Source organism: Panthera leo, chromosome A3, assembly GCF_018350215.1.
Source record: "Panthera leo isolate Ple1 chromosome A3, P.leo_Ple1_pat1.1, whole genome shotgun sequence".
Classification (NCBI taxonomy): Eukaryota; Metazoa; Chordata; class Mammalia; order Carnivora; family Felidae; genus Panthera; species Panthera leo.
Genome location: NC_056681.1, coordinates 67,232,480 through 67,354,375, shown reverse-complemented (window position 1 = coordinate 67,354,375; position 121,896 = coordinate 67,232,480). Strand labels below are relative to the sequence as shown.

The 121,896-nt window shown below is 40.5% G+C and overlaps 1 long non-coding RNA gene across 1 annotated transcript; it reads left to right on the top strand.

Annotated features, from left to right (window-relative positions):
* Positions 1 to 1,956: 1,956 nt before the first annotated feature.
* On the top strand, positions 1,957 to 96,184 carry LOC122215024. The gene is made up of 3 exons (XR_006200197.1): positions 1,957 to 2,062; positions 65,256 to 65,405; positions 96,122 to 96,184. It is a non-coding gene; the product is annotated as an uncharacterized LOC122215024 (long non-coding RNA).
* Positions 96,185 to 121,896: the final 25,712 nt, after the last annotated feature.

Genomic DNA, 121,896 nt, shown 5'->3' with positions numbered 1-121,896 from the left:
TTCTGGGAGAACTTTAAAAGGAGGCAAAGTACACTGGCAGTTATGCTTTACCTTTTGACCTTTATCTTCTTTCTGCCTGCAACATGGTACAGTGTCGGTACAGTGTAGCAGGAGGAGTTTCCGTGTGCCATCTTGTAACTATGAAACAACAAGCACGAGGAAGAAAGCCTCTGATAATGATGGCTAAGGGCAGCCTGCCCTGCAAGCATGTGGTGACATGCTAGCTTTGGAGAAACTGGATTTGGACTTCCTGATTCATGAGAAAAATAAACCTCTTATTTTTTAAGCTACTACTATTTGGTATTTCTGACTATTACATGTGGCCAAACCTATTTCCTAATATAATCCCTTAATTCTTTTATTTGAGATTTCCTAAAGATTCCCTTTCAGATTTCCTACAGTGAAAGTGTATCCTTCTATTTTTTAGGTTTATTTATTTATTCTGAGAGAGAGAAAGAGAGAGAGAGAGAACACATGAGCGGGGGGAGGGGCAAAAAGAAAGGGAGAGAGAATCCTAAGCAGTCTGTGTGCTGTCAGCACAGAGCCTGATGTGGGGCTTGAACTCAGGAACCGTGAGATCATGACCTGACCCCAAATCAGGATCCGTCGCTTGACTGAGCCACCCAGGTGCCTCCACTTCTTTCTATTTTTAAGAAGCTCAAATTTATTTTCAGATGTATCTTACATTAAATTAATTCAGTACAAAAAAATATAATTGATTCCAAAAAATGCTTTCAAGTGGAAGCAAACCTTAGAGATCACCTAGTTACTAAATATTTTATCACTACCTCAGAAATTTGTACTGTTTATAAGCTTATTTGTTGGTTTGTTACATGTCTCCCTTATTGAATAGAGCTGCACAAGGAAAGGGACATTGTCATGTTCCTCACTATGTCATCATCATATAAAACAATGCCTACCTTACAATATGTATATGACAGATGTTTAATCAATGAATAAATGTAGTTATCTAAATTCATCTGATGAAGAAACAAAATCTCAGAGACTATTGTTTGTTCAGCACCACAAATCTATTCAACTACTGGTGACCTATAAAAATAGTCATTTCATATGGTTCAATCTAAAAGTGGCAGAATGGACATGAGAACTTGACATTTTCTGATTGTTGACTCAGTGTTCTTTTCACTGCAATATACTGACTACTGGTTATGATGCTGATTGCAGAATTATTCTTTTAAAAAAATTTTTTTTAATTTAATTTTTTAAAAATTTACATCCAAATTCGTTAGCATTTGGTGCAACAATGATTTCAGGAGTAGATTCCTTAGTGTCCCTTACCCATTTATCCCATCCCCCCTCCCACACCCCCTCCAGTAACCTCTGTTTGTTCTCCGTATTTAAGAGTCTCTTATGTTTTGTCCCCCTCCCTGGCTTTATATTATTTTTGTTTCCCTTCCCTTATGTTCGTCTGTTTTGTCTCTTAAAGTCCTCATATGAGTGAAGTCATGTGATTTTTGTCTTTCTGTGACTAATTTCACTTAGCGTAATACCCTCTAGTTCCATCCACGTAGTTGCAGATGGCAAGATTTCATTCTTTATGATTGCCGAGTAATACTCCATTGTATATGTATACCACATCTTCTTTATCCATTCATCCATTGATGGACATTTGGGCTCTTTCCATACTTCGGCTATTGTCAATAGCGCTGCTTTAAACACTGGGGTGCATGTGTCCCTTCGAAACATCACACCTGTATCCCTTGGAAAAATCCTAGTAGTGCAATTGCTGGGTCGTAGAGTAGTTCTATTTTTAGTTTTTTGAGGAACCTCCATACTGTTTTCCAGAGTGGCTGCACCAGCTTGTATTCCCACAGAATTATTCTTTATTAAAAAATAGTTTATCATATATTATAGCTTGTACTCCTGTGTATTTAAAATAGGGTCCAATTAATAAAAATGTCATTATGCTTAACTTTCCAGGAAAACAGAGGAAAGGAAATTAAGATTACTTGAGGAAGAACTAAGCACTTAATATGTGTCATTACACTTAATTCTCACAGAAGTCCTATTTCACAGAGGGTAAAACGGAGCATCAGTTAAGGTAAGTAGGCTTGTGTGGGGTTTCCCAGCTGCTAAGTGGTGAAATGGGTCTGAGGCTGCGTACATCTCATTCTAAACCCTGCATCAGTAAATGCTGTTTTACTGATTATAATCTGTAAAGCACTTGATACATGTAAAGTATTAAATTACTTACATCTTCCATTTAATTGACTTCATCAACCTCAGAAGCATAGTAATATTTGTATCTAATAAAGAACATTTCTGCTACCTTTAAAGTATTTTTTTAATGTTTGTTTATTTGTCTTTGAGGGAGAGACAGATGGAGACACAGAATCCAAAGCAGGCTCCAGGCTCTGAGCTGTCAGTGCAGAACCTGACGCGGGGCTTGAACCCACGAACTGTGAGATCATGACCTGAGCCAAAGTCAGATGCTTAACCAACTGAGCCACTGAAGTGCCCCTCTGCTACCTTTAAAATGGATCCAGTGGTGCCTGTGTGGCTCAGTCAGTTGAGCTCCTGATTCTTGATTTTGGCTCAGGTCATGATGTCATGGTTGGTGAGACTGAGCCCTGCTTTGGGCTCTGTGATGATAGGGCAGAGCCTACTTGGGATTCTCTCTCTCTATGCCCCTTCCCCACTCACATGCTTTCTCTAAATAAATAAATAAATAAATTTAATTAAATAAAAGACTTACATACATACATACATAAAATGGATCCACAGTTTTAACTGCAGACAGCTGCTTTTGGTTAGATAATTTTCAGTTGGAACATGAAACATTATAAGGCAGGGCACTTGACATTTTTCTCTGATTCTTGTTCATGCATCTAATCTACAGTTTCTTGACCACATAAAACCTGTACAGTCTGTACACTTGGGTTAGTTATCTAGTGGTTTGGAAAAAACAGAGAAGTGTGAATTCAGAAAAACAGCTGCTCCTAAAATGGAATGATATCAGACAGTCTCAAAATAAGCTTGGTCCAAGATTGCTTATTCTCCTATGAATTGGTTGGTACTTCTTGAAATTTCCTCACTTTGCAATGATTATATCAAATCACCTCTCTATTTCTGTAAGATTAGTCTATCAGAGGTTTTAAACCTATTTGTAGAAATCATGCCTCTTCTTCAAATGGAATCTTATGTGGAACATTAATATGTAAATCAGGTAAGGAAAAAAACTGGTGAGGGCTGGAATGGGAGTCCAGAGACACATCAGCTGGGCTCCAGGTTGGGCCTGGAGAGGAGGCTGGTGAGGACCTCTGCAGACTCCTCACGTCAGACCATCTCCAAGGTCTTTTGCAGGTTGAAAATTCTATGAACCAATGGGTCTGTTGGGTATCTGTTGGTTACCTTATTGCCATGAAAACCAGCTGTATTCAACAAGGGGAAAATAACAATAACTGTTTTTCTCTAGGAACATCTGTTCTGGAAATTAGTACGTTTTAGTTCTAATCCCAGCTCTGCCACTGTTTAGGCCTGTTACCTTGGATGCTGTTTGCCCATCTATGAAATGAGGATAAAACATTCCCTACCTACTGTATTTTCAAATACATTTTCTTGTGGGGTTAAAAATTCCTTTTGACAAAAATAAAATTAGAACAATTGTAAAGCATTGCCTTCAGGAAGATGTACAGCATCTCGACTTTTTATTCCAAAGTCACAAACAGTTACTACCTCTGTCTATAATTATAATAAAATTAAACGCCTGAAAATAAGTTCTGTTAGTGCCCGGATATAGGGGCAGGCATTCGTTTTCATTTTTGCATAGTTATAAAATTTTTTTCCAGGAGAAAGTGAGACAATTCCTTTGTTAGAAAAAAAACAAAAACAAAAAACCCTTTGGTTTTTACAGAGTTGATATATTTTATCAAATTAATACATGATGCTGGGGCACCTGGGTGGCTCAGTCAGTTAAGCATCTGACTTCTGCTCAGGTCATGATCTCACAGTTCATGGGTTCGAGCCCCACATCAGGCTCTGTGCTGACAGCTCAGAGCCTGGAGCCTGCTTCAGATTCTGTGTCTCCCTTTCTCACTGCCCCTCCCCCACTCATGCACTGTCTGTTTCTCTCTTTCTCTCTCTCTTTCAAAAATAAGTAAACAATTGGCACAAAAACAGACACATAGACCAATGGAATAGAATAGAAACCCCAGAACTAGACCCACAAACGTATGGCCAACTCATCTTTGACAAAGCAGGAAAGAACATCCAATGGAAAAAAGACAGTCTCTTTAACAAATGGTGCTGGGACTCTCAACAATAGCCAAATTATGGAAAGAGCCTAAATGTCCATCAACTGATGAATGGATAAAGAAACTGTGGTTTATATACACAATGGAATACTACGTGGCAATGAGAAAAAATGAAATATGGCCTTTTGTAGCAACATGGATGGAACTGGAGAGTGTGATGCTAAGTGAAATAAGCCATACAGAGAAAGACAGATACCATATGGTTTCACTCTTATGTGGATCCTGAGAAACATAACAGAAACCCATGGGGGAGGGGAAGGAAAAAAAAAAAAAAAAAAAAAAGAGGTTAGAGTGGGAGAGAGCCAAAGCATTAGAGACTGTTAAAAAACTGAGAACAAACTGAGGGTTGATGGGGGGTGGGAGGGAGGGCAGGATGGGAGGGAGGACAGGGTGGGTGATGGGTATTGAGGAGGGCACCTTTTGGGATGAGCACTGGGTGTTGTATGGAAACCAATTTGACAGTAAATTTCATATATTTAAAAAAAAAAAAAAAAAAAAAAAAAAAAAAAAAAAAACAAATGGTGCTGGGAGAACTGGACAGCAACATGCAGAAGGTTGAAACTAGACCACTTTCTCACACCATTCACAAAAATAAACTCAAAATGGATAAAGGACCTGAATGTGAGACAGGAAACCATTAAAACCTTAGAGGAGAAAGCAGGAAAAGACCTCTCTGACCTCAGCCGTAGCAATCTCTTACTCGACACATCCCCAAAGGCAAGGGAATTAAAAGCAAAAGTGAATTACTGGGACCTTATGAAGATAAAAAGCTTCTGCACAGCAAAGGAAACAACCAACAAAACTAAAAGGCAACCAACGGAATGGGAAAAGATATTTGCAAATGACATATCAGACAAAGGGCTAGTATCCAAAATCTATAAAGAGCTCACCAAACTCCACACCCGAAAAACAAATAACCCAGTGAAGAAATGGGCAGAAAACATGAATAGACACTTCTCTAAAGAAGACATCCGGATGGCCAACAGGCACATGAAAAGATGTTCAACGTCGCTCCTTATCAGGGAAATACAAATCAAAACCACACTCAGATATCACCTCACGCCAGTCAGAGTGGCCAAAATGAACAAATCAGGAGACTAGAGATGCTGGAGAGGATGTGGAGAAACGGGAACCCTCTTGCACTGTTGGTGGGAATGCAAATTGGTGCAGCCGCTCTGGAAAGCAGTGTGGAGGTTCCTCAGAAAATTAAAAATAGACCTACCCTATGACCCAGCAATAGCACTGCTAGGAATTTATCCAAGGGATACAGGAGTACTGATGCATAGGGGCACTTGTACCCCAATGTTTATAGCAGCACTCTCAACAATAGCCAAATTGTGGAAAGAGCCTAAATGTCCATCAACTGATGAATGGATAAAGAAATTGTGGTTTATATACACAATGGAATACTACGTGGCAATGAGAAAAAATGAAATATGGCCTTTTGTAGCAACGTGGATGGAACTGGAGAGTGTGATGCTAAGTGAAATAAGCCATACAGAGAAAGACAGATACCATATGGTTTCACTCTTATGTGGATCCTGAGAAACGTAACAGAAACCCATGGGGGAGGGGAAGGGAAAAAAAAAAAAAAAGAGGTTAGAGTGGGAGAGAGCCAAAGCATAAGAGACTGTTAAAAACTGAGAACAAACTGAGGGTTGATGAGGGGTGGGAGGGAGGGGAGGGTGGGTGATGGGTATTGAGGAGGGCACCTTTTGGGATGAGCACTGGGTGTTGTATGGAAACCAATTTGACAATAAATTTCATATATTAAAAAAACAAAAAACAAAAATAAGTAAACATTTAATAAATTAATACATATGCTTATTAAAATACATAAACAAAAATAAATTCTACCATTTAAACCTACAACAAATGACATTTGTTGAACATCTTTCAAAGCATTCAATATGCAACTAAGATATAGACAGAAAGATAGTAGGTAGGTGGGTAGACAAATATAGGTACAGTGACAAAGAGATTGGTGGACAGAAATGGGAATCATATTCTATATGCTATTTTAAACAAAAGATAACTTTATACTTTCATTTAGTGAAGGTAGAGGAAATTGAAGTGAAACTGTACGAATTGCTGAACTTTAGATAAAAGTTTCTTCACTATGGGGGCGCCTGGGTGGCTCAGTCGGTTAAGTGGCTGTCTTCGGCTCAAGTCATGATCTTGTGCTCCGTGTCAGGCTCTGTGCTGATAGCTCAGAGCCTGGAGCCTGCTTCTGTTTCTGTGTCTCCCTCTCTCTCTGCCCCTCCCCCATTCGCACTCTGTCTCTCTCTGCCTTTCAAAAATGAATAAATGTCAAAAAAAAAAAAGTTTCTTCACTATGAAAGTTATTAGTTCCTAATGCTTTTTAAAAATTTATGAAAAACACTAAGAGGTTGGAATCATTATGTCAAAGGTTTTTTAAAAATTTCATTTTAGACTATGTCTATGGATCCCATGTGATGCAAGATGAGAAAATCAGCACATTTACTCTTTTACCAGACTTTTGATTTTTGTGTTATCATTTACATTCTGTCCAGTAACCATAGTTCCCACAGTTATTTAAGCTTAGTTTTGTATTTAAGTGAATTAAAATTTCATCATTAATCATTTTACAATGGCTTCCATGTTCCTTATTTATATATTATTTTGATTTAATTTTTGTTGGCTGAGTTTCATCATCTAATTTTCTTCCCGAGGTTGAAAAGTCCTGTCCCTTTTCTTTATATCTGAAGGACAGCTGCCTGGCATAATCATTTAGTTAAGTTTGACGGAATATAAAGAATCTTTCTCCCCCAACACACATACACATAAGAGTTTTTAACATGTTGGAAGTTTATCGCTTTATCACGTAATAGGCCAGAGTAGGCATGATGTATACATGAATTCATCAGGAATTTGCAGTCTTGCCAGCTCATTGTTCTACCATTTCATAAAGAATGATCCTCATGGTCCAAAAAGGCTGCTTGACTGTTAGCCATCATATCCACATTTCAGGCAGCAAGGTGAAGGAATGAATCTAGAAGGACAGAATCCCAGCCTTAAGGAGACTTCTCTGAGTGGCACACATTTCTACTTATATTTCACTGGGAAAAAAAAAATCAATTACATGGCTATGGGGTATGTAGTCTTTTAGCTGATTGCAGGTGTCTGGCTCAAAATCTGGGTTCTTTGTGTTAAGAAGAAAGAAAATGGATATGGAGGAATAACCAGCAGCCTTTGCCTGCCACACCTGGACATGAAGTTTGGGGTCATGCTTTCATGTTCTCCTAGCTGTGTAGTCATACACCACTATCTTCAAGCATTTGAATGTCACTGTGGGGATTTCTGAAGTCATTCTTTCCTCCTTTTAAGTAACCTACCTTTTTGCTTGGATTCTCATATAAATTAGTTCTTTATACTTGAACATTAGTCTCTGCAGGTATATCTTAGTTCATCTTTATTTTTTTTTATATTAGTTCATCTTTCTATAACATTTTTTCCCAAATATTGGTGTATCTTTTTGATCTGCAAATTGATGTCTTTATTTTAGTAAGCGTTTCTTTCATTAAATCTTTAAATATCATTTCTATCATATCTCTATTTTCCAAGAAGTTGAATCTCCTTTGCATATCTTCTTTATATCATTTTTATATGTGTGTTCTTCTATTCTTTCTCTCTAGCCTGTTCCTCATGTCTTACATGCTTTAATCATACTTTATCCCTGGGGCGCCTGGGTGGCTCGGTCGGTTGAGCGTCTGTCATGATCTCATAGTCTGTGAGTTCGAGCCCCGCGTGGGGCTCTGTGCTGACAGCTCAGAGCCTGCAGCCTGCTTCGGATTCTGTGTCTCCCTCTCTCTCTGCCCCTTCCCCACTCATGCTCTGTCTCTCTCTCTCTCTCTCTCTCTCTCTCTGTCAAAAATAAATAAACATTAAAATTTTTTTTTTAAAAAATCGTACTTTATCCCTATTTTTCATTTTTTCTAATGTAGCAGTCACTTCAAAGATGTTTTTCTTTTCTTTTCTTTCTCTACCAATCTGCTTTTATCCTCTTCTGTTGTATTTTTTTTTAAACCCCAGTAATATTCTTTGAGATCTGTTTTTAGAGCGATCAGTTATGGTTATTGTTTTTTTTTTTTAATGTTTACTTATTTTTTAGAGAGAGAGAGACAGAGCATGAGCAGTGGAGGGGCAAAGAGAGAGGGAGACACAGAATCCAAAGCAGGCTCCAGGCTCTGAACTGTCAGCACAGAGCTTGATGTGGGGCTCAAACCCACTAACCACAAGATCATGACCTGAGCTGACGTTGGATACTTAACCAACTGAGCCGCCCAGGTGCCCCACAATCAGTTATGTTTAATACATTTTGTTCTTATGATAATTTATGTATTTGTTTATTTGATGATTTTTAAACAATATAATAAATACCTGAAAATCCAACACAAAAACTAGCTCCTTGACAATAGTCTATATCTATATGTTTTTCTCATTGCATCCCAATGCCTTCTGCATCCAAGGTAAGCATCATCCTGAATTCTATTTATCATTCCTTTGGTTCCTTTTTACATTGTGTTACTGTATCAATAACTTAAAACCATCAACAAAACAAAAGGCAACCTGCTGAATGGGAGGAAACATTTGCAAATGATATCACTGATAAGGGCTTAATATACAAAATATATAAAGAATTCACACAGCTCAATATAAAAAAACACAGATAATCCTATTAAAAAATGAGCAGTGGAACTGAATTGACATTTTACCAAAAAAGACATACAGATGGCCAACAGACACATGAAAGGAAGCTCAGTATCACTAATCATCAGGGAAATGTAAATGCAAACCACAGTGAGATATCATCTCACACCTGTCAGAAAAGCTAGTATCAAAAAGACAAGAAATAACAAGTGTTGATGAGGATGTGGAGAAAAGGGAATCCTGTGCACTATTGGTAGGAATGTATACTGGTGCAGCCACTGTGGAAAACAGTATGGAGTTTCCTAGGAAAATTAAACACAGAACTATCACACAATCCAGCAATTCTATTTCTGGGCATTTATATAAAGAAACCAAAAGCACTAATTTGAAAAGATACAGGAACGCCTATGTTCAATGTAACATTACAATAGTAAAGATATTGAAGCAACCTATGTTTATTCATAGATGAATGGATAGAGAAGATGTGATATATATGTATATATACTTACACACACACATATACATACAATGGAATATTATTCAGCCATAAAAAATGAAATCTTGCCATTTGCAACAATATGGATGGTATTAGGCTATAGTAAAGTAAAACCAAACAGAAACAGACTCTTAGATACAGAGAGTAATCTGATGGTTGCCAGAGGGGAGGAGGATGGGTGGAAAAGAGGATTAAAAGGTGCAAACTTCCAGTTATAAAATAAATATGTGGATGCAATCTTCAGCACAGGGAATATAGTTAATAATATTATAACAACTTTGTATGGTGACAGATGGTAGCTAGATTTATTGTGGTGATCACTTTGTAAGATATATAAATGTTGAATCACTGTGTTGTACACCTGAAATGATAATATTGTCTGTCAATTAAAAAGCAAAAACAAAAACAACATACACAGCAAACATGTGTTCCTTAAAGGATTATATGTGTGATTGTATGTATTACATATATAATTACATATATTTATGTTGGTTGTCTTTTGCTTTATTAGTAAAATACCATGCTGAATATGAGACTTACTTTTTAATTTATATTATATTGCTATTTTTTATCTATATTTTAGTGTGTCATTGCAGTTCATCTGTTTTTGCTACCACATAATATTCCATGGCATGAATATACCATAATTTATTTATCTACTTTTCTGTTTATGGGCATTCTAATTATTTCTAGGTTATTGTTATGTGAGCAGTATTTGAACAAATATTCTTCCACATGTATTCTGTTATATAGGTCTGAGAATTTCTTTGCGTTTATGCCTTGGAGTGAAAGTGTTGAGTTATAGAGTATGTCCAAAATAGAACTCATTATGTTACCCTCTAAACCTCCTCTCTACCTCCCTATTTCAGCCACTTTGACTCCCCAGTCATTCCTTATTCCCTGTGTCCAACTGACTGCCAAGCCTGGAAAAGCTCTTGCCTTCCCATGATATTACCCATCTCTCCTCTTCAAGCCTCATTAATTCTCCCCTTTACTCTCTATTCCTAAACATCATGGTTAATCAGTTCCAATCACATCATTTCCCTGTTCACCCTCCTTCAGTGGCTCCCTATTGTCTATGAGATTAAGTGGACCCATAATCCAGCAAAGTCCTCCACAGTAAGGCCCCAGTCTACCTTTTAGCCTAATGTCTCTCTCTTTTGGTAGCAGAGAATGTTAGAGTTGAAAGGGACCTTAGAGTTGATCTGGTTAGACCCACTTACCTACAGAAGAGGAAACGGAGGCCCCAAAAGGCAAAAGGATTTTATCAAGATCACATATGTGATCCATTTGAACAATTTTATGGCCAATGCAGGCACTTCAGGAAGAAGGCAAAGAAAGGCTTGTGATATTTCATCTTGAGTTAAGGACAGTGGAGTGGAATAGTTGTAGACAGGGAGAATGAGCATAATTATATTATGTCAAGAAGAGTATTGAGGCTATTGGGCTAGTAGAAAAGAACCATAAAGAATGGACCCTTGTGTTACTATGTTAAGCATAACAACTGTTGCATTGTATTAAGATATAGTTATTGTGTGAGACTGAAAGGGTGAAGTTATGGTCTTGGAGATACAAATCAATAGTGTCTACACTCTATCCCCAAACAAAGACAGCAAAATTTTTAGGAATAAACATTTGGGTTTTTGTTTCCTGTTCCTCAAATATCTAAAGTGGAAGAGTGACATTTTACAACCTACTACTCACTCATTGACTATATGTCCTATATTCTCTCTTTGCCCAGGATAATAACAGTACCTACCTCATAAAGTTAATGTGAGGACTGAATGAGATAATCTAGGTAAAACAGTTACCAAATGGAAAGTGTTTAGCAAATACTATTGATTATCATTTCATAAGCAAGATTGACAGATGGGGAGGAGGGTGGTGGGAAGAAGGGAAGAGAGAAAGAGATTTCAAGTTCAACCCTACTACTCAAACCACCCATCTAGGGCCCCTCCATCTCCTCTTCCTGGTTTCCTCTTTGAAAGACATGCTTATCAGGCACAATTACCTTGGATGCCTTGTGGAATAGGACAGGTCTGGAGCACCTTGGGATTGAGCTAACGTTAGAATGATTCAAAATTATAATGTATATTGGGCACCTGGGTGTCTCATTCGGTTAAGCATCCAACTTCAGCTCAGGTCATGGTCTCGCAGTTCACGAGTTCGAGTCCTGTGTCGGGCTTTGTGCTAACAGCTCAGAGCCTGGAGCCTGCTTCAGAGTCAGTGTCTTCCTCTCTCTGCTCCTCCCCTCCCTGCTCATGCTAGGTCTCTCTGTCTCAACAATAAATAAATGTTAAAAAATTATTTTTTAAAATTTATAATATATATAAATATGTGTACATAATATACAATATGTCTTTTTTTTTTAGAGAGAGAGAGAGAACAGGGGAGGGGCAAAGGGAAAGGGAGAGAGAGAATCTTAAGCAGGCTCTGTGCTGGGTGTGAGATCACAATTGTGAGGTCAAGACTTGGGCCAAAATCAAGAGGCTGATACCTAACTGACTGAGCCACCCAGGCACCGCCTATATATGTCTTTTAAATAAGTATGTATAATATGTATGTCTTTTACATTTTTTTGTTTTTGTTTTCCTTTTGGCCTCCCCTAGTAATTAATAAAATCTGTCCATTTGATGCTAAGGTGACCCAAGAGAAGAGCTTTTTTGTTTATTCCCCTTGAGTTAGAGTGCTTAAGAGGCAGCAGCATGCTAATGGGGGAGAACTCTTTTCACCATGAAAAGAAAGGTAGCAACCATAGAGAGAGTGATCCTACTACTCCTCAGAACTTTGCTGTCTTTCCCTTCCAGGGCTAAAACCTGGAATTCCAGACAAGTTCGAACTAGAAAGAAAATGTTGGCCTTTTGGAACTGGAATGATTCATGATAGAAGCAAGTAGGGAAGCTTAAGGGGAAAGATGAAAGCAAGGGTTGTTCTTTTTTAACTGTCAATCAGTTAAAATTAGTAAATATTTATTGCGAATCCACTGTGTGCTAATCTAACGGTAAATATGATCCTTGCCCTCAAAGTCAAGCATCCAACATGAAAAGGTAAATATGTACATAAGTGGAATAGAAAAACAAGTTAAAAATACAAGGCCTGTCGTAAAACAACATGACAAATGAAGGAAACAGAGCAAATAGGTTCTGTAGGGGTAACAAGGAGACAGAGTTCACTGAACTAAGTGCACTTCCATTATGAAGAAGGAAGACTTGAGCTTGTTGTTTTTTTAAATGGAAACACTGTATAGTGGGAAGGAAAAGACATGGCAGGAGTGGAGATGATCAGGAGTATGTAAGATATTTTTTATTTTTTATTTTTTTTTTAAATTTTTTTTTCAACGTTTTTTATTTATTTTTGGGACAGAGAGAGACAGAGCATGAACGGGGGAGGGTCAGAGAGAGAGGGAGACACAGAATCAGAAACAGGCTCCAGGCTCTGAGCCATCAGCCCAGAGCCTGACGCGGGGCTCGAACTCACGGACCGCGAGATCATGACCTGGCTGAAGTCGGACGCTTAACCGACTGCGCCACCCAGGCGCCCCAGGAGTATGTAAGATATTTAATAGGGGCAATGAGAAGATCTTTCTGGCTTGAAATACAAGTTCCTTTAGGGCTCTAGTGGGAGATAAGGTCGGATGGAGGGCTTTGAATGCCAGGATGAGGAGCTTGAATTCACCCTATGGAACATGAGGTACTCTTTAAAATGTTCGAGGCAGGCAGTGAAATAATGATTTACTTTTGAGGATGGCTGGACAGTAGGGAGATGGGTTAAGACACTGTGGTAGAAAAACCTCAACATTTCAACAGTACATGAGGGTTCAGGAGACTTCTAAATGTGTCACATGTTTAGGAAATTCAGAATTTTTTTTCTTATGCTAGCAGCTGACTTGTGTCAGGGAGAAAGGAGAGAAAAGAGCAGGCAGAATTTTATCCAATGAGGAAGACAGTTATTTTGCTAGCATTTACTTGCATTGCTGATATTTTGGGGACAACTGTGGCAAAGGCCACTTCACTGCAAAAAGTGGAACACAGTTCTCAGTCCACAGATTGAATGTAGGAAGAGAGACGACCTTTGGTATCAGAGACAACTAAAGCCCTCAAAGGGCTTCGTGATGTTTCTTCCCCTTTTAAAATAAGTTTCTACTTCATTAAAAACAAACAAAAAACCCCACTTGGTTAAAAATCTCTCTGTATACTAATGTGACCAGGAAATTTCATGTATAGAGAACTGGTTCCCTCTTTTTTTAAACCTGTTTTATTTTTTATTTTTTTAAATTTTACATCCAAATTAGTTAACATATAGTACAACAATGATTTCAGGAGTAGATTCCTTAGTGCCCCTTACCCATTTAGCCCATCCCCCCTCCCACACCCCCTCTAGTAACCCTCTGTTTATTCTCCATATTTATGAGTCTCCTCTGTTTTGTCCCCCTTCCTGGTTTTATATTATTTTTGTTTCCCTTCCCTTATGTTCATCTGTTTTTTCTCTTAAACTCCTCATACGAATGAAGTCATACGATTTTTGTCTTTCTCTGACTAATTTCACTTAGCATAATACCTTCCAGTTCCATCCACGTAGTTGGTTGGCCATTTGGATGTCTTCTTTGGAGAAGTGTCTATTCATGTCTTTTGCCCATTTCTTCACTGGATTATTTGGGTTTTTGGGGGGTGTTGAGTTTGATAAGTTCTTTATAGATTTTGGATACTAACCCTTTATCTGATATGTCATTTGTGAATTTCTTCTCCCATTCTGTCGGTTGCCTTTTAGTTTTGCTGATTGTTTCCTTTGCTGTGCAGAAGCTTTTTATTTTGATGAGGTCCCAGTAGTTCATTTTTGCTTTTGTTTCCCTTGCCTCCGGAAACGTGTTGAGTAAGAAGTTGCCAAGATCAAAGAGGTTTTTGCCTGCTTTCTCCTCGAGGATTTTGATGGCTTCCTGTCTTACATTTAGGTCTTTCATCCATTTTGAGTTTGTTTTAGTGTATGGTGTAAGAGAGTGGTCCAGGTTCATTCTTCTGCATGTTGCTGTCCAGTTTTCCCAGCACCACTTGCTGAAGAGACTGTCTTTATTCCACTGGATATTCTTTCCTGCTTTGTCAAAGATTAGTTGGCCATATGTTTGTGGGTCCATTTCTGGGTTCTCTATTCTGTTCCATTGATCTGAGTGTCTGTTCTTGTGCCAGTACCATACTGTCTTGATGATTACAGCTTTGTAGTATAGTTTGAAGTCTGGGATTGTGATGCTTCCTGCTTTGGCTTTCTTTTTCAAGATCACTTTGGCTATTCGGGGTCTTTTCTGGTTCCATACAAATTTTAGGATTATTTGTTCTAGCTCTGTGAAGAATGCTAGTGTTATTTTGATAGGGATTGTATTGAATATGTAGATTGCTTTGGGTAGTATCGACATTTTAACAATATTTGTTCTTCCTATCCAGGAGCATGGAATATTTTTCCATTTTTTTCAATTTCTTCTTCTTTTTTTTTCTTTTTCTTCTTCTTCTTCTTTTTTCAATGTCTTCTTCAATTTCTTTCATAAGCTTTCTATAGTTTTCAGTGTATAGATTTTTAACCTCTTTGGTTAGATTTATTCCTAGGTAATTTATGGTTTTTAGTGCAACTGTAAATGGGATCAATTCCTTGATTTCTCTTTCTGTCACTTCATTGTGGGTGTATAGGAATGCAAACAATTTCTGTGCATTGATTTTATATCCTGCAACTTTGCTAAATTCATAAATCAATTCTAGCAGTTTTTTGGTGAACTCTTTTGGGTTTTCCATATAGAGTATCATGTCATCTGCCAAGGGTGAAAGTTTGACCTCCTCCTGGCTGATTTGGATGCCTTTTATTTCTTTGTGTTTTCTGATTGCAGAGGCTAAGACTTCCAATACTATGTTGAATAACAGTGGCGAGAGTGGACATCCCTGTTTTGTTCCTGACCTTAGGGGGAGAGCTGTCAGTTTTTCCCTAATGAGGATGATATTGGTGTTGGGCCGTTCATATATGGCTTTTATGATCTCGAGATATGCTCCTTCTATCCCTACTTTCTTCAGGATTTTTATTAAGAAAGGATGCTGTATTTTGTCAAATGCTTTCTCTGCATCTATTGAGAGGATCATATGGTTCTTGTCCTTTCTTTTATTGATGTGATGAATCACATTAATTGTTTTGTGGATATTGAACCAGCCCTGCATCCCAGGTATAAATCCCACTTGGTAGTGGTGAAAAAATTTTTTAATGTATTGTTGGATCCGGTTGGCTAGTATCTTGTTGAGGATTTTTTCATCCATGTTCATCAGGGAAATTGGTCCATGGTTCTCCTTTTTAGTGGGGTCTCTGTCTGGTTTTGGAATCAAGGTAATGCTGGCTTCATAGAAAGAGTTTGGAAGTTTTCCTTCTATTTCTATTTTATGGAACAGCTTCAAGAGAATAGGTGTTAACTCTGTTTTAAATGTTTGGTAGAATTTCCCTGGAAAGCCATCTGGCCCTGGACTCTTGTTTTTTGGCAGATTTTTGATTACTAATTTGATTTCCTTACTGGTTATGGGTCTGTTCAAATTTTCTATTTCTTCCTGTTTCAGTTTTGGTAGTGTATATGTTTCTAGGAATTTGTCCATTTCTTCCAGATTGCCCTTTTTATTGGCATATAATTGCTCATAGTATTCTGTTATTATTGTTTTTATTTCTGCTGTGTTGGTTGTAATTTCTCCTCTTTCATTCTTGATTTTATTTATTTGGGTCCTTTCCTTTTTCTTTTGATCAAACTGGCTAGTGGTTTATCAGTTTTGCTAATTCTTTCAAAGATCCAGCTTCTGGTTTCATTGATCTGTTCTACTGTTTTTTTTTGGTTTCAATAGCATTAATTTCTGCTCTAATATTTATTATTTCCTGTTTTCTGCTGGTTTTGGGTTTTATTTGCTGTTCTTTTTCCAGCTCTTTAAGGCATAAGGTTAGGTTGTGTATCTGAGATCTTTCTTCCTTCTTTAGGAAGGCCTGGATTGCTATATACTTTCCTCTTATGACCACCTTTGCTGTGTCCCAGAGGTTTTGGGTTGTGTTGTTATAATTTTCATTGACTTCCATATACTTTTTAATTTCCTCTTTAACTTCTTGGTTAGCCCATTCATTCTTTAGTAGGATGTTCTTTAGTCTCCAAGTATTTGTTACCTTTCCAAATTTTTACTTGTGGTTGATTTTGAGTTTCATAGCGTTGTGGTCTGAAAATATGCACGGTATGATCTCAGTCTTTTTGTACTTACTTAGGGCTGATTTGTGTCCCAGTATATGGTCTGTTCTGGAGAACGTTCCATGTGCACTGGAGAAGAATGTATATTCTGCTGCTTTAGGATGAAATGTTCTGAATATATCTGTTAAGTCCATCTGGTCCAGTGTGTCATTCAAAGCCATTGTTTCCTTGTTGGTTTTTTGATTAGATGATCTGTCCATTGCTGTGAGTGGGGTGTTGAAGTCTCCTACTATTATGGTATTACTATCGATGAGTTTCTTTTTGTTTATGATTAATTGATTTATATATTAGGGTACTCACACATTTGGCTCATTAATGTTTACAATTGTTAGGTCTTCTTGGTGAATAGACCCCTTGATTATGATATAATGCCCTTCTGCATCTCTTGATACAGTCTTTATTTTAAAGTCTAGATTGTCTAATGTAAGTATGGCTACTCCAGCTTTCTTTTGTTGACCATTAGCATGATAGATGGTTCTCCGTCCCCTTATTTTCAATCTGAAGGTGTCTTTAGGTCTAAAGTGGGTCTCTTGTAAACAGCATATAGATGGATCTTGTTTTTTTTTTATCCATTCTGTTACCCTATGTCTTTTGAGTCCATTGACGTTTAGAGTGAGTACTGAAAGATATGAATTTATTGCCATTATGATGCTTGTAGAGTTGGAGTTTCTGGTGGTATTCTCTGGTCCTTTCTAATCTTTGTTGCTTTTGGTATATATATATATTTTTCATTTTTTTTCCCCTCAGAGAGTCCCCCTCAAAATTTCTTGCAGGGCTGGTTTAGTGGTCACAAACTCCTTTAATTTTGTTTGCCTGGGAAACTTTTTATCTCTCCTTCTATTTTAAATGACAGCCTTGCTGGATAAAGAATTTCTTGGCTGCATATTTTTCTGATTCAGCATACTGAATATATCCCGCCACTCCTTTCTGGCCTGCCAAGTTTCTGTGGATAGGTCTGCTGCAAACCTAATCTGTCTTCCCTTGTAGGTTAGGGACTTTTTTTCCCTTGCTGCTTTCATGATTCTCTCCTTGCCTGAGTATTTTGTAAATTTGACTATGATATGCCTTGTTGATGGTCGGTTTTTGTTGAATCTAATGGGAGTCCTCTGTGTTTCCTGGATTTTGATGTCTGTGTCTTTCCCCAGGTTAGGAAAGTTTTCTGCTATGATTTGCTCATATAACCCTTCTACCCCTATTTCTCTCTCTTCCTCCTCTGGGACCCCTATGATTCTGATGTTGTTCCTTTTTAATGAGTCACTGTTTTCTCTAATTCTTAAATCGTGCTCTTTTGCCTTAATCTCTCTCTTTTTTTCTGCTTCATTATTCTCTATAAGTTTGTCCTCTATATTGCTGATTCTCTGTTCTGCCTCGTCCATCCTTGCCGCTGTTGTATCCATCCATGATTGCAGCTCAGTTATAGCATTTTTTACTTCATTCTGGCTATCTTACTTCTTTTATCTCTGCAGAAAGGGATTCTAATCTATTTTCGACTCCAGCTAGTATTCTTATTATCGTGATTCTAAATTCTGGTTCAGACATCTTGCTTGTATCTGTGTTGGTTAAATCCCTGGCTGTTGTTTCTTTGTGCTCATTCTTTTGGGGTGAATTCCTGCTGAATTCTGTGGTTCAGGTTGTGCAGATTGTTGTGTTAATCCTCCAATCAGTTTCCTAGGTGTGTAGGATGGTTTAGTGCTGGTCTGGCTGTATTTTGTGGATGTGAGACACACAAAAAACTTCCATGCTGTTCCGTCATCTTGGCTCCTCCTGGTTCCCTCTTTTTAGCTAAAAGTTTCTGTAGACTCAGCATGTGCCAAGATTTTTTTTTCTTTTTTTGAAATTAAGCACTTCATAGACAGTGTCCTCAGCTGATAAGGACACAAGCTGTTCACTCTCAGGGATCAAAGTTTGTTGCCAAGATTGCTAACTGTGATGACTTATGCTGGCAATGCTCTGTTATAGCAAACAGACCTAAAGAGGCCAAGTGTCTATTCTCAGTCATCGGAGTCAGGTGGTGGATGGATGTAGAACAAGTTCCTGGAACTGGGGATACTGGATTGAAAGCAAGGTGGCTCCACTGGGAAAGATTTGGAATCAGGGTAGAGGTCATGAAACGAGGGGCAGGGAGAGAACTTAGGAGCAGTACTGAGGTCTACAGGCAACTTAGTCCAGTGGTCTCTCCACCAAGCTGCATATATACCTATTACGAAGTTTAGAGCCTTCTGCAACTCTCTTGCTCCCTCCTTGGCCACCTATGATTGCTTACCTGAGTGAGACGTTTTTAAGCACACCCCCATACCAAAATTGCCTTGGCAAGTGGTCTGGGACAGATGTTGCTTCAGAATCAGATTTGTATCACAGGTCTCTGATTGTTTGACATGGCATATCCTTGATCAGTTCTAACCTCTGCCAGCTGTTACCCATTAACCTACTTGCTCTCCTCTTTTTCTGACATTTGGTAACTAAGGTTCTGTACTCATACCAGCTTAATACTAGCCAAACCTTTCCTCCATTGGTGTCTGTCACTCTAAATTAAACCTGCATCAAGATTAGTCACTTTTCATGTGGTTGCACACAGTTGTGTTAACAGACCAAGTCATTCCAAGCAGAGTTCCCATCTAACTTGAGATGTGAAATTTAACCAGCCACCAGGTTATGAGGCCCCCATGGGGCTTGATTCCTTTGGGGATAACAATGCAGACATGAAGAGCTGGGATCTGAGAATCAGATCAGACTAGTGGAGAGGAAGGGTCACTGGAGAACAGATGCAGCTACAATTTCTAGGAGCGAGTTCAGTCTTGAAGGAACATCCTGAGAGATTGGAGGTACTTTGTGATTGGTGGGAATAAGAGGCATTCAGAAATTTAGGCAGGTGGGTGGGCAGCTCTGGGAAGTCTGGAACTGGTTACCAGAGGCCCAGCCACATAACTCAGTTCATGGGTATATGTTGATGATGTCAGTGGTTGCTTGGAAAGAGAAGGCAGAACTCTGGTTCTGGAAGAACACATGGTCTGAACTTGTTCCCTACTTTTTCCCAACCAGAGACTCAGTTCTTGGCTCCCTTTAAAGAGTGTCTTTAATTCTGTCACGTTAGAGGATAATTTTCCTTCTCTCAGCCTGTTCTTCTATCGTCTCTGCCCTCTGCTATTAGCCTAAACCTTGGGCTCTGTTTTGCTCTCTGCTTACTCTTTGAACTGACCATTGAGTTTTTCTTTCATCCCAGATGTCCATATCAAGAGTAAGGAAGGAACTGCCACCAGAACTGTGTGTGTTTAGGTCCATCCTGAATCCAGATACCCTGAACCAGTTCAGTGGCCCAGGCCCCTTACACACCAGGAAGAAGACGTTGGACACAATGGAACTAACTAGTTTACTGGGACAGAGGTGAGATCATAGTTGTGAGGAGCTAGTTATTAGAGCTAAGGTAGTGGGAGAGGGCAGGCTGTATTTGAGAAACAGGGCAAAATTCTACCTGTTAGAACTGGAACAGCAGATCTCAAAGTACTTCTCAAAATTTTCCTCCATAAGGTCAGGGCTTATCAAACTTCAATAAACTTCAGAACCAGCAGCTGCACAGATTCTGTCTCAGTAGGTCTGGGGAGGGCGTTGCAGTTTTTCTTTGTATCTTTCAAAGAAATATTTGCTTTCTGCATATTAAGTAAAAGGTGCATATGTTTTCCCCTTTCCACATGGTAGCATACCATATGCAATGTTTGAACTGTGTTGTTGTTGTTGTTGTTGTTGTTGTTGTTGTTGTTGTTTTCACTTAATAATGTTTCTTTGAGCTTGTACCATGCAAGTATATAAAGTTTGCTCATTCCTCTTAATGACTGTATAGTATTCCATTGTGAAAGCGTATCGTAATTCATTTAACAATACATTGCTAATGGACATGCAAGTTGTTTCTGATCTCTCTCACCTGTACAGCATAACAAGTATCATGTACAGAAGTCATTTCCCACATAAGTGATTATATCTGGATAAATTCTTAAACGTGGAATTATTGGGCCAAATGGTAAGTGATTTTGGTAGATATTGCCAAATTGCCCTTCACAGAAGTTATATTGATTTATACTCCCACAAGCATGAATACCATTTGTTCACAAATTCAAGCCAACAAACTGTACTATCAAACTTTTTAATTTTGCCAATATGATAGGTCAAAATAGTATCTCATTGCTGTTTAAATTTGTAATTCTTTTGCCAAGACAGGAGGATGAGCATATTTTAATATGTTTGGGAGTCACTTGTATTTTTGTGTGTGTGAAGCCTGTTTGTTTCCTTTGACCATTTTTCTACTAGATCTTTTGATCTTTATTTTACTGGTTTGTAAGAACTCTTTATCTATTAGAGAAATTAAGCCTCTGGTTGTGATATGAGCTGCACATTTTTTCCCCAGTTTGTCTTTTATCTTTTGGCTTCCCTTTTGGTGGCTGCTGCAGCATAGCTCTTAGTAAAAATGTAAATGTTATTGAATCCATTAATATTTTATTTAGTGTTAGTGACTTCTGGGTTTTATGTTATACTTAGAAAGGCCTTCCCCCTTCTGAGATTATGAAAAATTATCCCATAAGTTCTTTCTTAAGTTTTTTTTTTGATGTTTATTTATTTTGGAGAGACAGAGACAGAGTGTAAGTGGGGGAGGAGCAGAGAGAGAAGGAGACATAGGATCTGAAGCAGGCTTCAGGCTCTGAGCTGTCCATACAGAGCCCAACACGGGGCTCAAACCATGAACTGCGAGATCATGACCTGAACTGAAGTCAGACACTTAACCAACTGAGCCACCAGGCGCCTCTCTTTTTTCTTAATTTAACTTAATTTTTTTTATTTTAGAGAGAGAGTGAGAGAGCGGGGAGGGGTCAGAGGGAGAGAGAGAATCCTAAGCAGGCCCCACACTCAGCATGGAACCCTTTGAAAAGTCCCATCCCATGACCCTAGAATCATGATCTGAGCCGAAATCAAGAGTTAGACACAACTGACTGATCCACCCAGGCACCCCTATCCCATATATTCTTATAGTATCTTTATGGATTTTTAAAAAATATCTAAATCTTCAGTATAGATAGAATTTTTTCTAGAATAAGATATAGAATTTGCCTGCGATTTATTTTTTTTCAGATGGCTATGCAGTTTCCCCAATATGATTTATTGAATAATCTATTCCTTACTTTTATCATTGCTCAGATTTGAATTGCCCCTTTTATCATATTCTAGATTCCATATGGCTTTGGGTTTATCCAGACTTTCTCTTCTGTGATATGACTATACCTGTCTCTTCATGCAACAATACCACACTGTTTTAATTTTACTAGCTTTATAAGGTAGTTCCAATGCAGATGATCCTTTGAGTGCACTTTGAGAAACACTGTCCTATGGACGAGTGCAGATCTTGCCTTGTGTAGAGTAGGATTATAAGTTGATTTCAACGACAAGGAGAGGAAGGCTACAAAGAAGAGCATTTAGAAAAGATGAAGATTTTGTAATTCAAGCTGCATCCATCTGTTTCACAAATTTGAGTGACTTCTACATCTTGACAGCAGCAAGAGATATATACAGATAATGGGTCATATCCTTCTTTGCCTTACTTTCCAAGTCAGTGATAAAGACTCTCATACAGATCAGAATCTATAGTTGAGGATTTGACTATGGCAGTGGCTATGATACTTTACTGGCATGACTGATCAATTTTGACAATTTCAGAGAGAATATGGAGAAGAGAAGACAAACTACTCCTTTTGAAAATCTTCCTATTTTCCTATTGACAAATATAACTTCATTCTAACTTTTTTAATAGGAATTTTTGTTGGTTGTTAGTTTTGTTTATTTGTATGGCTCTTACGTTAATGTAAGAGGAGCTTTATGTGGTAACCATTATTTATTCAGTCTACATGTGTGGATTTATAGATTCATGGACCCCTTGCAATAGTAAACAACTGAAATAGATCAGGAGGTATACTTCTACATAAAGACTGTGCACATGCATAATCAATTCACTTGTTCATTCAACATGTGTGTATTGAGCTCCCATTATGTTGCCAAGAACTTTGATAAGCACTAGGGATGCAAAAGGTAGCAACCAGAAAAAAAAAAAAAGGAGAAAAAGATTAATGCATATGAAAGAACTTGTGTTAATTTCCTAAGACTGCTATAACAAAGTATCACAAACTGGGTGGCTTCAAAAAACCAAATATAGGGGCGCCTGGGTGGCGCAGTCGGCTAAGCGTCCGACTTCAGCCAGGTCACGATCTCGCGGTCCGGTCCGTGAGTTCGAGCCCCGCGTCAGGCTCTGGGCTGATGGCTTGGAGCCTGGAGCCTGTTTCCGATTCTGTGTCTCCCTCTCTCTCTGCCCCTCCCCCGTTCATGCTCTGTCTCTCTCTGTCCCAAAAATAAATAAAAAACGTTGAAAAAAAAAATTTAAAAAAAAAAAAAAAAAAAACCAAATATATTCTCTCACAGTTCTGAAGACTAGAAGTCCAGAACCAACCTGTCAGCAGAGACATATTCCTTCGGACGTGCTCCAGGCAAAAATTCTTCCTTGCCTCTTCCTAGCTTCTACTGGTTGTCTGAAATCTTTGGCATTCCTTGGTTTATAGCTGCATCACTCCAGTTTCTGCTTCCATTTCCACATAACTGCTTCTCTCTGTATGTGTCTATGTCTATTCACAACCTTCTTTTAAGGATACCAGTGCCAAAAAAAAAAAAAAAAAAAAAAAAAAAAAAGACATCAGTGCCCACTCTAATCCAGTATGACTTCATCTTAACTTGGTTCTATCTGCAAAGACTCTTTCCAAATAAGGTCACATTTCAGAGTTATCAACAGCTAGCACTTCAGCATATCTTTTTGGGGGACACAATAGCACTTACCAAATTGTAAGGCAGAAATAATATCTCTCAATCAGAACCCACTTAACCATCAAGTTACCTTTAAAACATAATTTGAAAACGGTTGCCTATTTAACTATTTAATTAGGTCAAATGGGAATGAAGACAATAGGAATAAGAGATGGCGGTGGTGTCCTATGTATTGGATGTGCCATTGGCCTAGGGCATCTTATGGTACACAGAAGCTACACTAACCAAGCTGGTGGCTTAGATTGTCAGGAGTGGTAAGATTTGGGACACCCAGAGGAGGAAGAGGCCCTTTGAAAGGGGAAATGGGATGGGCTAACAGGAAACATCTTCCCAGTTTCATGGAGGGCCTGTAGTCTGTCCTGGTTAAGGCAAACTACCCCTACTTTCGTGGAGGACACCCTCACCTGGACGGCTTTTTCCCTTGAAAGAGATAGTAGAAACCAAAATACACCCTCCCTGACTTCCCTGTTCCACTGAGACTGCAGAAAAACAAGCTACTCAGTATCTCCCCCTTTCTGCCCTTGGGAATCTTGGCCTCAGCCAACCTTCTTTAATGTGAGATCTGTTTCAGTCAGGAATATGATTCTCAAAACATATTTCTATGTCTTTGGTTTCTTACCAGGCTGTCCTTTTCCAAAGCCAATATTTTCATGAAGATGGCAAAGTGACTGTGGTTAGGATTCCATTGTATTCTATCTATTAACATTATTTTTGAAAAGTGTAGTAACAGATTCAGAATCAAGAGTTCTAGGAGAAGCCCATATTTTCCTACTGGTGACATGAAGAGCTGTAACAGAGTTTCCGTCTGGCAATATATGTAAAAATAATTTTAGGTCCTCCACGGAGAGCTAGCCCTCAGTTAACAAGTGAATTTGTTTTCGTTTGCCTTCAGTTGCACGCAGCTGGTTTCTTCCCTCATACCTACTGAAGGGCTCAATGTCCCCCTTTCGCTCTTCCCCCTTTAGGCTATAAAAATCCACTCTCAAAAAACATTTGATAATCTCAGTTACACACTTGTTTTAATGGCTGATAAATGGCAAAATGGAAGTTAGGAGAATGTGGATGAAAGCACACTTGAGCAGGAAACCAAGGCCTGGCTTGTTTGGATTCTGTTATACCCTAGTGTTGAGGGGAAACGCTCCCAGACTTTGGGAGGCAAGAATGCCTAGGTTTTGCATCCTGGCTGCATCACTTCTTAGCTGTATGATGGAAGACACTTAGTTAATCTAGGTGCTCTTAAATTTCCTTTTCTTTAAAGTGGATATTGTAATAGTTACTTTACCAGATGTATCAGGTAACACAGTACTTCACATATAGAAAGGCACTGAAAGGATAATCATAGTAATTTGCTAATAGAAGAGGGTTGAGGATGTTAATTCTCCTTAAGAGAGAATTCTTTTGCCTTTTTGCCCAGCCAATTAGTGAACATTTGCTTCTTCTAACAAACAGTAAGCAGCATTGTGTTCTGATGACCAGTGACAGCTTTCCATAGAACTAGCTAATAACATGATTGCCTGTAGGCAGATTTAGGAAGGCAGAAATGCCCTGGCAGAAAGACAAGATGTGTCCCCTCTGGACTACTTTGCCAACCCCCAGCCAGGGAACAGGCTTCATCTCTTTGACCAACTGCCACGCTGCTGCTCCTCCAGTGCCCTCACCTATGTTTCAAGAGCCTTAGGCTTACCTAAGAGGCAAAAAGAAACAGAAACAGAAATGGAGACAAACAGAAACCGAAAAGAGACAAACAAACCACCTGGACTGTTCCTTTCTTGTTTCTTCTCTCTTATCAGGTTCTCTCCTATGTCTGAAGAGTTCATTTTTTCAAGGATTAAATTAGTTCCTTGGAAGTTGTTACTCTCCATCTTCCATCCAGTCTCTCCTGTGGGTCACTGGTATGTGATCATAAATATTTTTCAAGGTTATATGGTCATCCTTCATTAGACCGGAGTCCCCCAAGAAAGAGGACGAGGTATTTCATGTATCACTTGTTTGTTCATTCGTTTACATATTTATTCATTCATCACTGTAAGATTAATAATAATAGTCAATTTTGATTAAGTTCTTCCTATATGCCGGATAATTTGCCAAGATGTTCCCATATTATCTAATTTAATTATCCCAACAACTCTGTGATGTAGGTACTATTTATATCTCATTTTTTAAATGAAGAAACTGCAGTATAGATGTTACCTGCCCAGTCACATGGCTAGCAAGTGGGAGAATCTGGTTTCTACATTTTGCCCAAGTCAGTGCTAAGTAGATACTGAGTAGTATAAAAAGTACACAAATGATAGTTCTTGTCCTCCGGGAACTTAAAACAGACGGGTACATAAGACAAAACAATTAGGCAGCCATATAGGACAGAATGGGGCTAAATATTTAAATAAATCTAACTGGACAAAGGAAATTAGTGTGCATTAGACAGTTAAAATAAGAGATCCTAAGCTCTAAGAGATGAAATAAATTGTTCTGCAAAGGTATAGGATTCAGAACTCTGAGTGGTGGGGAAGGGTAGGGAGGTATGTGTATGGGGGTGGAAGGTAGAGAAATGACTCAGTGTCTACACGGCAGATCAGAGTCCTGGGAGATAAGACCCAGGTGATTGGGTGGGCTTGAGTGTTTGGGAAAGAAGTTTAGAACATCCTATCAAACAGGCCTTGTAAAACTGCTCAACCTTTTTCAAGAAGAGTAGGATACAATCAAAACTGTGCTGTAAGAGGATTAAGAGGTGTCTAGGAGAAGAATAGGAATCTGGAAAACCAATTAGGACATTTCTTGAGCAGCCTAGGAATGAAATAAACTTCTGAACTAAACTAATGACAGTATAAATCGTCAGGAAGAAAGAGTGAGAACGAGCTGTTTCAGAGGAAGAGCTCATAGAATTTTGTGATTGATTGGTTATGAGTGATAAGGAAGAAGATGGAATTTAAAAACGACTTGTAGGGTTTGAATGGATGAGACAAGGAAAATGGTGGTAATAAAACTGGAAAGCTAAGGAAGGAAGATGTACATAGTTTTAAACATTTTAAATTTAACTACTGCAGGTATCTGGATAAATGTTCAATAGGAGCAGGAAATTTGTGATTAGAGTGTGGGAGAGGAATTAGGATTGTAAAAGTAAAGTTGTTAATACCTAAGGAATAAACATGCCAGTGCCAGCACATGGATGGACAGAAGCTGCTGGTTAGTTTTCAAGACAATTCCCCAGGGGCGCCTGAGTGGCTCAGTTGGTTGAGTAGCCTACTCTTGATGTCCACTCAGGTCATGATCCCAGTATTGTGGGATCAAGCCCCGCATTGGGCACTGCACTGAGTGTGGAGCCTGCTTTCTCTCTCTCTCCTCCTGTCCCTCTCCCCTGTTCAAGCTCTCTCTTAAAAAAAAAAAAAAAAAAAAGGCAATTCCGCATAAGTATCTTGCATTTCTGCACATCTCATGAGTGAAGTACTTACTATCCTTCATTCAAAATATCTTTTCAAGGATGTTTGTATAACAATAGCCTTGGAAGATAGAGATAGTGCCTCCATCTAGAGAAAAAGCCACAAATGCTTACTGTGCAGTATAATAAAGATAATGTCTTCCTACAGAGCAAAGAGCAGGCTTGTTTACTCCCCAGGATGAAATATTTGGTTTCCCTAAGTTCAGAGTTCCTCTATTGTAACACAACCCACAGCTTACATAGGCGTCTATTTGGGGCCATCCACATTGCTTCCACAGTACTAGGGAGCAGTGGAAACGGATGTAAATGTGCTAACACTCATGCTACTTACTGTGCTGTGAGTAATAAAGTCCTCTGTCTCAGGCCCAGAGTCTTCTGCCAGCATCCATGAAACTGTCAAGGTAAGTTGTTAGCTTGCTTATAAATTTGGTAAAATCTTAGCCCTCTTCACAGTTCTTGAAAATTAGATGAAGAGCTCTTATAGAAGGGACAACTAGACAAGAATATGGGTCTCAGATGACACTAGTCAAGGGTGGAACATACTGAGAGCAGAGAAACTTAGGCAGATGGAGATTGGAGCAGTATATTCAAGAGCTCGGTTGTGATGCCTGCCAAGCCCATAGTCCCCTTGTAAGAGAAACTACCCCATCTATAGCTCTGCTGCTGAGGGAAGGCTCCTGAAAGTGATATTCTCCACTATATCACCCTACATATCACCTTATATCAATCTTATTGGCCCATAAAATCCATACCATAGACTGAATGTTTGTGTCCCCTGTCAACTCCATATGTTGAAATCCTAACCCCCATAGTATTAGGAAGATGATTAGGGGAGGTGATTAGGTCATGAAGGCAGAGTCTTCATTAATAGGATTAGTGTCCTTATAAAAGAGACCCCAGAGAGCTCCCTCACCCCTTCCACCATGGGGGTCACAGTGGTTCCAATGAACCAGGAAGTGAGCTGTCACCAGAACTCATCCATGCTGACACCCTGATCTCAGACTTCTCACCTCCAGAACTGTGAGAAATAAACTTCTGTTGTGTATAAAAGCCACTCAGTCTACAGTACTTAATATAGCAACACAAACTGACTAAGACAATCCCTTTGGCTAAAACTTTTCCTACTGGGCTACCTTATAGGTATAGTCTAGCTCCTACTTTCGGACTAAATGTCCCCCTATTGTCCAAACAGCATGGCCAGAGAGGTCACAATGTATCTTGGGCCCTTCACCTCAAGGTCAGGGTAGGAAGGAGTGAGGACTCAGCAAGAATGGGCCAGAGGAAATTGGACCCAGCTGTAGGAGGGTACTCTATGCAATCCAGGGGGTCTGACAAATTCAGGCTTGATTTTGGGTGAATAGCAGAGACCTTGAAGCAGGAAGTGCAGACAATAACACAAGCCATGTAGACTGAAGTACTGTGGTCCTTAGAAGGTAGGCATAGGTAGACCCTGGCTGGGTTATTATTGTGTTGTGTTATTATAAGTGGGGAGGAGTGAATTCAGTTCAACACTTATTAAATGTCTGCTCTCTGCTAGGGTGTATGTAAGCTAGTGGGGAAATGACAGTATCTCAAAGATACACAAATAAATATTATAGAGCATAATGCATACAATAATAAAAGCACATGCCAGATATAGAGGAGATGAGCAAGTCATTGATTTGGGGGTAGCCAGAGAAGGATCATTGAGGAGCAGACCCCTGTGTAGCATTTCAAAGGATAAACAAAATGAACGAGATTTTTCCTAAAAGTATGGAGTGTTTTGGAATACATGGCTCAGTCCAAAGTTTGGAGGAACAGGAAGGATACAGCAGGAATTAAGCAGGTGACAGAGGCATGACCAAGTGTTCCAGGATTCAAGGTCAGACTCTGAGCCCAGGATAGAACTAATCCTTTTTTTTTAAAGTTTATTTTTATTTATTTTGAGAGAGAGAGATAGAGAGCAAGTAGGGGAGGGGCAGAGAGAGAGAATCCCAGTCAGGCTCCATGCTGCCAGCTCAGAGCCTGATGTGGGGCTCAGACTCACAAACTATGAGATCATGACCTGAGCCAAAATCAAGAGTCAGACACTAAACTGACTAAGCCACCCAGGCACCCTGAGAACTGATTAAAGAGGAAACTGGGCTCCAGGGTGGCTCAGTTGGTTAAGTGTCCGACTTCAGCTCAGGTCATGATCTCGCAGTCTGTGGGTTCGAGCCCCTCATCAGGTTCTGTGCTGACAGCTCAGAGCCTGGAGCCTGCTTTGGATTCTGTGTCTCCCTCTCTCTGCTCCTCCCCTGCTCACACTCTGCCTCTCTCTCTCAAAAATAAACATTAAAAAAAACATTTTGTTTTTTTAAAAGAGGAAACAGAGGCAGAACCTAGGCATGTGACAGTGCAGGGCAGAGGCAAGGAATAAGCAGGCATTAGTGAGCCTGACAATACCAAAGCTGAGCACAGGCATGTGGGTAACAGGCTTCTGGTCCCGTGATTAATTCAAGACTTTCTTGGGTGGAAAAGCTGATTTTGAAAGCATCTGCTTTTTGCTCTGTGCAGGCTCAGGGACAAGAAGACCACGCTTGATAGGGTGTCTCTCCCCATTGAGTTTTGCTGAGTGAGGCCGGGTTAATTCCTTCTTCGTGAATTCTGCAATGTTCAGACTCTTGGCTCTCTGGATTATGAAAATAGCTTCCTAACTGGTTTCTCAGCTGTCTAACACAAGTTCCTCTGGCCCATCTTCCAGACAGCCCTAGGGGTGTTTTCCTAAATAGCAAATCTGATGATGTCATTTTCCTGCTTAGGATCCTTTGGTAGCTGCCCATTATCTGCCCCTGCTCTTTAACGAGGCCCTCACAGTGTGGCCCTGCCAGGGCAGATGTTCTGGGAAGATAATGAAGTTGAAATGTCAAGGCTCCCCACCTTAAGGTCCTGGGGGGCCCCTATTAGTGTGTTTACATGGCCATTTTATATTCAGTTTTGTAAAGAGGGTCCCCCAAGCTCCAGGACCCACAAAACCCCCATGGGCCCTCCTATGCATCTCCCGAACTTCATCTGATGGCAGTTCTCTCTCTCTCTCTCTCTCTCTCTCTCTCTCTCTCTCTCTCTCACTCCCAGTAGCCTGAGGGTCTCCGGACACACAGTCTGAAACATTCTCCACCAAGCTGTTTGTTCTTCAGCAGCCTGATGAGGCATCTCTCCTGAGAAAAGGCCGCCCTCATCCCCTCCCCCACCCATATCACCAAAAGTTCACAACCTCCTTCTCCATGCTACCCTGCACCATGGGTATACTGCTACATTCCTGCATATATCATGTCACCTGGCAGCTGTCTGCCCCACTGAACTAAAACCTGCCCTTACCCAGGTATTCCTAACACAAAAGCAGCATCTGGATGAAGGAGTGTCTCACATCAGTCTTGATGAACTGACATGAATTAAATGCCATTGCTGCCTCTTACAATTCATATTAGTCACCATTTATGGTGGACATACTAAATATTATGGAATAAGTAAGGCATTTCAAATACATTATCTGTTATCCTCACAATAACTGAAGGTTGACCAAAGAGAAGATATGAGGTCTATCCACATGAAATTGCCAATATTTAGCTATCTTTGGTGTATACAAACAGCAATTTCTTATCGTTCAATCTAATAGATTTAAATCCACTCATCTGGCTCTAAGGTCGGTGTTCTTTCCCAAAGAGAGGAAGAGCCATCCTGACCGGTTGAGGTAAAGAGGAGAGAGTGGAGAGCCATACTTGCAAGATAAACCCTGATGGCTCACTGTTCCATGTGTAGGGAGATATACATGCGATAATCCCTTTTAATTCTATGTTTTCTATGGGCCATACCACAGTCAAAACAATCAAAAGATTTTTTTTTTTTGTTTATCTTCTTCCTCTTCAAGTAAAAATATCCAAAAGGGAAGGACTCATTTTTTTTGGAAGGAGGAAGAAAAAACAAAAAACAAAAAACCAGGAAAACAGAATGGATAGCATAGTTTTCTCTGTTAAGATTTTTAATAACAGCTCTTTGCTGGTCTTATAAATAGGAGAGTTCCCCTTTATTTATTTTACAAGATCATATTTTAAGTAACAGCAGCTTTCACATGACACTCCTTGCATAATGATTTTAAGAAGAGGAAATTGTGTTTATGTTTTGAGATAGCACTTAATTGCCAGGAACATAAGTAAAAAAGCCCGAGGCAGCATTACTATTGAAACCTGAGAGAAAATAGAAAGCTTGAGGTTCCATTACTGCAGTGTACGGCAAAGTCATAATTAATATAATTTATAAAGAAGTTATTATCAAAGGGTACCTATGTCACCGAGCCCCACCAGCCCAAATTGTTGATCTAATTTAGTTAATAACTGCTTTGCCATAACCACTCCCATTACAGGCAGAAAAAAATTTGATAAATTCACGTGGGCCACACCACAGATCCTTCATCAATTCAGCAAAGGCATTTTACACGTTGCCTGAGGAAGGATTTCAAATTGATTGTCTAGAGCAGGATGGGAGAGAACAAGAAGCTAAAATGGAAATCTGCAATTACAGTTCAGAATACCTTTAGGGAAGCTGAACCATTTCAAAGTACGGGTCAGCCGTACCGGATGACAAATGAGAATGGCGAAAGACTTCTGACCACTGGCACCCTTCACAGTTCACAGAATGACTTTCACTTTTCCCTGGTCCCCTCTCCTTTGTCTTCCATTGTACCCCTAATGGGCACTGTTCATTTCATCCCCAGATGAAACCTTCCACAAATAGAATCACTCCCAGATCTTTCTCCCACCTGGTCACAGGAATGCTCCCCTAGCAATCAGTCCCCAAACATGTTTGAATGCAGCTCTGAGGAAGACCAAGTTAGGCAGCTGCTGCCCCTGCCTTCACACTAATTCGGAGATCAGGGACCACAGGTTTGGTCCTGTGAGGAAGGTTTACTTTCTCCTTTGCTGCCATCCTTTATCCTTGCTTCTTCCTCCTCCTCCCTCCCACAGTCCCAGTCCCAAGCCAAGTTTCCTCTGGAGCAGAAGGGAAAATCTTGGTTCACAAAATCTAAACTCTGAAGACCAAAAGTGATGGGCACAAAGATTTGGCAGCTAAGGGGAGACAGATGAGTGAGGATAGCTAGATCCCACATAGTCAGTGATTTGCTTAAGGTCTTCAAGACTTGCATCGTCCAGGAAACCTGAGTGGTGACATTTTGTTGTACAATGGACTGCATCCTGCACTGGTAGATGTGGGTTCTAACCCCCTCTCTGTTGCTAAGTAGCTAAGTGGCCTTCAACAAGCCACGTTGTTTCTTGGAACGTCTGTCTCCTCACCAATAAAATGCCTGGGTCAGACTAGATCAATAATTCTTGATCTTTCTTCTCTCTGTGACATGACATATTCTGTGATGATATCTCAGAAGTTGAGGTTACTCTTATGGGATAGAGCTATGTTCCTTAGCATCTTTTAATATCATGCCATCTTTTGAATTTGTGTGTTTCTGTACCTGGGTGTGTCTCAGCCTGCCTCCTAGAAAATACCGAAATATTTGCTGAATAGAATCAAATTGGGTGACTCAAATGTCATTCCCTCTTTTGGGTGGGAAAGATTGCTTCTTTTCTCTCCCCCTCTTCATTGCCTTTTGTCTCCCTTCTCCTCCCATTCCTCCCATACTCCAAGAGTGCTTGGGCATTGGGACAGGTGCAGTTTGGCATAGAACCTATACTCATCGCTTTAATCCTTAGCCCATGAAGCACATCAAACCCCCAGGAGATCTGGGCTTTGCTTAGTGAGAGAACCAAATGTCAGTTTTCCTTTCCCTTTTCAGCAAGTAGCAAACAAGAATGTCCTGCAGAGGGCAAAAGCCAGATAGGCTTACATGGAGCACACTGGAGTCTTTTTGTTCTTGTCCTGCCTATATTTTGGAAGCTCCAGCGGGAATGTGGCCTGAATTTAAACACTCAGGGCCATGACCATTAACAGTGAGCACTTTTGTAGATTCATGCAGCCTCTCCTGCCTTTCCTCTCCCATGGCCTTGAATGATCTGTTGTTTGTGGACAATTCACTTGTTGTACTCCAGAGAGCAGGCTGATCCTGGCTCTCCCATTGTCTCTTATATGGGCAAACAAAAGCAGTCTTCTTAGGCCAGAGCACCAAGCTGATAAAAGACTGATTAAGGCCTCTTTTGTGGTGAAATTTAATAGGTCTGGGTTGGGCATTATATTTGATTAACCCCAACCAGTCATTACATGGAATTATATATACAGTAGGACTATGCCAACTGCTCTCAGCTGGGTGGAGCCTGTCTCTGAACTCCTGAATGGTGCCACGATACTGTAGGCAGAGCTGGTCATCAGCAAAACGGAAGTCAGTAAACTTGTCTCTGGGGCCTGCAGTTTTCCCTTTCACTATCTGTCCTTCTCCACCAACCTTTATATTCCCTCTTTTCCAGGCAAATTATTAGGTCCTTTCTGACAGGCAGGAAGACATCTGACAAATTCATTCACACAGAGTGATTTCATGGGTTATCCTTTCCAAGAGTAGCTGTAGTTCAAAGGAGGAACTTGGACTGGGAATCATGGTATTTTGAGGGGATGAAGCTCTCATGATGGCTCAGAGGATGCCAGATTCCTTGGCCCACACTCTTCCTTCTTCCCAGAATTGGGCCAGGTGGTTTCTCCAAGCAGGCTCCCCACAGCTGGCCTCACCCTGGAGAAATGAAAGTAACTCTGGTTTGACCCTCAAGCCTCCCCTCCTGCCTGGCCCACCTTTTAAATTTCCTTTCTTTTTCCTGTCTAGGATTACCTGATTTTTTATTACTTGATTTTTTAATCCATTATTGTTTCTCCAGCTACTTTTCAATGAAATGCATCTTCTTCAGAATGAGAATTCACCTGGTTTTGGAATGAAGATATTTTCTGGCTTATTGCTGTATAAGGAAGGTGAATGGATTAGTCTCTCCTTGGGTGCAAATAGCTGAATCTCTGATAATCTGGTGTGTGATTTAATCATTTATTCTTTTTCTGTTAAAACTATGAACTTGTAATGGAAATAACAGCATGAATATCAACTATTCTTTAATTTTGAACACTTAGAAAACAAAGAACATAGAACAAAGTTCCAAGGAATATTACAACTGGACCAGTCCTTTATTCAAAAAAACACAAAATCTTGCCAGTCAGTCGTATCAGTTAGATCTCTTTAGATTACAAATGACCGGAAGATCCAACCCAAACGGACTCAGGCAAAAAGGGATCTCTTTGACTCATGTCACTGGCAGCGCCTGGGTGGCTCAGTCGGTTAAGCATCCGACTTCCGCTCAGGTCATGATCTCGTGGTTTGTGAGTTTGAGCCCTGCATTGGGCTCTGTGCTGACAGCTCAGAGCCTGGAGCCTGCTTCACATTCTGTGCCTCTCCATCTCTTGGCCCCTCCCCTGTTCATGCTCTGTGTCTCTCAGTCTCTCAATAATAAATAAATGTTAAAAAAAAAAATTTTTTTTAAAGGGACAGCTTTGGCTCATGTGACTGAAAAATTCTTTTTAATGCTGGCACTGGAAATGGATGGGTGCAGGGACTCAATATGTCACCAGGACTTGGGTTTTCTCTCACTCTGTCTCTTGAGTCAGTACTCCTAGGTTGTAAAACATGAGCTTCTTTCATAGTCTAACGAAGCCAAAGCAATTTCAGATCACACATTCTCTTAGATTTAAGTTCCACCTGGGAGAACTAGAGTTTGTTTCCCCAGAAGTCCCAGCAAAAGCCTTGTTTTTTCTCATTGGCTCTGATCGGGTCATGTGACCACACCAGGAAACGTATAGGATACACTTATTGGTTCCTCCTCTGACGTGAGAGGGGTTGACGGGGGAGGTCTTCAAGTGCATAGATGAAGAATGAGGAAGAATAGATACCTAGGAACTACAAATAGGATTGGAGTAAATAGAGGCCAACTAGCAGCATCCACTGAAAGCATTCCTTCATTTTACTCTGCTTTCCCTTACTAGGGCTAAACAGAGAGCAGCTCTCTTACATTTTTTCTTAGGGTCAAAAGATTCCCAGGTGTTACGTGTTCTCTGAATCGGGCATTGGCTTCTGAGCTATACCAGCTTTGATATGAAAAGTCTTTGCAGAGTTGTTTTTTACTACGGGGGTGGGGTGTGGAGAGTGGGATGAAGAAGGGGGTAACAGAGATGCTACTAGTTATAGTCACTCTTGTGAAGGGATATTGTTTTTCAGTTTTTGCTAATCTCAATTGAGATACCTGGGTTCTAGTCCCAGCTCTCTCATTAATTTCCTTTGTGAATTAGTGGTTTTCAGACTCTTTTACTTTTCAAGTCTCTTTGCTAATGAACTGCTACTTGGAACCCAATAAACATGTGACAAAATAAGATTTTATTAATGTGCAAATGTTTCCAGACTCTCTTCCCTCCCTACTCCCACTCTAATTGAAAGGATACTTTTTCATACCCAACTCAAGAAGGGTTCATTTTTACCAGACTTTTGTGATTCAGGACTAGAACTAGAGTGAGGAAAATAAGGTATTGTATTAGCTTCTGGTACAAAATTAAGGGAGCTCCCAAAACTCAGTCATCAAAATAAATAATATTTTTAAAAATCAATATTAATGCTGGGGCGCCTGGGTGGCTCAGTCGGTTGAGCATCTGACTTTGGCTCAGGTCATGATCTCGCAGTCTGTGAGTTCAAGCCCCGCGTCTGGCTCTGTGCTGACAACTCGGAGCCTGGAGCCTGCTTCCAATTCTGTGTCTCCCTCTCTCTCTCTACCCCCCCTCCCCCCAGCCCCACTCATGCTCTCTCTGTGTCAAAAATAAATAAAAACATTTAAAAATTTTTTTTCTTAAAATCAGTATTAGTGCAAAAAACGAAAAAATCCTTACAAGCAAAATATAAAATTTTTTTAAAAGACAGGCTCTAACAATGTTGAGCCAACTCATATTGGAGCCTGAGGCAAAAGGAAAAATGTGTGCCTCTATCTTAGTTCTTATGTATTTATTTTATTTTATTATCATCATTACTTTTTTTTAGAGAGAGAGAGCATGCATGCAAACAGGGGAGAGAGGCAGAGGGAGACAGAGAATCTTAAGTGAGCTCCACACACAGTATGGAGCCTGAGGTGGGGCTCAATCCCACGACTCTAGGATCATGACCAGAGCTAAAATCAAGAGTTAGACACTCAAACAACTTGAGCCACTTAGATGTCCCATATGTATTTATTTTAGTGGTTAATTTTCCCCCCAGAACACTAAAGTAGTTGAAAAAATATTGGAAAATTTAAAAGGTAGGTGTACTAAAACTCCATTATTTTAATTTTAAATATTTTACTTATATCAAAACCAGAATTTATTATAATTTTACCTTCTTCATTTTAATGGCAGCAAATTCATCAATGATGTTTTTATTAAAATACATTAACAATTAAAATTATATAAAAACATGTATATAGGGTGTACATTTTTAATTCGTGAAGCTGTTAGTAAGTAAAACCTGTTTTTCTAAAATTGCTTAACATCTCCAGACGATTCCTTATGAACCTTTTAATAGTTTTTAAAACTAATTACATCTTAATTAACTTAATTTCATTAAATTATTATAGTAATATGTTAAACTGGAAAATTGAGTTAAAAAAAATCACTCAAAATCCTTTAACACTAAAATAATTGTTTTAGGGTACTTCCTTTAGTCCTTTTTGTATGTCTTTGTTTTCTATAGTTGTAATCATTATATACAAATAATTTAGGTGCTTTTTTTTTTCACTAAACCACTTACCCATGTTGCTAAATGGCCTTTATAATTATCACTTAAAATGACGGCAAAATATACCATTGAGTAAATTTCATAAGTTATCTATTACCCCATTATTAGACATTTGGATGCTTTCCAATTTTGCACTGCTATAAAAAGTGCTATTGCTTTTTCCATATATTGTTTATGCATGTTGCTTTTTCTACATTTTTTTTTTACTTTAAGATGGAATTTGTGAGCATTTGAAAAATACAATTAAATAGGCTTCTAATCAAAGATGGGGAACTGAGCTGATGCCAAAAGTCCCTCTTCTTCAACCCAAACATGAGAAATGCTGGTCATTTGTGTAGCCAGCTCTGAAAACAAGAAAGGGGAATATCTATACGCCAGAAATAAAGGAGGAACCCACAACAATGTGAAGGATCTTTGAGGATGATGAGGCAGGGGACACAGGGTAAGAGTTGAACACAGGCTGTTTGAAGTTGAACTGCAGACTGTGTGCAGTACAGACAGCAGAGAATATCGGTTCCCTATAAGAAAAGCCTTCACTCCAATTCAGAAGTGAAGATTAATTTAGAAGTTAATTCTGAATTATTAGAAATAATTTTCAGGGGCATCTGGGTGACACAGTCAGTTAAGCCTCCAACTTCGGCTCAGGTCATGATCTCACTATTTGTGAGTTCGAGCCCCATGTTCAGGCTCTGTGCTGGCAGTGCAGAGCCTGCTTGGGATTCTCTCTCTCTCCCTCTCTCTCTGCCCCTCCCTCACTCACACTTTTTCTCTTTCAAAATAAATAAATAAATAAATAAATTTTTAAAAAGAAATAATTTTCAGTAAAGGGAAAACCATGACTTCCAGAGATATAAAGATCATGTGGTATCAAGACCCTGGTTGGGAAAGATGGGAAGAGCAAGATGGATGGAGAGAATCAGAGTATTAGACAGATATTTTTAAAAGGACCCGTACTTTTAAAATGTGTCAGATACACATTATATAATGTAGAAAGTCACACTTTTTAATATCTAGCTATAAAAACGTATGCTGCTATTGGGGTCACCCTGACCTTTGGAGCTGTGCAAGACTGACTCATTCTGCAATTTGTTTAAAGTTCAGTGTCTTCCTCAAATTTTCTGGAAAAGTCCCAAGGGCAAATTTCTGGTCAATTTTAGTTCTCATCTCCTGTTTCTACAGAATTAATTGTGGGGGGATCATTTTGCTACTCCATACATGCTACCTTGATGACTATATAGACCCAGACTTCGAATCAGACCTTCTCTTTGATTCCTGTTACCCCACCCCCAACCCCCACTGGTCACACTGACCCATAAAGGTCATTGTGTGGATAGCAGACCGTAATGAAGGTTTGGAGTGGTAAGGGGTTATATTGCAGCAGCGCACAAAACTTATGGTAAATAGGTTATCATTCCTGTTTTTGAAGGTTTTTCACTCTGCTATGGCACATAGCTCAACCCTCTCTCTTCTCTCCTCTCTGACACCCAAATTCCTATTCATTTCTATGCTCTCAGGACATGAATTTTTTTTTTTTTAACCACGCGAGGCTCCCCAGAAGCAGTACTGTTCTTAGACCCAGATCAGAGGGGCCCCAGCTCACTGTACTTTAAAGGAGCCTGTGCCCTGCCACCCCTGCCCCACCTATACTATGAAGCATCCAATTGGCCAAGGAGACATACCTACCCCAAGTTTGCCCTCCCTACTTTCCTGATGAGATATTGGGCTTTATGGCCATATGTCTTCTATGTTGGCTGTGGGCAGGAGTATGTTCAGAACTTGGCTGTGAAGGCAGAAGGTTGTCACAATGGTGCCAAAGGCTCCCTCCATGTGGGTTGTAATTGAGGTAAGAAGAAAGCCCAGGAGGTAGGGGTGGTTCATGGGCCAGGAGCCAGGATTGGGGCCCAGGCCTCCATAGAAAACTGTGTTCTGGTTTAGAATTCTGAGGAGTTCATGAGGTCCAAATTCAAACCTGGCCTTCCAGGTTGTTAAAAAGAAATATTTGTCAAGTTAGGTGAGTAGAATACATTTTGTTTAACAGTTTATTAATTTGATTTATGACTTTAAGTCTTTACACATATAGTATGAGTCTCCTTTGTCATTTTACCCAGCCCTTGCCCCGCACTAATGTCAAAGCAAAAATTTGATTCCATCTTGAAGAATTCTGATTTTTTAGATATTTTGTTTCATTCTGTTACAATTACTCACAAACACAAACACACACACGGACACACACACACAGGCTCTAAACATTCAAAGTCAAGACCAGATGAGTAGCTAATACGATATGATATTAAATCCTGAGTTTGGGCAAGAGCTTCTTACATACCTCCAAGTTCAGGAGTGACCAAATAGGGCTCTCAGCTAGTAGGAGTCCTGAAGTATACCTGTTGGAAAAGATATTATAATGCCAAATGTAGAAACCAGGCTGGGTGTGACAGACCCAAACTGCCTGAAGCCTCATTTGGTTTAGAAACCAAATTTCCCAATAGCTTGTATTGCTAAAAATGGAACTACCAGGGTTTGTACTTGCCTTGAGAATAAACACCATGAGAAAGATACAATGGGGATAATGAGCTTCATGTCAGCTCTGAGCTGTTAGGCTAGCAGGCTGGAAAAGGGACACTACAGCTGGTCGGGAGGGCTTTTCCCTCGAGTTTCTCTTGGCCATCTGTTCTGAACCATGCCATCAGCTTCCCATTGGAAAGGTCAGAATGCGTGTGTGGGTAAAGCCTAATGTTGTCTCCACATGCCCCGTTAGATGCAGCTGCTCTTGGCTTGGTCACGCCTGGGTTTGCACCCAGGACCCTCAAAAGCTCTGCGCATTATGGTAATTAGCCATCTGCTGCAGCCTTTCCAAGAGCGGCTGATCACAAAAGGAAGCCAGGAAGCTCTCTGACAACAGCAGAAATGGAGGCGGGAGTAGACGCCTCAGGCCACTCGCCCCCTCCTCCACTCCTCTCCTGGACCCTGAAGCCTGAAGGGAACTTCAGCACAACCCCTCAGCACACCCCCTCATCTCCTAGGACCCCAGGGAAAACAAGCAAGGGGTCTCCTCATTGATGCATGGCTGTCACCCATTCAAAGAGAGGAGCTGAACAGGGAACACGAGTCTGCTGAGACAATTACACTCTCTGTCTCGGTAGGCAGACACACACACCATTTGTTTGACAAGTGACTTTCTTTGGGGACTGGGTGACTAGAGATAGCAGGATTGGAAATTTTTAGATGATCAGTTCTTATTGAAACTCTAAACTTGTACTTACGTATGTAGCTATGTTAGTCCCTGATTAGTAGTAGCTATTGAGATCCTAAAATAATTTATGGTATATATATTTAGCAATAAATGTACAGTTACATAGGTGTGCAGTGAGAGCCAGATCTGTATATACCTGTGGGCAGAAATCTTGTTATGTATAAACAACCTTCAAAGGATGGAACTTTATTTTATATATATGAGTATGTACATATATAAGCTATAAGATAGCTCTAGGATACATAAGGATATATTTAGACATATCTATGTAGTACATATAGTTTAAGGTTTTTTGAACTTTAAATATGCATAAATGTATCCATAAATAGAGAGCTACATCTGCATGGGGAGGGGGTAGCATGTAGAACTCAGAACTTGGGAATTGGTTCAAGTCCCAATTCTGTCACCCCACATATATATGGTGGTGCTCATGGGAGGATTGTCCTCCTCCTTGTCATAGGAAAAGTGGAATAAAACAAATCTCAGACCTCAGTGGCATTGGCTGGATTTGACTGTGGCTATGTGAGAGCTCCAGGGGAGAATGGGAAGCATGGGTATGGTCTGGCAGCATGATAGGTAGGAGGTAACAAGAAGCTGGAGACCTGTTCTGGCAGGTGAGAGCATACGGGATTGGCAGGGGTTGGGGGCGGGGGGTGAGTGGTCATGTTCATTATTATAAGAGCAAACCCAGAGCTGTGTGTACACATGCTGGGGGCACGGAGGGTGAATGGCCTAACTGAGAAAGTCAGGAAGAGGGAGTCATGGTAGAGTTCCCTTGAATCTGGTCTTGAAAAATGCACAGAGGAGTGAGGGAATGCATTTCACGATAGAAATGGCATTTACAAAGGCATGGGAATGCAAGGTGTGTCCTGGTGAGGGTGAGATGTCTGGGGTGGCCAGAGCATGGGGTGATGGAGATAAGACCAGAAAGGGGAGGTGAGAGTCTGAAGAAGGGCCTGTGAGCGCCCTGAATGAGCAAGGGCTTTATCCTGTGGCTGGTGGGGAGCCACCAAAAGGTTTTAAGCAGGGGAGTTATGAAATCAGACTTAGGTTTGAGAGAGATCAGTCTTATAGCCAGGAGGGGACAGACTGGAAGTGGAAGGCTGGAAGGAGTTTTTACAGTTTTTTACAGGCTGGATGGGAGCTGATGGAGGCTGAGGCACTGGAGATGGAGAAAAGGGAGTGAAGTGAAATCAGAAGCCTGTGGGGAGAATGCGTAGGACTTTGGGGCCTGAGATAAAACGAAGAAACATAAATGACTTGGGTTTCTAGCTGGATTGGTAGGGTAGAAGTTTATGCTCTTAACAAGACAGACAGTGAATACAGGAGGGTGGCTCTGGATGATTGGGGGTTTCTGTTCTGGATATCCTGCAGAACAGCCAGGGAAATACTTCTAGAGTGGAGGAAGAGAAGTTCACACACACACACACACACACACACACACACACACGATCCCCTATGAAGAATAATTGGATAAGAAGTATGAGAAACCCATACCAGGAAAACACCAAAATACCTCCTATAATCCAGCCCCTGGTCCGCCTCAGACCTCTCTCCTGTTCACCCCATCTGCATTCTCTGCTCTGGTCACATTGGCCTCCCTGCTGATTCTTGAACATGCCAAGCATGCTCTCATCTCCAGGCTTTAGTTCTAGTTGGTTCCCCTCATTCTTCTCCATTTTCTTATTAAAAAAATTTTTTTAATGTTTATTTATTTTTGAGAGAGAGAAATAGAGAGACAGAGTGTGAATGAGAGAGGGGTAAAGACAGAAGCAGGCTCCAGACTCTGAGCTGTCAGCACAGAGCCCAACACAGGGTTTGAACCCACAAACCTCAAGATCATGACCTGAGCTGATGAAGTCAGACTTTTTACAAAAGATAACCCCTTTTATGGCCATACCACGAAAGTCAAATAGGAATCGGTCTAAGTTATATCATTAAACAATTTTGTCAGAAAAATTATACACCTCCCCAAATAAGAAACACTTGCTTCATTCTTTCCTCTAAGGATCGTAATTGTTGTAATTATAAACCACATTTTGTGAAATACCCATTAAAAATATACATTAGCTGACTGAGCCACCCAGGTGCCCCCCCCCATTTTCTTATTTTATGTATTGTGTGTTGCTTTGTTTCCCTGGGAGAACATACACTCACAAGGACAGGGATCTTTGTCTTTTTGTTCACTGATAGATCCCAAGCACTAAGAACCATGCTGGGGCAGGTGGTAAACTCTCAATAAAAACTTGTTGAATGAATTAATTTTAAAGTGAGTCCACTTAAAATGAGAATCACAATCGGATTGACAATTTATCTTTAAAAAGAAATGCAAATTATAAGAGTTTTTTAATGTATATTTCACAAAATATGGTTTATAATTATACACTTATGATCCTTAGAGGAAAGAATGAACCAAGTGTTTCTTATTCGGGGAGGTATATAATTTTTCTGACAAAATTGTTTAATGATACAATATAACTTAGACCGATTCCTATTTGAGTTTTGTGATATGGCCATAAAACGGGTTATCTTTTGTAAAAATATTTGAGGCTTTATCAGTTTTTCCCAAGTACTCCCCCCACCTTAGTATGCCATAAATAAATAAATTATTTTAAATTGAGATATGCTTTATATATAATGAAGTGCTCGAATCTTTTTTTTTTTAATGTTTATTTTTGAGAGAGAGAGAGACACACACACAGCACAAGTGGAGGAGGGGCTGAGAGAGAGGGAGACACAGAATCTGAAGCAGGCTCCAGGCTCTGAGCTGTAAGCACAGAGCTAGATGCGGGGCTCAAACCCACAAACTGCGAGATCATGACCTGAGCCGAAGTCAGATGCTCAACGGATCGAGCCATCCAGGTGCCCCTGAAAAGCTCAAATATTAAGTGTACCATTCAACTGGATTTTGGAATTCATATCAGGACAGAACACTTCCATCACTCCAGAAAGCTCCTTCATGTACCTTCCAGTCAGCAGTCCATCCCCCAGCAACATACAGTACATGGTTTTTTGAGTGTGTCAGGCTTCTTTCACTGAGCATGATGTATTCTGAGATTCTTCCATGTTGTTGTGTGTATCTATAACTCATTTCCTTTTATTCCTTAGTAGTGTACCAAGGACTTCTCATATTTCAAAGGGCTCATTCTGTGGATTTTATCAATTGCTACTTGCTGTAACTCTGGCAATGGCTTTGCATGTGGTTCAACTAGTCCTTTTAGACTTTCTTTCATTTGATGAAATTTTGTGTCTTTCTCTGTAAGACTTGCCACTTTGCTTTGCAATTAATTTCCGTATATTTGCAGTGTGTTTTCAAGTGTATATCTAACAATGCATGAGAAACTGGCCCAAAGAATTTGACCAAAAAAAATAAAAAAAAAGAGTATGTAGTAGACATCAGACATTACCAGTAAAATAGGACGCTTACAGTAGAGACTGATTTTATTTTATTTTTTATTATTTTATTTTGTAAAGTTTATTTATTTATTTTGAGAGAGAGAGAGTATGTGCTCAGGGGTGGGGCAGAGAGAGAGGGAGAGAGAGAAAATCCCAAGCAGGCTCTGAGTTGTCAGCACAGAGCCAGATGCAGGGCTTGAATCCACCGACTATGAGATCATGACCTGAGCTGAAACCAGAGTTGGATGACATTCAACTGACCGAGCCACCCAGGTGCCCCAGTAGAGACTAATTTTATAAGTGGTCACATTATTATTGTTTTGATCACTTTTCGTATTTGATCACTTTTGCTTCACAAGGAAAAGTTGTAAATATAGGGACCAGGACAATGAACACTCTTATGTCAAGGACCCTTATTCCCTGTGAGCATGTGTGCATGGACACAATACAAATGAGTCCATACCTGGGAACTGAGGAATCACTTGTATGTACACTTTCACTAGCTTGTTGTTACTGTTCATTTGAGACTATAAAATTGAACAAATCAGGCATAGATGTCTATTTGATTCAATTATGTGAAATTGCTGATCTTTAAGCATTTCTGATGTACAAAGCTAGCAATTTCATGGGGTTCAACTTCAGTTTTTATACTGCAAATTGCTACCCATTAATGGGTAATGAAATCAATTTAATACACTAGGATCAGCATTTAAAAAAAATGAAATAAATTAGAGTAGAAAATATCAGAGGGCATCTCATGTTGTAAGAATAGTTAAGGCTTATTGAAGATTTATTCTGTGCCAGGCACTATTCTAAGTGCTTTGTAAGCCTAAACTATTTATTATCATGATCATTATCAACATCATGATTATTAGCTGTATGCTAGCCTAGTGGACCAGGAAAGACTGATGATACCATGTTAAAACTCCACCTAGAAAATTCAAGACACCTGCAAGTCAAATTTTCTCACCATAGTACAACCACAAGACTAGTCCCAAATACTGCCCAGGGAAATTTCCAAAGCTGTGCTCTCATCGTGATTCCAGGAAAACTAAGGACACAGTGTCTAACACATACTCTGTATTGTCTCTCCAAAAACTTGCAAAAGGGTTTACATAATGGGTGGGCTCCTGAAAAGTTGAAAGCTTTTAAAAATCCAACTCGATAAGCATGCTTGATATATCTGCTTCTACTTCTGAGATAAGCAGGCTCAACTCCTTTACAGTACAAAAACCTCTCCAATTACATAAAAATGTGATAGTAAGTTCTTACAAAAAGTGAAGAATTCAATCCCTGGTCTTCTATCCCTACTATATCTTTCTAGAGAAGAGTAAATCTTTCCTGTCTAGTAACTGGTTAACTCTAGATGAAATGTGTGCTCTTCATCCATATTTCTTAGGAAAATGAGAATAATTCAGTTGCCAGTTTGCCTTTTCCACATTTTTCTAAAGCTGTAGGTTAAGTTTTTGGCTATGCAAGTACCTGAGGGTGTGTCCTTTCTTCTTTTACTGTTTTTTGTTGTTGTTGTTGTTGTTGTTGTTAAAAGACAATCCACCTCCACTCCCCAAGCCCAGCAAAACAAAGAGAAAACACCAAACAACAAATTGAACAAATTGTAACCTGAAAACTTTTTTTTTTTTTTTTGTAGTAGGCTTCAGGGGCGCCTGGATGGCTCAGTCTGTTGAGTGTCAGTTACTTGATTTATCACCAGACACTTGATTTCGGCTCAGGTCATGATCCTAGGGTTGTGGGATTAGGCCACGTGATGGGTTTGGTGCTGAGTGTGGAGCCTCCTTAAGAGGCTCTCTCTCTCTCTCTCTCTCTCTCTCTCTCTTTCTCTCTCTCTCTCTCTCTCCCTCGGCCCCTCTCCCCTGCTCACTATAAATATAAATAAATAAGTTAATTAATTAAATAAGCTTCACACCCAGTGCAGAGCGCAAAGCTGGGATTGAACTCAGGACCCTGAGATCACAACCCTGAGATTAAGACCTGAGCTGACATGAAGAGTTGGACATCTCTGACTGAGCCCCCCAGGCATCCCTAACCTATACAACTTTAAATGTCCTTGTCATTCTTCCCTTTATCCTGAACCCAATTTCTATTACATTAGCATATTATATTATTGGAGAAGAAGAAGTTCAGTGCCACTGTGACTACAAGGGAACCAAAGTACTTAACACAATATAGGAGTGTGAACTGCTACACCCAAAATACTGGTGTTTACAATGCAGGCCTCCTGCAGGCCTGGTGCCTAGAGCTGACAATGTAAATTATTGCCTCTATAAAGCTTCTCTGCAAAGGGATTAGTCCTGCAGAGGTCGCTGGTGCTGGAGGAGCCTTTGTTGGCTAAGACAAAAATCCATCAAGTTAATTAGTGTTTTGAAAAAGACAATCCAAAACAGTAACAATCATGGTCAACAAGGAGGGCTCGATTTCTTGGGAACAAAAGCCTGGATGAGGGAGATGCCTTGCTATCTTATCATATGCACTACATTACAGAGGCCCTTGGTCAGTGGACTGGCCATTAAAGTAAATTCCTCAGTGGTTTTGGGTAGACTAAGTAATTTTTCTTTGATGCATATCAGTTAAAGCAAATATTTATTGAGCACCTACTCTGCAATGTCCTGTCCTCTGCCTAACAAATTAAATTAAAATTTCAGGGACCTATTTTCTTCATTCCCAATAAACATTTAACAAAAGCCATGTCTCAGTACTTTATTATTTATTTATTTATTTATTTTTAATGTTTATTTTTTATTTCTGAAGGATAGAGAGAGTGTGAGCAGGGGAGAGGCAGAGAGAGAGGGAGACACAGAATCCAAAGCAGGTTCCAGGCTCTGGGCTGTCAGCACGCTTAACTGACTGAGCTACCCAGGTGCCCAGGTACTGAGTGACTGAGTACCCAGGTACTCAGTACTTTAAATTAATCTCCTTCGTGCATACCTCCTTAAAAATCTGTCAAATGTGTCAAGTGGTTATTCTCAAACACTTCTGTGACTCAGTATGTTTAGGCTGTTCCTGACTTTGGGACACTCAACTTTTGTACAACTCCTAAACAGCCTGTATTATACACTGAATTCAAATCTTTTTTCATTAACCAGTATGTGAGCTAGTTTAAGTTTCTGCTTGCACCACTAGCCTATCAATGGCATAATTCTGATAGGGGTCTCCTTTGCTTGTCCAGAACTGTTTTGCAATTATTCAAATACTTCTTTTGCATATTGCTTTTATTTTATAAAAATAATTGATAAGTGGGAACAAAAAAAAAGAGTGATAAGAACATAGATCTCAAAACCAACATAATGGAGAAAGATGGAAATCATTAAGAGTACTAAAAGCTAAACATTTTCAGCCTCAATCTAACATTTACTGAACTTAAGCCAGTATTTTGCATGTTTAAATGGGAAGAACAAAATTAAACAGCATGCATGAAACCAGGAAATAGCTGGAAGATTGTATCTGAATAGAAATATATAATTAAATATTTTTCTCATTTTTCCGGCTTTCTGCAAACAACCCTTCCCTTAGAACATGTAAGATGATCAACTTTCTAATATTCAACTTGCATATATATATTTTAGGCATGCTACATGTACATGGAAAGGACTGCCTACCAAGAATCCTGCCTGTAAAACTTCTGTAGAGCAAAAGGAATCATTGTAACCGATGAAAGTCTTGTTGAGGGAATAAGTACCGGGTTTGCTTCTTGTCCTTCTGAAACCCCATTGAAGTAAAATGTGCTATTTACAAAACAAAACAAAGCAAAACTTAAAAGCCAAAAGAATGGAAGGGACAGACTGAGCCCAGATGAGAGTTTTCAAGAGACTTCTAAAAGAGAAGAGAACTGACAGAGGAAACTTGTAGAGCAAGTTTGGAAATCAGGAGCTGCTCCAAGACAAGGGCCCCTCCTGTCTTGTAAAATCATGAATGAATTGAAGAGACTTTGCAAAGTGCCTTTAATGGCAATAAGACAGGAGGCGGAGAGTGCTTCCTTGGAGAATGAAATGAGGTCAAGAGAGCAAAGGTCAGATGCTGCAGGGATGGGAAAACGGAGAATCCCTCTGACCTTGAGGAAGGAGTAAGGCTAGAAAAGCAGAGAGGGTTCCTGCACTGTGACTCTGGGTCGACTTTGTCCCTGAGTACAAGGGTCCCCACACTGGGCAAAGGGTCCTATACTGCTGGCATAGAAGCAGAAAGCCATTGGGCCTCATGGGAGGACATTTTCCAGCCAGAACAGATGTCTTCAATGCTGACTGCAGTTACGAAGCAAACTCACTGTGAAACATGTCCAGAATCGATTCAATTGTATTGAAAGGAAGTAAAGAGATAGACATTTCTTCAACACATGAATCTTTGAAGAGCCACAGCCTCTACATTAAGAGGAGCAGGAGGAGTTTTAGTTGTACTTTGAATAATAGTAATTTTGAGTAACCTGTAAACCCATGAAAGAGAAGTTTTTAGCCAAAGAGGCCTTTTGACACTTAAATTTTAAAGAAGTTAGCAACTGTTATGCTTAGAACCAGCTTGCCTTCCAGGAACTTTTCCTCTCCTGTAAGCACCACCTGTCACTGTTAGATATGGTGTGGGTTCTATCTGAGTTTCCCTTCCATGAATCACATATATTCTATCAAGTTACTTGGTACAGCTCAGTTTTTGCACCCTTACTGGGATGGGGATGGGGGGCGCACAGAAAGGATAGAGGGCAGTGGCTGGCCTTCCTGAAAGGCAGGTTGGGAGACCAAGAAGTTCATCTTGCCGACTTTGCAGTCAACACGTGAGGCCTGCATTAACTCTCGCTCCCTCTGGAACGCCTTCACCTGTGAGTGGACCCATCCCACACGCTGCCTCTTTTGTTTTGTCCCATACTGTACTTACTCAGGGGCGTCAATGTGCAGCCCGTGTCTCTGGACTTGAAAGTTCCCAAGGGCAAGGATGGTATCTCCTCTGATACCCAGTGTAGGACTGGCCTGCAATAAGGTGCTCAAGGAAAACACTCAAAAATTTTGATTTTATGGAAGTAATATTTGCAAGTAGCTGAATAATAGTCTCACCCCCCAGAGGTTTTATTTCTTCTGGTGGTGGTCCCTGTTTCTTCACTTATGCTTATACTATTGTTCTTGATTCATGAACCTTAGGTGGTGTCTGTTGATTGGTTGCTATGTCGGATGAAGACTCAGCTCATTCATACACCGTGCACCCCTCCAACCGCCCCTATAGCCTGCCTCCCAGTGTTCAGTTTCCCCAGTGGCTGCATCTTCAACGTCAAACAATGTATTTGGACCTCCATTTATTATTCCACTTAGACAGTATCTCCTGTCTTCCTGGTTTTGACAGGAGGTTAATTATGCCCAGCCTTTCCCTCTCTACTCCCTACCCTTTCTGTTTCCCTATTTCTGCCAAGATTGATCAGATTAACATTCTCAAATTTGGTTAACATTTAAAAAAAATTTTTTTTAATGCTTATTTATTTTTGAGAGAGAGAGACAGAGCACGAGCAGGGGAGAGGCAAAGAGAGAGAGACACACACAGAATCTGAAGTAGGCTCCAGGCTCTGAGATGTCAGCACAGAGCCTGACATGGGTCTCGAACCCATGAACTGCAAAATCACGGACCTGAGCCAAAGTCAGACACTTAACCGACTGAGCCACCCAGGTGCCCTGAAAATTTGGTTAACATTTACATTCTGTTCTGCTGCCAGACTGTCTTCAGTGATTTGCCCATTAGTTAATTCATTCATTCATTCTTCCATTAAGTATTTATTAAGTGCCAAGCACTGTGGTAGGCACTAGGAATAGAGAAGTGAATACTGTTATGGAACCTGGTCTGGATCACCTGGCAGAAGAACCAAGTGGCACTCAGAGATCTTGGAAGGCAGGAGGTTTATTTCACACTGGTTGGCTCAGTGGAGATCACCCTCCAGAGGTCTGAGTCCTGAGTGTAAGCAGAAGGAACAACTTATACTCTGTTACTTCCGCATTCTGCCTTAGTAGTAATTTGGTGTGCGTGGCAAGCCGGGTAGAAGGAAGAACCCAGAAGGGGAATCTTTGGTTGGGGACTGGAATTTCCCTATCAGTCCTATCTGCCATCTTATAACAGATTTTCCCCTATCATTGCTCCCTTTGATGCCCTTTTAAACAGATCTAGGCTGTATTAGAGGGCATCATCTTTATTCATTATGGGTTGGTCCTTTCCCTTTGTTCCCTGACTTTGGTTGTGACTATTCCTGACTGGCTTACAAAGTAACAGCATTCTTCTTGGGGGAAGATGCAGGTGCCCTCTTTCTCAGCAGTGAGGAGGTCAGGTACCTGTCTGTTCTGGAAGGCAACTCTTGCCAGGGAACTTATTTGGCTCTGCAGGGACACTAAGGAGTTGGCCACTTGTTAATCCCACAGAAGAGCCTGTGCCTCCTATGCCAGTCCCTGTCCCCGTGGCTATTCCTGCCCCTAGAAGGATAGGTAGCAACACTACTCATTTAGTCTGGGCCTTAGGGCTGAAAGTTTATAAATGGAACCCAGATCGGAGGCAACCAATACCAACAAAACATCCTACCCATAAGAGGAAAGTGAGTGTGAACAGGAACCTCTCGCCGTTTTCCCAGCTTTCTGGGGCAACCTCTGCCAATCTGATGGCAAGGAGTAAGGACAGTCTATTTTATCGGACTGATGATTCCTCAAGCTTCTGCCATGCGTAGACCAGCCAGCTTCCAGGGTGTGGCTGGAGCAGGGCTGAAGATCAGACTTGGGTCAGTCTTCCAAGTCTGGGTCTCCTCAGGATTAGCTCTCTTGACTCTGGAGTGGTGGACCCATGGAGTGATACCTGTGACTTTGAGGGCAGTAGGGATGGTTGGAATAATGGTATGAGACCCAGTTTGCTGTAGTTTGAGAGGGTCTTTTTTCCTAATCTTTGACCCAGACTGAGTCCCCTGGTGAGAAAGGGTGTGCAGGGGATCCTAAAGAGATTGGGGCCATCTCTATCGTTGTAACTCATTTAGGGTGGTCCCTAAAGCTTGAAGTTGTTTTCTTGTTCCCTTATCCCCTGTTTGGTGTAGGTTTCCTGGGAGGCTCCCTAAACATGGAGTGCGGGGCTCCCATTTATTAGTTTAAAAGGGGAGAAACCTTGAGTTCGTGGTGTGCAATGGACACACAGGAGGGCCAGGGGCAACAGGTCTGGCCATGGGAGGTCTGTTTTCTGACAGAACTTGGCTAAGGTTCCCTTGAGGGGGCAATTCATCCACTCTGCTTTCCCTGAGTTTTGAGGCTGGTAAGCAGTCCACCACAAACGCAGGCCCGTTATTGTTGTGGATTGTGGCCGGTAAGCCAAACCAGGGGACGATTTCTTCTTTGAACTCCTGGTGCGGGGTCGTGGTGTGGAAAAGGGAGAGAGCTATGGTCTACCTCCTTATTAGCTGCTATCTTGGCTACTTTATCTTTTAGAAAATTCTCTTGTGCCTATAGGGTTGTCTCCCTTCTGGTATCCTTTGCAGTGTAGAACTGCAACTTTTTTGGGAAGGCAGACAGCCTCAAGGAGCTTTAGTATTTCCTCCTTGTTTTTGATGGTCTTCCTTGCTGCGGTGAGGAGGCCCCTCTCTTTGTAGATTGAGATTGTTTGCCCTCGCTGATGGTGAGGGCCCGGACTAGGGCATGTAATTTAGCCCATTGTGCTGACCATCCCACAGGTAGGGCATTGGCCTCTAGGACTTCATCTTTGGTTGTCACTGCATACCCTGCCTTTTGAACGCCCTCTGTGACGAAACTGCTACTATCACTGAACAAGGTGAGGTCTGGGTTCTGTAGGGCCTGGTCATGCAGATCTGGGCAAGCTTGCAAATACTTCATCAGTCACCTCAGAACAGTCATGATCTGGTTTTCCTTCCTCAGAAGGTAGGAAAGTTGTGGGGTTCAGTGTGACCCGTGGATTCTCACAGAGGAGCCCCTGGTATTGTGCTAGCTGAGAGTTGGAGAGGAAGCGGTGTCGAGTGTTCATGAGAGATCTTGTCCCAGGGTGAGCTTAGAATTGTTGCTGCTAATGCCCTAAGACACGGCACCCATCCTGTCGCAACTGGGTCCAGCTTCTTAGACAGGTATGCTACTGGCCATTGCCAAGGGCCAATGGTCTGTGTGAGAACCCCGAGAGTGACCTGTTCCTTCCAATGCACAAAGAGATTAAAAGGCTTTTCTATATTTGGCAGGCCAAGGGCTGGTGCCTGCCCCAAGGTGGCCTTTATCTCTAGGAAGGCGGCTTCAGCCTCCTCTGTCCAAACAGGGGGTTCTCGATTCAGCTCTACCAAGAGGTTACAGAGAGGTCTTGCTACTGCTGAGAATATGGGAATCCAGATTTGGCAGAACCCTGCAGCCCCCAGGAATTTTCATAGTCCTCTCTTAGTTTGGGGCTAGAGTAGAGAGGGGTTGACATTTTTTCTCTCTGGCCCTAGTGCTCTTTTTCCTTGGGTGAGAAGGAAGCCTAAATATGGGACTTGTTGTTGGCAGATCTGTGCCTTTTTCCATGAGACTTGATACCCTGAGTCTGACAGGAGTTGGAGGAGGGCCCCTGTGCCCTCTGTGCAATTCTCTCAGGTATTGCTGGCAAGGAGGAGTCATCCACATACTGGAGAAGGGTGCAGTGTGTGGCCTCCTTTGGAAAGCTGGCAAGGTCTCCGGCTAGTGCCTCCCCACAGAGGGTAGGTGAGATTTTAAAGCCTTGTGGGAGGCACGTGCAAGTCATTTGACACCCAGTGTCTAGTTCCATCTATTTGAAAGCAAACAAAGGTTGGCTCTGGGGGGCCAAACGGAGGCAGAAGAAGGCATCCTTTAAGTCTAGGCAGGTACACCAGCTGGCAGAGCCTGAGATCTGGCTGAGCAGGGTGTACGGGTTTTGGACCACTGGGTGTAAGACTTGAACTGGTCGGTACCCTCCTCCAGGCTTCTTGACTGGCAAGAGTGGGGTGTTCCAAGGCGATTGGCATTTCACCAGAATGCCTGCTTCTTGGATGCCTGCCTTTGCTTCTTGTGGGAGGGGGTATTGCCACTGTCTCTGTGGTGAAGCCCCTGGGATTAACTCTATAATGACAGGGACCTGGTAATGGGCAAGTCTGGAGGGGTTGTCCTCAGGCCACACAGTGGGGAAAGCAGTCCTGAATTCGGGTGGGCCACTTGATTGGGACTGGGCACAGAAGAGCCTCTATTCTTTCTCTCTTGGTGTAGTGATTGCCATTATAAGGGGGCCTGATTCTTCTTGTCTTGGATCCATTCGGAGGCTTGTGCGTCCTGTTGGCTTAAAGGTTATTCGGGTTCCCAGCTTGGAGAGTATGTCCCGACAAGGAGAGAGATAGGGCACTCAGGTAGGTAGAGGTACTCGTGCTGTACCATGTGGCCCCTGAGTTCACATAAAAGTCATAGTTTGGCCCCCTAATTTTATTTTGACCATGGGCTCATGAGAGCCAAGAAGAAGTGAGTCCCCCTCAATCTGAATCTATTCCTGCTAGGCCTATGAGGTCTTTTTTGCAGGGTTTTTCTGTGTACCAGCTGGGTTTGGGACTTTCCCTGGTTGGGACATTTATTCTTTCAACATCCTTTCTCCTAGCAGTAGGTGCATTGATCCCTTGCTAAGGAGGTTCTAGGCCTCCCCTCTTTTGGTGGCTGGACCTTCCCTGTCCTTTTGTCCTGGCTCTCTTGTGCCTTGGGATCAAACGGGGTATAAATGCAGTAAGCCTCACGTAGCCTCTCATAATAATCCCTGGGGGATTCCCCTTGCTGCTGGGCCTATTCATGGGCTTCTTAGCCCCTGCTCGGATCTCCCAGAGGAGAGCCTCTTGGTATAGGTTGATGTGGACTGGTATCTGGAGAGTGCATGAGCCTAGCTGAGTGTGCAATCTGGCCACTGGTCTGGGAGAGAGAGGATCTGCTGAGTCCAGAGGTGGTGGGAAGACTGAAGGGACGGAGTGGGGAAGATTGCAAGATTGGTTCCTCCTCCAGGTCACTGGCGAGAATTTGTGGAGGTCAGGACTTCTGTTGACCTTCCTTGGGCTACTTTGTCAAGGCAGCTAAAACCCTAGCCTGTCCCTGTTTGTTGTAGGTAAATCACACCCAAGGGGGACGGGTTTGGGCAATCTCTAACGAGGAGTCTGATACATACAGGATATACAGGATACATACAGGAACTGATTGGGGTGATCTGGGTCTCTGGTGACAGAGTCTAACACACCAGATGCAGCGGACCATTGGGACATCTAAGGTTCCCTCTGAGGGCCATCCTACCCCAAAAGTGGGCCATTCTAACTCACACAGGGTCCTTAACTTGCCAGGGGTTATCTTAATTCCATAGTCTCCTGAAAACCTCTTCTTTGGTCTGTCCTGACCCCATAATGTTCCTATGAGACGGAGTTGCAAAGACAGACAGAAAGGTAGGAGCACCCCCTCTAATGAGGAAACCAGTCAGATGCCCATCTGGCCGTGTCCTGAAGGAACTTAGGTGACACTTAGCTGTAGTGGTCTCAGCTTTGTGACTTACGATCAGAAACTATTCTGATGCCGCCATGGACTGTATGTGGTTCACTACGGAATCGCAGACAGGCCCACTCTGTGGACTTTTGGGGACCTTAAAGGTGCCCGCCCATGGAGCCACAGAATCGAACTTGGCAGGCAAGCCAGACTGAGCTGCACATTCGCACTCACATACACACCAGAGGTTATTACATTTCTTCCCACAGAATTCCTACCTGTGAGATCTCTGAGGTCTGCGGGGAGTGATCAGGTCCCCCTTCCATCCCTATGCATGGGCCGGACTGAACTGGGGACCCAGCCCTTACCGATATCTGATGTTGGGTCCAGGTCCTCACCTGCCAAGTCTCCTTGAGTCCGGCGGGAATGGCAGAGGGGGGCCAGCCTGAGGCGACCAAGTGGGAGACTGCCAAAAATCAGGCAGGGTGCACCTTCTCCATTCCGATTCCTTACCGCCTCTCCGTTTTCCCAAACTGGTGGCAACAATGGGCCAGCGTGGTTGGGTTTCCCGGTGAGAGAACCAAATGTTACGGAATCTGGTCTGGATCACCTGGTGGAAGAACCAAGTGGCACTCAGAGATCTTGGAAGGCAGGAGGTTTATGTCACACTGGCGGGCTCAGAGGAGATCACTCTCCAGAGGTCTGAGCCCCGAGCATAAGCAGAGGGAACAATTTATAGTCTGTTACTTCTGCATTCCGCATTAGTAGTAATTTGATGTGTGTGGCAAGCGGGATAGGAAGAAGAACCTGGAAGGGGAGTCTTTGGTCGGTCAGGGACTGGAATTTCCCTATCAGTCCTGTCTGCCATCTTATAACAGATTTTTCCCTATCAATACAATAAGCAGCATTCTCCATGGAGCTTTCCTTCTCATAATGGGAGAGAAGTAAGTAAAATATATATTATGTTATCTGTACAAGTCCTAAGGAAGATAAGAATGTAGGGAAGGGAAAAGGGAGTGATGAGTACACAGATGTATGCACACACAGTCACAGTGACCCAAAGGGACTGAGGGAATCCTGGGGCAGGAGTAGGAAATAACAATGGTCCTGAGGCAAGAACATGCCTAGTTAGTTGAAGAAACAGAAAGAGAGCTTAGTGAGGTTGAAGGAGAGTAACAGGAGGTGAAGTCAGAGGAGCAATAGGGAGTGTGTGTGTGTGCGCGTGTGTGTGTTAGTGTATATGTGCACTGCTCACATGCAGCTTGAGTACAGCTATACAGCCATTGTGAGGGCTTTGGCTGTGATTCTCAGTGACATGATGTAACTGCTTTACCAGGGTCTCAGGCTGCTGTGCTGAGGAGAGACTGTAGAAGACCAGGGTGGAGGCAGTGAGACCAGTTCTCCAGTTCTCTGACATCAACAGGATGTCCAACAGCTCAGTTTAATTCTGACACTAACTACCCGGAATTAGCCCAGAGACCACACATTAAGGGCTCAGTCCTGCAACACTGCCCCACTTCAGTCCCAGGCCACAATAGAGTACCCAGGCTACCATGACCTCCTCACCTCAGGTTCTAATTGCTTAGAACAACTCACACTTTACTTACTATTACCAGTTTGCTGTGAAGGATACAACTCAGAAAAACCAAAAGGAAGAGCTGCATGGGACAAGGTATGGTATAGAGAAGGGCACAGAGTTTCCATGCCCTCTGGGACTGGTCCCCTTCCAACCTCTTGATATGTTCACCAACTCAGAAGCTCCCCCAAACTCATCTTTTAGAGGTTTTGGGAACTCTTTGGACAAAGACTAAATGAATGTATTTTTTTATTATACCACGCTTTGGTTTCAGTGTCATAATCCTTTGGGTTACTACAAAGGAGAATATTCTCAAATCCATGCTACCTTTTAGTTTGCTTCAGATTATTTTTTGAATAGATAATATATTTATATGATCCAAACCCCAAAACGATATAACAGTTATATGGTAAAAAATCTTGCACTCACATCTATCTCATCTGCTTCATGTATAGACCAGGCATTCATTCATTCATTCATTCACTTATTTTAATTTAGTTTAGTTTCTGCTTTTTTTCCTGGGAGTTTCTGAATTGCCTTTCTTTTTTTAAAAAAAAGTTTTTAATGTTTATTTAGTTTTGAGAGAGAGAGTGAGACAGAGCATGAGTGGGGGAGGGGCAGAGAGAGAGGGAGACATAGAATCCAAAGCAAACTCCAGGCTCTGAGCTGCCAGCACAGAACCCAATGTGGGGCTCGAACTCATGAACCGCTAGATCATGACCTGACAGAAGTTGGGCTGAGCCGACTAAGCCACCCAGGCACTCCTGAATTGCCTTTCTTTTTGAGGAAAGAAGGAATATGTGCCTTCTTTACTACATATTAAACATTTTTTAGCTTCTTATTCCTTTTATTTATTGTTTACAATAGCTAATTCCACTTATATTAGGTATCTACAATAGTCAAATTTATAGAAATGGAGAGTAGAATGATAGTTGCCAGGGACTGGGTGGTTGGGGAAAAGATTTCCTGTTTAATGGATATAGAGTTTCTGTTTTGCAAGATGAAAAAATTCTGAAGATTGGTTGTACAACAATGTGAATATACTTAACACTACTGAACTGTAAATTTAAAAATGGTTATTTTATTTGTAATTTCCGAAAATTAAAAAATGCTTTTTTAAAAAAGGTTAAAAAACAAAAGTTTTACTAATATCTGTGAAAGTTAGGACTCTACGTTTAAATAATAATAGTAATAATATAATATTACTATTATGATAAATAATAATTAAAATAATTATAATAAAGTTGCAGCTATTAATTATTGAGCATTTACTTAGTTACAGGATCTCTTTCAATTCTTAACACAACTCCCTGAGTTAGGCATCACCACCCCCATTTTAAGATGACAGTATTGACAAACGTGCCAAGGCCATCAGAAGGTCTCCCCACACTTTGAGATTACTAGATGGTTTGGGTGGCAATAAGAAGCAGAAGAAAGAGGGCCACATTAGCAGCTAGGACCTTGGGTGCTTTGCTCAACCTCAGTGAGCTCCTCTGGATCAGAGATTTCCCCACTGTGCCCTGAGGAACTCCAGCAGTTTCACAGAGACCCCCATTCTCACCCAGAAAGTGTGGGGATAGAGAGGTCAGGTGAACAGAGCTAAAGTCCTGCTGAACCAAAGCGGTTTGCATTTTTCTGTTTTCCATTTTGGACTTTCACCCTGAAGAATGGGCTCTGCTGCTAAAAAGAAATTTGAAAAACACTGGATTCGATTATCTCTGAGCTCACATTTTATAGCTCAAATGAATCTTCCTAAACACTGCATCTCTGGAACTTGTGGGTGGGCATTGTGACATAATTTGCAGGGCTCAGAGCAAAAGGAAAATGCAGGGCCCCTTGTTCATCAAGCAGTTAAAAAAAAAAGTGCCATTAAAGGCACCAAAACATGAAACTTCTTCCTTTCTTCTGTGGTCTTTTCTCTCAACTTGTCATGGTGTTTTTATTTGCTATTTTATGGCATTTTTTAAAAAAAAATTTTTTAACATTTATTTTTGAGAGAGAGACAGAGCGTGAGCAGGGAAGGGGCAGAGGGAGGGAGGCACAGAATCCAAAGCAGGCTCCAGGCTCCAAGTGTCAGCACAGAGCCCCACAGGGGGCTTGAACCCACAAACCGTGAGATCATGACCTGGGCTGAAGTTGGACGCTTAACTGACTGAGCCACCCAGGCACCCTGCTATTTTATGTCATTCTAAGGAAAGAGAAATTAAAATTTTAAATTATTGACATAAAATTTACCATTTGTATTTATATTGGGAAATACTAGTTTCAAATGCAAATATGAGTATTCGACTCATATGCAGAATCGCTAAAATTATATAATTTGTATTTCATAGCTCATGCATGCATATGTGTTTTGTTCTTACCAGAACAGTAGAAACACTACACAAAACTAACTCAGCTGTTTTTATTTGACATCTTGAGAGGCACACATTCTACCACCACTTACTCCCTTCTGATAAATAAGAAAGGACTCAGAAGAAGGGGAGCTGTGGGTTGCCCAATCTTTTCCTTCCTCCTTCTATGTCATCATTTTCAGCAGCAGTGGTTAGCTAATACAAGATAACAGGAGTAAGAAAGGATGGGATTGGGTTCTTTGGTGATTGGTGTTTCATAGGCTACCACTGCCTTCTTTTTGAGTGCAGAGGAAGCTCTGATAGCCTCTTGGGGCTGTCAGCACCCCTGTTTATTCAGTTGCTTTGATTTTACTTGCTTTGAGTCTCAGTGAACACGTTGTGGGCCCACTGGAATCCTGTGCTCATAAGGATGTGAGTACTATATTGCAAAGGAGGTGGTAAGGAACAGCAGTGGACATACATAATGTGTCTATGTTCTCTGTTCACATTTGTGCTCCACTGTCCCATTGGACTGCATTTAAGAATACAGGTTCAGAGATGCCTGGGTGGCTCAGTCGGTTAAGGTTCCGATTGATTGATGGCTCAGGTCATGATCTCATGGTTCATGGGTTTGAGAGCCCAGCATTAGGCTCTGCGCTGACAGCATGGAGCCTGCTTGGGATTCTCTCTCTCTCCCTCTCTCTCTCTGCCCCTCCCCCACTCGTGCATACACACTCTCTCTCAAAATAAATGAATAAACTTAAAAATATATATAAAGAATGTCCATGTGACTTTGGTTAATAAGATGTGCATAAAGTAACATATGTCTCTTCTGGCCAGAAGCACTTACGAGCTGGTGTGTGATTAATTATTTATCTCCCTTTCCACACCACCATGACTAACAATACCCACATGGTGGAGTCTCCACCAGCCTGGGTCTCTAAGTGAGAACAGTGTGAAGCAGAGCCCACCCTCCCACTACCTTCCTGCTGACCCAGAGTGGACCTGTAGCAAAAGAAAAACATAAACCTTTGTTATAAAGATTTGGGAGTTGTTTGCTATTAGTCTGGGCTATTGCCTTAAAATTATCTTTGGAATAGTTATAAAATGTATATTAAAAGCCAAACACTATAGCTTTTTTTAAAGTTTATTTATTTTGAGAGAAAGAGAGAGGGTGAACAGAGGAGAGTTAGAGAAAAAGGGAGAGAGAGAATCCCAAGCAGTTTCAGTGCTGTGAGCACAGAGCCCGGTGCAGGGCTCGATCCCACGGACCATGAGATCATGACCTGAGCTGAAATCGAGAGTAGGAAACTTAACCGACTGAGCCAGCCAAGCTCCCACTCTATAGCTTTTTAAAAAGGTGACTCAGTTTTTTTCTTGAAATAGAAATTACCTTTGGTAAGTTTTGTATTTGTTGAATATTTAATCATCATTAATTTTTATATGTGTGCTGTTTGAAGGGCAAAACACAAGAGTAAAATTCTAAAGGTTGAACCTAATTTTCCTTTGTATCTAAGGATCTCCACTGATATCCCAGAGTCACTGTAATATCCTAGAGTCCATATTTCATGCTGTTGGGCAAAACGTTTCCTTTTAGCAAACTTGGGTGAATAGAGAAGATAATAACTCTGAGGAATCTTTTCCCTGGCTTCACTTCCAGTACTGGAGTGATCAGGAGAAGTATTTCCCCCAAAATAGATACAAGGAAAAACAAAAGGCCTGGATGACTGGGGCCTGAATAACTCTATACAACTGAAGTTCTCCCAAAGATATCACATATATGGTGCTTTTACTACTGATATTAAACTCCTCTTCTTTCTCTGATATCTGAAAGGATATACACTCCATCATTGAGGAGAGCTATTTATAAGAACATGGAAAACTTGTTTTAAAAGCAACTATCAAAACTGGCAGGGAAAGAGATTTGATGGATTCTTTTGTATTCAGAATTAATGCTCCAAGGAGAGAAAATGTCAATGAATGCAAAGGTCTGAGCAGCAAATTAACAATTCTCATGGTTGGTCTTGATATTTGATGTCAGATAAATTTCAATGAACTGAGTCTCCAGTTTCTTTCACAGAGAAACATAAAAGTCTGCTCTCTATAGACTTTAACAGATGGAAAAGAAATATACTGAATTATGTAAAATGCTAACTCTGAGATCCAGTTATTTGAAGGCTCATAAAAGTCCAAGTATACTCCATATGTTTGGAAATACCTGGTCACTGACATTCGTAGACTTAATGTTTTCTGACTTCACTATCTTTGGATGGCCCTGAAGTTTCGATACAAGCAGAACCGTGTAATTTTGTGAGAGCACAAATGTGAATAAATTGCCACAAGTCTGGGGTATCCAAGTCACTAACACCAATCCAGGAGGTGTGCCTAGCCTGCTGCCCACCAGCCCCAGCTCAGTGCAGTCTTGCTGTTCTCCATCATCAGCTGCATATGCAGTAAATCTCAAGAAGTATAAGAGGTATCGTGTGTGTGCGCGCATGTGTGTGTGTGTGTGTGTGTGTGTGTGTGTGTGTGTAGCCCTGCAAAGAAAAAGAAAGCTAGTCTCTTGTTCTAATGTTGTTGGAGAAAAGGTAAAACTCTCAGAAAGTAATTATTCTTAGGCAGAAAATACTTTGGGGATAATTACAAGCCATTGTTAAAATCTCTTTCATTTGAGGTTGATGATGTGATAAGTCACCCATATTCTATCTAAAGACACACAGACTCTGGGGAGGGGGGTGCGGGGAGAGGTTAGTTTACAACACTATTTAGCATCTTCCTGGCCAGGGCACAACTACTTTTCAAGTGAGAAATAAAACAATAAAAATTCAGTGAGGAAATGCACTGGAAATAATTACCTTTTACAGAAATGGGATTCAGGAGGTCTATAGAGGCATGTCCATGAAGCAATAGGCAATGTAGCTTCTACTACTGCAAAGAAAGCACCAAAAGTAAAAGTTGATTCAACAGTCTGCATAATGTGACACTAATAGGGGAGGTGGCCTCAGCTGACCCTCCTCTCAAGCTGAAGAAATTCATGCCCTAGCATAAATTCCCTATTCAACTTCAGGGAATCACCCTACATTCAAAGGCAATTACTTTGTTTCAGAAATACATTAAATGTTCATGCCAGGAAATGGATAGAGTTGCAAAGGAGACAAAAGGCAGTTGTCAATCATATTCTTTAAATTTATTTTTAAGTATTTATTTATTTCTTGGGAGACAGAGAGACAGAGTGCAAGCAGGGGAGGGGCAGAGAGAGAGGGAGACAAGAATCTGAAGCAGGCTCCAGGCTCTGAGCTGTCAGCACAGAGCCTGATGCGGGGCTTGAACCCACAAAGTGCGGCATCATGACCTGGGCCAAAGTTGGACACTCAACCGACTGAGCCACCCAGGCACCCCGATCATATTCTTTAAGGAAGCATTTATAGCATCAAGAATACCTTCTGAGGTGGGTCCTTGGCTTTCTGCATTCATATTGTATCTTCCTCTACGCTCTCCTTCTCACACTTCTTCCAGCTCTGAAGGCAGGGGAACCCTGCCGATCTCCTGTGACTTGTCATTCTCCACTGTTCACACTTTCGAACAAGCACAATTGCATGGTCTCATCAGCATAGACTGGATTTTGCAGTTTCAGACCACTTTACAGATAATGTTAAATCAATCATTGTACAAGGTAGAATAGGTTTATTTTAATTTATCTTAATAGTTCTATAAAAGACTCTGTTCCTGTATTTAGACAATATTTTAAAGTTTGAGGGAATTTAAAACTTCAGTGATAATATAGTGCAGTTCATGGGGAAAATTGTATCTTGTGTTGGTATTTATAAACTTACTTATTCCCAACAAATGCATGACTTTAGGTGTCCAGACAGATACCAAGGACCTATGTTTTTTCGGATTAAACAGTTAACCATTTACATATATTTTTCTCTGCTTCATTCTGTATATTTTAAAACCATTCTGTTTAAATAATGTCTCATTTTCAAGTAACAAAAAAATTTACAAAGTTGCAAGGAGAGAAAGAGTCAATGTAAATCAACTGTAACTCAGCTCTGGTGCTATGTGCCCCTAAGCCTAACAGAGCATGAAGGACTTGGAAATTAAGTCACTGTTTGAGAGTTAATCTTGTAAAGAAAACACTTATTAGATTGGAGTTCTAAAGAAGTTGGCTAAAAAGACAGACTGTCTCCCAAGTCAAAAGTCGGAAATACCTGGAAATCTAATAAAGATTTGCCCACTGCAGCTTTATCACTAATGTTACTACACCTGCAGAAATTACGTCCATTTCTTGAAGTATGGCAGACTAGGTAACCTGGTCAACCCTTCAGGTAAAAACAAATTTAAAAAAATAAAATAAAATTTACAACCATCTTTTTTAATGCATTAGTGATCTAGCAAGAAAGTGAGGAATACTCAGGCCAAAAACTGAGTGAAAAGGGATAAAATAACCCAGAGATATAAGCTGAGTAATAAAATTGATTTTTTTCATTGAGGGCATTTGCTGAACTTTGGTTTTTATGGCTTCATAGGTACTGAACACAAACTTTGGTTTTTATGGCTTCATAGGTACTGAAGACAAGAGACAAATTTCAGGGACCCCAAGAGTTGGGAGGGGACATCTATAATGAAATTAGGACCTTAAAAGCCTCACCCTTATTCTAGTGTAAGATGAGCAAGCAATAAATCTATTCACCCCAGAGAAACCACAGAAGACTGCAAGGAGAATTTTCTGCCTCAAATCTTACTAAGTAAAAGGGGTAAACAAAATCTCACTTGAGAATTTATAATCAAATGAATTTGCTTTATCTACATGATCAGGCTGAGGATTTAGCTTAAAGTGTTCTTGGGCAGAATGTGCCCTCAGGCACCTGGCAGAAGGAAACCTACCTTCATTCCAGACCTCAAAAATTCCCAGAGATAAACTTCTATAGAATGTGGTATATAATAAAAAACTATGATATACAAAAGAAAACAAAGACACTATGATGAAAGCCGGCAGAAATCAGAGTTAATGCCATCAGCTCATCAAAGACTTCAGGTACAGGAATTATCAGAAACAGAATATGAAATAAAAGAAAATTATGGAGGAAATAAATAAAGAACAATAACATGAGTGAATCTCTGGAATCTAGTCCTGAAATCATTATTGCACTATTGCACTATATGCTAACTAACTTGGATGTAAATTAAAACAACAACAACAACAACAACAACAACAACAACAACATGAGGAATGACCAAGCATATTAGAGAATGAACCAAATAAACCTTATAGAAAGGAAACTTGGTAATTGAAATTATAAATCAAATGGGTTTAACAGAAGATTAGATATAAAGAGAATTAGTGAAGGGGCGCCTGGGTGGCTCAGGTCATGATCTCACAGTCTGTGTGTTTAAGCCCCGTGTTGGGCTCTGTGCTGTCAGTTTGGAGCCTGGAGCCTGCTTTGGATTCTGTGTCTCCCTCTCTCTCTGCCCCTCCCCCACTCACGCTCTGTCTGTCTCTATCAAAAAATGAATAAATGTTTTTAAAAAATTAAAAAAAAAGAATTAGTGAAGCAGAATGTAGATCACAAAAATCTGCCATAATTTTACAGAAAGAAACAGATATAGAGAATACCAAAGAGAAAGACACAAAGTGAGAAGGTTTAAAATGTACCTGAATAGAGTTCTACAGTGTAATAGTTGGTGTTACTGTGTCAACTTGCCTAGGGCATGGTACCCAGATATTTGGCCAAATATTATTCTAGATATTTCGGTAAGGGCATTTTTTAGGCAAGATAAACATTTTTTAAAAAATTTTTTTTTAACGTTTTATTTATTTTTGAGACAGAGAGAGACAGAGCATGAATGGGGGAGGGTCACAGAGAGAAGGAGACACAGAATCTGAAACAGGCTCCAGGCTCTGAGCTGTCAGCACAGAGCCCGACGCGGGGCTCGAACCCACGGACCGTGAGATCATGACCTGAGCCGAAGTCGGACGCTTAACCGACTGAGCCACCCAGGCGCCCCGGCAAGATAAACATTTTAATCATTAGACTTTGAGTAAAGCAGATGACCTTCCATTATGTGGATGGGCCTCATGAAATCAGTTGAAGGCCCTGAGAGAAGACTGATCTCTTCAAGCAGAAAGGAATTCTACCAGCACACTGTCTTTGGACACAGACTGCCACTCTTCTGTAAGTCTCCAGCCTGCCAGCCTACTCTGGATTTTAGATTCACCAAGCCTCCACAATCATATGAGCAAATTACATAAAATCTCTCTCTCTCTCTCTCTCTCTCTCTCTCTCTCTCTCCAGACACAAATGCACACACACAGACGCACACATGCAGTGTTCATTCTGTTTTTCTGGAAAACCCTGACTAATATGTGCAAGGAAAGAGAGTGCAGCAATATTGAAGACATAATGCCTGAGAATTTCCCATAACTGATGAAAGACACCAATGTACAGATTTAAGAATATTCATGAATCCCTATGCATGATAAATACAAAGAAATCTGTAACTATACATGGCATAGTAAAGCTGGAGAACACCAGAAGCAAGGATAAAATCATAAAAGCATCCACAGAAGACAGAATACTTTCAAATGAATGACAGTGAGACTGACAGCACAGTGTTGGACAGCAACATTGGAAGTCAGAAGATCATGGAAGGATATCTTCATCTACCGAAAGGAAATAACTGCACCCTGGGATTCTATGCCAGAAAAGATTCCTTTTAAGAGTGATGAAGAAAGGAATAGAGATATGTTCAGACAAACAAAAGTGAAAGAAAGAAGTGAAAAATGAAACCATCAAAAAGTGAAATCATCCGAAGGGCCTTAGTAAAGGCTAAAGGATATATTTCAGAGAGAAGGAAAGCAATCCTTTCTTCCATGTAGGGAGAGAACCCATACAGACAGGGATGTCTGAAGTGGGTGTGAGATGCAAGAAGAATGAAAAGCAATGGAAGTAATAAACATGCAGGTAGACATAAATAAACATTAACTGGGGCACCTGGGAGGCTCAGCTGGTTAAGCGACCAGCTTCAGCTCAGGTCATGATCTCATGGTTGGTGAGTTCAAGCCCCATGTCAGGATCTGTGCTGACAACTGGGAGCCCGGAGCCTGCTTCAGATTCTGTGTCTCCCTCTCTCTCTGCCCCTCCCCTGCTTTCACTGTCCCTCTCTCTCTCTCAAAAACAAAATAAAAACATAAAAAGTTAAAAAAACAAACATTAACTGCAAAAAATAGCACTAATGACATGTTATAGGATTAAAAACAGGAAGAGTACAAATAACAAGATATCTTCCCTCTCCTAGGTTGATGAAGACATACTTCCCATATCATCTTCTAAAATCATTATTGTTTTTGCTTTCATATTTACATATTTCACCCACCTGGAATTCATTTTCATGTAAGATGTGAACAGGATGTCTCTATTAGTCAGCTTTGCTGAAGTAACAAACAACCCTCAAAATTTTAGTGGCTTGCACCAACATATATTGCTCTTATTAATGTCAGCAACTGCAGATTTGCTACTTCAGCTCTACCCTACGGTGTTTTTTCCTTGCAGGTCCCATGTGTCTTCTCATTCTGGAAACCAGGCAGAAAAGACAGCCCTTTATGAGATATGCCATTCTTGGGGCAGAAGGAAAGAGCTAGACCCTGTTAACTTAAATAAACTCCATGGATGTGGCATATGCAAGTGCTCAAGCCAGACACAGTGAGTTGGGAACATATGCTCCTTGTACAGGGAGGCATTACAAGTCATATGGCAATGGGTAGAAGTATATAATCCTCTAACAGGAAAGAATACAAATCTAATTTACAAAGTTCCTCATTTAGTTTTTTCCCTATGTGATGCCCAGTTGTCCTGCTATGATGTACTGAAAAGTCTATTCTTTCCTCAGGGATTGCTTTGCCAGCTTTGTTCAAAGACCAAGCTTCCCACATAGCTGTGCTCTTATTTTTTTCAATTTCTTTCTTCTTGTTCCCAAACCAGATCATCTTATTACTATAGTCTCTAGCAAGTCTTCATAACTGATTAACCAAATCTACTCACTTTGTTCAGGTATATTTTGGCTCTTCTTGGATCTTTGCCCTTCCATAGACCTTTGTTGATTTCTGTAAACACCTGTTGGGATCTTGAATGGGTTTACATTTACATCTATTGATCAATTTAGAAAGAATTGGCATCTTTACAATATTGAATCTACTAATTCATTAACATGGCTATTTCGATCTTCTTTAATTTTTTCACTGACATTTTATAGTTTCCTGAGTAGAGGTCATTATATTTTGTCTTAGATTTATTCCTAAGTGTTTTATGCTTTAGATGATTTTTTTAAATTATATATTTCCTTTCATTTTGTTTTCAGTAGTGTTTTATGCCTTTAACTTTTTTGTTAATTTCTTTTTAATGTTTATTTATTTTTGAGAGAAAGAGAGAGAGAATAAAAGAGAGAGAGAGAGCATGAGCATGGGAGGGGCAGAGAGAGAAGGAGACAGAGAATCTGAAGCAGGCCCCCCTGCTGTCAGCACAAAACCCCGTGTGGGTCTCCAACCTGTGAACTGTGAGATCACGTCCTGAGCCGAAGTCAGGTGCTCAACCGACTGAGCCACCCAGGTGCACCACCTTTATTAACTTTTAATTTATATGTGAGATCCTCTGGAGTTTATTTTGTTGCAAAAATAAATCATTTTAACTTTATGTTTTTTGAAATATTAAGCCATCTGTACCAATAGTGCTTATTAAGAGTACATCTTCTCCCCTTTGAATGCCATCTTTATCATATACTAAATTTCCATGAATGCCCCAGGTTTTTTTGCCCCTATGCAGTTTTCATGTATTTGGCCCATCCACCAATAATCTTTAATTATATTTTATTTCCCAGGCTCTGTGTCTTTGCTGGTATGTAGGCTTTTTCTTTCTCATCTCTCTGCACTTTTTCTTAGATTAAGAAATTTTTGACTCTTATTCCTGATGCATAGACATGCAATTGATTTTTGTGTATTGATGTATTTACCAACCTTGCTGAATTCTAATAATTGTAATTATTAATTCTAATAATTTACCAGGATGTTCATTTGGATTCTCTACTGTACAACAATATTATTTACAAATGAAGTATTGCCTACCAGGAAAGCTCACCCGAGCTTTGGTGTCCAGGGTTTTTTTTTTTTTTTTTTAAGTTTTCTTATTTATTTTTGAGAGAGAGAGAACACACACATGGCAGAGAGAGAGGGAGAGAGAGACAATCCCAAGCAGGCTCCATGCTGTCAGCATAGAACCCAACAGGGGGCTCCAACTCATAAACTGTGAGATCATGACTTGAGGTGAAATCAGGAGTCAGATTCTTAACCAACTCAGCCACCCACGAGCCCCAGAGTCCGGGGTTTTTATTGTGGTTCCATCATGTAGGCATAGAACGCTTGTGTGACTGAACTTAGTTATTCAATGGTCAGTGTCTCTGAAAGTCAAGTGTGGTGTGGGCCAATGCCCTCACCAAAAATCACATTGTTCGAGTCCAAGTCTGGCTCTGTGCTGCACATGGCACCTGCTCTTTTCTCTCTCAAAACAAAAAAAAAAACACTAAGAAATCACATTGTTAGTGTACCCTGTTGGGTGTGGCCTGTGGCCCCAGTTATCAGGCAAGATAACTTGCCTGTATCAGATACTTATCATGCAAGATATTCTAAAGAACTGGTCAGAGAACAGCCCTTGGTTTAGAATGTAGAGCTTTTGGGCAGCCCAAGCCAGCTGAGTTAACCCCTTACTGTACATTTTATAGAGAGGGTTTTTGTTTTTGTTTTGTTTCTGTTTTTGTTTTTTTTTTAGGGAGAGTTTGTTTTGAACAGACCCCCAAGTCACTTCTAGTTTAGAACTTATGGTTTGAGACTTTTGGGGTTACCTAGGTCATATGAATTTGAGTTTAGCTCTGCTTATGGGTTGGCTCTCAGTTTTAAATGATCAATGATCATTTTACCCCTTCTGTTCTGCTCAGTGCCAGTGCAACACTCCTTGAAGTCGTGTGTGTGTGTATATGTACATGTGTGTTAGGGTAGTACATTTACATTTTTCCCCTACAATGAGGGCATAATGCTACAACAAAGGATCCTAAATGGAATGGGCAGGTTTTCCTATTAGATTTACCAATTTTAGGGGTCTCTAGGTCTTGTCTTCTGTCCTCAAGCTTCAACAAGCCATGACTGTCAACCTAAGCTTAAGTTTGCCAAGTTAGACAAATGTCCTTGAGGGAAATGTACTTAGGTACTCTTTGAGTCCCTTTTTTCCCTTAGATATTACCCTGGTCACTCCTTGCTGTTTTACAGTCCAATTGAGTGCTTTTCAGAATGGGCTTTTAAGGGGCACCTGGGTGGCTCAGTCAGTTCAGTGTCCTATTTTGGCTTGGGTCCTGATCTTACTGCTTGTGGGTTCGAGCCCTGCATTGGGCTCTGTGCTGACAGTACAGAGCCTGCTTGGGATTCTCTCTCTCTCTCTCTCTCTCTCTGCCTCTCTGTCTCTGCCCCTCCTCCACTTGCACTTTCTCTCTTAAAAATAAATAAATAAATCTTTTTTTAATAAAAAAAAGAATAGGTTTTTAAAATATATTTAATTCTGTACTTTAGATTTTTTCCTTTTTTTTTTTTGCAGGAAAATTTAGGAGGCTAGAAAACACTTAGACATCTATACTACTGTGGTACAAGACCATTTCATTTGTTTTCATATTTTCTTTTATAAAATAATAAAGATATTGGGACGCCTGGGTGGCTCAGTCAGTTAAGCATCTGACTCAGGTCACAATCTCATGGTTCATGGGTTCAAGCCCCGTGTTGGGCTCTGTGCTGACAGCTCGGAGCCTGGAGCCTGCTTCGGATTCTGTGTCTCTCTCTCTCTCTCTGCCCTTCCGCCACTCATGCTCTATATCTCTCTCTGTCTCTCTCTCTTAAAATAAATAAACATTAAAAAAATTTTTTTTAAATAATAATAAAGATATTTAAGGTTATAAATTTTCCTTTGACTATGACTTTTGCCATTTCCCATAGGCTTTATTATAAATTGCTATCCTTTTGTTAATGTCTAAATATATTGTGATCTCAGGTTTTATTTCCTTTTTGATGAAGGGGATATTTTAGAAAGCATTCTTTCATTTTAACGTGGTTAAGTGTTTCTATTTTGTTATGTTTTTATATTCTTCTGTTGATTTCTAGCTTAATTGAATTGTGGGCAGAGAATGTGGCTTGTACAATCTTTATGTCTCTGGAATCTATTAAGATTTTCTTTGGGCCAAGTACATGATCAATTTTTATGGATATGCTGTAAGCAATCAAAAAGAACGTGTTTTCTCTGTTTATAGAAACCCTGTGTAAACAGGGATAAGATTTGTGCTTTAAATTAATGTGCTTTTCTCTTTCACATTTCCATATTTGTGTTTTTCTTCCACTGCCCAGAGTAATCTGTTGCCTTAGGTGAAAATTTGGACAGTTACAGCAGGGTAAAAAGAGAGAGTGGTAGTCTATGTTCAGCTTTTGATCACCAAAATAGAATTTTTTAAAATCTAAAGTAGAACAATATTCTTAAAAATCAAGCTTTCACCAGAGAGAAAAGGATTTTCTAAATTCCTTATGTTCATTAGCATATCCAAATACAGGCCTCAGGGATTTTTGCATGCTGCGGTTAAAGTAAACCACAAGTAGACAGAACTCAGTCTGTGAAGTCCTTGTTAGGAGATCACTTTTTCTGTCTTGCTCTTGTCCTCTGTAGTGGAAAAGGGAAAAGACCCGTGTTCTGACCACCTTATTCTGGCTATCACCTTGGACAGAATGGTTTTGAGGGTGATATTGGTCCTGATGGTAGGGCATAGTGGCTTCAAACAATAAGATGTCAGAAAAGCTGGAATAAAAAAAAGAAGGAGGTGGCGCCTGGGTAGTTCAGTCAGTTGAGCTTCTGACTCTTGATTTTGGCTTGGGTCATGATCTCATGGTTTGTGAGTTTGAGCCCCGTGTCCAGCTCTGCACTGGCCATGTAAGCCTACTTGAGATTCATTCCCTCTCTCTCTCTCTCTCTCTCTCCCTCCCCCCACCTCAAAAACAAATAAATAAACACTTTAAAAGAAAAGAAAAGAGAAAGAAAAGCTGTCATCAGAGTGGACTTGTACCTCCCTTCCATTTAGAACTCTTAGGAACGTCTACCACTTAAGAGTGGCCTCCTCACCGTCATGTGGGGACGAGCCAGACTGTGATAATATAAGCATGGTCCTGTGGTGAAGGTAGGCAGAGAAAGGGCACAAGTTGAACCCCTTGTCTCCCTCAACCTCTGTGTGGTGTGGAAGCAGTCAGAAGTTCCCATATCCCCTCCAAAGTGGGTGGCTGGCTTCCAGAGTGAGGGTTGAGCTGACCTGGTCCCAGAGGCTGTAGGTGGATGGCAAAAGCTAGAGGTCTGACATTAATTTGGCGTGGAAGAACGTGCAAACCAGGCTTCCAAATCCTAAGCAGGGCTGTTAGAGCCTGCCTGAGTTCAGAGGAGGATAAGGAGGCTACCAGCCACAGACCTAAGCAGTGGATTCCCCCTAATTAGGTACATCAGGGACATCATTACAGAAACCTGGTGACTCTGAAGTCAACACCAGGTCCTGCCCACATAGATCCAAGCCCTCTCTGCTGAACTGCAGATATCCTTTTGAGAGTGGTAGGGTGTGGAAGAAGAAATGCAGAACTCTGAGTATACACCCCAAAGAGACAAAAGACCCAAGACAGACTGAGGTACCATTACTTAGCAAAGGTAAGAACCACTCCTTTTAGTGCCAATGAGGAAAAGCTGGTGAGGAAGATTCGATCATTATAAGGAATTGAGAAGCTACAGTTTTTAGACATAACTAAGTAGTTGTGAGTGCAAATGTGTGACGTCCTTAGCACCCCGTTTCTCTGAGGCACATCAGATTGCTGCTTGTCTTATTCAAGTCCTGTTTATCCCTCATCTACCATTTGTCAATGTGAGCTGTCAAATTATTAAAGAGAAGTATTACCCCCTCCCCACTGAGAGTAATTTTATCAACATTTCTGTTTCTGAGCAATTTTGCCATAAATACTTTTCTGTGTTGATGTTTGGTAACAACATATCAACATATATTTTCTTTGATGGGCTCTATTATTTATCCTTATAAAATATTCATTTCTGTCACATTTAATGTTTTTGGCTTTGAAATCTATCCTATCAGATGGTAACTTAGGGAGTCCTGCTTACTTTGTGTATTAGTTTCCTAGAACTACCCTAACAAAGTGCCAAATACTTGGTAGCTTAAAACCGCGAATTTTTTTTTTTAACATTTATTTATTTTTGAGAGACAGACAGAGTATGAGTGGGGGATGGGCAGAGAGTGAGGGAGACACAGAATCCAAAGCAAGCTCCAGGCCTGAGATGTCAGCACAGAGCCCGACATGGAGCTCGAATTCACAGACCAAACTGTGAGATCATGACCTGAGCTGAAGTCAGATGCTCATCTGACTGAGCCAACCCAGCCGCCCCCACGGAATTTTTTAAGATTTTTTATTTATTATTTATTCATTTATTTATTTTGAGAGAGAGTGTGTGTTCACGTGTGAGCAGGAGAGGGTAAGAGAGAGAGAGAATCCCAAGCAGGCTTAGCATGGAGCCTGAAGCAGGGCTCAAACCCACAAACTGTGAGATCATGACCTGAGTCGAAATCAATAGTCGGGACACTAAACTGACTGAGCCACCTAGGCTCCCCAAAGATTTTTTATTTTTAAGTAATCTCTACACCCACTGTGGGGCTTGAACTCACAACTCTGAGATCAAGAGCTGCATGCTCTTCTGACTGAGCCAGCCAGGTACCCTACAAACCACAGTTTATTGTCTCACAGTAGTGGAGGTTGAAAGCCTGAGATCAAGGTGTCAATAAGGCCATAGTCCTTATCTCTTCTAGCCTCTGGTGTGTGTTGGCAATCCTTGGCTTATAAATGCATCACTGCAGCCATATGGCCATCTTTTGCCTTTGTGTCTTCACATGGTCTTCCCTCTGTGCGTGCCCATGTCTGCATCCAAATTTCACCGTTTTATAAGGATACCTGTCATACTGCATTGAGGCCCACCCTGATGACTCCATTCTAATTTGATTACCTCTGTAAAAACTCCATATCCAAATAAGGTCTCATTCTGAAGAACCAAATACGGTATGTTCTGAGGATTAAGACCCCCACATATCTTTTGAGGGGTTTATGATTCAAGCCATAACGCTTTGTGTTTGCATGATCTATTTGACTCTTTATTTCCAATTTTTATCATTTTGTTCCTAGTACATTTTTTTTGACAGAAAATATTTAAGAGTCTACTTTTATAGAGAATTCAATCCATTTATATAAATTTTAATGCTTTCATCTTATTTTACATCACTAATATACTTTACTATGTTACCTCTTTTCTCCTTTCCTGAATTCTGCTGGGTTAATCAACTCGTAACTATACTTCCCATCAAGATGAAACTGTTTGAACGCTTAATTTTTTTACTTCTTTCATTCTCTCCTTCCTTTTTGCCCCCATTTCTGTTTTTCTTTTTATTAAACTAATATAAAATTTTAGTTTCAGATTATTTTTACATCCTTCCTTATAGAATGGCTCTTTCTGTTGCCAAGAATCTTTTCTTAATCCTTACACAGCAGTTTGCAATCATATTAGCATCAGCCATTTAGATTTAATTGTGTTTAGTTTATGGTTTACCACTGTTTCATATATTATAGTCTAACCCTATTTTGCGATCTTTATTCTGAATTTCATTTTTATTTGGTTGGAGTACTTCCCAAGCAATTTCTTGGAAATTTCTTCAGAAAGAGCATATGTCTATATATTTTTTGTGCCATTGTATGTCTGAAAAAAGTCTGTCTTTTGTTTTCATATATAATAACTTGGCTCAAAATAGGAATCTCAACTCATGGTCCTTTTCTTTCAAATGCATCTAAATGTTGTTTCCCTATATCTAGAGTCAAATTATGCAGATGAGAAATCTGAACCTGGCCTGATTATCTTCTCATTTGGGCAATTACATCTCTGTCTGAAAGCTTGTAAGATCTCCTCTTCATTCTTAGGGTTTAGAAATTTCACTGAGATGTGGCCAGGTTGTTTTTTTTCCTGAATTCTGCCCACGACTTTATGAGTTTTTTCTTTCTTTTTAAAATTTTTTTTAATGTTTATTTATTTTTGAAGGAGAGAGAGAGAGACAAAGCATGAGTGGTGGAGGGGCAGAGAGAGAGGAGGACACAGAATCCAAAGCAGGCTCTAGTCTCTGAGCTGTCAGCACAGAACCCCGTGTGAGGCTCCCAACTCATGAACAGTGACATCATGATCTGAGCTGAAGTTGGTTGCTTAACTGACTGAGCCACCCAGGCTATTTACTTTGTGAGCCTTTTCAACCTGAAAACATTTTTTAGTTCAGGAGAGTTTTTTCTCTATTTTCTTTTCTTCTTTCTTTCTTTCTTTCTTTCTTTCTTTCTTTTTATAATTTTACCTGCTACAATCATTGTTTTTATCCATCTGGAACTTTTATGATTCCCAGGACCTTTGGCTTTGCCTTTCATGGATCACCTTTTTACTTTTGATTTCCCTTTATCATTTTGCTCAAGGATGCGAGATAAAGATTCCATTTATATGTTCAGATCATTCATTTTCCTTTCATCATCATCCATTCTCTTTTATACCTCTCTTGAATTTTTTGGTAACTTTTTGTTTCAATATAGTTTTTAAAGTACAGAAAAGTTTCAAGAAAAGTATAAGACATCCCTTTTACCAATTGTTTATGGTTTTGCCCCATTGTCTGTGAAATTTTTAAGGAATCATATTTTAAATTTCTGTTTATTCATAGATAGTTTATAGTATTTGTTGCTGTCACAAATAAAGAAATTTTTATTATGTTTTCTGGATGGTTATGTTTGGCATATATGAAAGTTGGTGGGGGAATATTTATCTAGTAATCAGACTTGTTATTAAACTTTCACATTATTCCTACATTTTTCAATTAGTTTTTTTGTATTTTCTTAGTGGATGACCATATCAACTACAAATAATGACAACTTTATATTTTTCTTTCCTATAATTGAGTGTCTTCCTACTTCCTTATGTTATTATTTTGACAAGGGTCTTCAGAATAATGTTGAATAACAAACACCCTGATCCTCCTGGTCTTATTCCTGATCTTAATGGGCTTTCCCAAGAAATTGAGGAATGTCCCCTGGCATTCACATAAAGAGTGATATTTGCTATTAGTTTTTGAAAAATGTCCCTTCTCAAGTTAAAGAAGTCCCATGTATTTTTAGTTTAAGAGTTTTGATTAATAATTGATGTTAAATTTCATCAGATCTCTCTTCTGTACTTACTATAATGAGCACATAATTTTTCTCATGCAATCTATTAATATAGTGAATCACATTAATAAATTTCCCAATGTTTAACCATCTTTACATCCAGGGCATACTGCTCATTGCTCAAAGCATATTCATCCTTGTGACATTGAGCTATGGCCTTCCTTTCCCCTGACTGTCCTGGTTTTACTGTCATAGTCACATAAGCTTCCCATCTTTTCCTATGCCCTTAAAAACATTTAAAATCAACTAAGAATATAAGGTGATAAAAGTTTGAGGAGTTAATAAATCTCTTGAAGGCCAAATCTAGAAAGTTAAAATGAAAAGTAATGACAATAAAAATGTCCTTTACTCTTCTTACTTTTTGAGAACAAAATCTTTAAACATATCAGCTGATTTTCAGACATCCACTGGTCAGGGCCTCATGGACACCAAACCAAGGAAAAAGCATTGTCATTTCAGAAGTGTCAGAAACTTAGATTAGCCAAGTACTTAAAAATGTATGTAGCTTATAAAGTCTAATAGTACTAAAAGTGATAGAAGCAAAAACAAAAAACAATCACTGTCCTTCCTGCCTCTGCCTCCTCAGCCCCAAAGGCATCCTTTGATGTTTCTTCTGTTGTCACCATATTTCCAAGTCAGAAATTGGATTCTGCTTCTTTCGGTTCTTGTATATAATCTATTGCTTCCCTATTATGGTAGCTGAAGATCTTAACTTTCAAAAACTTTCTACTCTTTTCCCCATTCTTTGAAAATAGCTGTATCTTTTTAAAAAAAATCCATAGTCATCTTTATGTTAAGTAAATCTTACACACTGCTGAGCTGAATGGTAATGCTCTTTTTTTTAATTAATTTTATTTTTTAAATTTACATGCAAATTAGTTAGCATATAGTGCAACAATGATTTCAGGAGTAGATTCCTTAATGCCTCTTACCCATTTATCCCATGCCCCCTCCCACAACCCCTCCAGCAACCCTCTGTTCTCCATATTTAAGAGTCTCTTATGTTTTGTCCCCCTCCCTGGTTTTATATTATTTTTGTTTCCCTTCCCTTATATTCATCTGTTCTGTGTCTTAAAGTCCTCATATGAGTGAAGTCATATGATATTTGTCTTTCTCTGACTAATTTCGCTTAGCATGATACCCTCTAGTTCCATCCATGTAGTTACAAATGTCAAGATTTCATTCTTTTTGATTGCCGAGTAATACTCCATTGTGTGTGTGTGTGTGTGTGTGTGTGTGTGTGTGTGTGTGTGTGTATATATATATATATATATATATATATATATATATATATATACCACATCTTCTTTATCCATTCATCCATCGATGGACATCATTTGGGCTCTTTCCATACTTTGGCTATTGTTGATAGTGCTGCTATAAACATTAGGGTGCATGTGCCCCTTCGAAACAGCATACCTGTATCCTTTGGATAAATACCTAGTAGTGAAATTGCTGGGTCATAGGGTAGTTCTGTTTTTAATTTTTTGAGGAACCTCCTTAATGTTTTCCAGAGTGGCTGCACTAGCTTGCATTCCCACCAGCAGGGCAAAAGAGATGCTCTTTCTCCACATCCTTGCCAACATCCGTTGTTGCCTGAGTTGTTAATGTTAGCCATACTGACAGGTGTGAGGTGGTATCTCATTGTGGTTTTGATTTGTATTTCCCTGATGATGAATGATGTTGAGCATTTTTTCATGTATTGATTGGCCATCTGGATGTCTTCTTTGGAGAAGTGTCTATTCATGTCTTTTGCCCATTTCTTCACTGGATTATTTGGTTTTTGGGTGTTGAGTTTGATGAGTTCTTTATAGATTTTGGATACTAACCCTTTATCTGATATGTCATTTGCAAATATCTTCTCCCATTCCGTCGGTTGCCTTTTAGTTTGGTAATGCTTTTATTACATTTCCTTTCCTGCAAGTTGCTTTGATTTTCTTGTTGTTATTCTTTGCCTCATCTTTTCATTTGCTTACTTTTCCCTGAACCTATTGCTAAGTTTTCTAATATTCCCCAATAGCTCTGTAGAGTGCCTCTCAGTACAATTTCCCACGCCATCAAATCTATTGGATAACCTCCCTTTCCATATGCCTCCTGCCAATCTGCTGTGATGCTCCCCTGGCCAAGGCACAACACTCAGCCTGTGAGTCCCTTTACTCCTTTCCTGCACTGGGTGCTCTGCTTTGTGTTTTCCTGTCTTCTTTCTTGATTTAGTCCCTCCTTTTGATGAAACACATATTCCAGTAGCTTCCTGTGAAAGGCCCTGGTAGTTTTAATCCTTTCCACTTGGACCTAGTGCCTGAAACTCTGCTGAAAAGTTTTGAGACTTTGCATGACTGGCAATATCTTTATTATGTCCTCATGCTCAATTTGCCAGGCCATAGCATTCTAAGTGGAAATTAATTTTGTGGGCATTATTCCTTTTCCTTCTGGCTTCTAACATTACTACTGATAGGTCACCATGATAATCTACTTATTCCCAATGCACCATATGTGATTGTTTTTTCTCTCTGAAAACTTTTAGGATGTTCTTGTCTCCAGTAAGAATAAGTAATATTGTGAAAAACTTCTGTGTGTCCAGAGACTGCTCTTCCACTCTGATGTTATTCAGCCATGTGATCCTCCAACAACCCTATGAGGTTGTTGCTACTATAATTATTCTCATTTTACAGAAATGGAAAACATGACACAGATAGATGAGGTTATTTTCCTCCCAGGGTTTATATCCAGTCCAACTCTACATACTCTTAACCACTATTCTTAGCTTCCTACGAACGCAAAGTTTCAGGCACTAGGTCCAAGTAGTAAGGATTAACACCACCTGCAGTTTGGCCCCTTGATCTATGCACAAGGTCAACTAATTAGGAAGCGGTTTCTCTGTATTAGCCTGCCTTGGACGTTTCCTAACAGGAACCAGCCAGTAGCACTTTTAACAGCCAGCAGGCAGGGAGCTTCCAAAGACAGAGCAGGTATCATTTTCAGCACGGTCTCGTACTACTTACAGCCAATGAGGAGCCTTGCAGAGGGTGAATCACTACTTGTAAGGCTGACGCAGCACCAGTCTTGACAATAGCAAGCACTCCCCTTTGTGACGTCCTGAGGTGTCTTGCACCCAGATGCTGCTAGCTGTTTATGCCTTATCTTCTGTACCTACTGTAGTCCTAGTGATTTTCCTCTTCTTATCTTTTAGAATACCACTGTAGGTGTCCATCATTGGCACATGGTTGATCTGTGTGTGATATTCTTTGTATTTTTTTGTTAACTTTTCCCACATTTGCATCTTCCTACCTGGACTGTGGACAGAGCTATCTTATACATCTTCTAAGTTGTCGTGGCGACAAAGAGACAACATATATATACACATACATGTGTATGTGTGTGCACTTGCCTTTTAAAGACCTTTTATCATAGAACTAATATATCTTCATGCTAAAAAAATTAAAACAGTAAAGAAGGGTAGAAAATAAAAGTTACATTTTCTCAATTCTTTTGAGTCTCCCAAACTCCTGCTTGTATCTCCTGCCATCTCACTGCCTATTTCCACTCCACAGAAACAGCTCCATCCAGAAATTTTCTATGTATATAATAGCATATATATGTATTATATCTTTTAACATAAATGGGATCATGTTATGCATACAGTTCTGAAACTTGGCAGTTTCATTTGTTGTATTATTAACATCTTTCTGTAGCTGCAAATTCTTCCCCTTTCAAACAGTTGTGTAGTATGAATGAATCAATTTTTTAAAATCAGTCATCTATTGATGGGCATTTAAGTCCCATCTAGGTTGGGGTTTTTTGTTGTTGTTGTTTGCTTTCCTATTACAATCAATGTTGCAATGAGCTTCCTTGTAAAAACATCTGTAATCACTAATGCAAGCATATTTATAAATGAATTCATTGAAGTGGAACTTCTGGGTCAAAAGGTATATGCACTTGAAACTGTGATAAGTACAGCCACACTTATTTCCATGAAATCTATGCCAAATCTGCTCTTACTGTGTCTAAGAGGGCTTCTTTTCTTCCATCATATCCAATTCCAGATCACGTAGCTTTTTAATGTTCCTTTATCTACTTTGGAGAGAAATTTGCATCTCTTCGTCATTTCAGTTTCCCTAATAATGATTGAAATTGAGCATATTTTTGGATATTTGTTGGCTACTGGTCTCACTTTTTTGCACTGGGCTGATTTTCATGTTCTCTGGCCATTTTCTAGTGGGCTATCCATTGGTTTGTTGGTTTTACAAGAAGTTTGTTCATTGTCTTGTGGCTTTTTGTTGTTGGTGGTGTTGTATTCATGAAATTAGTCCATTACCTATTATGTGTATTGCCAATATTTTCCCTAGTTTATTGTCTATGGTTTAACCCTGTTTTTTCACTTTGTTACTTCTTATGCATGTGTGGACATGGGGATGTATATGAACTAAGGCAGCTGAAAAGAATAGAGGCTTGTTGAAAGCCCCCAAGCTCATAGGAGTAAAGAGGATGAGGGGGCAGGGAACTTTCCAAGCTCTATTGCTCATGTGCATTTGCTCATTTTACGAGAATCTGCCTTACAGAGCAGCTAGGAAGCAACCATTATCTAAACCTAAGACTCCTGTTTACATAGTGTTCAGTAAAAAAAAAAAGGCAATAAAATAATCTACAAAAATACATAATGAGATAAAAACTAGCTTTCTCCTCCTCCACCCTACCCCAAGAAAGATTCTGGGATATCCAGGATTGAATGACATATTACTGTGTAACTTGTCCATGCCAACTCTTGGAACCAACTTAATTCTCATCAGCCACTATAATTTATTAACAGTGAGGTGAGAAAAGACATGAATCAGCTTAATGTGATATAAGTAGGGCGTTGCCATAGCAACAAGATGCAGTCTGTTTTCTACTATTTATGTATGGTTTATTTTCTCCAGAGCCTCTGAGTTATTGCTTGAAACAAATGGAATGAGAAACATCTTGTTCTGAACACCGTCCCCCACCCCTTAGAGTGTATGTGTATATAAAACCACATTTTTTTCCATGAGAGAAAAAAAACAAAAACACAAAATTTAAAAAAAAATTATGTTTATAGCAAAAAACTAACTACATAGTTTCCAATTCACTGTGATTTTACAGAACTCAAATGCTTTTTTTAAATTTTCACCTCTGAGACACACTATTCCTCACTGAAACCTCTGGGAAAAAACCCAAAACACATGCTAGAAGCAAACCCAAAGCTAATATTGTTTCTCAAAGGAAACATTCATATTTTCTACCCAGACCTCAGGACTGGCTGGAACCAACTCCTCACTCCTAAAAGAGCACACTAAGAGTGAGCAGACTAAGCTTGGTGACAAGTTTTTATTTCACTTGATCTCAAAAGTTCAATAGAAAAGTCCAATCCAGGGAGGAAGCAAGAGCTGAGTTAGTGAGTCAGTCTACTTCCAGAGGGCACCACGGATCCTTTAGGAAGGAATCTTACCAGCCAGTAAACAGCCCCAACCTTGCCTGAAATACCTTGCGAGGAATAAGCACAGTTCATGAAGGATCCCTTTCATTTCCCGTGCTTTCCACTTTCCCTTGAGGATATGGATTCAGTTTTTAATTTTTTTAATGTTTATTTATTTTTGAGAAAGAAAGAGAGAAACAGCATGTGCGGAGGAGGGGCAGAGGGAGAGAGACACACACACAGAATCCAAAGCAAGCTCTAGGCTCTGAGCTGTCAACACAGAGCCCGACGTGGGCCTCAAATTCATGAGCCACGAGATCATGACCTGAGCCGTGGGGCTCAAACTCATGAGCTGTGAGATCATGACCTGAGCCAAAGTCAGACACTTAACCACTGAACCACCCAGGTGCCCCATAGATTCAGATTTTAGATGGAGTTGGTTATCTCCAGGCCATGGAAGAAGTCAGGGTTGCAGCTGAGCAGAAAGGGAAACAGGAATGAAGTCCTTTCATTGCCTCTTTCCTCACCCTAACTCCTGGTTCCTATCACAATTGCCCCCATGTTCTGTAGAGACAGAAGGAGGCATAAAACACAGGAGAAATTTAACTGTCAGTATCTTCACTCGACACTAAACATGAATTGATGTTTATTTGGCTATTTTATTTGAATCTTTCTGTCACTTCATAAGTTTAGCAAATCTTCCCAATCAGATCCTCATGGCTGCCACCAGGCTTCTATGCTTGGCTGGGGGTTCTGCTGAAGAAGCCCAGAAATGACCAGTAGCACTCACCTTTCATGTAGATGCCTCCCAGATCTCAGATTCTAACATGCTCACCTTCAGGATTTCCAAATCCTACTGCTCCTCAGACACTCCTCTACTGCTCAGGTCTGGGAAGAAGGGAAATGGTGGGAGATTATTATAACCACTTTGGTGTCTGGGAAAGACCCTTCTCCCCACCCCATCTTCTGCTGGATTTAGGATGTCATTCAAGTGAATTCAAGCAGTTCTATGTTAGCCAGGCTCATTAGTCCATAGGTCCTGGATATCACCATATGACACCCTCGTCATTGGTAACCCACTGTGATTTACCACTAAGAGAGCATCTAATTCATACCATACTAGAATCTTCCTTTGAGTCATTTTCCTTCAAGGTTTGAAGCACTTTTGGCTATATTGAGCAGTGGAGTATCTTATTTATTTTTTAGGTATAATTTACATACAGTAAAGTGCAAAAATCCTAAGTTTGAAGAATTTTACTTATGTGTATATGCATAACCACCCACCAGGCCAATATACAGAACATTTCCAACACTTCAAAAGCTTCCCTATGGTCCCTTCCAGTCTCAGCCCCTCCAAAAGTATATGCTATTCTGATTTCTATCATCAACACTTAGTTTTTCTTATTCTTGAAATTATATAAATGAAATCATATAAATTTTTTTGTATCTGGCTTCTTTTTCTCAGCATAATGTCATCTGTGAATGATATTATATGAGTCATTCATTTATTTTTAGCTGCATAGTACCCTACTCTATGAATATCCCACATTATATTTGTCCATTCTCTTACCGATGAACATTTGAGGGTTTCCATTTGAGGGTTTCCTGTTTCAGGCTATTGTGAATAATTTGGGACTTTATGGATATTCTTATATATCTCTTTTGATGGGCATTACAATTATACGGAATTGAATTGGTGAATCACAGGTAGGTTTAGGCTTAGTAGTTACTATCAAATTTTCCAAAGTTGTTGAACCAATTTACACTCCCAACACATCCTTGGTAACATGTAGTATGGTTAGTCTTTTTTTTTTTTTTTTTTTAATTTTTTTTTCAACGTTTTTTATTTTTGGGACAGAGAGAGACAGAGCATGAACGGGGGAGGGGCAGAGAGAGAGGGAGACACAGAATCGGAAACAGGCTCCAGGCTCAGCCCAGAGCCTGACGCGGGGCTCAAACTCACGGACCGCGAGATCGTGACCTGGCTGAAGTCGGATGCTTAACCGACTGCGCCACCCAGGCGCCCCCGGTTAGTCTTTTAAACTTAAGCCATTCTAGTGAGTAGTACCTCATTGTGGCTTTAATTTGAATTTTCCTTGTGACTACTGACATTGAGCACTTTTTCAAGTGCTGGGCCCAGGGCAAGTGGAGCACTCTGAGGCCTGCATTTGCTCACCACATCCCTGTGCCTGAGGGAGTGAAACCTTAAAGAACAACTAAAGAACACCATGACAGATGGAGAGAGAGAACACATAAGAAAGGATAAAGCACTTTTCCTGCTTTTTAAACAAGGGGCCCCACAAATTATGTGTTTGGGCTCCGTCTTCAGTCTACTGAATTCAAATATTCAGGGTAGGGTCTGGGGTCCTGCATGTTCATCAAGATGCCAACATGGTGGCCATGTTCTGTAGACATTTTTCAATCATCACATAAATATGTTCAGTTCTTGCAGGACTAGACAAACAAGTGAAGAAACAAATAAACAAACCCTCAACACCAGCTCTCTGCAAGGCTCTTCACTGTGGCCTTGAAAGAGTCCTCTCTATGCATTGACTTCACTTTTATTCCAACCATCTCTCAGCCCACTGCAGATTTAAAGTCATTCCATAGAAACTGCTCTTGCCAAGGTCAACAAGTACATTTTAGCTTCAAAATCCCAAGATATTTTTTAGTTCTTGTAATAGAAACCTTAATTTAGATTATTTGCCTATCTTACAATATCTCTTTTAACCGCCCTTTTTCCCAATCAGGACAGACCCCTAGGAGCCTAGTTTATATTTTGAGATCCTTCCCCCTGGCCACAGATAACTAAACCTGAACCTGTTCTAGGAAAATCAGATTCTTTCCTTCTTTCTTTCTCTGCTTTTCCCTTCCTCTCCTTCTCTCTACCCCCTTCCTCATATCCTACTTTCTTCTCTTCCCTTCCTCTCTCCTTCCTTCCCTCTTTCTGTCCCCTCTCTTCCCTACCCTGTCTCAAGAACTGAGATTCTAGTTTAGTCTGGGTAAGTTTTTAACTAGACAATCTGTACCCTCAAAACCATATGGTGACCATCTTCCAGTTCCTATGTAGCCTCATGAGCCAAGGAAAGAAAGATATCTGCAAAAAGAGAGGACAGCAGATATGCTGAGAAAAGCTGCAAGGATGGTAAAAGCTTTAAGTTCTTATCTGCAGACCTTCCTGCTCTTGAGTCTATGTGACACTCCTGTTCTCTTATAATCTATCCTCTCCTTTTTCTGAGCTAACTCAAGTTGGTCTCTGTTACCTGTAGCCAAAGAATCCTAATTAATACCACCCTTGTTCTTTTCAGCTTCTTGGAAGAGAAGACTCTTCTTGACTACTTTCTTCTTTATATGTGGATGACTCCACCCTACTGGGCTTCCTACAGTTTCAGTCCTATCTTCTTAGTCTTCCATGCTGGATCCTTTCCTGCTTCTGTCCTAAATATGCTGTTCCTCGGGTTTGTCTCTGTGCCTTCCTTGTTTTAATTTCACAACCCCCTGTCTCAGTCATTCTATGTGTCATCTCTGTATGGAGGTTCCAGGCATCACCTGTCCCCTGAGTTCTATATCCTGCTTGATTGCTGCTGACGTGGCCCACGAGTGCCTTAGATTCACAAGTCCAGAACCAGGGTCCTTATCATCCACTCCTCCCAAGCCCCCTCCTCTTGTGTTCTTTCTCTTGGGGAATGGTACCACTCAACTGTTCAATAAGAAGCCTGGCCATGTCCCTAATTCCTCCCTTTTGCTCCCTTACATCCACTATCACCCAGTCAGCAAAGCCCCTATTCCTTTCATTCAATTTCCTAAATAGCTCTTGAAATCATTTGCTTTCCTCCATTTTCCCTGCCTCTAGGCTGGTTTACACATCCTTTCTTCCCAGCTAACCTCCTAATTGGTCATCTTCTAATATTGCCCTCCTCCCCACCAACCCAACCCTCTTTCTACTTTATAGCTAGAATGGTCTCTCTAAAACAAAAGTCAGATGCACATGCTTCTCATCACCACTTTCCTGCGGCTAAAGCCTAGACTTTTTAATATGGTTCACAAGGCCCTGCATGATATGCCCCCTGCTTGCTCTCAGACTTCAGCCTCTAACCATAGGAGACTACTCAGTGATCCCACATGCTGTCTCAGTGAAGATTCACATGCTCTCTGAATCCTCATGCCCTTGCACAGGTTCCCTTGCCCTGTTATCCCTTCCCCAACTCTTCTGGCCTCTCTGCCCCCTTCTCAACTTAGCTGACTTACTCATCATTCAGGTCTCAGCTTTAAAGTCTCTTCTGTGGTAGTCTTCCTTGACCCTCACCCCATAACTGCCCTCATCACACTCTCATGCTCCATTATAATTGCCTGTTTATGTATCTACCCCTCATTAGATCATGAGTTTTATGAAGGCAGGGCCCATACCATCACCTTCTAGCCAGTGCCTGGCACATGGTAGGGATTCAAATCTGTTGACTGAACAAGTGAATGTTAAAGCAATTCAAGTTCTTTAACATAAATGGAAGGCAGGTTTAAGGATGAGAAAGGTGAAATGAGATTAAAGAATAAGCAAGGCCCAGATATAGAGGAGATCACGTCTCAGGCAGAAGTATGATTTTGATTCTGTCAGTAAGAGGGAGATGGATAAATCTTACTCCCCAAATTCACATTCACTCGAGATGATCAGTTGGTTTATCTCCCTGTACCACATCACCTCTGAACTTCAGCTTATGCTGATTCCCTGCCTAAAATTCCACTCCTGTTTCAATCACATCTCACCTGCTCTCTGAAGCTTTCCCTGGCTCATCCAGACCCTCCCATTTCCTTAAGATTCCACAACATCTTAAGCAGGTACTACATAGTCTGTTACTTGATTGCATTCTCTGTTTCACTGTGTGCTGTTATCTACTATGGGTTACCTCATCCTTCTGTAAACCCAAATATAAGGAAGAGTGGCTGTAAACAAATAAAAAAGGAGATGATGTTAAAAAGATAAAGTAAAGGGGCGCCTGGGTGGCGCAGTCGGTTAAGCGTCCGACTTCAGCTTGGGTCACGATCTCGCGGTCCGTGAGTTCGAGCCCCATGTCAGGCTCTGGGCTGATGGCTCAGAGCCTGGAGCCTGTTTCCGATTCTGTGTCTCCCTCTCTCTCTGCCCCTCCCCCGTTCATGCTCTGTCTCTCTCTGTCCCAAAAATAAATAAAAAACGTTGAAAAAAAAATTAAAAAAAAAAATAAAAAAATAAAGTAAATAAGAAAATACAAAAATAAATAAAATAATAAAAATAATTAAAAAATTTTTTAATAAAAAAATAAAATAAAAATAAAAAATAAAAAGTAGATGGTGTACACAAACATTGCAAAGAACATACAAATGAACATTATCCTTCCAAATCATCTTTATTCAAAATAATCGTAGAACTCTTCTCTGGAAAGGGCTTTAGATCTATCTTATGAACTGTATAAGAAATAGATTTGTTCATTATAACCCAAACAAATTTGTTTGGGCCCAAACAAATTTATTCAGCTTGCTCACCCACGTTCTTTTTCAGACTCTGCCTCTGAATGACTTTTATATGTAATTGTAATAGCATATTCGATCAGAAAAGCAGAACCACTATGAGTGATATAGATTGAGGGACTTAGACTTTACACAGTTATGAGAGGTGAAGATGCCTGTTGCCTCTGTGTCTGGGGTGGGCCTGAGGTTTCTTTAGACCAGCAGGGCCAGCAGTCGGGAAGGAAATCTGACATGAGGTGTGAGAGAATGAGGACAGACTGAACCCCATGTGGGTCTCTCTCTACTGCCACCTGCAGAAGGAGCTTTGCCCCAGAGCTGTACCTGTGTCTGGTGTCTGACCCTAGAGTCAGAGACCTGGGGCAGCAGTGCCTTGGCAGCTCCTCTGAACCCTGCTGCTGCACCAGGTCCACAAGGGGAGCCCCATGGACCAACAACGTGTGCAAGCTGCAGTGACACTTGATACCCTATGCTAACCTGCAAATTCTCTCATGACCAACCCTGAACCAGCAGTGTACCCAGAAGGACATTCTGGGAAATGTAGTTCAGCTTACTAAGTTGATGGAAAACATAAACGGCGCAGTTATAAAACTCAAGCTGACCTCCAAGAGACAGTTTGCCACCACTGAAAGCAAATGCCAGTATAAGAGTTCCTGAAGAAGCTGGACACAAGCAAGGGTAGAATTTGTGGAATGAGTAGCAAATGCATCCACGAAGTTCAGATTGATTTCTTTCAAAAAAGACAATGTTCATTTGGATATATAACATTCTATTTCTTTATGGGGGGGGGGGGTGAGTCATAGTATTTTATAGTCATTCCTTCTATTTTCATCATTTTCCCCTCTGGTTCTCAAGTATACAAATCTTTTTTTGGTGGTGGTGGTGGTGGTGGTTATATTTTAGCTCAAATGAGTATTGTGGCTCATTCATAAGTTGTTCAAAAATAATGCAGAGGAATGAGTAGGTCCTGGGAAAGTATCCTAGAGCTGGCTAATTCCTTCCTCCTACCCAGGAAGGATATTCTTGCTACTTTCTCTTCTTATGGATATACTTCCTAACTGTAGATTTTAGAGTCCATTTTTTTCTTGGGACTTGTGGCCCTCTGGCCTTTCACCACTTGTGTGCAAGTTGTTATATGGCATATGTCAGCTTCCTTATTTTAGCTCTTTCTAAAGTCTTTCTTCTTTTGCGTTGATAATTTTAATACAGATGATCTTATTCTGGTCACCCTAGGCAAATCCAGAGGTCAGCAAAAACTGTCTGTGTGTGTAAAAAAAACCCTAAATAACAGATGACATGGTTGATGCATCACACTTCAGTCAGCTTGATCCCAGTTTCTTTTTTTCATTTCTTGAACAAAACCCAGAGGCTTTTGATACCTAATATGATTACTAATGCATCTATCGCCTGGACCACTGCTGCTGAATTTTTAAAAATTGTGTTAAAATACGCAAACAAATGAACTATTCTAACCATTTTTGGGCGTATGGTTCAGTAGTGGTAAGTACATGCACAATGCTGTGCAACCAATCTCCAGAGCTCTTTTCATCCTGCAAAACTGAAACTCTGTACCCATTAAATAACTCCTCATTCTCCCCTCCCCCCCAGCTCCTGGATACCACCCTTTTACTTTCTGTCTCTATGAATCTGGCCACCCTAGGTACCTCATGTAAGTGGAACCCTATAGGATTTGTCTTTTTGTGACTGACTTATTTCACTTAATATAATGTCCTCAGAGTTCATCCATGTTGTAACTGATGAGAGAATTTTCTTCATTTTTAAGGCTCAATACTATTCCATTTATTTTATTTACCCATCCATCCATCATTAGACACATGGGCTGCTTCCACCTTTTTGATCTTGTGAATAATGCTGCAATGAACATGAGTGTAGAATATCTCTTTGTGACCCTGCTTTCAGTTGTTTGGGGTATACACCCAGAAGTGTAATTGCTGGATCACATGTTAATTCTATTTTTAATTTCTTGAGGAACTCCCATACTGCTTTCCATAGCACTATTTTACATTCCCACCAAAAGTGCACAAGTGTTCCAATTTCCCCACATCCTCACCAACACTTGTTATTTTCTGTAAGTTTTTCTTTTTATTTTTTTTTAATCTTTATTTTTTGAGAGAGAGAGAGAGACAGAGTCAGAGCAGGGGAGGAACAGAGAGAGAGGGAGACACAGAATCTGAAACAGGCTCCAGGCTCTGAGCTGTCAGCACAGAGCCTGACATGGGGCTTGAACTCATGAACTGCTAGATCTTGACCTGAGCTAAAGTCAGAGGCTCAACCGACTGAGCCACCCAGGCACCCCTGATTTGCATTTCCTTAATAATTAGCAATGTTGAGCATCTTTTCATGTACTTGCTATCCATTTGTACATCTTCCTGGTAGAAATGTCAGTAACTCATTTCATTTTATTGCTCAATAGTATCCCATTGTATTAATGTGCTACAGTTTATTTATCCATTCACATACAGAAGGACATCTTGATTGCTTCTAAGAATGCTTCTGTAACAATTGTGTGCGGGTTTTTGCATAAACATAATTTTTTAACTCATTTGGATAAATATCAAGGAGCATGACTACTTGGATCAAATGGTAGAGTACATTTAGTTTTGTAAAAAAAACAAAACAAAGAAACCCAAACTGCCAAATTGTCTTCCAAAGTGGCAGTACCATTTTGTATTCCCACCAGCAATGAAGGAGAGTTACTGTGGCTCCACAATCCTGTCAGCATTTGGTGTTGTCAAAGAGTAGAAGTTGGAATAGATGATATTATGCCCACCACTTCCCCTAAGCCACGCTTTGGGGCTCCTACTGCTGTACTGAAATATATGTTTTGATGTCTTTCTTGAGGACAAGGACTGCTTCTCATCTTGGTATAGGAAGAAATATAGGGTCTGGCAAAAAATAAATGTTCACTATTTGTGTAAAAAGTAAGGAAGGAAGGAAGGAGACAGCCAGAGACACACATTTTGTATGCACTTTGCATCTGTGATTCTCCTATGCCTCATCCCACCTTTCAGCCTGGCCCCCAGGCCACATTCTTTTTCTTTAACTCATAATTCCCCAACTCAAGGGAAAATATCCTTGCTGGACCGTGATTCTCAAAAGGAAGATTAGAAGAGTCCCAGTGACTTAAAAGGAATAATACTTGGTTAGCCCCTGAACAGATGCTGACACTTTCTAAGGGAAGAATCTCATTGTAGGTTGTGCTGTTCTACGAACATTGGCCCTTGGCCAACCCAGAACTGAGGAACTTTCCTCCCTTCACTGAACATCTAGAAATATATTTTTGGGTTGTTTTTTTTTTTATTTGTTTTACAATAAGAATGCATGACTTTAGTAAGCAGAGGGACCCAGGATTTTTTAACTATAAAAATACACTTTATTCTTGGTAGAACATTGGTGAGAATGTTACTGTGCTCTATTTTTGTTGATTATTGTATTGAAATATATATGTATAATGTGAACAATATTTTGAGAATATTTTCACCCTTCAAAACCCATAGTTCCTAGTTTTATTGAGGCTCCCATATTAACCAGAGTTTCTTCCATAGTGTAGAGAAGACAGATACTCCTTCAGCCATTTAGCCATGAAGCATGGTGTCCCCAAGGGCACTTTATTATTAGCTATGGATAATAGCTAGGATAGGAGACTATGATAAGGATTGTTCATTCTGAAGAGGTAGAAGTGTGTGAAAGGAGAGACATGAGATCCAAAGGGAGATAGAGATGGTCAGAAGCCAATGCCAGGGATCTAAACTCTCCTTCCCAGCTGAGCCTCAAGATGAGGAGACTGTAGAGACAACTGGTTAGGTGCTGAGGTATTCAAATCACTAGGATTCAATTACTCCATTCTCCAGGCATGGTATAACCCTAGGCTTCTAGGAGCCCAGTCTTTATCTTCTCTACATCCAACAGGGAGGGGGCATGATGGTGTGATCTCAGGGAGGACAGGCGAGCAGAGAAGCATACTTGGCTCCCTACAGCCTATGTGTGGCATACGGAGAATCTAGCAGCTCCCAAGCACCTTAGCAAGGCAACACAAAGGGGCAAAGGCCTGATGGAATAACCAGCCTCAAGTCAGGATGAAGATGCCTCAGTAGGTAGTGCTTTTAAAAAATCAGACTCTAGGTATGGGTGCCAGTGAGAGACAAAAGACTAGATGAGGCCAGTCTAGGGGACAGGCTAGGAAGCAGAGGTCACTCAGTGGACCTGAGTCTTCTTCTCTTCTGGTGCCATGAAGTCATATAAGCTTCCACATAACTTGAAACGTCATCTTGAAAAGGGGTGGGAGAGGAAGTGGGAGAACTAAGCATTTATGTAAACTTGGGGTCATTCAAAAGAGATTATTTAGATGGCACAAATAGAGATACTGGTGATTTGCAAGTTTAAAGATTGTTTCTTCCTCTTACTATTCCTGGGTAGGGAGCTTGATGGGAAAATTAGATAAGCTAAGGGAAAATAAGAAGTTTCCTTTCCTTTATACAATTGAGTGGTACAATGTATATATGCTGCCCTGCACATGTGGTGGTAGTTTGATGACTTCAATTGTTTTCCCCTTGGCTTTGTGTACTTTCTTGATTTGCACAATATTCAGTCTGAGGGTCATTGGAAAACAAAGTACACACACACACACACACACACACACACACACACACACACACGTTGTAATATTGTAACCCAGTTACTACCATGACCACTGCTGATTTTGAGTCACCAGGCTCCACACCTGGTCTGAGGTTACCCTAGGTTCTAAAATCACCTGGAACACTTCTGTGAGCTGTCACTAAAATATTTTGCTGACTTTCTTCATCCCAACTTTATATCCTTCTAGCAGAAATGTCCAGGAATTGTGTTATACTACCAAATTCTTAGAAGTAGTTTTCAGAGTGTTTTATTTGTATTGTCTCATATAATGCCAACAACTCTGTGAGTTAGATGGAAGAAATGGTAGTAGTTCTATTTTACAGTTAAAAACAAACAAACAAAAACAAAAAAAACTAAGCTCAGAAGCTTAAGTTGGGGCCCAGTCATAAAAACAGAAAGCAAACTAGGTCCTTCAACAGAGAGAATTTATTATAGGGAATTGGCTGCAGGCATTTGTATACTGGAACTGCTCATACTGATGTGGGGTCGGGAGGGAATGGTCAAGAAAGGATTCTTGAGACATTTTTGGTGCAAAAAGGTGTTTTCATTATGGCACAGGGATAGGACCAGTGGGCAGAAAGAGCTGCACTTTTGCTGTATGAACCTGGTGGTTATATGCTTACTGCTCAAGGGGGAGGGGATGTGCAATGAGTATTAGATCATAAATGTCTTCTGTGAATTTCTACTCTTAAAACTACTTTTGCAAGATTTCTCCAGTGCTTATCATTCAGCTCAATGTTAACTATCGGTGAGATGTACAGGCAGTCATGTGACCCTTTAAGAATGTAGAAGCCAGCAACTATTTGATCATTATCACAACTATAAGTCAGCCTTCTGGGCTAAAGGTAAATGTTTTTCTGCTTCTATCCCTCATCAGTACCAGCTTAACTCCAGTGATGTCATGTTCGTAGTTGAAAATTATCCACAGTAAATTATTTATTTATGAAAATCAGCAATCATGAAAATTACAAATCAGGGTTCTTTTTGTTTTTGTTTTTCTGGAGACCTGGTTATTAAATATTCACCATCACACCACTGGTTATAGGATTGGAGGACTGGGGTGGGGAGTGGGGGGAGGGAACATTGCTCCTCATCAGGCTCTGCACTGGCAGCACAGAGCCTGCTTAGGATTCTGTCTCTACCTCTGTCTGCCCCTCCTCCTCTCATGTGTGCACACCTTGCTCTCCCTCTCTTTCTCTCTCTCTCTCTCTCAAAATAAATAAATGAACTTAAAAAGGGGGAGGGGAACATTAAAGTAACGCAGAAATAGTGAATGGAGAAAGCGGCTACCACCCCAGGACTGGGAAACAAAGGAAAGAGGTAGGCTTATGAAAATCTAGGAGCTCAGAGGAGAGGCTCAGAGCCTGGGCTCAGACTATGGCGGGCGGGGGGGGGGGGGGGGGGGGGGGGGGAGTCACCTCCTTGAGGGGACGCAATGATGCTGCATGGGGGTGCTAAAGGCAACCGGAGGCCAGAACCTACCACCAACGCTTTGGGGGAGGTTGACAGGAATAGCGAGGCAACCAATGAGTGTGTCCTTCCCCCTCCTACCTTAAGCCCCCTCTAGCGCCCCTATTGGCAAAACTTAACAGGAGCAGCAACAAAAGAGAAATGTTTTCAGAGTTCCAGCTGCAGCATTTCAAAGTCACATACAGAGGGTGGGTTGGGATGCGAATCAATTACTAACTCGCACATTAAGCAGTTTGCCTAAGGTTACATAGTAAGTGTGGTCTGTCTTGCTCACTGCAATGTCTCGGTGCCTAGAAAAGTGCCTAGTATATAATATACACTCAGTAAACATTTGGGTGAGGAAGGAAAGACGGCAAGCTAGACTAGTCCAATTCTACAGCACACATTTAAAAGCAAAGAGTCCAAAATATCCCTGGTGGTCTGACCCACTGTGTAAGCACAATCATAGCACCAAGTATGTCTATACTTGACCCACTCTCTCCCAGTTTGGCTGTAGGAACTAACTAAGGAGGTACTACTGCCTGGTGCTTTGGAGAAATGTAGATCTGGATTCAAATCCCAATTCCACTAGTCAAGAGTTGTGTGGCTTTGGGCAGATTACTCAGCATCCCTAAGCCTTGGTTTCCTCATCTGTATAATGGAGATGGTAATGATGTGCAAGCCTTAAATGAGGTAATTGTGCGTGGCACCTGTTCAATCAGTGCTCACTGTTACCATCACTCCCACCCCAACCCCAGAAGGGTGAGCAGATAAGTGGTAGGCTGAGGCCAGTCAGGGACTAGCGAGCCTGTTGTTGTCCGCTTTCCACCCGTGCTCGTCAGAGCTGGCCAAGACCTGGGCTGGAGGAGTAGGGGTCTGATCACGGCTGACACAGTCAAGCCCAGGGTTGGAAGATGGAGGCCAGGTTGGCCAGGCCCAGGGCTCTGCAGCCCAGCAGGGTTCCATACGCCTCGCTTGGCACCTCATTCTCTGGAACCTGGAGATCGAAATCTGTGTTTCCCAATAGTTCCACGTTTCAAAGCAAGTTTACTCTAGCCCGAGACAAACGCGGGTGTGGCGGTTCCTTACATTCAAAACGAAACAAAAGAAAAGAAAACAAAGAGAACCCCCGCCCCCAACCCAGGAAGGCCTGCGGACTTTTCCCAGGCAAATGTGCAGTGGGAGAGGAGCGGGTTCCTTTGCGGCTGCTGCCCGGCTCCAGAGCTTAGGAATACAGCCTCTTGGTGCTCCGGTTCGGGGTCCTGAGCCTCCAAGGCACCGGGGCCGCAGCAATGGGGTTCGCCCTGCCCAGCTCAGGTCCCCATCGAGTGCCCAGTCGGCTCCAGGGCCGGGGAAGGCGGGCGCACAGCCGAGCTGCATGCGCCCCGCCCCGGGAAGCACCCGCTCCCCCTGCCGGAATCCCGGGAATGTCGCCGGTCCGGAAAGCAGCTGGACGGCCTCTGGGCAGAGGGAGAGGTCAAACCTGGAATTTTCTTGGGCGCTTTTGCACAATATCCCCCCAAGCGCTTCAGTCCCATGACGTAGAAACCCACGGGGGGACGAAAAGGAAGCTGCCTACTTTTTCTCCGGGAAGACTTAGTCGCAGCAAAGGCACTCAGTCCCCGCTCGTATTCCCCCCAGATGCCTTTTTCAGGCTCGAAAGATTCCTTCTTTGTGTCTGAGAGAGGAAGCCCTTTCTCGCTTGGAAACCGACAGGGCCACCCCCGGGGTGGCGTTTCCAGCTGGATTGTCGCCATCTCGTGGCAGGATTGGGTGGCCACACTGGTGCATAGGCCAGACCACCCTGCCTACGACTTTCTTGGGTCTCCAAGTACCTTTCCTTCTTTCCCCAACCAGTTAGCAATGGACATTTAAAAATCATGTTCTCAGGGCATAGGAGTTGAAGTGTAATGCCTGCGTCCTCCCCACCTTCCAATTGCGTGTGCATGTGTCTTCCTAACGGCAACCAAGCGTTACTGGAGACTCCAGGAGAGAGCAGATGCCTCACTGAGGGGTTCTGCCTCCTTTGGCACCATGAGCAACTAGAACGAGGGGCCAATCCCCCACCAATTTCCCATGATACAAACTAATGATTAAGAAGACAGAGACGCACACTGTCTTGTTCCCACTGGTTTGTAATGTTATTATACTTGATGAGTATTATTAAAGGACCCCTGTTATTAAAGACTCCCTATTATTATTGTTGTTATTATTATTATTTAGCATTTATAATATATTCTGAATTTTCAAAGCACTCAAAGACTATTATCTCCCCCAGCTTTCCAAACACTCCAGAGAGGCAGTCTTCACTTTATAAAATAAGGAAACTGAGGCACTGTAATTAGTGCAAAGTTGATGGATTGATGAGTCAACAGTAGTCATTTCTTCCCAGATGATTATTGTCTTACTCCAAAGTGCCATAGACGCCAGTAGATGGTAAATAGACACCCTAACTTGGGAAACTAGTTCTCTCAGCCACTTTTATGACCCATTGTAATCACATTAGAAACCCAGTCCCAGGAGTTTAAAACTTCCAAGTTATGTGTTCATTGCAATGAGCATATGGATGATGTTAATTGTATTTTATTTTATTTTTATAAGTCAAACACAACCCATTAAAAAAAAAAGCAGGGATGTTGCAATCAATAAACCAGATGTATCTTGATTTGGAGAATAAATTGGTTTTCAAGACAAATACCCCATTCATTAGACACAACAAGCATAAAAAAGACCAATAAAAACCAATCATCTTATTTTAGTGTCTATTATCCTTTCAGAGACAAGAAAAACTATTTTCTGCTTTCAGATTTTGTTTCTTCTTTCCAAAGATTTCAGTCTTATCAGTAGCCACACTCATATTACCACAGTGCCTTAAGTTCCTTCAATAACAGCTTTCTCTCCAAAAGCAACAACAAAATAAATTACCTTGCTCTGCTCATAGAAAGTGCTCCTCTTCTTCCTCCCACCCCCTCAGAGAGAGAGAGAGAGAGAGAGAGAGAGAGAGAGAGAGAGAGAGATCCTGTCATTCTAGAAGTTTCCAATGGAAAGCTTTAGGCTTGAATTCAGAGCTGTGTCATGGTTGAGGCGAAGGAGAGTTTGAGAGACTTGTTCTACCATCAGTTGCTGAGTTAGCCTAGCCCCCCCCCGCAAAGATACAGTGTTGAGGAAGCTTGTCCTGGGAGCCTTCCCATAACCTTTAATGTTCTCTTTTTACCCAGTTCTTACCCAAAATAATAAACATCTAGATGTGCATTTTTTAAGGAAGTTAAGGGAGTTATTTGTTAGTTTGGGGTCTATCAGGTCGGCCTTCTCAACCTTTCTTTAAATTCATTCAAGGGGTTCATTTGCTCAGAAGGAATGTATTTATAAATTGTATTAATAAATAGCTACAGTTAGTAGACCTATGATAAATTATTAATCCTATGCAGCAATCCTTTGAAGTAGATTTTCATTATCCCCGTTTTACAGGTAAGAAAACTAAAGTTCAAAAAAGCTCAGATAACCTGCCCATAGTCCCACAGCTAGGGAAGAGCCAGGATGGGTATACAAGGCTGCAACTTCTGTACACACAGAAATATGGAATTACTTACACTCACGGGAGTCCTTCAGGCAGGAAAACAAGATGCAGGAGTGTGATAGGTATATAGGAAATAAGTTAAAAAATAATAGAGTGACAAAACATTCCCAGTCAGTAGGGAAAGAGTCCTGTGTACATACCCACCATTTACTGTGTCTATAGAGTGGACTCCTATAGGGCCAGATTGTAGGAGTTCAGTTTGCCAGCCAACCTCATCTTTTTGCTTTCCCTCTTAGGCCAGCTGGACAAGGTGGGATAGAATGATTAGTCAATGGAGAAGCACATGACTCTACAAACTCTTTCCGACTCCACCTTCCAGCCAGTGGGGAGGAAGGTTCTTCAAGGAGATTCCAACCTTTGCCAGATACAAAGAGAGTCCAAAGCCCTAGGCAATCCCAGTTGAAAAACAAATATATAGGCGTTTACTAGTGTGGTAAATGGGATTTTTCTGGGGGGAGCAGGATACACTGAGAAAGAAAGGGTGACATAACAATGGGGGAGGCAATTTCCACTCAATCGTGAGATTTAAAAAATTGGTTGGGAATTGTTAGACAATATAGAATGGTGTTTGAGAGTAGTTTTCTGGAGCCAGGCTGTCTGGATTGAAATACCAGCTCCATCATTTATTAGCTGTGTGAACTTCAGCCAGTAATTTGGCCTTTTCTATGCCTCGGTTTCTTCATCTGTAAAACAGGAGTGATTGTAGTATCTGCCTCCTAAGGTTGATGTGAAGATTATGCAAATTAATGTATATGCTTTGAACAGTGTCTGGTCCATGGTACGCACAAATATTAGTTTCTATTATCATTATAGTGGAAAGAAACTTTTCAACCAAACTTATCTGTGCTCCTAACACTGCTGGGTGATCCTAGGTAATTTATGCAACCTCCCAGAGCTTTACTGTCCTCATCTATAGCATAGGGTAATAACACGATCTTGTGAGGCCATTGTGAGGATTAAGTGAGTTATGCATAAAAATATTCATCATAATTTTGGTCATAAGTAGTGATTTAGTAAATTCCCATTTCCTTCCTTTCTTCGATTTAGCATTAATGATTTTTTTTTTTTTTTTGGTGTGTTTAGTGGTGGGAAAAGAATAGTAAAATTGAAAATATGCATAATCGAGGGGCGCCTGGGTGGCGCAGTCGGTTGAGCGTCCGACTTCAGCCAGGTCACGATCTCACGGTCCGTGAGTTCGAGCCCCGCGTCAGGCTCTGGGCTGATGGCTCGGAGCCTGGAGCCTGTTTCCGATTCTGTGTCTCCCTCTCTCTCTGCCCCTCCCCCGTTCATGCTCTGTCTCTCTCTGTCCCAAAAATAAATAAAAAACGTTGAAAAAAAAAAATTTAAAAAAAAAAGAAAATATGCATAATCGAGAAATATATCTTATAAGTAAACTAAATTGAAATATAAATTGAAATATATTTTATGATTAAAAAGAGAACTCTTTGCCTTATAGGGGTGTCACAGCACCTAGATACAACATGGCAACCAAGCAAGGCTATTCCTCAGGAAAACTGTAAGGTATGTCAACAGCAAGTCTATCTTCCCTTTTCCGTGCAGTGTTTTGGTCAGGTTCAACCTTGCCTCTTTCCAGACTGTCTGACAGCAGAATCTTGGGGAGAAGAGGGGGAGTAGGGTGAGGAAAGGGACTTGGAATGACTCACTGAGGGACTACCATGTTCACCATTGCTTTAGCTCCTTTCCCTTTTTCCTGAAGCCACAGTCAGCGGGGCTGAGGTGGAGGGAGGGGTTCAGTTTGGGCTAGTGACTCTCTGAGAAGCCCTGGGTCAGGGTAGGGTAGTTACCTACATCCCTGTTCCTCGAAAGACAGAATCAGCAACATCTAGGAGCTTGTTAGAAATGCAAAAGCTTAGGTCCCACCCCAGGCCTACTGAATCGTAACATATGACAAGATTCCCAGGAATTTAGATGCACATCTAGGTTTGAGGACTGAGCTAGAGCCTATGGAGTCTACTGTAGCCGCTGATCTGATTGGATGGCTGGCATTGGGACTTTTACTTCAAATGTATATCTCTTTTTCATTTCCTCTTTCCTGAATCCACACTGTGTGCTTTATAAATGGAGATGACAATGGCCTACTATGGCAAAAGTGGCTACTTTAATTGATCAGAACTCTCAAGAGGCCCAGAAGTGGAAGATGGTCCAGATGACAATTGAAAACTCACTTTGGAGGCAAGAGGGCAAAGATCTGTCAGTCAGGTGGTATCTATGGAGTACTCACTGTACACCAGGTCCCTACTATGTGCAAGCACTCTGGGTGACACAAACAAATAGCACGGTGCCATGGAAAGCACTGGACTGGAAGTGTTCAGGAGATTGGGGACCGGGTCCAAACCTCCCTTTTAAGTAGCTGGGCAATTCCCCTTACCCCCCAGCATCTTTGTTTCCCATCTGAAAAACCCACGAGTCAGATTAGAAGACCCTAAATTCCCATCCAACTCTAAAAGCTCTGTAATTCCAATAATTCCAGCCCCAAAACCTTAGTCTAATTTGGTGGACAAAATGATTTTAAATGATTACACATGAAACAGAGGGCAACCCAGGACAGGATGTGATTAAGGGCTGAGTTGTGGGGAACTGGCAGCGTAGGGATTAAGGACTCCTGGAAGCTGTGTGTAAAGAGCAGGGTCTGGAACCTCCCTAAACTCCTCCCCTCGGTCCCAGAGCCAATACAGAAGGGGGCGGGCTGGACTTTCACGCTAGGCCACAAGGTGTCGCTGTCATGATGTGAAATCCATGGCTGGCAGGGATGCTTCCTGGGAAAACCTTTGCTGCCCATCTGGGTAAAGGGACAACGCTAGCTTCCAGACCTGAAAACACAGGTTTCTAAGGGTGCTGAGCAGCTTAGAGCACACGGTTGTCTTTTGTCTAAGCAGAAATCAGTGTGTACCCTCTGCCCTGCCCAGATTGACTCAGACACCACAAAAGAAGTGACAAGCAAGAATGTCAGTGCAGGACGCATAAAGGAGCCCGCCTTACACACGCGCGCGCGCGCACACACACACACACACACTTTTTGGACATCGAGGTATCAGGACCACCCCCCTTCCTTCCCACACTGGGTCTCTACCCCACAGGTCAGCTCCTTGCTTGCCCAGAAGGCAACAAGGAATACTAGCCTAAACCAGAAGCCTTCGCTTCACTTGCTCACCCCCAGGAGAGTTTGCTCTGGCGGTGGAGACAAGAGGCTTCAGCACAGAAGCCTAAGACTCTAGGCTAGTCACTGTCCTGGAGTGAGCAGTGTCTACCCCAAAGCCACCAGCACTCAACATTCTCTCCATGTCATTTCCCTCGAAAGGGGGATGTGTGTGAGTGAAAAGTAGTGTTTATTAAGGCTCTACTATGTGCTGAGCTCTGACCAAGGTGCTTTACGTATATTGCTCATGGGTCCACTTCCTCTGCACTGGTTCCCACTACTCACTCTCACTTTGCCCCCCTGAAAAACAACACAAACAAACTGAAAACCTCTAAATCTCCTAGGGAAATAACCAACAGTTACTCTGATGTGTAGGCGAAAGTGCACAGAACTTGCAGCCCCCACACCTTGGACATTTTCAGTTCTGTTTCTTGAAAATCATGTGACAATACATATATCATTTAACCTTTCTGAGCCTCAATTTCCACATCTGTAACATAAAGCAAAGTTATATAGAAACAATTTTTTTGTGTTTAATTTTGTTGTTTTGATTTTTTTTTTCTTGAGGTGTAATTTACATACTACAAAGTGCACATATCATCAGTGTATAGCCCATTGAATTTTCAGGCTAACCATCCCAACACCCAGACTAAAAACAGAACACTGCCAGTATCCCAGAGCCCATTACCCCCTCTTCCAGTCACTAACCTTCCCCCCTCCCTCCCACCAAGGTACATACTAGCCTGACTTGTAAGAACACAAATTCGTGTTTGCTATTTTTATATTTAATATAAGTGGAATCATACAATGTGTACTCCTTCATTTCTGGTTTCTTTCACCAAACATCTTGTTTTTACAGGTAGCAATAGTTTGTTTTTTATTTTTGGAAGTGGTGGTGGGTAACATAAGCAGGCGAGGGGAGAGAGAGAAGAGGAGAGACAAGTGGGCTGTGCTGTCAGCATACAGCCTGACGTGGGGCTCAGACTCACAAACCATGAGATCTTGACCTGAGCCAAGGTCAAGAGTCAGATGCTTAACCAGCTGAGCCATCCAGGCACCCAATGGTTTGTTCTTTATACTTGCTGTATAGTATTTCACTGTGAATATACAACAATTTATCCACTCTATAGCTGATGGATATTTGGGTAATTGCTTGTTGGGGGACTATCATAAATAGTGCTTCTCTGAACATTGTAGTATCTCTTTCTCTTTTTTTTTTTTTCAATTTTTAAAATCGTGGTTAACATGAAATTTACCACCTTACCCATTTTTAAGCGTGCAGTTCGGTGGTATTAAATACATTCATAATTTTGTGCAACCATCACCAAAAAAATCTCCAGAACTCTTTTCATCTTATAAAACTGAAACTCTATACCCATTAAACACTAACTCTATTTCCTCCTCCCTCCAACTTCTGGTAGCCACCATTCTATTTTCTGTCTCTATGATTTTGATTACTCTGAGTACCTTATATCTTTTGGTGAACATTTTGTATTCATTTCTGTTAGACACAGTATCTGTTAGACTAATATCTCTCATGAATGTAAATGCAAAAATCCTCAACCAAATATCAGCAAGTCAAATCCAACAATGTAAAAAAGAAAGACATTCCGCAATTAAGTGGGATTTGTATCAGGTATGTGAAGCTGGTTAAACATTCAAAAATCAATGAATGTAATAAATCGTATCGGTAGGTTCAAGAAGAATACATCACATGATCATATCAACAGATGCAGATAAAGCATTTGACAAAATCACATTCATGATAAAAACTTTCAGTAAATTAGAAATAGAGGGAAACTTCTTCAACTTGATAAAGAATAGCCACACAAATCTGTAGCTAACATCATACTTAATCGTGAGAAGCCCAAAGCTTTACCACTAGTATCAGGAACAAGGAGCAACGTTGTCCTCTCTCACCCTCTCCCACTACTTTTCAACATCATACTGGAAATTCTAACTAATGCACTAAGAGAAGAAAATGAAAAATATGTATGTGTGTATATATATGTATATATATATGGAAGAAATAAAACAATCTTTGTTTGCAGATGACATGATTGTCTATGTAGAAAATCTGAAGGAATCAATAAAAACAATCCTGGAACTAATAAGTGATTATAACAAACTTTTAGGATACAAAGTTAGTTTACAAGTCACTTTTGTATATACCAGGAGTGAAGTAGTGGAATTTGAGATTAAAACGACAATACCATTTCCATTAGCATCTCTCAAAATGAATTGCTTAGGTATTTATCTAACAAAATATGTATAAAATCTATATGAGGAAACCCATGAAACTGTGATGAAAGAATCAAAGAAGAGCTAAATAAGTGGGGAAATATTCTATATTCATGGGTAAGAAGACTCAATATTGTCAGTATATCCGTTCTTCCCACTTTTATCTGTAGATTCAATGCAATCCCACTCATAATCTCAGCAAATTATTTTGTGGATATTGACAAATGGATTCTAAAGTTTATATGGAGAAACTGAGACCCAAAATAGCCAACACAGTATTGAAGGAGGAAAACGAAGTTGGAAGACTGACAAGACCCAAATTTAAGACTAACTATAAAGCTACAGTAATCAACACAATGTGGTATTGGTGAAAAAAATAGACAAATTGATCAGTGGAACAGAATAGAGAGCCCAGAAATAGATCCACACACAAATGTAGTCAATTGATTTTTCACAAAGAGCAAAGACAATACATTGGAGCAAAGATAGTTTTTTTTCAAAAAATCATCCCAGAACAACTGGATAGCCACATACAAAAACATTAATTTAAATGCAGACTTTACACACTTCCTAAAAATTAATTCAAAAGGGTCACAGACCTATGCATGAAACACACAACTATAAAACTCGTAGAAGATAACTTAGGAGCAAATCCAGATGACCTAGGGTTTGGCAACAACTTTTTAGATGCAGCACCAAAGGTGTACTCTATGAAAGAAAGAAACGTTAGGCTGGATTTCATTAGAGTTAACAAAAAAATTCCACTCTGTGAAAGATATTGTCAAGAGAAGCTACAGACTGGGAAAGATGATTGCAAGAGACATATCTGATAAAAAAAAACTATTACTCAAAATATAAAAATGATTCTTAAAACTCAACAGAAAGAAAAGTAACAAACTGATTTTAAAAATAGGCCAAATATCTCAGAAGACACCTCACCCAAGATGTACAGATGGTAAACAAGCATATGAAAAGGTGTTCTACATCAGATGTCATCAGGGAAATGCAAATGGAAACAACAATGAGATATCCCTATACTCCTGTTAGAATGACCAGATGAAACTGGCCCAAACTATATTACAAAGCTATAGTAAGCAAAACAGTATGATATTGACATGAAAACAGACACATAGATCAGTGGAAGAGAATAGAGAGCCCAGAGATAAACCTATGCATATATGGTTAATTAATTTATGACAAAGGAGCCAAGAATACACAATGGGGAAAGGATAGTCTCTTAAATTGTGTTGGGAAAACTGGACAGCCACATGCAAAGGAATAACACTGGGCCCCTATCTTACACTATACACAGAAATCAACTCAAAATGTACTAAATACTTAAATGTAAGACCTGAAATCTTAAAGGTCCTAGAATAAAACATAGGTGATAGGCTCCTTGACATCAATCTTGGCAATGATTGTTTGGATCTGGCCCCAAAAACAAAGGCCTAAAAGCAAAAATAAGTAAGTGAGACTACACCAAATCAAAAAGTTTCTGCACACTTTGAGGCACCTGGGTGGCCTCATTTGGTTAAGTGTCCAGCTCTTGGTTTTAGCTCAGGTCATGATCTTATGGTTTATGAGATTGAGCCCCATGTTGAGCTCTGCACTAACAGTGGGGAGCCTGCTTGGGATTCTTTCTCTCTCTCTCTCTCTGCCTCTCCCTTGCTGGTGCTCTCTCTCACTCTCTCTCAAAATAAATATAATAAACATTAAAAAAAAAAAGCTTCTGCACAGCAAAAGGAACCATCAACAAATCAAAAGGCAACTTACAGAATGGGAGAAAATATTTGTAAATCATATATCTGATAAGGGTCTGATATCCAACATATGTAAAGAACTCATACAACTCAATAGAAAAAAAATCTATTAAAAATAGCCTGAGGTTGGGGCGCCTGGGTGGCTCAGTCAGTTAAGCGTCCGACTTCAGCTCAGGTCACGATCTCGCAGACCGTGAGTTCGAGCCCCGTGTCGGGCTCTGGGCTGATGGCTCAGAGTCTGGAGCCTGCTTCCAGTTCTGTGTTTCCCTCTCTGTCTGCCCCTCCCCCGTTCATGCTCTGTCTCTCTCTGTCTCAAAAATAAACGTAAAAAAAAAAAAAAAAAAAAAATAGCCTGAGGACCTGAATAGATACTTTCCCAAAGATATACAGATGGCTAGCAGGTAACATAAAAAGATGCTTAACATCACTAATCAGCAGGGATATAAATTAAAACCACGATTAAATATCACCTCATACCTGTCTGAATGACTAGTAGCAAAAAGACAAGGAATAATAAGTGTTGGCAGGGTTATGGAGAAAAAGGAACCCCCATTCACTTGTTGCAGCCGCTATGGGAAACAGTATGGAGGTTCCTCAAAAAATGCAAAATAGAATTACCACATGATCCAGCAATTCTACTTCTGGGTATTTATCCAAAGAAAGTGAAATCACTATCACAAAAAGATATATTTGCACACACCATATTCCTTGAAGCATTATTTACAATAGCCAAGACATGGGAACAAACTGAGTGTTCTATGGATGAATAGTTAATGTAAATGTGATATGTATAATGGAATATTATTAACCCATAAAAAGAAGGAAATCCTGCCACTTGAAACAACATTCATGGACCTTGAAGACATTATGCTAAGTGAGATGAGTCAAACAAAGACAAATACGAATTATCTCACTTATCTATGGAATCTAAAAAAAAGTAACTCATCAGTACAGAGAACAGATTGGTGGTTGCCAGAGGTGGGGATAGAAGATGGGAGAAATGGGTGAAAAAAAAAAAAAAAAAGGAATAGCCAACAGAACACTGACATTAAATTCTGGCAGGGATGTGTGGCAAGAAGAACTCTCACTTATTACTGGTGTAATGCAAAATGGTACGGCCACTTTGAAAGATAATTTTGTTTGGTGATTTCTTACCAAACTAGACATACTCTTACCATATAATCCAATAATCATGTTCCTTGATATTTACCCAAGGTAGTTGACAACTTAGGTTTATACAAAAACCTGTATATGGTTGTTTATAGCAGCTTTATTCATAATTGCCAAACCTTGGAAACAACCAAGATGTCTTTAAGTAGGTGAATGGATAAACAAATTGTTACATCAGACAATGGAATATATTCAATCTAAAAAGAAACGGCTACCAAGCCATGAAAGGATATAGGGGAAACTTAAATGCATATTACTAAGTGGAAAGAAGCCAATCTGAAAAGGCTGCCTACTGTATGGTTTCAAGCATAATACATTTTGGGAAAGGGAAAACTATGGAGATATTAAAGAGATCAGTCATTGCCAGGGGTTTGTAGGGAGGGAGAGATGAATAGGTGGGGCATAGAGAATTTTTAGGGCAGTGATACAACTGTATTTTACTGTAATGGGGGATATATATCCTTACAAATTTGTCCAAGCCCATAGAATGTACAGCACCAGAAGTGACCCCCAATGTAGACTATGGACTTTGGGTGACCATGATATGTTAATGTAGGTTCATTAGTTGTAACAAATGTGCCATTCTGGTGTGGGAAATTGATAATGGGGGAGGGTAAGCACGTTTGGGGGCAGGAAAGTATATGGGAAATCTGCGTACTTTCTGCTCAATTTTTCTGTGAACCTAAAGCTGCCCTAAAAAAAATTTAAATATATGTATAACACTTAATGCCTGGTAGGCTTCATTGCACATGGATAAGGTGGGGGGAACCAGCTATTTCTCTGGGAAGTTCCCAGATATCAGTCTGTGGAGCAGTGTTTCTATAGTAAGTTTCTCTAGAAAAAAATCCCCCAATCTCCCATTGAGATGGCATTATGCCAGCTTTCAGAGTTTTGAAAGTAGGAGGAGGGAATGGAACTGAGGATGGAACTACTCTTTCAACTTGTCCTCTTGTTTTCATTGTCACACCTCACACTTGCCCTTCGTGTTTCTTGTGGATTTCCAAGTTTTTATCCCCTTCTCCTCAGTGTTCCTTTCTGAGAGTCACAGCTTTCTGCACTGTGCAATCAATTATGTTTCCTCCATTATCTTTCTAACTTGCAAGAAATTGGTGGAATCTCTTGTGTGCTAGTCCCTCCACTTCCTCTTTTTTTTGAATCTTTATTTAACTTTTATCTCAGTGGCATAATTAGCCAATCTTCTCACCCGCCATAAATCAGTATGTCACTCTACATTCCTCTTTTTCCCCTCACTCTCACATCCAGTTGTTCATCAAGTCTAATTGATTGTTATATTTCAATTATCTCCTGCATACATATCCACCAATACCACTTTAGATCTAGCCCTCCCCCTTGGACCATTTGAAAAACAGAGACTGTAATCTAAGGGTAAGAGAAAGTCCTGAAGTGAGTATTTGCCTTTGTGTTTCAGTCCTGACCAGGAGAACGTGCACCAGTGTGAATGTTCCTGGTCATTTATTTGGCTGGTGTTCTCTAATAGAGAGATGGTTGTTATGGCAAAATAACAGTATTTCTTGGGATAACTCCTTCCTTTTATCCTGACCTTCTGTGCTTATCAAAGAATTTCCTGGAATGAATGTTATTTCTCACTTTCCTTCCTTCTGAGAGGAGTCTAGGTTGTACTATTGGCAACTATTACCGAAAAATAACCAATAGGTCTTGTGATTGGAAACCATGGAACCTGATTACTGTTGAGAGAATTGCATCTGTTTGACGTGATAAGCGAAGGCCCAGGTCCTAAGTCCATGATGACCCCAGAAAGTTCTGATGCTCTGGGGAAATGCAACTGTCCAGTCTCTCCCTCACCCTCTACCATATTCTAAAACAGCCTCTCCCTCACCCTCTACCATATTCTGAAACAGCCTCTCCCTCACCCTCTACCATATTCTGAAACAGAACTCACCATACTTTCCGTGTTACCCAATATATTATCAAAGGATAGGCAGCATGGCTGCAATACAGGCAATCGAGAAATAAGCTGAGAAAATCTCATTATGTCAGACTGATGACTTCTTTAGTAAGAAAATAGGTAGAGCCAAGCACTCACACACACACACACACACACACACACACACACACACACAATGCACACACCGTATTATCTGTGTATATACACATGCACATAGAGAATTCATATTTATATTTATATCTCTAAGCTCTTCCATCACAACACATTCCTAAAAACTAGGACTCCTTTGGCTCTACTGGTTGCCAAGGTGATTCTTGCTGGAGTAAACACAGTTTTGCTGGTCGACTCAAACAGAGAGAGCTTCATTTAGGACACTTCGGGCTCTCTGTTAAGATCCCTCCCCTTTCCTGAGGTCCTTCTTCCTGCCCACTCCTTCCCCAGTGCCAGGAAGAAATGCACACTGCCAGCTGCAGAGCTGGCTCAAGGTCTGAGGAGCTCTGTGTGGGAATCCTCAGTTAACACATGAGCCCAAAAAGCAACAGGAAAAAAATCTCAGTGCTCAGCTGAATTCCAGAAGCCTACTCATTCCAATACTAACAGATGAGTAGGAGAACAGGAAGGCAAGTGTCATGATCCCACCCCTCCCATTTTCCCTGGCTCCCTCTTCTGACCCTTCCAGCCTCCTCCTCTTCCCCCAATTCCTGCATCTGAGGCAACTCTGATCCTTCAGTCTGGAGACCCGGCATCTTTCACTTCTCAGTCTTTCAAGGTTATGGTCTTTGAGCCAATGAAGGCTGTACTAAAACTCAAAGCAATTTTTTGAAAAGGATGTGATAAAAGAGCTTTGGAAAAGTTTAGTGTACCTTCCCAGGAAGACAGCAGTGCCTTAAAACAGCACAGTCTACATAGCCAGGGCATCCCTGTGAGTCCCTCTGGCCTGGCCCAGGTGGCCAGAACAAGAAAGAAGGCCAACAGGGCTGGCTCCTCTCACATGTCATCCCTGGGCACAATTTTTGTCTCTAAACTCCAAAATTTTCATTTGTTCTTTTCTTTTCTTTTCCCTTCCTTCCCCCTTCCTTCCCTCCCCCCTTTTCTTCCTTTCCTTCCCTCCCCTTTCTTTTCTTTTTCTTTCTTTCTTTCTTTCTTTCTTTCTTTCTTTCTTTCTTTCGTTTCTCTTTCTTATTTTCTCTGTCTCACTCACTAATATGAAATGAAACAGGGGGACTTTCATTTTGAGGTCTGGCTGGGCCTTTGAATGTGCTCTGTTTCTCCCTAGATCACCCCAGAGGCAAAACTGTCTCTGCTGGTTTTTCCAAGAAATCCACTCATGCCAAATCTTGGTGAGTTTAGCCGAATTTTTATAAGATTTGGTGGGGTTACAAAAGAGGATCACATCACAAAATGAGGACTCTTTTCTCCCCTCACCAGCTGCTTCTCCCCTCTGCTCTCCCTCCTCTCTGCCTACCATCCCTCCAAATTCTTCCCATTCTCTTGTAGTGCTGACATCTGCCCCTGGGTGAGGATGAGGTGCTTGGGGGGAAGGTAGAAAAGGAGTTACAGGTATATTTATATAAATTTATATAAATTTATATAAACATATCTGTCAAAGTGCTCAGAAGAACAAATGCCTCTTTATTAACACAACTCACTCTCTTTAGAGCACAGTCATATTACAGATAGCAAATCTTTCTCCATGATATCAGGATATCTATCTATCTATCTATCTATCTATCTATCTATCTATCTATCTATCTATATCATGTTAGTAACACTAGTAATCACTTTTTCTGGGGGGGCACCTGGGTGGCTCAGTTGGTTAAGCAGCTGACTCTTGATTTTGGCTTAGGTCATGATCTCATGGTTCATAGGATTGAGACCTGCATCGGGCTTCTTGCTAAGGTGGAGCTTGCTTGATATTCTCTCTCTCTCTCTGGCCCTCCCCCACTCACACACACTGTGTCTCTCTTTGTCTTTCAAAATAAATAAACTTAAAAAAAAGAAATCACTTTTTTTTTGTAGAGAAAGAGAAAATGAGAGGGTTAGGGATAGAGAGAGAGGGAGAGAGAGAATCTGAAGCAGGCTCCATGCTCAGCTTGGAGTTGACCTGGTACTCAATCTCATGAACCATGAGATCATTACCTGAGCCTAAACGAAGAGTCAGATACCCACTGACAGCCAGAAATCACTTTTGACTCCAGACCCAAATAGACACTGTAAGCCTCTTTCTTTTCTGGGGGCTTGCTTTTGTCTCCTTGGAGAATATTGTTCTTTTTTGGTCAGTACTGCTGCTCTCCACTCTACTTCCTGGTAGCTGGAGCCACCTCTATACCTCTTTCTTGTCACCAAAGGCTGTCCTGCTCCCTGGAGCTTGCCTAGTGGTAAACCATGTGGCCCTTGTAGCCAGTAATATTTTCCTAATGTAGAGGCGGTTTCTCTGTCTCGCATTCAGGTTTGTGACTTTTATGGCTCTGGTTCTTAGACATAGGCCCTCCTGCTATAGCTCTTGTATGTGGCTCTTTTCTTTGAAGGATATCCCTCAGTGTTGCACACAAAATATTCCTTAATACCAATCTATATGCACTATTCCAAGGCCAAATCCTACTGCCCTGACTCTCTTCTAATTTACTGTCATCCATGGCTCTTCTTGGTGTGTAGAGTGTGGGTGGAAGGATATAATACTGTTAATTCTTGTATCCTGGGCATCTCCCAAACCATCTACCTCAAAGCCTCCCTGCTTCTCCCAGAACTCCTGTGTTTGTTGGATCTTCATGCAAATAAAATTCTTTTTATTTTATTAAAAAAATTTTTTAGTGTTTATTTTTGAGAGAGAGACAGACAGAGCACATGCAGTGTGAGAGGGAGACACAGAATCAGAAGCAGGCTCCAGGCTCTGAGCTGTCAGCACAGAGCCCAACGTGGGGCTCGAACTCACGAACTGCAAGATCATGACCTGAGTTGAAGTCAGACGCTTAACTGACTGAGCCACCCAGGCGTCACATGAATAAAATTCTTTAAAGCCTATCCTGACATTCTAGAACAGGGCTGTCTAATAGAAATGTGATGCAACTCCCATATGTAACTTTACATTTTCTAACAGCTACATTAAAAAGAAAAGAAACAAGTGAAATAATTTTAATAATATTTAAAATACTATCATAGTAACAAACGATCATCATAAAAGAATTTAGTGAATATTTTTGGTAATAAGTCTTTGAAATCTAGTATGCATTTTATACTTACAGCATATCTCAGTTCAGACTAGCCACATTTCAAGTGCTAGTTGCTGTCATATTGGACAGTACAGTCCTAAAGTTTCAAGGGTTGGTATAGAAATAGGTTCCTCTCATGTATACAAAATATGTACAGATGTATCAAGTACAAACTTCTCAGCTGAGCTTTTAAGGCCGTCTGTAATGGGCTCCACCATTCCAGCCAGGCTGGTCTTCTTGTTGGTGCTCTTTACCTCTATTTATTTCTGCCACTATGCTTAGCCTTTGCTATTCTCCTAATGATCCTCTCTTTCCCCTTTGCTGTTCTAACTCCAAACCCACTACACTTACATTTCTTCCTAGATGACAGCAGTTCCAATTGCTCTTTCTCACAGCTTTCTAAGTAAAGCTTTGTAGGTGGAACCATTCTCTCCACTAAAACTGGAAGCCTTTTTAGAAAAGTATCCATATTATTTATAATACTTTTCAGTCACTCATATGGTTTGCCCTAGCACAGTACACACTAAAAATGCCTTAAGGCTTAATAGGCTATTAGATATAGTTTTTATACCATTTCCTATGTACCTTGTCTCTCTAGTTAGATTGAAAACTCCTCCCAATCCATATGTTGGTTCTTTGTTGTTGTTGTTTTTTTTCAAGTGAAGTACAGTTGACACATAATGTTACATTAGTGTCAGGTATACAACATTGTGATTCCACAAGTCTGTATGTTATGCTGTGCTCACACAAGTGTAGCTACCATCTGTCACCATACAACCCAATTACCATATCATTGACTATATTTTTATACTGTACCTTTTATCCCTGTGACTTATTCTATAACTGGAAGCCTGTACCTCCCAGTTTCCTTCACTCATTTTGCCCCTTTCCCCATGGCAACTGTCAATGTGTTCTGTCTATTTATGGGTCTATTTCTGCTTTTTGTTTGTTTGTTCATTTGTTTTGTTTTTTGGACTCCACATATAAATGAAATCATATGCTTTTTGTCTTTCTCTGACTGACTTAATTTCACTTAGCATAATACCATCTAGGTCCATCCATGTTGTTGCAAATGGTAAGATCTAATTTTTTAATGACTAATATTCCATTATATATGTGTACATATATTTATGTATACATATATAAATCTCCCATATTTATCCATTCATCTACTTACTCTGGCTCCATATCTTGGCTATTGTAAATAATGCTACAAACAAACACAGGGGTGTATATATCTTTTTGAATTAGTGCTTTCATTTTCTTTCGGTAAATACCTAGTAGTAGAATCACTGAATCATAAGGTAGTTCTATGTTTAACTTTGAGGAACCTGCATACTGTTTTCCACAGCAGCTGTACCAAGTTACATTCCCACCAGTAGTGCACGAGGGTTTCTTTTTCTTTATATCATCAGCAACATTTATTATTTGTATTTTTGATTCTAGCTATTCTGACAGGTGTTAGGTAATATTTCATGGTGGTTTTGATTTGACTTTCCCTAAAGATTGTGATGTTGAGATCTTTTCATGTGTCCATTTGCCATCTGAATTTCTTCTTTGGAAAATGTCTATTCAGATCCTCTGCCCATTTTTTAAACAGATTATTTGTTTTTTTGGTATTGAGTTGTATAAGTTCTTTATATATTTTGGATATTAACCCCTTGTTAGATATATCATTTGAAAATAACTTCTCCTATTTAGTCGGTTGCCTTTTCTTTTGTTGATGGTTTCCTTCACTGTGCAAAAGCTTTTTATTTTGGTATAGTCTCAATAGTTATTTTTGCTTTTGTTTCCCTTGCCTGAGGAGATATATCTAGAAAAATGTTGTTAAGACTGTTGTCAAATAGATTACTGCCTGTGTTCTCTTCTAGCATTTTTGTGGTCTCAGGTCTCACATGTAGGTCTTTAAACCATTTTGAACTTATTTTTGTATATGGTATTTTAAAAAATGGTCCAGTTTCATTCTTTTGCATGTAGCTGTCCAGTTTTCCCAGAACCATTTATTCAAAACGTTGTATATTCTTGCCTCCTTTGTTGTAGATTAATTGATCATATAAGCATGGGTTTACCTCAAGGCTTTCTATTCTGTTCTATTTATCTATGTGCCTATTGTGTGCCAGAACCATACTGTTCTGATTACTACGGTTTTGTAGTATATCTTAAGATCTGGAATTATGAAACTTCCAGCTTTGTTCTTCTTTCTCAAGATTCTTTTGGCTATTTGGGGTCTTTTGTGGTTCCATACAAATTTTAGGATTATTTGTTCCAGTTCTGTGAAAAATGCTATTGGTGTTTTGATAGAGATTGCACTGAATCTATAGATTGCTTTGGGTAGTATGGACATTCTAATAACATTACTTCTTCCAACCCATGAGCGTAGAATATCTTTCCATTTGTTTGTTTTGGTTCTTTTTTTTAATCTGTCAAATCACTTAGCACAAATTCTTCTAGGATTTCAATATCTAAGTTTAGCCAAAATTGCAAAGTATTTCACATATTAGTAGGTACTTTTGCATACATAATCTTATTTGATTATCAAGACAACCCTTTGAGATAGAACTTACTGATATTATCATCACTTTATAAATGGTCAATGTGAGGTTCAGAGAAGGTGATTAATTTGCTTGAATTCACACAGCAGGGACATGCTAAAGAGTCCAAACATCTACTTACAAATGAGAAGCCTTGCTTTTCAAATCTGTGGTTATCACCTCTACCTCTGTCGCACCCCACCCCTACTCCTTCCAAATCAAGGTGGAACCAGGAGTTTGGTTTTGCTTTATTTTAATAATTAATGTTCTCCAGGATATCCTTGAGCATCTGGTCCTGCTGTGTTCAAGAATAAACATTTGGGAACTACTCCTCAGACAATGCTATGTAGAGGGCAGCTCCCTTTTTTGCTCTTATGGGGAGAATTTCCAGGGCAAGACATCCTTGTAAGGGATCTCCCCACCTGCTTCTCTTCCCTGACCTGAAAAAAGAAAGGAATGTAAAGATTGTTAAATATGTGTGAATGAACACTGTTCAGTAATAGTTCTATCTAAATGTAAACTTTCATGATTATTGCTCCAACAATCCAGTGATAATAGTTCAGAACTTTGAGCCACACATCCCCTCTCCACACAGAATGCCCCACACCCATTAAAAGCAGCATTATTAAAAACAGCAGCTACTGGGCGTGCTTGGAAATAAATCTTCTCAAGTAAATAACTTGGAATGTTTTTATTTTAGAATATCAAAGGGAGCCTGGACCACATTATGGCTAATTGACTACATATTTCCATGAGCAGAAATGAAGCTATATTTTAGTTATAAGGATACCAACCACATTGTCTTTAATGCTGGTTACCAGCTTTTAAAAAAGATGAGAGAGAGAAGCAAAAAGTGAACTGCACACTGAATTTCAGCCTAACTTAAATCTTACCCCTAGTTCTAGAACAAGTTGGTAATGGGGGAATGTGGTGCATGCATTTTGGCCTAATTATAGCATTTGTAACCATGCTGCCATGGCCCTACCTTTGTGTAGATCTCTTCTGATAAGGAAATGTTCTAATGGACAATGTTCTCTCTCTCCTCCCTGGAGGGAGCTGATTAAAGTAGCCTAGATGACTAGAAAAACAGTGCATTCTGAAAGCTGAGCATACTGGAAAGAAGAGCCATTCCTGAAGAAACACTTATAACAAAGTTGATCTTTTAAAATGATTTGCATAATTGTTTTTGCGTTACATGTTAATTAGGCTTAACAAGCATTATTTATTTTAGAACCTAACCAAACATATCTGGGCTTAACTGAGAGAGAGAAGTCCAAGAGGAGGGTGGAGAATTCCCAGTGTGGAGCCCTCCCCTGCAGCCTCTCACTGCCCATCTGTCTCAGGGGAAGGTCTGCAAATGAAACCTCACCTAGCACCTTATCCTCCCTGTCTATCTCCTCCCTGTTTACTGTTAAGAAAATGGCTCAACTGGGGACTTCTAAAACCTCTAGGCTGTGGGTGGCCTTGATTAAATGCTCAAGGAAGACAAGAAGAGAGAGGAAAATCTTGACTGTCCAGAACACTTGGGTAATGAGTCTTACTGGGTGGTGGAAATTTCCCAGATAACTGAGCATTTGCTTCTTCAAGGCCTGAAGTTAACCATTTCAAATGGCAGTCTACATCAAATGTGTCACTCTTCCCTGAGTTTTTAAACAATAGACATAATTTAACATTTTCTTGACTGAGTCACAACAATTATACATTAACTTGTAATAGAAATACAATAATAAGATGACTTCAGAGGTTGCTGAGCCTGTATGATGGTTTATTCCCATATTAAATGACTCAGATTTGTATATATGTAATTCCTTGTAATGACTTTTTATAGTTTTTGTGAAACCTCCCTCTTTCTGGTCAGAGTACTAACCATGAGCAATCCTTTCCCCCTCTTTGAAGGGATGGTTTCAAAGAATAACTAGAATACCTGGAATAACGATGGTGTCTATATTGGGTGTAAAGTGGAGGTAAATAGGCTTTGATGGAGGACGTAAGAGAGCAAATAGGACTTTCTGCTGAACTTCCTCACTGAGTTTTCTGTATGGTACGTTCTGTGTGGGAAGATTGTCAGAAAGCTGAATTCTGGAAAGGTGAAATGTTTTTATAGCCACTCCAGGAAGTTGATTTGAAAACTCAGAAGGATGCTAGGTGAGGTATGAATCTCCCTCACAGAATTTATAATAAAAATGATTTTTCCAAAGACAAAAGCAACATGTGCCAAGTTTAAAATATTTAAATCTTATAGATATACACAATGTGAAAAAGCAAAGCCCCTCATATTATCTACATTTCTACCACCAAATAACAACTTGTGAAAAGTACATCAGTGTTTTTTTTTCTATCCACATCCTAGCATATTATTATGACTTTTTTAAAAGATAAGTTTAGTATCATACACGACTTTGCTTTACAACTTGACCTTTCAACTTACCAATTTGTCTTGGCTATCTCCTGAATTCTCTGCTATTGGATATTTGGATAGTACCCAGTGTTTCAGGGTTGCAGGTAACAAAGAAATGGACATCTTTGTATACATAGAATTGAGTATTCAGGGAAAATAAATTCTTAGATGTGGAATTTGTCCTTTGTATTAATTTCCTAAGGCTGCTGTAACAAAGTACCACAAACTGAGTGGCTTAAAACAACAGAAATGTACTCTTTCACAGTTTTGAAGGTTTAAAATCCAAAACCAAGATGTCAACAGGGCTGGGCTTTCTCTGAAACCTATAAGGGTCCTCTTCCTTGCCTCTTCCTAGCTTCTGGTGACTTGCTGGCAATCTTTGGTATTCCTTGGCAGAGATCGAGACTCTGATCTCTGCCTTCAATGTCACATGATATTTTCATGGCGTGTCTCTGTCTTCACATGGCAATCTTCTCATAAGGACACCAGTCATACTGGATTAGGACACAACCCCACTCCAGGATGACATCATCTTAACTGATGACATCTACAACCACTTTATTTCCAAATAAGGTCACATTCTGAGATGCTGGGGGTTAGGACTTAAAAAAAAAAGAAATATATATATATATAATATATATATATATATATAATATATATTTTTAAATATATATATATATGTATATCTTTTTTTTTTCTACGGGGAGGGGACACAGTTTAATCCATAACATCCTCAGGGCTTTCAAAATTTTAGTACATGCTGCCAAATTTTTTCCAAAAAAAATTATGATTTTTGGATTTAGATTCTTACCAATAGTTGATGAGATAAGTCACAATAATTGTCAGTTATCTCATCTTTTCATCCATTGGATATTATTATTTTTATTATTTTCTAATTTATGTGGAAAGTTATAACTCATTATTTTATTTTGCATTTCTTTAATTATTAGTGAAGTGAGGACATTTTTACTTGTTTTACTTATTGCTTGCATTTTTCCTGAGATTTGCCTCTATTATCTTTTGCCCATTTTTCTATTTCATCTTTTTATTATTGATGCATAAGTGCTTTTTGGTTAGTAGAAGAATCAATAAACTCTTTGCTTGTATGTACATTCCTTCCAACTTTTTACTTCTGTCTTTGCACAGAAGTTTATTTTCTTATTCAGATATAATTGACATGTACATTGTATTTGTTTTAGGTATACAACATGATGATTTGGTGTATGTATGTATTGCATAAACAATAAGTTTAATTAACACCCACCACCACACATAGTTACAATCTTTTTTCTTTCAGTGAGAACTTTTAAGATCTACTCTCTTAGCAGCTTTCAAATATACAACATAGTATTGTTAACTATAGCCATCATGTTTACGTCTCAGGACTTAATTATCTTGTAATTGGAATTTGGTACCTTTTAAGCACAGAAGTTTATTTTATGTAGTTACTTTTCCCTATAAAGTCTAGGAGTTTTTACTTTTTTCTTTTTTTTTAATGTTTATTTATTTTTGAAGGAGAAAGAGGGCGGGGGGAGGGGCAGAGAGAGAGGGACACATAATCTGATGCAGGTTCCAGGCTTTGAGCTATCAGCACAGAGCCTGACATGGGGCTCGAACTCATGAGCTGTGAGATCATGACCTGAGCCAAAGTCAGACATCCAACTGACTGAGCCACCCAGGCGCCCCTATAGTCTAGGAATTTTCATGCTTAGAAAGGCTTTATCCATCCCAAGATTATAAAGATATATACCCATATTTTCTCGTAATAAAGTTATGACTTCATTTGTACATTTATATTTTTGGTCCCTTCAACATGTATTTTAGTATAAGGAATGAGGTGACAGGCTAGTATTACTATTTTCCCAAATGGCTACCAGTTGTCTCAAAACTATTTACAGATCTATTTTCCCCATAGATTGGAAATGATACCTACATCACATGTTGCAGCTTGTGTCAATCACCACATGTTTGGGGGCCTATGTCTGGGCCATCCTATTCTCCTTCACTGTCCTGCCAGTTTCTTGTTGAGTGGGACCACACAGTCTTGGTTAACTCCAATACATCCTAATACCTGGTAGGGCTTGTTTCCCTCCTTTATTTTTCACAATTTTTCTGACTTTTCTTACTAGTTTGTTCCTCTAGATTAAGTTTAAGTTTTATCAAGTTCTTTTATAAACCCTGTTAGTATTTTGATGGCATGGCATTGAGTTTATTACAAAGACAGAATTGGCACTTAATATTCCTTTTTTTTTCCACTCAAAAATGGAGCCGTCTCTTGATGAATTCAAGTCTTCTTTTATGTCTCTCAATGTTGTACCTTTTTCTTCATATAATATGATACATACAATTTGTTAACTTATTTGTAAGTATTTCATTTTTCATTGCTTTGGTGAATAAGATCTTTTCTTCCATTAAATTTTCTACCTGGTTGCTGTTTGCATGGAAGAAAGTTACTGACTTTTTATTAATGTTAATATGTGACTGGCTACCTCCCTGAATTCTCATATTGTTTCTTATGTGTTTTCAGTTGTCTCCCTTGGGTCTCAGGTATATTGTGATATCATCTGCAGTAAATAGAATTTTGCCTCCATTCTTACAATATTTATACCCTTTATTGGTTCTCTTTTATAATTGCATTAGCTAGCTCTTCCAGGAAAATGTTAAATAATAGCAGTGATAGTGGACATGCTTGTCTTATTTTTGATTGTAGCGAAATGTTTCCTTTGTTTTCTCATTAATCATGATGCTGAATTATAATTTGGTTTACATGTCTATTGTATTATGAAAGAATTCCTACATTCTTATTTTGATACAGTGGTTAGGAATATGCTACATACTAGCTGTATACAACCCACTTCCTAGCTCTGTGACCTGAGGCAAGATCCTTAACCTTGCCGAGCTTTAGTTTCCTTATCAGTAAAATGAGCACGAGAGATAGTACCTTCATCACTGCTACCTTCTCATTTCTCTAAATGAGGAAATGCATGCAAAGCAAGTCAGACAGTACTCAGGACGTAATGAGGGCAAAATAAATATTAGCTCTTATTATTGTTATTGTTTTACTATAAATGAATGTTCAATTTTTTTACATTCCTTTTCTGTATCTTCAAAGGTAATCATGGCTTTTCTCCTTTGACTATTAATAGAGTGAGCTACACTAATAGGTTTTCTAAAATTGAATCACCCTGAAAAGAACCCCACTTCCTCACAGTTTATTTTTTTAATGGACTACTGGATTCTATTATTAATATTTTAATTAGAATTTTAATATATTTAAAAGTGAGAATACCTTAGTGTGGTGTGTATGTGTGTGTGTGTACATGCACATGTGTGTGTATGATATGTGTGGTGTATGTGTGGTGTAGGTATAGTGTGTGTGATGTAAGTGTATGTGGTGTGTGTGTGTGTGTGTGTGTGTGTGTGTGTGTGTGTTCTGGGCAATGCTCGTATGAAGTGTGTGCTGTGTATGTTTGATCTCTATGAGGTTTTGCTACCAATTATGTGTTGGCTTCATTAAACAAGGAGGAGGCTTTTTCCTTTATGCCCTAGATGAGTTAAATAGCATCAGAAACATCTCTCTCTTAAAGGTTTAAAATAACTAACTTGTTAAATTATTGGGATCTGGATAGTTTTTGATAGCATTGCCAATTTTTCTATGGTTTAGGTTTTTAAAAACCTCTTTCTGAGTCAATTTCAATAAAAATTTCTTTGAAGATCATCTGTTCATTCTCATTTATTGGAGAATATGGGAACAACTGTTTTTCATATGGTGTCAAATAAGAGTGCAGTATATAATTAAAATGTTTTCTTAGCACTTAGTCTGAAGAGAAAGGGTAAAAAGAGGTGAGAGGTGATTTGGCACCAAGAGCAGCCCCAGGATGGTCAAGTGGGAAAGATGGACTCCCTGTGAGGTTGGATCTTCTCTGAGTAATAAAAATGGGGAAATATGTGATTGAGTGGTCTGCCATGATTTAGTAAGCTACAAAATAACTGATCAGTAGACTATGTCCTTCCAAATATGGTGGCCCTTGAGGAAAATATATAAGGATCCCTTAGGAGTGGAAAGGTAGGAGGCATTAGACTAGAGCTCAGCCAAGTGTCCACCTGCTGCCAGTTGGTAGAACAGGGAGAACTTCCTGGAGGAGAGAAACAGAAACTAAGCTGAGAAAGGACACAAGGTTCAGAAAGGCCAAGGACAGTTCAGTAAGAAGTGTAGGCACAGGATCAAAATGCCAGAGTTGGGGTCATACCCACTGGTGTGGGAAGGGAAACACAGGTGCAGAGAATAGTGAAGCTTGGGGTTTGCTGGTGGGTGGGTACAGTGCACCAAGCTAAGGAGATCTGGCCTGACCCATGTGTCTTTCAGAAGTTGGCTGACCTCTTGTTCTTACTGGAAGGGTTATTCATGTTTGTACTGCCTTGCCTTCTTTCCTCTTGGATTTGAGGAGAGATGATAAGTCAGTATGCTCAGTGACATGGCCTATGCTTGTGTTGTTGAACTAGGTGTGTGTGCAGGCCTTCTCTCCTCCAACCCCCTCGAGTCCTGTTCCTTTCTCAGTTTAAAGGTATTGCTTTCCTGTCCAGGGTTTTCCCAGAACACAGAAGGCTCTGCTTGCTTGTGGGCTCCATTTCCCCAGAAGTGCCCCTCTCTGGCCCAGGCATCTGCTTCTTCCATCTCTACACAGAACATAGAAGAATGCTGAGGAAGAAGGGAGTATGAGGATGAATCAGTGACTCTGTCAAGGGATCTTTCAGAGGAGAGATGGACTCCCCTTTCCCAACAACATTCTAGTCACCCTCTTTGTTCTGAGAGGACATTTCTGTTCCTGGACCTCAAGGGAAGGTTAAAATGAAATTAGCTTTATCCTGTTGGCTTTGTGTTCAATTTGGAGCAGTTAGGACTGCAGAGGACTTTACACCTGAGGAATAGGGTCCTAGAGGATCTGCAGACAATGCTTTGCACATAGCAGGTTCTCAGAAAGGGCCTGCTTGTTTGCATTAAGTGGCCTGCACTAAGTCTGGTGGGTGGTTAGTGGCAGAGTTCAGACCAGGACCTAGAGCTGGAGGCTCATCTTTGAGGGCTCCTTCCACCAGACCCGCCCAATTTGCCCTTTGCAGGTGAGGTTGGAGGAAGTATAATGGTAATGGAGACAATAGCTCTGTGGGAACCACCACAGAAGCTGTGCCTAGAGAATAGAAGCAAGCCAGGGAGTCACCCAGATCCAATCAGTATCAGGAACTGGAGGCTTCCAAACAGAGTTGTGTGTCACAGCAGAGAACAGGCACAAGCAAGAAACCAGGGTCACTGCAATCAAAGTGAAGCTTGCAGGGCCTGCCATTCTTCCTGCTGTTGCAGAATTCCATGACTGTCCTAAGAATGGCCCTCCCAGAGTCTGAAACCCATCAGATGCCACGTGGGGCCTGCTGCTTTTTCCACATCCTCCCAACAACACTCCACAATATCTTTAACATTAAGGGTTGAACTTCAATATTGCTGGTCTGAAAATCCCTCTAGAGAGTGAACACCACCTGCTAAACAACACCCAGCATCTCCTGCAGTGTTTCTCAATGTGGTCTGTGGGCCACCTGTTTCAGAATTACCCGGGATGCTTCTTACAAATGTAAATTCCTAGGCCCCACCCAGACCTACTGAATCAGCATCTCTGGGAGTGTGGCCAGGAGTCTGCATATTTAATAACATTCTAGATGATTCTTATTTATGCACACTGATATTTGAACTCTACTGTGTGATATCAAAACACACACAAGTTCCCTTGAAGTGACTCAGTGGTGATGCTAAACTCTGGCCCATATTTATTCCTTTGTTCATTTATTTATTCAACAAATATTTTTAGAGACTCATGTTCAAGGCATTATGTTAGGTGCTATGAAAAGTTAAATTTAACTAGTTATACTTATTTCCAGTCAATTCAGCAAACAACTAATAGATGCTCACTGTGCTCTAGGCAAAGCACGAGGTGCTACATATCCAATATAAATAAGCAGTTCCTGACCACTAAGACCTGGGCAGGGAGAGGGGGCCCTCATAGAACCAGTGTGACACAGCATGAGAGGTGCTGCTGATGTTATAAGTAAAACACATGAGAGCAAAGGTGGAGATGCCCTGTTAAAGGGCAGGAAGAAAGATCCCAAACAATTTCAGAGATGAGATGGCATTTGAAGTAGATCCTGAAGAACAAGTAGAATTTTGCCTAGGAGAATGGGCAAGACCAAGAGGAGCATTTTGGCCAGAGGGAGAAACCCAAGCAAAGGCACAGAGACAAAAAGATGCAGGGCATACCTGGGTCCAATGAGAGATTTTTGTATGATTGGCCTATTGAGTGTCTCCCAAGAGGAAACCGCCTGAAAATAAAGCCAGAAACAGGCAAGTGCCAAATCGGGAGGAAGCGTGAATGTTATTCCAAGCCTAGACTTGGTCCTATAAGTCAGTGGTTCCCAAACCTAGCTACGCGGATTCCTGAACCCTATCTACTACCAGCCTGATTCAGTCTGGGCTGGGGTCAAAGAGTCTCTTTTCACCAAGGTCTGCAGGCAATGCACAGACATAGTTGGGATCTACTGCAATGAAGATTGCTAGAAGAACTTACAGTAAAGGAAAGTCATTATCACAGTTGAACTCTGGGCAGGTCTAAGACCAGAGTGAAATGAGTGAGGCATGGAGGAAGCAAAATTTAAGGAGGCCTTTGCTCTTGGCACCTCCATGATCCTGAAAGTAGTGTCTCCTTAAGTTCTGTGCCTTTGGCACCTTACTCAGAGCACATTAGTCCCAGACTTGACTTGGGGACAATGGAAGGGCTTGGAGAAGAAGAGGGCATACATCAGAACAGGCCACAAGGAAGCCAGTACAATAGTCCAGGTGAGAGAGGATGGAAACTTCAGGGATGGAAAGAAGATCAGGGAGACCCTTCCAAAGTAGCACCATTAGCGTGGGTGTGACCCAGGGCAGCAGCCAAGGAGGATGTTAAGATTGACTGGCTTAGGGACTGGAGCATGGGTGGTGGGCACTGAAATAGAAGACATGAAGTAAGCTCAGGGATATGATAAGGTGGTCAGTTTTGGGACACACTATTTCAAGTTCTTTAAGAGACTCTGGGCAGAACTATACTACCACTTCTTCCCAAAGATATATTTAGGTACATCCTATTGCAAGAATCTCACCAAATTCAACAGCTAATTATTAAGAACCTACTATGTGCAAAGTCCTGCACTAAATTGCTCTGGGGGTTGTGGGGATGCACAAAAAGTGAATAAGACACTACCCTAGGTCTCCAGACCTCATACATACAAATGGATACATCCAGTGTGCATTAGTCTATATTAGATGCAATGATAAAAGTATAGAGATAGTATCACAGGTATCTAGAAGGATTCACAAGATTAATTCTGGCAGTGGGGATTGGAGAAGACATCTTGGAGATGGGGTCTGAGCTGGCTTCTGGATGTAGATACAGAAGAGAAGGGCTAGCCATACAGGAAAACTTGAGTGAAAGCACAGAAGTAGGAAGTGCACAGAGTATTAAAAGACTGATTTGGAGGCATCTGGGTGGCTCAGTGGGTTAAGCATCCGACTTTGGCTCAGGTCATGATTTTGCAGTTCATGGGTTCGAGCTCTGCATTGGGCTCTGTGCTGACAGCTGAGAGCCTGGAGCCTGCTTCAGATTCTGTGTCTCCCTCTCTCTCTGCCCTCCCCTTCTCATGCTCTCTCTCTCTCTCTCTCTCTTAAAAATAAAATAAACATTAAAAATTAAAAAAAAAGAAGACTGCTTTGGACACCATGTTGCCACACGCATTTATTAAGCATCGTATGTATGCTCAGAACTTTGTTAATGTGGCAGCCATGAGAATGAGCCTTGTAAGCCTCCAACTCTGGGGTGTTCAATGGACTAAAGATCCAGCTGTCACACTCTGTAACCCACAGGGCACTCCTGGCCAGTAACTGAGCAGGACAGGAATTCTGAAAGAGGTCCATTCCTTGAGAAGATTCAGACTCAGCTGATGACCAATTTTGACTCAAGGACTCTCCAACAGCTAAGCTGAATCTTCCTGAGACTACATAGCCCGCTAGGACACCTCCACCATCCTCCCTTTGCTCACCTTCACTGATTAGGGGGTTAGATTACATTGTAGCCTGACTCTTCCAGGCTTACTAGCAACCTCCCCAGTTTCTTTTACACCATCTTTTTCAAGGGCCCAGGCTAACCCTGTTAGGTACTATGAGAAGGGAATAATATCAAGATGATTCTTCTTCATAGTTCTTTGCATATTGGGTCATACTTAAATACCCTAATAGGGCTATCTGTTCAAAGGAATTTAGCTAAGAGGTATTTTATAAAAAGAAAATAGTCCTGAAAAAGGACAAATCACTCTACACCTTTATGTTTTTATGTGTATCAAGATTCCTCAAAGAGGGATGTGGCTGGAATGAAAGCATGCTGGTGGCCCAGCAGTAGAATCCATGAGGGTAGTAGCTGGGTGCAATATTAAGCTTGCGACCTTTCACTGAATGCTCAGTCTAGCCTTGTTGGCTTTGTGCTTTCTTGGGCAGTCCAGTATGGATGTTTTCTAAGGTACTCTGATTTCCCAAAGATCACATGGGGTAGTGGAAAGAGGATTTGGAACCAAGCAGACCTTTGTTCAAATAGCAAGTATGCCCTTTTTTTAAAAAAAAACTTTCTGAGCTGCTCTTCCTCATCTGCAAAATGGGGCTAGCACATGGAATATGCATAGTTACTAGGACAATTGGAGATAAAGTACAGAGTGTCCGGCACTCTATCCTCGGGCGTTCTTGCATCTGTTAGCTTTATTGAAAAGTGGGGT